Source organism: Hyaena hyaena, unplaced genomic scaffold, assembly GCF_003009895.1.
Source record: "Hyaena hyaena isolate Hyena2069 unplaced genomic scaffold, ASM300989v1 scaffold_439, whole genome shotgun sequence".
Lineage (NCBI taxonomy): Eukaryota > Metazoa > Chordata > Mammalia > Carnivora > Hyaenidae > Hyaena > Hyaena hyaena.
In genome coordinates, this window is record NW_024081067.1 from 1,098,604 (window position 1) to 1,213,759 (window position 115,156).

The window sequence follows — 115,156 nt, forward strand, 5'->3', positions numbered from 1 at the left end:
GAAGGGGGGTGATGGGCATGGAGGAGGGCACTTGAGGAGATGAGCACTGGGTGTTATATGGAAACCAACGTGACAATAAACTAGTTTCTAAAAAAAAGAAAATAATATGCTAGTAGTATTACAGACTTTCAAAAACTGTAGTTACTCCTCATTTACCTGAGTTCCTTACAGCTAAATTGCCCTCTGGAAATAACTGGGTGATGGAAAAAACTTTCTTTCCCTTGCAACGGTCGAAGTCCAAGATTTTCCTCTTGACCTCCTTTAGATCCTTACTCAAATGTTGCCTACGAGTGAGACCTCCCCTCCCTACCCTGTGTGAAAATTATATCCCCAGCCCTACCTTCCCAAACTCCCCCATCTCTGCTCCCTGCCATATTTTTTTTTATCATTCTCATAGCACTTACCTCTATACGTTTTACTTTTCCAAACTGACTTTAATTCACATACCATACAATTCACCTATTTAACACATACAACTCAATGGTTTTTTGTGTATTCTCAAAGTTGTACATCTTCATTACAATCAATTGTGGTACGTTCTCATCACCCCCAAAAGAAGTCCTGGACCCATTAGCAATCAGTCCCCATTTCTCCTCAAACCATCCTTCTGCCCCGAGTCCTAGGCAGTCACTAGTCTGCTCCTTGTCCTTACAGATTTGCCTATTCAGGACTTTTCATACAAATGGAATCATATGTTCTGTGGGCTTTTGAGACTGACTTCATTCCCACAGCATGTTTTCGTGTTTCTTCCACACTGTGGTATCAGTTCTTCATTTCTCCTTCATTTTTTTTAGTACTCCATTTCTTTTAATGGCCAAATAATATTTCGTTGTATGGATCACACCACATTTCCTTTTTCTGTTTATCAACCGATGGACACTTGAGTTCTTTTCATTTTTTGAGTATTATAAATAATGCTTCTCTGAACATTTGTGTGCAAGTTTTTGTGTGGACATGTTTTGGTTTCTCTCGGGAATTTTACTTCAAATTTTGTTTATTTTTTTACCTTCCTATTCAGAATGCAAGCTCAGAGATTTTTATGTATTCTGCTATATCCCTAGCACCTAATACATAACTATACAAAGTAGATGAACAAATACATAACTATAAAATGAAAAAAAGAAAAAAACCTGTTTCTTTCTTTTCTCTTTGCTGCATGGGATCCCCCAGTCCCTCTTAATTCTGGTCCCAGTCCTCTCACTGAATTCAGGTTAATCATCAATAGGAGGAAAGGAAGGAACCCTCCAGGTGTCTCATGTCTCTCCAGTACATCTCCCCAATCCCGGAGCTGGTTTTATTATGCTCCAGGCCCTACTGCATCTCTGTACTTCTATCTAGTAGATCTGCTCTACTGACGCCAAGTCCTACTCTAGATAATAATGAAACATCAAGGGAACTCTGAATCTGGGTGTATCTCTGAGATGTCAAAGAGTCTTATCTATTTTTGTTTTGCCTATGGCCAGCTGTTATTATTATTTATCAGTGTTTTGTTCTTTCCCTCTAAAAACAAAAAAGAAAAAAGATCTCAAAGGGTTACGGTTCAGGGACTGAAAGATTGAAAGAATTTATAAGCCTACTTTCTGCTTCACAGTGACCGAGGAAGAGAAGTTTTGATTAGAAATATTTTTCTAAGGGACAATAATGAGTTATGATTTTAAATAAACTTTTATAATTTTTTTAAGTTTGTTTTGAGAGAGAGAGAGTGAGAAAGTGAGTGGGCACATGCAAACATGGGAGTGGGGGAGGGGCAGCGAGAGAGGGAGACAGAATCCAAAGCAGGCTCCTTGCTGTCAGTGCGGAGCCTGAGGCCAGGTTCCATCTCACGAACCATGAGATCATGACCTGAGCCCAAATCAAGAGTGGGACTCGTAACCAACTGAGCCACCCAGATGCCCCAAAACTTATATAATTTAGATCATTTGTATATTGCAGACAGCCTGTGGATTTAACTGAGAGCTCCCCCACATAGCCCAGCACAAAGAGAGTAACAGCCTGTGAATATTCACATTAATTTCTAGAATTTAACTCACATGCTATGTAAGTTCCACAGTGGATGTAAAGATGAGTAGAACCTGACCCTAGGTGGGCATCAAGGAAGTAACATCCTAGGGGAGGAGAAAACGTATACACATTTCAACTCAGATGTTGGAAAAAATATTTACTATACTTCTATAGTAGTACAGTTCTTAAAACTTACACTAGTTATGTGCCAAGGATTGCACTAAGTACTGGGGATAAAAAATATCTATCCCTGCACATGAAGTGTTTTCAGTGTTTCTAATACTGTGCAGAAAGTACTCTAAAAGGCACAAAGGAGAAAAATGTTAGTTCTGAAGAGGGATGTGTATTGGAATCTGGCCTAGGAGAATTTCAACAGGTAAGAGACAAGCAGGAAGGACATTTGAAGTGACGGCAAGACCGTGAGCAAGATAGGACAATGGCTACTGGTCAGATCCCTGGAAACAAGAGATAAAGAAAGATATCTGGGACCTTACATTTCTCAAGTTCAATTCTACCATAGCCAGGCACCCCCTGCCATAGCCAGGTCTTTGTGAGAAACAAGACCAGAGGTTCTGACCACGAAACCCGGTGTGGAAACTAGCCCAAGTATGTGGGGACCACAGATTTTCTTGTACCTCTTAGGCATGAGCCCTATGGTCCACACACCCGGCAGCAGCCCCAATCCACAGCCAACGTTTCAGTGGGAAGGAAGAGGCAATTCAAGGAAAAGCCTCCAAGGAAAAAGAGGGGAAATGAGTTTTCTACCGCCCAAGATGGAGAATAGAGCTGGCCTCCTGTACCACCCAAAGCCTTGCCAGTTAGAAGCACTCATAAAATGTGAGAATTGTTTTAACTGCTGTAGGAAGGCAGAAGCTCATTCAACCTTGATGGGGGGTGGCTCGGGCACTACCTCAGCAGCAAAATTCCACCACAAACTGTTACGTATGTCCGATTTTATTGGCAAGGAAAAAGCCTTAAAGGGGAGGAGAGGAACCCCTGGGTGACTCAGTCCGTTAAGTGACCAACTCTTGATTTCAGCTCAGATCATGATCTCACAGTTTGTGAGATCGACCCCTACCTCTGACTCCGTGCTGACAGTGTGAAACCTGCTTGGGATTCTCTCTGCCCCTCCCTGGCTTGTGCACATACAAAAAAAATAAAATACATAAATACATAAAATACTTAATTCTCTCAAAATAAATAAAAGTAAAAAAATTTTTTTAATTTATTTTTGAGAGACAGAGACAGAGCACAAGTGGGGGAAGGGCAGAAAGAGAATGAAACACAGAATCCAAAGCAGGCTTCAGGCTCTGAGCTGTCAGCACAGAGCCCAACGTGGGGCCCAAATTCACAAACCGTGAGATCATGACCTGAGCCGAAGTTGGATGCTCAACCGACTGACTAAGCCACCCAGATGCACTCCCCGTCAAAATTTTTTTAAAGAGAGGAGCCAAGCCATTGAACCCAGGCAGTCTGGGCAGAGTTCATGCTCTTGACCATTCATTATGCAATATAACTTCACCAAAGAAATGAATTGAGAGAAAGTGCTGGAGAAAAAGAAAGCTCAAAGACATGAGTCCAATTAGATCGGCTACAGGGACATTTAAAAACTTCTCAAGTTCTTTGCCTGTCCCTAACCCTCAAATTCCTTGAATCTCAGCCTTAGGGAGAGGGTGGCTAATACTTTGTATGGTTACCTAATATTCCCATCCACACCCAGAGCTAGAATTGATTGATTTCTAGATAATGATCCCAAATGTTGGACTAACACTGTATTGTGGGCCAATAGCTCAAATGAGTCAGCAGCAAGTCCGCTTTTGTAGAGTTCTGTTCTGTCTTCTATCCCAGTCTGATAACTGTTTGTAGTGGATGCTATTGCTGCCCCAATCGTATTTTAGGACCAAGACATTCATTCTCCCAGCTGTTGGGAGTGTTGACTGCTGAAAACTCACATGTAACTTCCTCCCTGGCAGTTACCCTGAGCCACAAGGTGCAGCTACACACATCTTCACACACAGCTGTACACACAGCTACTACACATCTTAATGGGCAAGATCCAGAGTACTGACAACACCAAATGCCGGTGAGGATGTGAAGCAACAGACACTCTCATTCACTGCTGGTACAGCCACCTTGGAAGACAGCCAGGCAGTTTCTTATGAGGAAGCTGCCACATCAGAGCAATGCCTCTCTCTGTAGGCAGCTTACTTTCAATTACTAGAAGATGCATGGATGTAAAGGCCCAGCCCTTGCCATAACTCTAAATGGCCATCCTAGACCAGAACTTTCAGTAGGAATGGCTCATAACTCTATTATAAACACATCACAGTACCATAGTTCTCTCTGCCCATTCCTCATTCCCTTATAGATATTGTTCTCAAAAGCACTCCCCTAAATTCTCTTTATGCAAATCATTACCTCAAATCTTGTTTCCCAGGAGACCCAACCAGAGACACATGGTATGGAAGCGGATTATAAAATGATATGTTGGAGCTGAATCCCCTTCTAGCCAGCTGCCAACCAGGATGCTGTCACTGGTGGTAAGTAGAATACTGATCGTTCCTGGTACGCTCTGCAGGTGCAATTGTTAAAGCTTCCACTGTGGGTGAAAGGGAAAAGGATGCACTGGTGGGTGCAATATCAGGAGTTTGGGAAGTTTGGTGAACATAATAATTATAAGGATTATGGAGTCAATTGTTTCTTGCTGAGAATTATGTATTCACTGGCATAAGACAAAGAAATGCTCAGATAACCAACGTGAGGTGAAGTGTCAAAGTCAGAAAGCCTCCATTGCAGCATATAAAAAGACTCATTTCCAGCCAAGAAGCCGAAAAAACTTGAGCTTCAGAATTTATATAGGAGTAATGGAATGGAGTTCCAGCAAAGGCTGAGTTTTCGGGAGCAGGATCACTAAGCTAGTCAGGCTCTGATTGGGAAGGAGAGATCCTGACATTTGGTGTGAGGGCATCTTAGTTGATGCGTTGAAGAACAATGAGTCCCCAGATTCCCCTGAACCCTCTGAGCTCACTTCTCCCCACTAAAGTCTAGAGTCCCCTATGCTTGGAGATGAAACACAGGCTTCTGCCTTGGAAGACTACATGCACCACCCCTGAGAGATCTACCCCACATTCCCTCCTGGCCACCAGTCCAATAAATAGGATTAAGACACAACATAACCCAGCCAGAGATGTATTGGGTCCAGTAGCGGAGGATGAGAGCTGGCGAACATGTACTGGCATGACCTGAGAAAATTTACATGGAATGGGCACTGAAGGTACTGGATCAGAGAGTGGAATATAAAGTTGGACAAGGAAGAGTTTCTCAATATGGTTAGAATCCAACTCCTTATATACAAAACATACATGACCCTTTGTGAGATGCCTTTTGTATGTCTTTCCAACCTGAGTTATTGTCCTAATTTCCCCCTTCTGTTCCAGCCATACCAGGATATCTAGACCAAGTTCTGTTACCCTTCTGTAGAATCACTAATGACTCTCTCTGCCTGGAATGTTTATCTTACTATATTCCCCATCCTATCCCCACCTTAAGAGCCTGTAGCTTACTTCTGTTTCATAACACAGATCATCTGGGAATTACATTTGCTAACAGAAGTAGAAATTCATACACATCTTTTTTGGAAAACAATGTGGCAATATTAACAACCTTAAAATGTTTACATATCCTGACTCAGGAATCCCACGTTTCCCTGGCGGTGAGGGAGTATACAAAATATAGGTAAAAGTTATGCACAAATATGTCAAAGTGGCATATTAATGATTATAAAAATTAATGTAACCAAAACAGCTGGAAGTAGGGTTTATGGAAATTATATCCATACAAAGAAATTGTATGCAGCTATTGGAAATAATGTATTTAAATAATTTGTAACGATAAGAAAATGCTTATCTAAATAAAATGCTTATACTAAATAAAAGACTAAATTAAAAGTTAATATGATCTAAATTTTGTAATAATGTGATAGGAAAAAATATTGAAAGAAAATATTTCAAAATCCAATGGTAGTTATTGCAAGCATTGGAAGTACAACTAATTTGAATTTTCGTCTTTTTCAAAATGGCACAGATATTGCTTTCATAACTAAGACTCAGCTTAAGTATCACTTCTGGGAAGAAAGGTACTTTTTTCCCCATAATGGGGTTAAAGTATATATATGTACTTTTAAAAAAACCATCCTTACCAAACACAATAATCTATTGACCCATCTGCATCCTTCACTAAGATTATAAGGATGGGGCGCCAGGGTGGTTCAGTCAGTTCAGCTTCCACCTTCGGCTCAGGTCATGGTCTCATGGTTAATGGGTTTGAGCCTCACGTTGGGCTCTGTGCTGACAGCTCAGAGCCTGTAGCCTGCTTTGGATTCTGTGTCCCCCTCTCTCTCTGCCCCTCCCCACTCGCACTCTGTCTCTCTCTCAAAAATAAATAAACATTAGTATCCCATGGAAAAAAGACAGCCTCTTTAACAGATGATACTGGGAGAAATGGACAGCAACATGCAAAAGAATGAAAGTGAACCATTTCCTCACACCATACACAAAAATAAACTCAAAATGGATGAAGGACTGAATGTGAGACAGGAAACCATCAAAACCCTAGAGAAGAAAGCAGGAAACAACCTCCTTGACCTCAAACACAGCAATTTTTTACTTGACACATCTTCAAAGGCAAGGGAATCAAGAGCAAAAATGAACTATTGGGACCTCATCAAGACAAAAAGCTTCTGCACGACAAAGGAAACAATCCATAAAACTAATAGGCAACCAATGGAATGGGAAAAGATAGTTGCAAATGACATATCGGATAAAGGGCTAATATCCAAAATCTATAAGGTACTCACCGACACACCTGAACAGCAAATAATCCAGTGAAGAAATGGGCAGAAGACATGAACAGACACTTCTCCAAAGAGGACATCCAGATGGTCAACAGGCACATGAAACGATGCTCAGCGTCCCTCCTCATCTGGGAAATACAAATCAAAACCACACTGAGATACCACCTCACGCTGGTCAGAGTGGCTAACATGAACAAATCAGGAGACCCTAGATGCTGGCGAGGATGTGGAGACACAGGCACCTCCTACACTGTTGCTGGGAATGTAAACTGGTGCAGCCCCTCTGGAAAACAGTGTGGAGGTTCCTCAAAAAATTAACAATAGAACACCCCTATGACCCAGCAATAGCACTGCTAGGAATTTACCCAAGGGATACGGGAATGCTGATGCATATGGGCACATGTACCCCAATGTTCATAGCAGCGCTTTCAACAATAGCCAAATCATGGAAAGAGCCTAAGTGTCCACCAACTGATGAATGGATCAAGAAGATGTGGTTTATCTACACCATGGAATACTACATGGCAATGAAAAAGAATGAAATCTGGCCACTTGTAGCAACATGGATGGAACTCAAGGATGTTATGCTAAGTGAAATAAGTCAGGCAGAGAAGGACAGATACCATATGTTTTCACTCATATGTGAAACAGGAGAAACTTAACAGAGGACTGTGGGGAAGGTGAAGGGGAAAAAATAGATAGGGAGAGTAGGGAAGGCAAACCATGAGAGACTCTTGAATACTGAGAACAAACTGAGGGTTGAGGGGGTTGGGGGAGAGGTGAGAAGAGGTGATGGGCATGAAGGAGGGTAATTGGTGGAATGAACACTGGATGTTATATGGAAACCAACTTGACAATAAACAAACAAATAAACATTTAAAAATTTTAATAAAAAAGATAATGGGGGTAGGAATTCTGTCTTTTATTTCTCTAACTTTGGCATCTATGCACTGCTTGGCACAAGTAAATGCCTACAAAGATGTGTTTGTGGTGGTTTTTGGTTTTTGTTTTCTGGCTCTTGTTTTGGAAAGAGGCTGTTGTTGTTTCTAAACTTCAGCCTAGGACAAGTGGTCTCCATTATTCTGAATCTAAGAACAAACCCCACAATTTATTAAAAAACCAAGTTTTTGGAGAAATGCTAACTTTTCTAGATTTTACTTGTGGTGAGTGAAATCTGTAGCTAGGTATAATTTTAAACAAACTCCAAGACTCCTGAGGAAAGGAATAAACTTAGAGTCATAACATGATAAATATTGTAATTACTCCCTGAACTACAGTAACATGAATACTAACATTTTTCTCAAAATAAACTCCAAACTTAACACAGTCTCCTTCCAGATAAGTGTGAAGGAAGGCAGATGTTTTCCCAATGCTGTTCCTTGTGGGAGCCATTGGCCCTAGGGCAGTACCTCATACTGGAGGGTAAATAAAAGTTATTCCAGTTGGCTCCATGTACTTTTAATAGTAATATAACAGAAACCAGTAGTCTCTGGTCCTCTCCAAAATGCATGATCTTGAGCAGACCTCTACTGTGAGGGTATTTGTAGTTTGCACACAGCAAAATTTCCAGCTGGAAATTTGAGTCTAGTTGAACAGTTACATAAAATAATCTTTTATGAGAATTAAGCAGCACGGCAGAGACATGGAAATAGACTAACCTATCCTTTTTTGACAGAAAATGAGTGTCTTGTTCAAAATGTAAAGGAAGCTTTATTTTGGCACCCGTGTGAATAGGTGGGGTGAAATCTAGATCGCTGAGTTTGTCACTAGAGTGTCCTTTGGCTATGAGCAGAGGGTTCCAGTTACTATGGCCTCAAGGGTAAAAACTAAACTTTCTTTCTGGTTGTGTTTGCGTAGATACGCGGTCGTAGGAGGTGTATTAGATAGGTCTTGATGATCTGGGTGGGGGTGACTCACGAGCACCCTGAAAACGTAGATGTGAGCTGGGGAGAGAATTCTGTCGCCGGGGGGTTCCAAGGAGAACCGCGCAGGGTTAGGGCCTGCGCCTGCGCAGCTTTGCCGCCTAGTGGGGGCGCCGCACGCTCCACCTCGGCCCCGCCCCGCAGCCCCGAGCGCCCCGCCCCCCCGCCTCGCACGCTGTGGTCCCCTCCACCCCAGTCCAGCCGCGAGCCCCGCCCCCCCGTCCCCACCCCCAGCCGAACACCCCATCCCCCACCTCACCTCTTTCCTGCGCCCCACGAGGACCCCCGCGCTCGTTGCGGGCTCGGCGGGCGCCGCTCGCCCACTGGCCAGCGGGCTCCGGGCGGGAAAAGTGGCCAACGGCCCGCAGCCGGCCCTTGCGGTGTGCGGAGATGGCGTCGGGGGCCAGGGCTCCAGGGCCGGACGACTCCGTCCGGGCCGTCAGCCCCGGCAGGGGAGGCGAGAAAGGGGTGTCCGCGTCCACCCGGGACTCGGGGGCGGTGGGGACTCCGAAGAGCGTCGCATCCCCGGTGCGGTCGGTGGTGGCGTCCCCGCGCCCGGTGAAGGGGAAGGCGGGCCGGGAGGCGGCCAGGCGGCGGCTGCAGCTCCTGCCGGCCTCTCACGCCGAGGGCCGGGGTCAGGGGGCGGAGGAGGAGGAGGAGGTCGAAGAAGAAGAGGAGGCGGAGGAGGAGCCCCTCCTGTCGGTGCCGGAGGAGGTTGAAGAGGAGGCGCGGCCGTTGCCCCCAGTCTGCGTGTCCCCCATGAGGGGGATGTGGCGCGACGAGAAGGTGGCGCTGTACTGCGACGAGGTGCTGCAGGGCTGTAAGGTGAGGGAGCCCCGACCGAGCCCGTGGTTCCCAGAGTTCAAGTGACCGGCGTTGGCCGGGCCTCTGCTGTCTCAGGGGCACCCTTCCCGGCGCGTTACCGTTAGGAAGGACCATTGTTGATTAGGGGGGCCGCTCCCGTGGAGCGTTTCCCGGCTTTCTGGGAGCTTCCAACACCAGGAGATGGATGGGTCTTATCCGAGCCCAGGTTTACAGCTCAAGTTTTCCCATTTAACAGTTTGTGCCCGCACGTAAGCTACGAAGACTTAGCCTTGACCTTGACCTGACAGTACTGAAAGTGTCTGCACTTTGAGTCCCAGACATGAATCTGCGATGTGGAATGATGTTTCATATCCAAGACATGTAGGTACCTGGCAACACCTGGCAACACTGACGAGCACATATCATGATTCCAGCCTATTTTGTTGTTCTTTAAGTTACAGCAGGAGAATTTTTGCACAGAGATATTCGTTTCACCAATAATTATCAAAATTAAAAAATAGAAACTAAATTTCCAATGATGGGGGCAGTAAAGAACTTGTGGCTGCGGGGCACCTGGGTGGCTCAGTCAGTTAAGTCATGATCTCAAGGTTCGTGGGTTCGACACCTGCGTAGGGTTCTGTGCTGACAGCTCAGAGCCTGGAGCCTGCTTCAGAGTCTCTGTCTGTCTCTCTCTCTCTGCCCCTCTCCAGCTCGTCGTGCTCTATGTCTCAAAAATAAATAAACATTAAAAAAAAAAAAAAGAACTTGTTGGGGCTGCATTATAGTGGAGACCCAAGCAGCAGTGGAAGTTAGGTTTTCAAGAACATTTAGTTATACTTATGCTATAGTTAAAACAGGAGCCAAAACAAAATGTGATTCATATATATGGATGACTATATACATAGAAAAGTGACAGGAAGGAAATCTTAGTGGTTATTTTGGCTGTCAGGATTAGGAATGGTTTTTGTTTTCCTCACATTTTGTATGTTTTTCAGATTTTCTGTAGATTAACTGTATTTTATAATCCGAAGAACATTTTATTTTTAAAAACACCATTACTGGGCACCTGGGTGGCCCAGTTGGTTAAGCATCTGATTTCGGCTCAGGTCATGATCTCAGGATCATGGAGTTGGAGCCCAGCATTGGGCTTTTTGCTTACAGCTGAGAGCCTGGAGCCTGCTTTGGATTCTGTGTTTCCCTCTCTGCCCCTGCCTCTGCTTGTGCTCTTGCTCTCTCTCTCTCAAAAATAAATAAACATTAAAAAAATTTTTAATAAAAAAATAAAAACACCATTACCATAAAACTGGGACACTATTCATGGCCAACTTATATCGGATACTGAGGGTTGGAGAAGATGAAGTCTCTGAAAGGCAGTTGAAAAACGTTTATATAAATTATTGTGTCATTTATCTGACGTGTAATGACTGAGTTTCACAGTAGTTTAGATTATTGTCATCCTTGAGGTAGCTGAACTGGAATTTAAAAAATGGGCAGCATTTATTGAATGCTTAATGTTTGTTTTACAGAGTGCAGTGCTGTTTTAAATTTTTATATGCTGAATATGTTTTAAATAGGTTATAACTTTAAAGTTCAAAAAATAATTGCTATTTTTAATATGATAATTACTATTTTTAAATGTATAATTACAGTTCTTTCTCCTCAGTGGATTGATAAAACAAATAACTTAAATATAAATAACAAGTAGATGTCTCAGCACTGAATTACTCTATTAGAGTAGATCTCTTTAAGGGTGAATAGATCTCTTAAGATTTTAATGTTTATGATATTTTCCAGTAAACAAAAATCAGTTAAAATCTATTACTTTCCAGGTTTTTAAAAATTATTTAAGGGAATATTGGTTCCATATTTAAATAGAAATCAGTAAAAGTATTTATACATATCCTTCTACATATATATTTTTTCTTTTGCTAGGCAGAAGATGCTGATGAGGCTATGAGTAAATATCTGTCAGAAAAGTTAAAGCTGAAGGACAAATGGCTTGGAGTCTGGAAGACTAATCCTGAGTTATTCTTTGTGAAATATGAAGAAGCTTCTATCCCTTTTGTTGGTATACTGGTTGAGGTAAATAATTTTTACCTGATCTTTGTTCTTTTGAGTGAAATTATCAGTTCTTTTTATGACCAATATATGACCTTACTAATTTGTTGCTTTGATACTAAACAGAGATTGACAAAGTTTATGTCCATTTTAAGTTTCTAAGCAAATTCATAGCATAAAAAGAAGGTAAGGGGCGGCATTTACCTGTGCATGGTTAATCATTAAATGGAATCTAGCATATCAGACAGTATTTATTAGTTTAGTTTCAGTTGCTCAAATAACAAAAGTGCATTTCTTTTTTTTAATGTTTATTTATTTTCGAGGGAGAGAGAGAGAAGAAGGGACAGAGAGACAGGGAGACACAGAATCCAAAGCAGGCTCCAGGCTCTGAGCTGTCAGCACAGAGCCCGATGTGAGGCTCAAACTCAGGAGCGGTGAGATCACAACCTTATCCCAAATTGGATGCTTAACCAACTGAGCCACCCAGGTGCCCCTCATAAGTGCACTTCTTTAAAATTAGTAATTTAGGCTGTAATAGACTTGGGCCGCCTTTTCCCATCATTTCCCTTTAATCTTCATTTATCTGAATTATGAGGTTTAGTTAGATTAAGACAGAAACAATGGATCAGAAAACTGTTGGCAAAATTTGAAATTCTTCCTATGAAAAGGTACCCTTTTAGTATAATACATCAACTTCCAACCCTTCATCTGGTAAGACTTTACTTTTTAAAGTCTATTCTATAGGTTAAATATTGTGGCACATTTGATGTCATAAGTTTGATTCCCTTAGAGAATAATTGTCCTTGTACAGACATTAATATCTATAATCACAAATACCCTTGTCTCAGATATTTCAAATCTGTTCTTTTGGTCATTTAGGTGTTTTCTATACTACCACCACTTTATACCCATATTTTCCACATGATCCCATCCTCCCAAAATACTTATATAATAATTTTGGTTTTATCATATGCTCAGTGTTTACCTTCATAGACATATAATATTCACTTCATAGACAGATAAACTGTTTAGTATACTATGATTAATTTTCCTTACCTGGACATTTAGGAGTTTTCCTAGAGTTGATTACCTTATTTTTTAATTTCTTTTAGTTTTCTTACTAGTTTGTCTTCAAACTCTTCCCCAGTTATGTAAGTCTTCTCCACATAAACATGCCTATCAGTATCTTTTGCATCCTCTGATCTACAGCCTGGATTGGTGATTTCTAGACCTGATGGGCAACTGTCCTCTTGGGATCTCCCTCCATCATCATCTTAGGAGTTCCTTTTGCCATTCTCTTGTGCAAATAGCCTGTTTCCCAGAATTCTTATCTTTTTTCTTAATTTAGTCTCTCATTTTGGCTAAGGACCTTATCCCAACAGCTTGATGAGTAAGGACACAAAGAAGATAAAATTATTGTAATCTTGTGTGCTTGAAAATATCTTCACAGTGTCTTCATATTTATTTGAAAGATTGACTGGGTACATGATTCTAGGTACAACTTTATGACCAGAATTTGGAAAATACTCTTCATTTTTCCAGTGCTTCCAGGGTTGCTGATTGAGAAGCCAATGTCATCAAGTCTCCGATAATACCTATATATTTTTCTCTCTGAAAATTTGTAGGATTCTTCCTTTGTCCCCAGAGTCCTCCACCAATATGATAGCAAAGGAATTTTTTTAAATGTTTATTTATTTTTGAGAGAGAGAAAGAGAGAGACAGGGCATGAGCAGGGGAGAGGCAGAGAGACAGGGAGACACAGAATCCAAAGCAGGCTCCAGGCTCTGAGTTCTGAGCTGTCAGCACAGCCTGACACGGGGCTTAAACCCCCAAGATGTGAGAACATGACCTGAGCCAAAGTCAGGCACTTAACAGACTGAGCAACTCCGTCACCCCAATAGCAAAGGAATTTTTTAAAAGGTACATAAGGACAAGAGATAGTAAGGGAGATAATGGCAACAAAACTTAGAAGGGAAATAACAGATAAATAAGTGGCAACTGACAGTAGAGCTAAGAAAATTGAATTCTAAGTTGGTAGTAGGGAAGGTCAAAAAAACAACCTGATATACACTGCATAATGCGAAAGCTCCAGAATTGACTCTACTTAGATGTCTGGAAATGGGACCAAAGGTAGAGCTAAGAAAAATTGGTTGAAAGCTATTTAAGATACAGAGACTTCCACTTCCAGAAAGATGAAGTAGACATGATTTTTTGCTATTCTTCCTACCAAGTACAGCCAAAAAAAAGAAAAGAAAATAAGGAAAGAAAAGAAAAGAAACAAGAAAAAAACTCCACCTGGATTATATTAATATAAAACAAACATAAGACTCTAGAAGGTGAATAGAAGGCAGATTGGCTAGAGACCTCATGACCCAAGGAATGACATTATAGTGACTTTCCTTAGGTTTGCTTCATGTATCCTAGACTGGGTACCAGAGAAGCTGGCAACCTAGAAACACACAATAGGTATAGACCAAAATAAAATATTTAAAAAGCTCCCCACCTGCTCCCAGCAAAGGCCTACTTTCTCTAGCCAAAGGATCAGGAAAGGGACAGCCAAACACCACAGGAGAAAAAAACAAAACAAAACTGCTACCCCTCTCTCCCCACTGCGGGAAAAGCCTAAGTGAAGAGCCTAGACTTCCACTTTTTTCAAGTTTTAACAAGGAATCTGCAGTGACAGATGAATGGATAAAGACAGTGTGTGTGTATGTGATGGAATATTAGTAACCCATAAAAAAGAATGAAATCTTGCCACTAGTAGCAACATGGGTGGATCTAGAGAGTATGATGCTAAGTGAAATATGCCAGGGAAAAACAAATATTGTATGATTTCACTCACATGTGGAATTTAATAAAGAAAGCAAATGAAGAGAGGGGTGCCTGGGTAGCTCAGTTAGTTAAGTGTCTGATTCTTGATTGCATCTGATTCTTGATTTCATCTCAGGTCATGATCTCATGGTTCATGAGATTGAGCCAATGTCAGGCTTTGTGCTGACAGTGCAGACTGCTTAGGATTTTCTCTCTCTCTCTCTGCCCCTCCTCTGTTCTCATGTGCTCTCCCTCTGTCTCTAAATAAATAAATAAATAAATAAGTAAATAAGTAAGTAAGTAAGTAAGTAAACTAACTAAGTAACTAAAAAGAGAGAAAAAGAGAGAGGAAACTAATGAAGAAAGAAAACAAAAAAACCAAACTCAACTATAGAGAACAGATGGTTACCAGAGGGGAGGTGGGTAGAGGGATGAGTGAAATAGGTGGAGAGGATTAACACTTATCTTGATGAGCACGGATTAGTATATGGAATTGTTGAATCACTTTATTGTACACCAGAAACTCATATAACACTGTTAACTACACTGGAACAACAACAACAACAAAAGTAGGCTTTGAAAAATTATGTTATTTTATTTAATATTGATCTATAATTACTTTGTATGTGTGGTTGAAGAAATTATAAAATTTAAAAGAAGAAATTTTATAAGTAGATCATGTGTAAGGAAAAAAATCCTTGTGGTTTATTTTGATTTGTAACTACAGTTTTATAATATTTATCTTAGGTAATTTGTAAACCACGCCAAAGCTCATCATCTTGTTTCAAAGTCACTGTATCTGTGGCTGAGCCCTTTTCTTCTAACATTGCAAATATTCCAAGGGGTTTGGTCAATGAGATTTTGGAAGAACTAGAGCACAGTGTGCCTCTCTTGGAAGTGTACCCTGTTGAAGGACAAGATTCTGATAATCATGATATTGCTTTGGCCTTGGAAGTTGTAAGGTATTTGACCTTTTTACCTCTTAAAATTATAGATTCAAAAAGTTAATATGTAAGTACACATCACTTTATAATAGTTATTGATTTAATTTTTACTCCTAAATTCAATTCGTCCATGTTTTTTAAAGTTTGTTTTTTTGTTTATTTATTTTTTAAATAATCTCTATACCCAACATGGGGCTTGAGCTCATGACCCTGAGATCAAGATTCATATGCTCCACTGACTGAGCCAGCCAGGTGCCCCTGTCCATTTTTAATGAACATACTTATAACTCTTTTAAGCATTTTTTTGGAAGTATTATATACGTGCAATGAACAGTTTGCCATTGTTTTGATCTTGAATTTTCAAAAATTGATTTTAAAAACTTCTAGAGATAGTAACATTAAATTTTGTTCATATTTTAAGCATCTTAAATATATTAGATTTTATTTTTCACATGTAAAGACATTACAAATACTAGATGTCATCATCCACATTATGATTGCTTCTTACAAGTTGATACAATTTGAGAGAAGTTATCTATAAACATAATACAGAGTATTTTGGGGGCACATTTTTGTTTTTCTAACACTTCCCCCAGAATATACAAATCTGATTGTATCCTAAGTATTATTTCTTTGTTGAACAAAATCATAGCCAAAATCTAGAATTTTTGGAACCTGCATTTTACATTCCCACTTCAAGAAACATTATCTTATAAGTAACCTCAAGTAGAATCTAGATCACCTAATTTTTAAAGGCTTGATTTTAGGGTCCCCTGGGTGGCTCAGTCCATTAAATGTGTGACTCTTTTTTTTAAAATTTTTAAGTTTATTATTTATCTTTGAGAGAGAGAGAGAACATGAGCTGGGGAGGGGCAGAGAGAGAGGGGGAGGCAGAATATGAAGCAGGCTCCAGGCTGCCAGCACAGAGCCCAGCACAGAGCTCAAAACCATGAACTGCAAGATCATGACCTAAGCCTAAGTCGGCCACTCAACCGACTGAGCCACCCAGGCCCCCAGTGTCTGACTCTTTAGTTTGGCTTGGATCATGATCTCATGGTTTGGGAGTTCACGCCCCGCAATGGGCTCTGCTCTGACAGTTGCAGAGCCTGCTTGAGATTCTCTCTCTCCCTCTCTCTACCCTTCCCCACTTGCACTTTCTCTCTTTTGCAAAATAATTAAACTTAAATTTAAAAAAATGAAAGTTGATTTTAGTATTAGTTTACTGAAAGGGTATTAAAAATTTTTTTTTCTGGGGCATCTAGGTGCCTCAGTCAGTTAAGTGTCTGACTTTGGCACTGGTCATGATCTCGTGGTTTGTGAATTCAATCCCCACATCAAGCTCTGTGCTGACAGCTCAGAGCCGGGAGCCTGCTTTGGACTCTGCGTCTCCTTCTCTTTCTGCCTTTCCCCTGCTCATGCTCTATTTGTCTCTCTCTCAAAAATAAATAAAACATTTAAAAGAATGTTTTTCTTAGAATTCATATAAAGAATTCCAACATGAGAATGTCTTTTTAATTCTATATGTGGTACTGGCTCTTTTTGATCACTTTTTTATTAATTTGATTCATCATAGGTTTTTTTATGACTTTCTTTGGAGAGACTGGGATGATGAAGAAAGTTGTGAGAATTATACCGCTTTGATTGAAGAAAGAATTAATTTGTAAGTATAGTTAAAAACTTACTCAGGACATTATATAAGATAAACATTGTTAATTATGTTGATACTTTTCAGGTGGTGTGATATACAAGATGGAACCATACCTGGTCCTATTGCACAACGTTTCAAAAAAACTTTGGAGAAGTATAAAAATAAACGTGTTGAACTCATTGAGTATCAGAGCAATATTAAGGAAGATCCATCCGCAGCAGAGGCTGTTGAATGCTGGAAAAAATACTATGAGATAGTAATGTTGTGTGGATTATTGAAAATGTGGGAAGATTTACGCCTCCGGTAATAATTTGTTCCATTTTAAACAAAAAGATTACATGGTCATTCTTTTATCATGTCACTTAACTTGTCATATATGTTACTATGATTGAAGTAGATTATAAAATTAGATGTTCAATTTTGAGGTAAGAACAAACTACAACTACCAGTATTGGAAAATTATTTTTATATAACTGAATTCACTGAAATCATTGGAATTTCAGATTTAAAAAGTGTCCTCAATCTAGCTTTCCTTTATTTTTCATCTTTATCTTTTTGATTTTGGCCAGAGCCTAAGAAAAGAGGAGGCAGATCTCCACTACATATAGTATGCAAAGTAAAGGAAAAAGTTGATTAATTTGGCTGCCTCATAATTTCTTCTTTGCTAACCAACATTAGGTTGATAAGTTGTTTTTATGATAAATAAAACAATGTAGATTTAGCTAGCACCATTCTCCAGAGTACTTCAAAATATATTAAAATATTTTTACATTACTATGCCGTAAAGTATATATTTCTGTCTTTGTTTTAGATAGAGGAGAAACAGGAATACTTGCTTTATGGTTTTAAAATTAATGGAAAATTTTGAATGGAGCCAAAGAACTTCTGACTATTTCATACTAGATTGTTAAACGCCTTCTTATATGTTCTACTTGTACACATTTTTTGCCTTTTGAATTTTGAGCCACATTTTACTTGTCTAACAATTAACTTTTAACTAAATCTTTTCTTTTTGTATTTTCTTGACATATTTTTTTAATCATTAAAAATCCCAGTTAGTCCCTATTTTTAATGTTGTTTACAGGGATTCCTGTGTAACAAAACCTTGGGATTACTTTGGGAAATCAATGTAGATAAGATTTTTGAAATCTACTTATCTAGAAATCCAGATTCAACAAAAGTTGAATTTGAATACAAATTAACATCACTAGACTTTAGATTCTAATGGCATAGGGCCACATGGGGTTCTTTCATTTTAAAATTTATAATCACAAGAATCTAGGTCTGGAAGTGTTGGAATGAGTTAATTGGTCAATTATAAAATTTGGACAAAAAATTTAAAATATCCAGCTATTTGAAGACACTGTAAAATTACCAAAGCAGGCAGCAGCCAGAAAAGTTTATCCTTGGAATGGGTAAGAAACGGGGATTTGCTTTTCAGTCTGAAAATGATCACCAGTTCTCATAGCTCTGGCAGCAAAAAATGCAGTCCTACTATTACAAGGTGGCAAAGGACAGAGTTCAAGGCTGGCAAAACAGCTGGAAATTTAAATGGGATATCCTGAAAGAAGAAAGTTGCAAAAGGGGTCAGATCCAGAATTTGAGCATAAACTCTGCCCAAATTCTTGACTGACCACTAAACTATGCTAGCATTCGTGGGGGAGAGAAATTTTGGAACCATGCTTCAAAAAAAGTATGTAGTTGAAACATGGAGGTTAAAAGAACTGAACAGATATTTCAGCTGGATTTTGACCCCAGGCAAGATAATTGCCTGCTAGAATACAAGACTAACAATCTTCAGAAGAATATAACACAATCCAGAGTTATGACTATATATTTTCCAAAGTCTCTACTGTTCAACCACAAATTAATGGACATGCAAAGAAACCAGAAAATAGGATCCATACCCAGGAAGAAAGATAGTAAAATCAGACTTATCTAAAACTTCAAAGCAGCTATAATAAATATGTTCTAAGAATTATAAGAAAACTGGGTGCTAATAAGTAGACAGAAAATCTCAGCAGAGAAATGGAAACTAGAAAAGAACCAAATGTTTTCAGATTTGGCTCTGACATATAAAGAGCTTATGAGTTATCACTCCCATCCTGAAAACAAGAAAAAAGCTGAGGAAACTGAAAATGACTTTCTTGGATCCATAAGAAAACTGAGATCACACAGCAAACTGTTACCATAAAATCTGGGGAAAGAAGTAAATTCAGAGTCACAACCAAGATCTGCCTACCTGGAACAGATAACTCCCTAGAGCCATAAACTGTAAGAATACTTAAATGGATAATTTTGATAAACTGCTGGAGGTTAAATGTGGGCCAGTATGCAAGTGAGAAACTCCTGGTGGGCTGCAGTTCTTAGAGAGGCACCCTACTTCTCTGTGGGGTTTTGCCTCCAGGAATCTCACTAAGTTCTTGGATGAAAGGCCAAGAAAAATCCCACTATGCCCCTGGTTGGGGACAGGAAAACTTACCATTGTGAAATACATCCAGAACATCTCCATGACAAAGATTTATTTACCAGGGGAAAAGACTTTTCCAGAGCCTTTGCCCACCTAGGGAAAGGGCATTTCCTTAACTCCAACCCCCCTCTAGCCTTCCTCTCTGAGAAGAGGCCACTAAGAAACTCTTGTGAAGGTCACAGTCCATGGACATAGATCCATTAAAATACTAATATTTAATCATAAGATTATAGAACAATTTCTCTCCACCTTACCTTATAACACACCAGGCTAGGCTCCAGTAAAATAATGGAATTATAACTAAAAGAGCTACAAGACACAAACCTAGTCTGAAGAGGAGTTTTCAAAGGCACAAATATGGAAACCATAGGATTTTGAAACCTGTGATACCTATAGCTACAGCAATCAGTTTATCTCCTGGCCAGATTAATATAAAACCTTAGACTAAAAGCCTGTTTACTTCAGTTTTTATTAATCAATATATGATGCTTGGTTTTCCACAAAATATTATAAGACATGCTAAAAGGCAAGAAAAAATTAAGCCTGAGTAGAGGAAGCAAGCATCAGAACCAGACTCAGTTATGATCTTGTAATTAATCAGATGGAATTTAAAATAACTAATTAATATGTTAGTCTCTAATGAAAAAAGGACACAACATGCAAGAACAGATGAATAATGTAAGCATAAAATAGAAACTCAATGAATTAAAAGAAAATGCTGGAAATAAAAAATGCTGTAAATGAATATCTTTGATGGGTTTACTAATAGATGGGATGAAACTGAGGAAAGAAATCTGTGAGCTTGAAAGTATGTCAAAGAACCTTTTCAAACAAATGCAAATAGAAAAAAGAATGAAAAGACAAAACATCCAAGTAGTGTAAGACCATTTCAAAGGGTGCAGCATATGTGTAATTGGAATACCAGAAGAGAAAAAAAGCAAATGCAGCAGAAGAAATATTTGAATTAATAATGATGAGTGGTTTGAATTAAATAATTTTCCAAAATTAAATGCAGATACCAAATCATAGATCCCAGGAAGCTCAGGACACTGAGCAAGAATACCAAAAAATCTATATATAGGCATATCATATTCAAACTGAAGAAAACCATACAGAAAAAAACTGAGGGTGAAGAGATCAGCTTATCTATAGACTTGTTGTAAGAAACCATGCAAACAAGATGAGAGAGTATTTAAATATTCAAAGCATTGAAAGAAAGAACTACCAACCTAGAATTCTATGTCAAGTGAAAGTATTTTTCAAAAGTGAAAGGGTAATTGCTCTTTTAAACAAAAAGAAAAAAAAAAACCTAAGGGAATTTATCACCCTGCAAGGAAAATGAAAAGTTCTTTAGAGAGGAGAAAATTGTTAACGGTCAGAAACTCAGATCTATGTATAGAAAGGAAGAGCTTTGGAGAAAGCATAACTAAAGGTAAAGTCTTTTATTTGTCTTTATCTCAAGTGATTGAAAAGATAACTTTAAAGTAATATTAGTTATGATGGTATTGGGCGACAATAGTGTATGGATCAGTAAAATCCTTCACTATATATGAAGCAGTATAGTGTTTTTTAGAGGTAGGCTAAGATTAGTTTAAAATATATATTGCAGTCTATAAGGAAAACACTAATTTTTTAAAAATAATTGATGAGAATAGATGAAAGTGGAATCACAAAATGCTTAACTGTCACCAAAGGAGGCAGAAAAGGAGGGGAAAATAACAACAAATACAACAAACAAAACTATTAGAAGTATAGTAGGTATTAATTTGATTATGTCAGTAATCACTTGTTTTGTTTTTCTAAATTTTCATTTAAGTCATAGTTAAAGTATAGTGAACTAATGGTTTCAGAAGTAGAATTTAGTGATTCATCACTTACATTTTATTTACACCCAGTGCTCATCATAACAAGTGCCCTCCTTAATACCCATCACCTATTTAGCCCATCCCTCACCCACCTCCATTGTAACAGTAATCACTTCAAATGTAAATGGTCTAAATACATAAAAGATAGAAGTTATCAAAGTGGATAAAAACACCAGACCCGACTATATGTTATCTCTAAGAAATAAGCCTTTACCTTAAATGTAAAGGCTTAGAAATGTTAAAAGTAAAGGGTCAGAGAAAGATACTTCATGCTAACACGACCATTAAAAAGCTGAATTAACTATATTAGTTTCAGACAAAGCAGGCTTTGGAAAAAACTGATAGAAATGCAAGGATGCATAGAGAAATCCACTATTATATGTGGGAAACTTTGGCATCCCTTTTTCAAGAATGGATATATCAAGCATTAACAAGCAATAGAGGAGAATTCCTTAAATTGATGAACAACATCAACAAAAATTCTACAACTAACATTAATATTTAATGATGAGAAACTGGATGTTTCTCCCCTAATAAGGCAAGGATATTTTTTCCTCATTACTCCTATTTAATGTCATGCTGGAAGTCCTAGATAATGCAACAGGACAAGAAACGGAAATACTAGATATACAGAAGGAAGAAAGAAATAAAAGTCTTTGCAGGTGACATAATTGTGTGCATAAAAAATCTCAGAGAATCATCATCACATCATCAACAACAACAAAACCCTGGAACTAATAAGTATAGCAAGGTTAATAGTAGTTTTTTTATATACCAGTAACAAGGATTTGAAATTTTAAAAATATCATAATAAAGCAAAAAAATGAAATACTTAGGTACAGATCTAATAAAATATATATAGAATCCATATGTGGAAAACTACAAAACTATGATGACAGATAAAAATGTAAATAAATGGAGAGATATTCTCTGAATGGATTGGAAGAGTCAATATTGTTTATATGTCAGTTCTTCCCAAATTGATGTGTAGATTCAATGCAATCCTAACGAAAATCCCAGCAGGCTATTTTGTAGGTATTGACTATTGCTAAAATTCATACGGAATGGCATGAAGCCTACAATACCTAACAGAGTGCTGAGGAAGAATAAACAGGGAGCATTCATATTACCCACTTTTAAAGCCTATTATAAAACTACAAGAATCAAGAAAGCCTGGTATTAGTGATCACGTAGATCAATGGAACAGAATAGAGTCCATAAATAGATCCACACAAATATAGTTGACTGATCTTTGACAAAGGGGCAAAGAAAATTCAATGGAGAAAGAGTATTATTTTCAACAAATGGTGCTATATAGTAATTTAACATCCATATACAAAAAGATGAACCTAAACACAGGCCTTACATGTTCACAAAAACTAACTGAAAGCAATCTATAGACCTAAAAGTAAAATAAAACTAAGACTTTTAGAATAAAACATAGAAGAAAAAGTAAGTGAACTTGGGTTGGCAATGAATTCTTAGATAAAACACTGACAGTATGATCTGTGGAAGAAAAAAAATTGAGAAATTGGACTGTATTAAAATTAAAAACACTCTGTGAAAGACACTTTTAAGAGAATTAAAGCCAAAAATTTGAAGATAACATTTGTAAAACACATATCTGATAAAAGACTTGTATTATCTAAGATATACAAAGATCTCTTAAAGTTCATTCTGAGTAACAGCCCAATTAAAAATGGGACAAACATTCTGAACAAACACCTCACCAAACAAGATATATAACTGGTAGAAAAAAAGAAAGAAAGAAAGAAGGAAAGAAACAAAGAAACAAAGAAACAAACAAAGAAAGAAAAGAAAAGCCTATAAAAAGATGCTCAAAATTATTTTGTCATTAGGGAACTGCAAATTAAAGGAATGGGATACCATCACTTACCTATTAGGATGGTTAATATCCAAAACAGAAACTAAAACAGAAATAAACAAAAACCCTGACAATATCAACTGCTGACAGGGGTGTGGAACAAGAACTTGCCTTTCTTGTTGATCAGAATGCAAAAACAGTATAGCTTCTTTGGAAGACAGTTTGGCGGTTTCTTAAAAGCTAAATGTGGTCTAAGCATATGAGCCTAGCAATAGTAAGGGATAGTGCTTGCTACTAGTTGGTATTTCCCCAACTAAGTTGAACTTGCATCCACATAAAAACCTGCACAGAAATAAAAAGGATTACTAAGGAATACTCTGAGCAATTACATGCCAACAAATTAGATCACCAGATCAAGTGGACAAATTCCTGAAAAGATTCAATCTACCCAAACTGACTCAAGCCAAAACATAAAACCTGAGTGGACCTATAGCAAGTAAGGAGATTGAATTAGAAAATTAAAAACTACCCACAAAGAAAAACCAAAGACCAGATGTCTTCACTGGTGAATTCTACCAAACATTTCAAGGATTAACACCAATTACTTATAAACTTTCAAAATAGAAGGGAATACTTACCTAACTCATTCAGTGAGGCCACTATTAGGCTAATACAAAAACTACAAAGACATCGCAAGAAAAAAAACAACCCTATAGAATAATATCCCTTATGAATATAGATGCAAAAGTCTTCAGGAATATGCTAACAAACTGAGTCTAGCAACACATTAAAAGGATCAGGCACTAAGACTAAGTGGGATTAATCCCAGGGTTGTAAAATTTGTTTAACATATAAAAACAAATCAATATAACACACCATATTAATAGAATAAAATACAAAAGCCACACCTTAATACAGAAAAAGAATTTGACAAAATTCAACACTTTCACCATAAAAATTCTCAAAAATCTTGGGATAGAAGCGATCTTTCTTAACCTGTTCAAAGCCTTCTCTGAAAGACCTTTAAGTTAATCATAGTTAGTGGTGAAAGAATGGATGTTTCCCTCCTAAGATCAGGAAGATCTTAAGGAAAGAAGACAAGGAAGAAGACAAGAATGTCCACTCTTACCACCTCTGTTCAAATAGTAATAGAGGGGGGCGCCTGGGTGGCTTAGGTCATGATCTCGTGGTTCGTGGGTTCGAGCCCCGCGTCAGGCTCTGTGCTGACTGCCAGCTCAGAGCCTGGAGCCTGCTTCAGATTCTGTGTCTCCCTCTCTCTCTGACCCTCCCCTGCTCACGCTGTCTCTCTCTCTCCTAGAAATAAATAAAACATTAAAAAAAAATTAAAAAAAGAAAAAAAAACAACAAATAGTACTAGAGGTTCCAGACAGAGCAATAGACAAGAAAAAGAAAAGCTATCCAGATTGGAAAGGAAGAAGTAATAAAATTATCTCTATTTGCAGATGACATGATCTTGTACACAGAAAAATAATGAAATACTGCTCAGCAATATAAACAAAATGATACACAAAATAACACGATGGATCTCAACATGGACTGAGTGAAAAAAGCTAGACACAAAAGAGTACTTCATATATGTTTTCACTTTAAAAATATTATTTAAAAATTCCAAGAAAGGGTTATCTAACGACAAAGTAGATTAGTGGTTGCCTGGGCATAGGTGTGGAGGATTGACTGCAAAGATGCACAAAGGAACCTGTCAGTGTGATGGGAATGTTCTGTATCTTGATTATTGTGATTGAGTTAAATGAGTGCACACATTTGTGAAACCTCATGGCATGGTTTACTTAAAATGAGTGTCTGTCGTGTAAATTATACCTTGATAAATATGACTTAAAAAACGCTAAACATACTTTTGATTTTTAAAACTAGGATTGCATGATAAACTACTGTATTTTGTGAACATAGGATGCTGTACTCTGAGCAGCTAGTGATCAGGTACATGGTGAAGAAACGGGCAAGTAGTTCTCTTTCTCAAGATCATAACTACTTGCTTAAATAGGTATAAAAACACGGACTCGGTTTACTTTTGAAATGTTTAAGGAAAACTTTGTAGATTAAAAATATTGGTATTAAGGCTACATCCCATTTGTATCAAATAATAATGTGCTTCAGAGAACTCAAAATATGACACCTAAGGATTTTAGTAAATCTACATCTATTGGAAAAGGAGTGTCCCTTTCGGCTGATAGTAATGATAAAAGTTAGACTTTTTTTCTTTTGATGACACTTAGCATGATTAAGTAATAGGAAGCAGGAATTGTAAATTTTCAGGTTAATTTAATCATAAATAAATGTTTTCAACTCTAGAGTTCATGGACCTTTCTTTCCAAGAATCCTGAGGCGCAGGAAGGGAAAAAGAGATTTTGGAAAGACTATAACACATATTGTGGCAAAAGTGATGACTACTGACATGGTAAGAAATACACTTGGTCCCTGTTTGTTCATTTAAGTTGTAGCTGCATATAATCAGAAAAGAAGCTCTTTGAGGGTAAGATTCTTGTCTAACATTAATGCTTTGTTTCTCCCACTTCAGTGATTGGCATATAATAGGTATTAAACAAATATAAACGACTATTTAATGAATATAGACCTTGCTCCTGGGTGCTATGTTAGTAGCTATGGGAAGGATAGGGGACAAATATGAGAAAGACTGCATTTGAGGGAGACACAACTTTGAACCAGATCCACAGTCTTGCATACATTTGAGAAGCTTGAATTACAGTGGAGATATGGACACATAAATAGGCAATTATAGTTACAACACAGAATGATAAAAGCTATGATAGGAGGATGTATATAGGATGTACATAGGACAGATATAAGTTAGAATTAAGAATTCTGGCAATACTAGCTGGAGAAATAACTCAGCAGAAACCTGAAAGATGAGCATAAATTTTACTAGCCCAAGAGGGAAAAATGTTTTAAGTCAAGGAGTAAATATTTCCATCTTACTTGATGGCTCCCTAGCATTTCACACCTCTCTCCTTGAAATATCCTTTTTTTTTTTGTCTTCTGTTACTATCCTGGTTTTCATTCTCTGTAGTTTTTTTTTTCCTCTTCTGTCCTCTAAATATTTGGTACTTACTTTTTTTGGCACTATGTATTTTCCCTAAGTGATTTATTTGATCTCTTCCTGTGACTTTGATTACATATACTGATAATCTAAAATGTGTCTCCATAGCCCAGATTTTTGTTCTTAGTCCAAGACATATATGTCCTAATGCCTGTTGCTCATTACCACTTAATTTTCTCGTAAGTACGTCTACTTAAATGTCCACAATTAAATTCACGATCTTGTCCATTGGCCTGTTTGTATTCTAGATCTCTCTATTCCAATAAATGGCACCACCATCTATCCAGCTGCTAGTCACAATTTTCTGAGAATTATCCTAATCATATCCTTCATATATCCACTTCTATTCTCCTTCACTAACTCAACATCCTGGTGTACACCATGCTGTTTCACAGAGCTACTCACATCCTTCAGGTCTCAATTTAAGTATTTCCACAGAAAAAGGCTTTCTCAACCTTCGAGAATACATTACACTGTCTTTCCCACAGTACCTTGCATTTTCCCTTATCGTTACATACTTAATATTTTTTGTGGCTGTCTATAAAATGTCTGTCTCTTTTATAAGAACATGAGCTTCTTGAGAGCAAGTTGTGTTATGTTTACCATTCATCCAGTCACCTAGCATGATGTTTAGCACATGGTAGGTACTTAGCACTTTTGTTGAATTAGTAAATGAGTGTATATTTGACAAGAGTATGTGGTATATATGAGGAATGGAAAGAAGTGCAGCAAAGATGGTGCTTAACACCTAAGAGGAGAGTAGTGAGAGATAAAGTTGGCTTATTAGCCTGGTCTTGTCTACTATCCTACCCATTTTTATTATTTTCAGCAAAATTTAATTTTCTTTTAATTGCTTATTGCATCAGATTATTCAATAACATTAATTATTCTACCAACTATCTTTGTAAAAATCTTTATAAGAAGTAAGGTATAAAAAAAAGTAAGGTATAGATTCTGATTCTCTCTCCAGCCTCATTTTACCATATTTATTTTTACTTATCTTTTTTTGAATGTTGCTTATTTTTGAGAGGACGAGTAGAGAGAGGGGGACCAAAGTGGTCTCTGTGCTGACAGTAGAGAGCCCTATGTGAGGCTTGAGCTCACGAACGGTCAGATCATGATCTGAGCCAAAGTCAGACACTTATCTGACTGAGCCACTCAGGCACCCCTCCTTTTATTTTGTTTTTAAATCTGTTTCTGGTTTTATTTTCCTATGTGAGAGTGAGAAATTTCTTTGATTTCTATCTTGTAGTTTGCAACCCTGTCTTCATTTGTGTAAGTAAATACCCATGAACTTCGCAGGCCTGGATAATGTGAGAAAGACTCCTCTGAGACAGCAGCATCATCAACTTCCACTTTGCTTAGATCTTTTGTCTTAGATTTACTGTTGAGGTGGACAAAATCGTATAATTTGATAGTTATCAGAGCTATGTACGTGACATTTACCCTTCTTAACTTTGAGGACTCTTTACTCAAAGTTCTTCCTGCTCTACGTTCTCTTCTGAAACAATTTTATCCGTGCCCCATCATTTCTCTGTTGGTGATCTTCACAAGTACTGTAGTAAAAGACATGGACTTTGTAGTCAGATAGCCCAGGGTTTAAGTAGCCAGTCTGAGACCACTTAATAACTATGTAATCTTGGGCAAGCTGCCTAACTTATGAGCCTCAATTTCCTTATTTGCAGAGTGCTTTAAAAAGAGAGGTAAATGGCAAGATTTCATTCTGTTTATGGCTGAATAATATTCATATATATATATATATGGGACATTCATATGTACATGAATATATATATATATATTCATATATATATCCCAAGCTTTTGGACAGCCAAGTGGACACTTGATCTGCATCCATAATTTGGCTATTGTAACTAATGCTGGTATAAACATAGGAGCGAGATAATACAATGCTAAGTGAAATAAATCAGTCAAAGACAAATACCATATGATTTCACTCATATGGAATTTAAGAAAAAAAAAACAAATGAACAAAGGGTAAAAAAAGAGAAGGACAAATCAAGAAGCAAACTCTTAATTATAGAGAATAAACTGATGGTAACTGGGGGGAAAGGGGGATGGGTGAAATAGGTGATGAGGATGAAGGAGTGCATTTGTGATGAGCACGGGCTGGTGTATGGAAGTGTTGAATCGTTATATTGTACACCTAAAACTAATATTACACTGTATGTTAACTAACTGGAATTTAAATAAAAACTTAAAAAGCTCCCCAAAATAGAGAGAGAGATCAAAACTGTATATTATGCTGATTAAGACCATGGGCTCTGAAGCCAGACTTCCTAGATTCAGACTCTGGCTTTGCCACTTACTAGTTATGTGATTTTCAACAAGTTATTTACCTGTCTGTGCTTTAGTTCCTCATTTATAAAGTGTATGTGTTTCTTATTTATATTTTATATGTGAAGATTAAATGAATTCATATTTGTAATATGTTTAGAATATGCCTGGTATGTAGTAAGTACTCAGTAAATGTTTAGTAGGAAACTAAACTACCACCACCACCACCACTATCTTATAGGAGCTCTTGAGGATGATACGAGACGTTATCCTAGTAGTGCCTGGCACACAGTGATTTTTCAGTAAATTTATTCTTTTTTTCTCTTTCCCTTTCTTGCTTGTATTCGCTGCTGACCAACATCACTACTTGTCCTTATAAGCATCTTTACCTCGCTGTCTCAGCAACATACAGCACTTCTAATGAACTTACTGTCTTTTGAACACAGCCCATCCCTAGTCCTTCTGTATTCTTTATCCACTTACTGTCATAAATGTCCTTTCAGTCAACCAAATTAAATATTAGTCCCTACCTCTTCATTTATTCTCCAAGTTCTCAATTGGGATGACTGTTTTTAGGTTTAGAACACTCTGGGTTTTCTTTATTTATTATTATTTTTTAAAAATTTTTATTTTTATTTATTTTTTACATTTAAATTCAAGTTAGTTAACATCCAGTGTAGTATTGGTTTCAGGAGAGAACCCAGTAATTCATCACTTACATATATTACCCAGTGCTCATGCCAACAAGTGCCCTCCTTAATGTCCATCACCCATTTAGCCCATCCCCCATCCATCTCCCCTCAGCCACCCACAGTTTGTTCTCTGTATTTAAGAGTCTCTTATGGTTTGCCTCCCTCTCTGTTTTTATCTTATTTTTTCTTCCCTTCCCCTATGTTAGCTGTGTGTTTCTTAAATTCCACATATGCAGTGAGTGAGATCAGACAATATTTCTCTTTCTCTGTTTGGCTTATTTTGTTTAGCATGATACAGTATAGTTCCATCCACATTGTTGCAAATGGCAAGATTTTATTCTTTTCAATTGCTGCATAATATTCCAATGTGTGTGTGTGTGTGTGTGTGTGTGTGTGTGTGTGTGTGTGTACCACATTTTTATCCATTCATCAGTCGATGGACATTTGGGCTCTTTCCATACACTCTATAGCTTTACAATCATTCCTGGCAAAAATAAGAAGCATTTGTTCCAGTGCCTAAACTAAACATTAAACATTTTCTCAGGTCTAGGAGAAAGAGAGGCATCCCATTCCAAATTGTCTTTTCAAGACCACATGTAGCCAAAGTAATACTGAAAAAGAAAACCAAAGTGAGAGGCTTTGGTGCATTTGTTGGTATACAGTTATTCATATTTCCTTATAATGCTTTTTATTTCTGTAAGGTCAGTAATAATGTCCTCACTTTCATTTCTGGTTTGAGTTATTTCAGTTTTCTCCCCCTGTTTTTAAGTCAGTTTAGCTGAAAGCTTCTCAATTTTGCTGAGCTTTTCAAAGAATAAACTTTGGATTTCATTAATTCTATTGGGTTTTTTCTTCTCCATTCAATTTACCTCTTCTCTAATCTTTATTTCCTATCTTCTCTTGGCTTTGAATTTAACTTGTTCTTTTCCTAGTTCTTTAAGATGTTAAGTTAGGTTTTTGATCTGAGATTTTTTTTTAATGTAGGCACTTATTGCCATAAATTTCACTCTGAACTCTGCTTTCAGCATCCCATAAATTTTGGGATGTTGGTTTTTATTTTCATTCATCTCAAAGCATTTTATAATTTTCTTTGGGATTTTTCCCCTGACCCATTTGTTGTCTAAGAGTGGGTTGTTTTATTTCCACATGCTTGTTAATTTTCTAGTATTCCTGATGTTGTCAATTTCTAACTTAATTCCATGTGATCAGGGAAGATAATTATTGAGACTTGTTTTGTGGCTTAACATATGGTGTATCTGGAGAATGTTATATGTGCACTTAGAGAAGAGTATGTATTCTTCTGTGTTGGGTTCTGTATATATGTTTAGGTCTATATATGTGTGTCAGATCTACCTAAGTTACAGTGTTAAGTCCTCTATTTTCTTACTGATCTTCTGTCTAGATGTTCTAATCATTATTGTAAGACGAGTATGGAAATCTCCAACTGTTGCTGCTGAACTATTTCTCCCTTTAATTCTGTTAATGTTTGCTTCAGATATGTTGGGGCCTTCATTGTTTGGTGTATATATGCTTATTACATATTCTTGATGAATTAAATTTTTTTGTCAATAAATGATGTCCCTTTTAGTCTCTGGTAACAGTTTTTGGTTTAAAGTTTATTTTGTTTAATATTAATATAACCACTGTAGTTCTCTTTTGTTTATTATTTGTATGGAATACCTTTTTCTGTACTTTCAGTATTAATCTATTTCTGTCTTTGGATATAGTGATTCCCTTGGAGAGATCATATAGTTGGGTCATATTTCTTTTTTTTAATGTCTATTTATTTATTTTGAGAGAGAAAGCGTACATGCAAGCTGGGGAGGAGCAAAGAGAGGGAGGGAGGTGGAGAGAGAGAGAGAGAGAGAGAGAGAAATCTCAAGCAGGTCTGTGCCACCAACACAAATTCATGAACCATGAGACCATGACCTGAGCTGAAACTAAGGGTCAGATTCTTAACCAACTGAGCTACCCAGGTGCCTGCATCATATTTCTTTATCTATTCTACCAATCTCCTGCCTTTTAATTGGTAATCTTAATCTGTTTACATTTGAAGTGACTACTGATATGGAAGCATTTACTTCTGCCATATTGCAATTTTTTTTCTGTATGTCATATTCTTTTGTGTTTGATTTTTTCTAGTGCATTGGTTCATTCACTACTTATTTCCTTTCTGTATATATTTTAGTTATATTCTTAGTGGTTACCACAAGGATTACAATTAACACCCCAAATTTATAACAATCTACTTTTGATTGATTCCAACTCAGCTTCAATAGCATATAAGTACTCTGCTCCTGTATAGCTCCATTTCCCCCTTTATGTTGCTATTGTCATAAATTAAATCTTTATACATCATATGCTCGTTAACATGGATTTATATTTATTGTTTAATGCATTGCTTTTTAAAGTAATATAGGAATCAAAAAGAAGAGTTACAAACCAAGATTAAAATATCACTGGCTTTATGTTTAACAATGTAGTTACCTTTACTGTAGTATTTCTTCATATGGCTCAAGTTACTATCTAGTGTCCTTTTCCTTCAGTCTGAAAGACTCCCTTTAGCATGTCTTGTAGGGAAGATCCAGTTTTTGTTTATCTGTCAGTGTCTTAATTCTTCATTTTGTTTTGTTTTGTTTTTGAAGGGTAGTTTTGCTATATAGAGAATTCTTGATTGACAGTACCCACCCCCTACCTTAAACATGTCCCACTGCTTTCTGGTTTCCATGGCTTCTGTTAAGAAATCAGTTGTTATGGGGCACCTGGGTGGCTTAGTCGGTTAAGCGTCCAACTTTCACTTAAGTCATGATCTCGTGGTTCGTGGGTTCGAGCCCTGCATCGGGCTCTGTGCTGACTGCCAGCTCAGAGCCTGGAGCCTGTTTCAGAGTCTGTGACTCCCTCTCTCTCTGACCCTCTCATGCTCACGCTGTCTCTCTCTCTCTCCTAGAATTAAAAAAAAAAGAAAGAAAGAAAGAAAGAAAGAAATCAGTTGTTACTCTTATTGCCAATTCCTTGTTTATTTTGGATTGTTTCTCTCTCACCATTTTCTTTGTTTTAACTTTCAACAGTTTGATTATGTGTGTTGGTTTGGATCTTTTTGTGTTTATCCTACTTGATATCCATTAAGTTTCTTGGATGTGTAGATTCACATCTTTCAACAATTTTGGAAAGTTTTCACCCATTATTTCTTCAAATATTCTTTTTCTCCTTTCTCTCTTTGCCTTCTGGGACTCCTGTAATAGATGTATTTTTATTCCTGATGGTATACCACTGGTCCCTTCAACTTTGTTCATTTTTCTTTATACTTTTTTCTTTCTGTTCCTCAGACTACATAATTTTAATTGTCCTGTTGATTCTTTCTTCTTCTCACTCAAATCTGATGTCAAACCTCTCTAGTGAGTATTTTTATTTCATCTATTGTAATTTTCAGCAATAGAATTTATATTTGGTTCCTTTTCATAGTTTTATCTCATTATTACTATTATTTTTAATGTTTTTATTTATTTATTTCTGAGAGAGAGAGAGAGAGAGAGAGAGAGAGAGAGAGAAGACAGTGTGAGCAGGGGAGGGTCAGAGAGGAGGGAGATACAAAATCCAAAGACAGGTTCCACGCTCTAGCTGGTTGTCAGCACAGAGCCCAATGTGGGGCTCAAACCCACGGACCATGAGATCATGACCTCAGAGGAAGTTGAATACTTAACCGACTGAGCCACCCAGGAGCCCCTATTATTATTATTTTAATTCGAGAGATAGAGCTTGCGAGCAGAGGAGAGGGACAGGGGAAGGGAGAGAAAGAATCCCAAGCAGGTTCCACATTCAGCGCAGAGCCTGATGCAGGGCTTGATCCCATGACCCTGGAATAATGACCTAAGCCAAAATCAAAAGTTGGATGTTCAACTGACTAAGCCACCCAGGTGCCCCATAATTTTATATCTTTATCAATCTTCTCTGTATGTTCACACATTGTCCTTTTGGTTCCTTTAGTTCTTTGTCCCTGGTTTCTTTTAGCTCTTTGAACATATTTAAGACAGTTGTTAACATTTTTGTCTGATAAATCCAAGGGCTTATCTGGGCTTCTTCAGAGATGGTTTCTGTCAATCTTTTTTTTTCCTGTAAATGGGCCATAGTTTCCTATTTCTTCAAAAGTCTTGTAAAATTTTTTTGTTGAAAATTGGTTATTTTGAGTATTATAATATAATAACTCTAGAAATCAGAGTCTACCCTATCCCCAGGGTTGCTTTATTAATTGTTGAGGACTGCAATTGTCTGTATGGTTAGTAAATCTTCCAAACTCTTTTGCAAAAGCTGTATTTCTTTTTGTGTGTGTCTATTCACAGTCTATTATGTAATCTCAGCAGGTAGCCAGAGACCTGACAGAGATTTCCATAAACACCTACAGCCAAAATACAAAAGCAAAACCAAAAATACCTGTACTCACAGTGATCTTGTTTCTGCCTCCAGGATATCGGTGCAAATGCTCTTGCCATCAGTGTAGGACCAAACTGTGGCTAAATTCAGTAAACACAACTCAAAGATTACCACCTCATGTAACCTTTCAGCACTTGACATCATCAACTACTTCCTCCTTTTTGACATCTTGGTCTCCTGATTTTCTCACCACCTCTTTGGCTACTCCTCAGCTTTGAAATCTTCATTTATTTCTCCTTATTCTTTAGGTTTTTTTTTAAGTTTATTGATTTCAGCAATCTACACCAAACATAGGGCTCAAACTCACAACCCCAAGATCAAGAGCCACATACTCTACCGACTGAGCCAGCCAGGTACTTCTGTGCCTATTCTTTAAAAGTTCCTCAGTGTTCTGTCCCAAAGTGCTATCTTTCTTTTTTATATAGTCTTACAGCTAATCTTATCCATTCCTATGCTCAAATTATACGTAAGTAACTCCAAGATCTTTATACCTAGTCACATCTCAGTCCTATATTCTAGACTCTTATATGCATAGTCTACTGGACACCTCTACTTAGTGACTTCCAGTACTTCAAATTAACTGGCACCAAAACTAAATTCCTTATCTTCCCCATCAAACTCTTCTCTCTTGTGTTTCCTATTTTCATGAAAAAATAAATAAATGAGATGGAATCCAGAGTTCTTCCAAAATAATTACAGAGGTAATGCTTGCACTCTCTGCCACCCAAGTTTTTAGAATACACATGGAAATGAATATACGGGTTTGTTTATTTAGTAAAGATTATGAGTTTCATATATATCTGGAAAAAATATTCACTCTTGCTTACCAAAGGAATGGAAATTAAAATGAGGCAGTGAGGGTTTTTGCCTATTAAACTGGCAAATATTTTATAAGTGTAAAAGATATTGCCTGCTGATGAGTTTGTAGCAAAATGAGTTCTTAAGCCAAATTTTATTTATTTATTTTTTCCAAACCAAATTTTAATTAGTTAAACTTTCTGGAGGGCAATTTAGCAAGATGTATTCAAGATGCTTGAAATCTTTTATTCCTTTGACACAGCAATTCTCCATCTAGTAATTTATCCTAAAGAAATAACTAGAGATGTGCATAAGGATTTATTTGTTTTAGTATTTTCATAGTATTAATTATGAATCATCTAAGAGTAAGAAAATTATAATTAAATTGTGATAAATTATGATATGCCCATATGATGCATTATTATATAATCATTAAAAATTTGGCTTTGAGGGGCACATGGGTGGCTCAGTTGGTTAAGTGTCTGACTTGATCTCAGCTCAAGTCTTGATATCAGGGTAGTGAGTTCAAGCCCTGCATTGGGCTTCACACTGGGCATGAAGCCTACTTTAAAAAAAAAATAGGCTTTGAAAAAATATTATAGATATGGAAAAATATGTTGCAATGAAAAGTCAGGATTCAAAGCCATGTACATGTATGGTATAGCATGTTGATATGATGAGTAAATGAATACATTCATAAAATACATTTTTTTAGATGGAAGTTTCAATTTTTGTTATGCTATCACTTGTTTTTTGTAAGTTACACTCTTATAAGAAAAAAAGATATATGAATGATAATACCACTACTACTGGGATAAAAATAAGCTTTTTTTCAGAATATATTTTTAGTTTTCAAACTTTATTTCCAAAGTACCTCACTCTTCATGCCGCTAAGAATGAAGTTCTCTCCCGTTTCCTACTCTCAGTGCAAATTCCTGGTACCTACTATTTTTAGTTTTAGAATATTTAATATACAAAGTTTTTTTGATTTACCAAAATTGTAGGATTAGTTTGAGTTAAAGAGAATAAAGTAGCATATTAGAAAGAGATCTGGTGTTATAAAGACCTGATTCTAAAGCTTAATTTAACCAGTCACTAACTCTGTGTCCTTGGGCAAATCATTTAATCTTACTGAGTTTCAATCTCCTGCACCTGATAAGGTAAGAATACTACTTCACCTCAAAGACCTGTTGTGAGGCATAGGAGGTAATATGTTAAGTTCAAAATATAACTTCTGGGGGCACCTGTGTGGCTTAGTTGGTTAAGCGTCCGACTTTCGCTTAGGTCATGGTCTCGCAGTTTGTGGGTTCGAGCCCCGCGTCGGGCTCTGTGCTGACTGCCAGCTCAGAGCCTGGAGCCTGTTTCAGAGTCTGTGTCTCCCTCTCTCTCTGACCCTCCCCTGCATACGCTGTCTCTCTCTCTCTCCTAGAAATAAATTAAAAATATATATATATAACTTCTGGCACACAGTGTTTAATAGCTGTAAAATTATTAGTGATTGTAAATAAAATATTTCATCATTCCCTTAATTGATGGACTAATACTTTCAGCATTTAATGAACATAAAGATAGAGTATTTACAGTGTATTACAGTGTAATATACATAGTAAGCCTTTGAGAAAAGCACATTAATAATAAGTTAGCTGATTAAAATGACCTGTTTTGGGGGCACCTGGGTGGCTCAGTTGGTTGAGTATCCGACTTCGGCTCAGGTCATGATCTCACAGTTTGTGGGCTCGATCCCCGCATCGGGCTCTGTGCTAACAGCTCAGTGCCTGGAGCCTGCTTCGGATTCTGTGTCTCCCTGTCTCTCTGCCACCCTTCCCCAACTTGTCTCTCAAAAATAAACATTAAAAAATTTTTTTAAATAAATAAAATGACCTATTTTCAAATTTATTGTTGATAGTGTACTGTTTTCTTTCTTCTTTTCAGGTAAAGGACTTATCTTCAGATACACTTCTCCAACAGCATGATGAGTTGGATTTGGCTTTGGATAGTTGTTACAGTGGAGATACAGTGGTCATTTTTCCAGGAGAATATCAAGCTGTGAATCTTGCTTTATTGACTGATGACATCATTATAAAGGGTTAGCAGGGCATCCTTTGCAGTCTTTCTATAGCAATGTACACTGGAAAAATTGTATAAGTATAGTTAATTAAATTATTAGAAATTGTTAATGAGTTTATGTAACACAAAAATCCCTTATGTGCCTTTCACAATTAAGATTTTCTCACCTGCTCATGAGCATATTATCTGTACAGATGACATTATTTGGACATAATGTACCAGAGCAAAACAATGAGACTACTTCTTCCCCATGATAAGGTAGCACTATATGCACAGATTCTAAAAAAGATCAAAACCAGAAAAAACAAAAAAACCTGTTCGTAATATTTTCTATTTGCTCCATCTATATTTTTACTCAAATGACTTTTTCTGTCTGTATTGCACTTCTTATCACTTTAGTAGGAAAACCCAATGTAAGGATATATTAAAAATCCTCAGCATTTTCTCAGAAAGGTTAATTCATATGCAGACTTGCTAAAATAGAAGAGTAGAGTTTACTAAATTCCTTTCAGTTTCTGAACCTATTTAGTAACTTTAATTCTGCCCTTTGACATTGAAGTAAGGATATTCCCACTGTCTGACCAAAAGAAAAGATTGAGGTGACTTAAGCTTTGCCTATCAGTTGAAAAACTGAGCAAGGGTACATGGGTGGCAAAGATGGTGGAGCGAGTGCCTCTTGATTTTGGCTCAGGTCATGACCTCATGGTCATGAGATTGAGATCTGCATCAGTCCCTGCACTGAGCTTTGTGAAGACTGCTTGGAATTCCCCACTTCCCTTTGACCCTCTCTCCTCCTCGTATGCGCTTGCTATCTTTCCTCTCTCAAAATATTTTTTTAAAAAATTTGAGCAAAAATTTCACTAGATCTTGATGACTGTAACCAGTAATATTTTGGATAATAAGGAACATATTTTTAATTTTTAAAATTTATAGCCTCCTTGAAAATTCAACTCATTATTTTTGGATTGATATTAAATGTAGCTGATTGCTTTGACTACTCTAGATCAAAATTGTGGGCATGACTGCATTAATCTTATAACCTAATTCACAAGTCTCTGCCAGTCTTTTTTTAGTTATGGTAATTTATTGTGGTTTAAAACCAGATTATGGTAAGAGAGCTTTTGTACCTTAGACATTCTGTAAATGACTGCTTGGTTATGTAATAGGAAATTTAGGAAAATATATTATGGAATGAGTATGTTGAATAAATACCATAGGTACATTTATATTGATTATAAACCATATTCTTCCATCATGGCATCAAAATATGGACAAAAGATTACATTATAGTAAGTATATAATCAGTTAACAACTGGATAATTACGTACATATTATTTATTAAAAATACATGAAAAGAGAAACAGTAATAGCAAGTATTACCAAACCACTAAAGGACTTTTAAACTTTGGGATCACTGACTTGATTATGTGTTTTTGTCTCTATGAATCAGGAGTTGGAAAGAGAGAGGAAATTATGATTACTTCTGAGCCTTCACATGACAGTTTTGTGGTGTCTAAAGCCGATAATGTGAAGCTAATGCATCTATCTTTGATACAACAAGGCACAGTTGATGGTATTGTGGTGGTGGAGTCTGGTCACATGATTCTAGAAAACTGTGTATTAAAATGTGAAGGAACAGGAGTGTGTGTTCTGACAGGGGCTGCTTTGACCATCACAGACAGTGAAATAACTGGTGCCCAGGTATTCCATTTTATAAACACAGCTTTATGTGACAATAGATAAGTCTGAGGGATCTTAGTGTGCAAAGAATAACAATTACTTCATCCCTGAATTGAGTTCTAATCAAGCTTAGAAACTGACAAAATGAGGACAAGTACAGAGCATCATAGTACGTATAGGAAAAGCGAACTGCCCAAGTCCAGACTAAGGCATTATTAGCTTTAAGTATGATTTTTAAAAATATCTAGGAATTGGTGGCTGTACAGCAGATCATGGGTCAGTTAACAGTTTACTTAAAAACAAATGAATTTGAGTCTTCAAATAACAAGCACAAACTCACTAAAGGACTGGAAGTTTCAATGAGAAGATTAAATAAAGGATAAACATAATAGGACCCTTTTATAGAATGACTTAATTTCCACTAAACTTCCACAGCATTGAGGGGTTTAGAGTATATAAAAATAAAATTTCATAACAGTGGAAAGAATTGCTTGAAGAGATTTTTGGCTGCCTTCTTGAGACTTCATTTGGGTGGGTGGGGGCAATGTGCCTCAATGAGACTATATGACCTCAACCCTCCTTCTAGGCCCAGTGATCTTCTAACACAGATAGTACTAGTTTTCAACATTTCTAACTATCTCTACAATATATCGTTACACAAACTATCATATATTTTTCTGTAACTTCGTGTGTTGAGAGTGCTAATATAGAATTACAATTTTCAAATCCAAAGAAAATTTTAGAGAGGTATATGTGTGTTTTGAGATTGTTTTATTTGCTTTTAATTTACAGGGTGCTGGTGTCGAACTGTATCCTGGGAGCACAGCCATTTTGGAAAGGAATGAAATCCATCACTGTAATAACCTCAGAACCAGTGATCATTCAAAAAGCACCTTAGGTGGAGTTAATATGAAGGTATTATCATATTTCTTAATATAGAATTGTTATAAGAATTATAGTTATCACAAAGATACCAAAATATTACTTCTATACAGTTTAGTCTAAATGTTATTATTGACTTGGAAAAGAATAGTAAATATAATTAACAATATGGTTTAAATGATGGCTGATATAAAACAGTTTTAGCCTTACAATGTAATAATTATATTCGTAGCAGATTAGAATAATTAGATTCTTAGCAGATAACTTTGATAAAGCCGATAGAACGCTTTTATAAAAAGCCTTTTAGATTTTTTCATTGGACAGATCTGTAATACGTTTTGGGAAGTAAAGCAAATTAAAAAAATTATATTAAGAAATATTTAAATCTTACTTCCAAAGTTTGTACAAGAAGCTAGACAATTAAAACATTGATAGCAATAATTTATAAGTGAAATGCTTTCCCATTCCTTTCTACTTCCTTGAATCCTACCTGTCTAGGTTCCTCTCTAGACTTATGTAGATAATGAAGCTTTTCCCTAGAACTCTAGTTTACTTATAATATTTCAAATTATTTTTGTATTACTTGAAAATTTATCATTTTCTAAATCTGAAATCATTTCCATATTTATATCAAAAGCTTCATGAGATATTGTATAAAATAAATTGAAAACTTCATTTAATAATTCTGCAGTAAATATTTTTATAGTTAATATTACATTACCTAGTCTGAAGAAAATATCACTTGCTCAAAACTGAAATTCAGTTGTTTTAAAGAAATGTGTAAATCCAAGAATTCTAGAGTTCATGTATTTTATTTTTATAGAAATTATTGAAACACTCTTTTCTTTGAATAATTTAACAGGTTCTTCCAGCACCAAAATTGAAGATGACTAATAATCATATTTACAACAACAATGGCTATGGTGTAAGCATTCTTCAACCAACTGAACAATTTTTTATCGTAGCAGAAGAAGCCTTCAACAAAGGGGCAGCTTCAGGGGATAAAAAAGACGACAGTATGCTCTCCAGGGTAATGCAGAATCTGAATTTGGAGATGAATAATAATAAAATAGAAGCAAACTTGAAGGGGGATATCAGAATAGTCACAAGTTAAAGCATCTGGATTTATGTTAACATTTTATATTTCAGATATTTGCTTAGTAAACCTCATATCCCACAGAAATAGTAGTTTTAATTAAATTCAAAACCTATTTAATTAAAAAATATTTAAACATTCTAATGCCTTCATTGAATGATTCATTTTAACCTTTTTTAATAACAGCTTTGAGATATGATTCACAAATGATAAATTCACCTCTTAAATTATATAATTCAACACTATTTGGTATATTTTTGATAAGTACCACCATCATCACTATTTAACTCCAAAACAAATATGTTTTTATTTTTTTTAAGAGAGAGCGAGCGAGCACGTGTGTGCATGTGCACATAAGCTGGGGAAGGGCAGAAGGAGAGGGAGAAGCACAAGCTCCAGGCTCAGCAATGGAGCACGAAAGCCCAACAGATCCCTTTTGAGGAGAATTAGGATTTGTCTGCCTTTGACCTAGAAAGTAGGTTGAGATAAGTGGTAGGCAGAATGACCTCCCCAAAGATATCCACATCCTAATCCCCAGAACCTGTGAATACATACCTTACATGGCAAAAGGGACTTTGCAAATGTGATTAAAGTTGAGGACCCTGAGGAGAGGAAAGTGTCCCTGATTATCCAGGTAGGTCCAATATAATCAGTACTTAAAAGTGGGAGTGGGAGGCAGGAGAGTGGGTAAAGGCGGTGAGACTAAAGAGGTGAGAAAAATTGAAAACCAGAGAGGGACTCAATCCATTGTTGCTGCCTCTGAAGGTGGAGGAAGGAAGCCAAACCCAAGGAAAGCAGTTGGCCATTAGAAGCTGAGAGCAGCCCTCAGCTGATAACCATTCAGGAAACAGCTGCAAAAAACTGAATCCTGCCAGCCATTCAAATAAGCAGGGAAACAAATCCTCTCCTGAAGCTTCCAGAAAGTTCCTGTCACCATCCTGACTTTAGCCCAGGGGGACTCATGTCAGTCTTCAACCTACATAAGTGTGAGATAATAAATTGGTGTTAAACCTTTGAAGTTGTGGTCAGTTATTACACTGGAAAGGAGAGATGGGAAGGTGAAGGAGGGAGAAAACTTGGTGAAAGATCAAATTTCTTAGAAAATCTGAAAAATGGTTTTGCATGCTGTAAGGACATGAGAATAGGAGAAAAATCAAAACAAAACAAAACACCTACTCTGAAGTGAGCCTAGGAAAAGAGAAATTGCTTGGAAACCAATGGCCGCAACAGATAAAAGGTAGGTAACCAGTGAGTGAGCAGTGTGCTCTTGCAAAGCTATTGCTTTTTGCTCACTCTCAAAAGATCCTGTCTTTGTCAATCACCTCTTCCTGAAGCCAAAAAAGGGAAGTGGAGGAAGAGGATTTGAAATGGAAAATTCCTCCTCCTATAGCTCATTACATTCATTGTAGAAAGACTGTTCTTGTTAAAGCTTCCATGGACAGTACCTGAAATTATGTCACCCAGTTAACAAGGCCTGTGTAAAAAATTAAAGACTGCTGATGAAACGAGAAAAACCTTGCCTTATTCAAATCTCAGTCAGCCTCAAGAGATTCTCTATGGCAACACAGGGTCACCTTTGCTAAGTTTCTGTATTGTTTGCCTCTTATTTTGGATTTCCTGGTCTCCTGCAGTTGAACCTAATTCTATATAATATAGTGCTGTAGTGTTGTCTTACTTTATTTCAGTTACTAGCAGATAAGTGGGAATGAATCAGGAATTAGCTATAAACTTAATTTTTTATTTATTTTAATATTTTAATTTTTATTTAATTTGGCTATAAACTTAAGTTTTTCCTACTACCTACATAGAATACCTAATGCTTACTGGACTAAGAGTATCAAAAACAATGTTTAAAACCACATTTGTTTTCGGGGTGTGCCTAGCCAACTCAGTCCGTTAAGCATCTGGGCCACCTAAGGTGCTGAAAATTTCTTAGAATATAGGCACTAGGTCTTAGGAACATGACATCTCCCACTGTACTGTGCATTCTAAGTAACAACTGCTAAACAGTTTTAAAGAATGATACTGGGGTGTCTCTGCCTGTGCTAAAGACTGAAATGAGATTTACAATACAGGACTTTTTAAGGACATTTTATCAAAGTTGCCTGGGGATGAAAATGTTAGGATTCTAGAGGTCAAAGACTGGTAGAATCAAGATTAGAAGAGTGGTGTGTGGTGTGGAATGAAAAGGAATGAATTTGGACCCCTTTCTGCCTTTTTGCAATACTGGCAGTGGGAGCGGAGACTTCCTATTCCATTACAATGTCAGTAGCAGCTAGAGCACAGCCTCAACTAAAGAGCACAATGGGACCCACAATACCAAGGCCTGCTGTCGGTTTATAAAGTAGAAGCAGTGAAACTGGCTACAAATCAAGGGACAGAGAGCCATTCCTTTGGCAGCCGTTGCTCTGATTATAGGAGCAAGTTGCCATTCTTTGTGAGACAGCTGTCCTGAAGGGTTCTCTTCTAGATTGAAGTTAACAACCAGAAAGCATTACATTTGAGGACAGGGGTAGATTTTTTCCCCCAATTATTAAAATGAAAGATAAGACTATATAAATATAGTACACTTTTAGTGGATTGAACCAAATCAGGTTCTTAAAGTGAGTACAGAAACACGCGTTTGAAGGGTCTGAGAACTAGGGAAACTTTTAAGTAAAAGAATGTTGTGTGCATGCCTTCTGATGGAGAGTCCACAGCATTCACCATATTCTCAAAGGAGCCTCTCAGGCCACAGAAGCTTCTGACCACTGATACCGGTAATATTTAAGTCTCTTTTCACATATTATTATTCAATTGAAGCCTAACAGTGGTCTTCTAACAAAATTGTATTGTGTTTTCTACAGAACATTCTCATTTGTTCTGTAGAAAACTCGGACTTTTTAACTTTTTAAATACTGAACATGACAATATAAAATTTTTGGTCATTTTTCGGATTTTGTATAAGATGCACATTTATTTTACTTAATAAAATTCTGAAGCCATTGACAGATATCATTAGAATATTAGTTTAATTTGGAAAAGCTTAGAGCTATTACTAATGCCAAAAAAGCCCTGGATTTTATTTAGATCAGAGGGTTAATCAAATCCTATTGTACTTCCTATTATTTTAATATGGAATATACTGTATAGGTTTACCAACATGAGAAGTGTTAAACACTGGATTAAATAATTTCCTTTAATGCCTCTAAATTTCTAGGTTTGAAAGGAATATGCAGTTTCAAAGTTTGGAAATTCCTGAATGACCTCCCATTAAGATTATCCTAGGGGGACCAACTTGTGCAGTTTGTGCACGACTTTTCCAGTTTTAGTACCTTCCGTGTCTCAGTCCTGGGCAAACTGGGACAGTTGGGTCACCATAATTAGTGCCCAGGAAACAGATTCTTTCCTAAAAGCAAAATTATCACTAAAGTAGTTTAATTACTGTAATCAGTTAGCTCTGATTCAATAGTAAGTTTTCCGTACGATTCAGAAGCCTTTCACACTACACCTAATAGGACAGTCTACAAATACCACATGAAGCGAACACACTAACTTGTCTTCTGGCCAAACTTGGAGACTTTTAGGCAAATCAAGTGGAATTCAGGAACCGTTTTTCCCGTCAAAACCAAAACCCGTCTCTGTTTCAGTGTAATTCATAATCCCGTTTTTGGTGGTGTTTCTCTTATCCCAATTTTGTCAGGAAACTGGCTTTCAAACATGTGCTTTGCCACAGTTGATGTCCTCTTTCTAGATGTCTGTGCTGACCCGGAGCTGACACAACTGTTCATGGTCTCCTGGTCTGTTTCTTTGGCATAGGTGATGAGGTCCAGAGGATTTTTATGTGCACACTCATAGGAGACCCCATCAAACTGTAGCTGTTGCTTAAGGACACAGCGCTGACATAGCCTCTTGACACAGACTCTGAGGAGCATGGCTTCCTGGAACTGGCACCTCCGCTTATTCCCCTTCTCTCTGGGCCCAAAGGCAACTCTACAATTCTCTTCTAGAACACCCTCACCTCAAAGAAAGCTATTGACTGAGACAGCACTGCTACAATCTTCAAACTGTTCTGCCCAGATCACGAGACCCCAAAGACCACCGAGGGGCCGATTGCGATGCAAGCACACGAGGGTCTTTATTCAAGCTCGAGCAGGCACTCCAACGCACCCTGACACAGCGGTGATGGTATGGAGCCCCGAACTCAGGGCCGCAGGGCTTTTATTGTGGTTACAGTGGAATTCGGGGCTGTCCAGCTTGGCAGTCTCCGGATAGGTTGAGTTTTAGCACATGCTGTCTCGTCAGTACCCGATTGGCTTGGCCCATCTGGCTTGACCGCAAACTGCCAACAGGAACGTCTTGGGACATAGGCGCCTCTTTTAAACTGATTGGCTGCTGCTGTCGTTAGGGAAGTAACTAAGGGCAGGCTGCCTAAGTACTTCCTGCGGTTTTTTGGGTTTGGGCCTAGTTCACCCTCAAGATGGAGGTTTTTTTCCTAAAATGGAGTCAGTTAGGTTTACGTCTCACAAAACTTGGAAGTACACAGTGAAGACGCCATCACCCAACAGGTCTATTTTCATCCCTGCCTAAATTTCTAGCAGGGCAGGCCCAATTTTATCAGTGCCAACTTTCCCTACACCTCCAAACCCCGCTGTTGTGATCTTTCTTCCCAATCCTTTCCGTGTCTAGCCCCTTTCATCTCCTGAATGGGGAAGGGGGGTGGGGTGGGGGCTTAATAATCACCTCTGTTCTGGGAATCGCTTTCCAGTCATCTTGCACCTGCAACATCCTTAAACTGAATATTCTCTTTGTTCTAGGCAGATGTAGAAGGATGTTTGAAAAAGGAAACACAGCACATTGGTTGATATCTCCAGGTATTTTTTTTTATTTTTGAGAGAAAGACAAGGGGGTGGGGGGAGACACAGAGTCCAAAACAGGCTCCAGGCTCTAAGCTGTTTGTCAGCACAAAGCTCAACTCAGGGCTTGAACTCATGAACCTCTGAGATCGTAACCTGAGCCAAAGTCAAAAGCTTAACAGGCTGAGCCACGAGGAGCCCTAGTATCTCCAGGTATTAATATGCCACAAAATCCTCCTCCACATGGCCTTCTGCTCCATGTGTCTGATGATTTTTTCAAAGGAATGACTTCTGGAGGTTACAATGGATTCTTCTGACAATTAAAACCAACTTGACTTCCACTTACAGCCGTGACAGTCTGATGGTTGATTTTCCTCCCCACTCCCATGCAAACAACTAGAAAACCAAATTACCTATTTAAAAAAACCCTACACACACAAAGCTGTTATCTCCATACATGTAACTAGTAGATCACAGCAGAGGAAGGAAGAGCCAAGCAAGCACAAGCAGTTTCATGGAGCTCAAAAGACAGAGGCTGTTTTAGGGAAGGCAGCTAGAATTTGTGGAGCAAAAAGACAGGCAGGAAGGAGCCACAAAGAAAAGAGCTCTGGAAATCTGCCTAGGCATTTCCTTAGGTTTTTAGCCAAAGACTAAAAGATTATTAGAACGATGCCTAATTGCTTTTTTCATGTTCTAGAGAATGTAATCTGACCTCTCAGCCATTCTGGTCATCTTTTGATTTCTCACTCATAGTTACACTTGTTGGAGAAAGAAGTACCAGATGAATGAGGTATTACTGAATGTATGCCTTCTGTGGGAGTTTTCAGCACATGTGCAAAAGTAAGAGAAAGCATGGTCCACTGATGAGGCTAAAAGCTCAGTATGGTTGGGAAGTAGGACTGAGGCTGGAGATGGAGAGGGGAGAAGGGAGAGAAGCTTCTATTCTGAAGGCTCACCAGGAGTGGGTGGCGGTGGTATGAGACTTGTATGGGAATGTTTACTCCAGCTGTAGCATCACTGCACTTCCAAGTGAACACAGGCCTGAAGGGAACAGGCAGTTGGTTTACGAAAGCACAACTGGAAAATGTTTTGGGAGAACAGACTACATCCATATGGCAATTTATAAGGCTTTGGCCTAAAGCAGCTAAATCTCCTGTGATTACAACCCCCCCCACAGATGAACAGGGCAACACAGTACAGGATGGGGATAGGGCACAGGGTGAATTAGGTGGTTCTCTTCAGTCTGGAGAGTGCGGAGTTCTTGGTGTCTGTGCGATATCCAAGCAGCAGTTGTTAATATGATCTGATGCTCAGAAAGGAAATCGCAGTCAGAGATACAATCTTGAGATCTGCAGCTTTAAGACATGAGGCTAATTCTACTCAATCCAAAGCCTTTGTAATCTCTCCTGTACTGTGCTATTTCTCAAGTCAGAAGCGTGAAAATTTATTGAAAACCATATAGTGTTATAAATGTATAAATATCTCTACTAAAATCCATTGATCCATTGGTGAAGCTTCATTTAGCTTTGACTTCTAACCGTTAAAGAGTTTTGTGGGTTAATTTTAAAATTCTAATTAAAATTAATTTTTACACTACAAACTAACTAAAGAAAAAGCTAACCCTGGTCTTAGATTTTTCAAAGAAAAAGCTTGGGGAAAAAGTCAAAATGTTCAGCCCTAGGTCAAAAGTTTTATTCAAGTGCAGAGGTCCATGTGAAATTGTGTACTGGCCAGAATTTGCTGTAATAACAATTCCATTTCAAGACTATTTATTCTAACTACAACATGTAGGAACTATCACTTGGTATACATTAGAAAACTGAAAGCACAATTTTTCCTGTGAAGCTTAAAACTAATAGATGTAACTGGCACTGTAAAATAAGTCTACTGTATAAGGTCAACAATGAACTACATGGCCAGTATTTGGTATAATACTTTATTTTCTATTGTAGTAAACTAAAGCCAAGAAAATATCAAGTTAATTTTAAGGGCAAATCTTTACTCCTTAAAGAAAAAATACAAACTGTGGTACTTTTATAACAGATCATTATATTTTACATAATATAAACAAAACCACTAATGGATCTAGCTATATGCTTGGTTTCCTTAAACTATAACGAACCACACAATGGATGGAAAATGGGTTTACTTACTGGCATCAAATAAACTTGGGAAAATGGGTAGCATGCAAAAAAAAAAAAATTTTTTTTTTTTTTTTTTTTACTGTCTATGGATGGGAACTGACATAACCAAGCTTTAATAGCCCCCACCACCTCGTCCTTGTCCAAAGTAACCACCCCCAAATCCCCCTCTCATACCCCCCTGCTGGAATCCCCCAGACCCTCTGAAGCCGCCGCCACCACCCCCTCTGTAGTCTCCTCCTGAGACACCTCTGAAGCCACCTCGGGCACCTCCCCTATAGCCTCCACCAAAGCCAGACCGAAAGGAGTTGGGGCCACTACCAAAGCCGCTGCCACCAAAGCCTCCACTACCACCACCATAGCCTCCGCCACCTCCGTAGCCTCCGCTGCCATAGCCTCCACCACCATAACCAGAGGTTCCCCATCTATATCCACTTCCGTTGTCATATCGAGCCATCTTGGGAGGACGTGGACCATCTCCATACCTAGGAAAAGTACAAAAATCACCGTTTTAGCAAAGCATCCGTAATACTTCTTAGGCACTTACAAAAAATAAACATTTAGTCATATTTGAAAATTTAATACATAAAGGGAACAGGCCAAGTGCACAAATGCAAACTGAAATGAACTGAAATGAACTAAACTGTTATTCCAAAACAGGAGGATGTATCAACTAATGGTAACCATCTGTTTTTCTAAAGTTCTTTCTGGTTCATTCTCAAAGATCTTTATTTTTGGCCATATGTCCTTACAACTTAAGCTAGTTTGCTTTCACTGAGGCAATGCCTATACAGCATTCTATGAAGGCAATAATACGTGTAAAGAAGAGATTGCTGGAGTTGGCAATCAGTTATTTGATCTTTATCACCAAGTATTTTCCTTCATTAACTCTGAAATATGTTTTTGAAAAATGTCTGTGGGGATTTATTTTCACCTACATCTGTTTCATGTGGCAAAACAATAAAAATGAGGGGTAATGAAAACTGCATAAATCAGATGTCTCACCAACAGCCTCAATGCAGCATACCCCAAACTGCTTACTCCTCCTTCGCAGCTTTTCTGAGAGACTAGCACTATGAATTCAGCAGCCGTCCGGGACAGAAACGTGGCTGGGGTCTGTCTTCATTCTTTCCATGCACTACCCCCCCCACTGCAATCCATCACCAGTTCCTCCCAACTCTCCTGCAAACCCATCTAATCCTCGCTTCTCTCCATCTCAGTTCTCCCTACTGTGATTGAGGCTATCATTATATTCACGCAACCCAGACTTTTTCGTGTATTTATCCCATCCTTTCTACATCTGGACTTTTGTCCTTCACAAAGCAGATTATACGTGAAGCCTCCTTAATCACTCTCTCTCCTGCCGAAAGTAAGCTCTCCTCTCCTAAACACCTATGAGCACTGCAGTTGTTATCTGCCTGTGACAATTATCTACCTTTCTTTTTGAAGACTCTTCTCAGTAATTTTTTATATATTTGACCCACTGGAAAGGGCAAAGTATAGCACGATAAATAAGAGCATTGTTTTAGGAGTCACTACGGTCTTAGTCTGAACCCAGTCCTACCATTCACTAGCTGTATGGCCTTGGGTCTGAACTTCTCTGTGCCAGTTTCCTTATTCATATTAACGGGAACAGAGATCTATCTACATCACAGATAGATCAAATATTAGAAAAGCACTTAAGCACAGTGTCTGGCACACAATGAATACTATCTATATGATTAATAAATTTTAAAAAGTAAATCAGTTGTAACAAAATGGGACCCAGAATCCATAAGGCACATAACAGTTCTATATATTAAAATTATAATAGTTTATAACCAAATGCAGTAAGTGATCCTTGAAATATTAAGAAATATTTTTGGGTAACTAGAAAAACTTTAGTATGTTTGTATATTAGATAATATTATAACACTTAAACTTTTGGGGTGTGATCACGGTATTGCAGCTATGTGCTTTAAAGATACACTAAGTATACCAATGTAATATACTGTAACCTCTGCGAGTTAGTCACAAAGGATTAAACAAAAGCAGGTGGGTCTGTGCACAGATAAATGAAAGCAAGTGGCACAAGATGCGATGATTAGGGAGTTTAAGTTATGTGACTATATGGGTTTTTCACTGTACTACTATTCCTCTGCCTTCTCTGTAGCTATCAAATATTTCCAAATAAGTTGTGGGCAAGTAAAGATTAAAAAGGTGAAAAAAAGTGAACCAAAGACACAAATTTTAAGAATTATGAGAAATTTCACCCTTCAAGATACATTTTTCTCTTTAAAAAGTTTATTCATTTTGAGAGAGAGTGAGAGCAAGCTAGGTAGGGGCAGAGAGAGAGAGAGGGAGGGAGAGACTATCCCAAGCAGGCTCTATGCTGTCAGTGCAGAGCCTGACTTGAAGCTGGCACTCAACAATCCATGAGATCATGACCTGAGACAAAATCAAGAGTTGGAAGCTTAACCAACTTGAGTCATCCAGGCATTCCAAGATATTCACATTCTTTCATTTTCCTAAGATAAACCTTGAGGCTTTTCATTTGAAGAAGTGGCAATTTAACACCCCATCAACATTTTTTTTGCTAGAGGTGGCAGAACAGTACTGTGGAAAGAGAACGGTCTGGACTCTGTTACTTTCCGGTCATGTGACCCACCCTTGACTCTATAAGTACTTTCAAGGTCCCTTTCAAACTCCCAATATATGCACTGACATAATATATCAGTAACAGAAACAAAACTTAGTAACATCTTTCTGAGTGTGTTAACCAGCTTTATATTTCATATTCAGTGTAGGTCTAGAATTTTAACTTAAAATAACCAGGTCTCTAATAGTTAACTGTGGGGATTTTAGGCCAGTATAAGATTACTGCCCTCTGGGCGCCTGAGTGGCTCAGCTAGTTAAGCATCTGACTCTTGATCTCAGCTCAGGTCATGATCTCATGATTTGTGAGATCAAGCTCCCATCAACTCCATGCTCACAGCTTGGAGCCTGCTTGGAATTCATTCTCTCCTCATCTCTCTGTCCCCCCACTCTCATGTTCTCTCCCTCTCAAAATAAATAAATAGTTAAAAAGAAGAAGAAAAAAAGATTACTGTCCTCAGCTTGGTTCAAAGAAAAGTTACTGCAGTACTCACCGCGTACTGCCAATCATGAGGTTGATACCGGCAGCTGATGGCCTAGAAATCTGGCGGATCATGTTCAGCATATGCTCATTAACAGGGTCCAACTGGCTGATGATATTAGGTTGTTTGGTTACTTCAACAACCAGGGCCTCCATGGCTGCCCGGAGAGCAGTGATACAGGCAGCAGCCTCATGAGATATTTGCAGTCTAATCCTAAAATAGAGAAAAACGATAAAGTACAAGAAGGGGACACACAGCAAAAGACTACTGTCTCCTGATTTCATACATGGTATCTGAGAGAATAAATTTAACTTCTTAACAACTACAGGTATGAAGAATGATAACCATCTACACTAACTTTTTAAGACTCACTGCTAGCTACTGGAAGGTACTGTGAACCCATAAGTCTTTCAAGCAAAATACTGTTAGGTTAGCAATGTAGATCACTTAGCTTCAATAAAAAATGGAAGAAATAACAAACACACTGTTGGAATGTTACATATGACTGAGCCTACAGACTGGTCACTAAGATCTGTTCCACTTTTGTCAAGTGCTAAATACTACATGCTTACCAGTAGTCTCTAACCAACATACAGAATACACAAAAGAGATATCCAAGTTCCAATTAGATTCTAATTCCTTAGGGTAGTGTTCATGGGGCAGATGTAACTCCAATGCCTAATGCATTTGTTTCTTCTAGTATAGTTCATTTATGACTACTGAGTATAAACTACCAAGAGATACCACTCTCCAATAAAAGACAATGTTATAAAGGACCTCACTTGTGTCATGCAATTGTCATGTTTCACAAATTAAGTTAGACTGAGCAGCTGAATCCCATTACACCTCAACTTTAAGAATGCAATCTGTACAGTTTGTAGTTCACATCTGAAAATCCATACCAGTCATCCACAAGCACAATCTGCCCATCAGACTGGACTTTCTTGGAGGCAAAGAGAAGCAACTGCAAGGGGGTGACTAAGGTCATGCCTTTAGCAGAGATGGCTCGGGTTCGAATCTGCAGATGGAAAACGAGGCAAGAGGAAACAGATGACACTCTAACCGCCAAATAATGATAATGAACTATGCTTTGAAAGTTAAAATTCATGTTTCCACTGCACTTCAATAAGTAATGACAACTTAGATTTGCAATGCTAATTTTTCTAAAACCTTTTCTTACCTTTTCACCAAAAACAAAGAAGGGAGATGGGTACTTCATGTCTTGGCTGCTGAAAGGACAATTAACAGATGACTTGTGGATAAGTGCATTACGCCCTTCAGTGGTGAGAATCTTTCTCTTTTCCTTATGATAGCACACATTAGGGTACACCCCGAAAGCCAGGAGAGAGATAACAACATCCAAATTATTGTCCGGTCCGGTGTTAGTAAACACTTGTGTCAACAAGCAATCTGTTAAGACGAATGGGGTAAAACATCAGACATCTGGGTAATGATCCTCATATTGCATGTAAACTAGTTAAGAAAATTAGGAGAACTGACTCCTTCCCGGTCTTTCTTCAGATAACCTGCTTGCCTAACTTCCTCTCTTCTCAGAACTCTTGCACCCACATCAAGTTCAAGGAGAAACCCTGAGTCTCCACAACAAGAAACCTAAAATACCTGTATTTTCTTATACAGACTCAACCACAACATAAGCCTGGAATGATTACTTAACTACAAAAAAACAACACCCCTCCATGTACAGCAGTTTAATGATCTGCCCTCAGAATAAGAGCTAGACCAAAAAGACAACAATAAAATATTACACCTGTTGTTCTTAAATAGCCATTCTTTCTAGAGAAGATGGATTCAAGAGCTCAATTCCCATATGAAATATAACAGCTGGATTACTCTTTCTCCATCACTCATCCAAGCCCTCTTACCTGCCACACATGAAAACCTTAATTAAAGCCACTTTAAAATTTAATATGGTAAATTTCATATCTACATGCGAACATATGGGCAGACTGATCACTACAAACTGCTGAGGTAATTCAACAAAGCTCATTCTAAAACTGCTAAAACCTATGCCACTGTTCTTTATAAAAGAGACAAAAATCTCTAAAATAGTACAATTTTAAAACATCTATTAATCATCTATGTGTATCACAACCTTTTGCTTCCTTTTTTAAAAGACTGAATAAAGGTGAAAAACATTATCATTATGGTTCAGAGAACTCAGACATAGCTAAGAACACAGAAAAAGCACAGTGTCTAAAGTCTGAACCTAAAATATACTGCACTGTCAATGTGCACACACTATATTAACATCCTTCAGGGAGGTTTTAAGAATACGAGAGTCACACCTTCTGGAAATCCGGAATTAATCAGAATCTCTTTGAGCTGAACTTTGGCTTCCCAGGTCATTCTTAGCGTGGCCATATTGAGTCTCTTGTGCTCACAAAAACGTATCTCTGCTTCTTCTCCACCCATTCTGAAACAGACAAAGAGTCATTCTCAAAGCCCAGTATTGCATTAGAAACTAGAGACAGTTCTCACATCTTACAACTCTCTTCTTTCAAACCCATACCTAGCATCATCCCAAGCTTGGAAGACTGATAAAAGGGCCACATGATCAGAAAATCTGTTTCCGGCAAAATTTCTATGAACATAACCCAGTCGCTTTCCTTCACTGATGAACGGCTCCGGAAAGCAGGTGGCAGCAGAAATGGTACAGACGGCGTCTCCCACGCTGAAAGAGACCAGAAAATACAATCTGATCACACTCTTGTTCTAACAGTTCACAAGCAGTACTGTCACTTTGGGTTAGAGCCTTTATTGGCTATGATACTGCTTTATTAGCAGTGAAACTGGCTTAACAAAGAATTTTTACAGCTGCTCTCTCCAAAAGCAGAAAGGGAAAAAATTTAAGAGCTGTGATATTAATGGATGCACCGTAACCATAAATTATAACCAAGTATTATATTTTTCCTTTCTTTATTCTCTTCTCCATCTTCTCATATCTTTTCATCTTCAAAATTTCCTGATAAAATACACCTGTTTTCCTAGTGTGATTTCTCTTTCAAAGACAACTTACTTAAGCCCCTGAGAGGAACTGCACTTCTCTTTTGAGAAACTTGAGCTCTTTCCCCCAACAAGTGAGGCCCAGGTGTCTACCCAGGAACCATTCATTGTCACCTCATACTTTCCTCAGTATATACAGTAGGCCGCTTCTATGTCTGAGAAGCAGTTTTGTTTTCTGAGCCCATCCTGTTTTTTTACAGTGAAGGGAATAAGATTCTGAAATTGTTCTGCCATTTAAGTATCAACAATAAAACAATGCACTTACTAGAAAATACACCCCATTATCATCATTTTGCCAAAACGAGGCTCAATGGGGAGTTTAGCCAGGATTCGTCCCAGAGGAGTCAATTCATCATTGGCATCTAATGCATCAAGTTCTGTGGGGAGAGATGTTTGTGAGCAGAAACAGTAATGAATGTCCCTTTAACGGAAGCAAAGATGAAACATTTCCTTACAGGTTAAGGTTAGTTTTTATTATCTGTCAAGCCAACTGCGAGCACCATGCCCAGAGCCAACAATTCTCCTTACTCAAAAATAGAACAAAAGCAAATTTGGGAGGAGCAGCTAATAAGAAGAAAGTACTAGAATCAGGCACTGTAGATTGTGAAGCGGAATACAGTCCACAAGAACTCTATAAATGCAGTAAAAATGATAGTAACAGCATTAAGTACACATGTCCTAACAAGTCTAATACCAACTACTGAATTTTTAGAGAGATGAGATCTAAAGTCTAAAGTTCATAGTAACAGACGAGCACTAGATTTGAAATTCAAAACCAGATTCCCCTGGCTCCAATGAATGACCTTACTTTTTCTCCATATGATGCCACTTTTATGATGGGGTTACAAAATATATATAAAGATTTTAAGAGATCTACATAAACTACTGTATCGTGAGTAACTCATATTCTGATCGTTAAAAATTGGTTAAGACTTGTATTACTCCCTTCTTACTTCATATTGCTAATTTTATAAAACTGACCACACAAAATACATAAAGCAACACTTGAAGTATTATCACAGTCCTGCTGATTGTATCTCGATTCATCCGTTACATGTTAGTTGCAGGACAAGACAAATGGGATAATTTACATGTACTACGTAGGTAGTAACTGCAGCTACCTCTAAGAGTGTGCTCTGCTTCGATCACAGCATCCAAAGGTGGAGGTTCAATTGCCTTGGCCAGGAATTGGCCAATTCCTCCCAGACGCAGAAGTTTTATGCTCAAAGCAATTTCATGCAATGGTGTTCGGAACATTTCAGGTGTCATGTGGGTTTCAAGTCTGAGAGGAAAAAAATAGCATAAAATAACCATCTTCCCATGTTTGTTTAATAAAATCTTTGCGGAGAGATAATCAGGTTTATAGAGCTCTCCTCCCCTCATGCTTTTACAACTATCAAAGCATGTTTTATATTTGCTGCAAAGACTCTCTGGACAAGACCCTCTTAACTGAGCAGTGTCTTATGACTTTATACTTATAGCTTGATGTTATTTTCATCTGAGGCATTAGTGAAGAATGATGAAAAATTATCCTGAATCCTTCATGTTATTACCCACACTTAGGACTTCTTCAGGTCCTGCCTGCTGACAAACATGGGTTAAACAGTAGCTCGACAGAGGGGAGGGTACAAGGGGAGGAAGAGGAAAAATGGGTTAAGGAGAATGATAGAGTTTTCCAGTTATGGGTAAGTCACAAAGGTCGGAGGTACAGCAGAGAGTATATCTTCAATGGTACTATGACAGTGTTGTGTGAGGACAGACTATAGCTACACTTGTGGGGAGCACACCATAATATATAGAGCTACTGAATCACTGTTGTACACCTGAAACTAATGTAACATCAGGTGTCAACTATACTCAAAAACAAATGAGCACCTGGCTGGCTCAGTCAGTTAAGCATCTGACTCTTGATTTCAGCTCAGGTCATGATCTCACAATCATGAGATCCAGCCCCATGTTGGGCTCCATGCTAGGTGTGAAGCCTGCTTGGAATTCTCTTCCTCTCTCTCCCTCTATGCCTCCCACTCTTGAAAATAATGCCCATACAGTCTCCCTGTAAAAAATTAGTAGTAATCAGGTAACCACTATATAAACATGCCATCATTGACAATTTTATTCTTGCCACAATCTTGTTATGAAAGACAAATACCCTCTAATATACATAAGTGGAGACATTTATGTACTCTTGAGTTCATTAGGTTCATAGCAGGGCAGGGGAATGGGATGTATGAAGGGGTAAAAAAAATCCTTAATTCAACTGGTCTCACCTCTCAAAACGAGCTCGGCTACACAGGTGAAAGCAGAATCCAGGACGAACGCGGCCAGCTCGTCCTTTCCGCTGCTCAAGGTTAGTTTTGGATGCCCACACTGTAGCATAGTTGGTCATATTGTTATGAGCAGTGAACAGCTTCACCTTCTGCCTAAATAGGAAAAAGTGGTTAAGTCTAAGACTCATTTGTATGACCAGCATGTAACTATCCTATTTCCACTAAGGGGTGGATGCTTTCCAGTTAATTACACCAACAAAAAGCCTATCTGTAAACAGGACCAGTAAGAACTTGACTGCATCCTCTGATCTGTCAACCTTCTAAGAGGGAAAAAGAACACATATGTGCCACACATGCTTGACAGTCTTAGCCAAGTTACTAATACTAACCTTTCTATGCCTCATTTTCCTCATCTGAAAATGACTATAATACTTTTACCAACCTCACAGGGTTTTTACTTATAAACATTAAGTGAATGAATGAACTCTGTAAAGCACGCAAATAGGATCTGACGCATACATACAAGTAAACGATAATGATTCAAACCAACTCTATTCCAAAGTTTAGTTTTACTTCCAGGCTACCTATGATCTAAAAGTTATGTGCTGATGCAGAATTTGTGGAACTTCTGATGACCTCACCAAGTGTGCCTGCATTGTCTTTCTGAACCCCTGAACAACCCAGGCAGGGTTGATCCACATTAGGCAGCTGGCACCAAGTGACTGGAGGAGGCCCAGAGAGCTGCGTGCTCCACACCAGTCCCTAGAGCAGGCACTGGCAGATCTCTCTCAACTGCTAGGACAGATTGAGGGACTATGTGGAGAAGGCATGGGGCACAAGCTGACCGGACATAATAACAAACTTTTGACTTTTTCTTCTTTCTGGGTATCTTGTGTACTTTATCTGTACACAACGCGTCCCTGTGTATTTCTTAGAATCATCACATACCAAATATGAAGTTTTTAAATTCTTAAGTGAATGTCTCATAGATAGGATATTTTGTCATAAGATAAATATTGGTCATCTTTATACACTAAACAGCATGCTACTGTATGGCAGTGGTCAACGGAAACACCCAATGAGAAATGAGCAAACGTCAGCAGACAAGAGGAGTGGGAAGCTCAGAAGTTGGTGGTATTAAGCTTTTCACTTTCTACTAAAATAGGCTTCCGATAAATCAACACCAAGAATTATTAATTAGCCTATAACCCAGTAAGTATAGTGCACAGTAATTTTGATAGTACAAGAACACAAAACTTCAATTAAAAAAAAAAAAAGGCATTTCTGATTCTGATCCTAGATACTAACATGGAACATTCTTCAGATTTATTCTAGGCAAATAGATTCTTTGGAAACTTACTTGCAGGAGTCAATGACATAAACAACATCATTTATGGTAATGCTAGTCTCGGCAATATTTGTGGACAAAATAACCTGTGATGAAATATTAAGAAACATTATACTTCAGAAAATATTTTCCTACTATGCACTTAAAGGAACAGATTTGCTTATGTAACAAATGACAAGAGAATTACAGGAGCCTTAAAAAAATCATTCACCCACTGCCTAATGAAAAACTTGCTAAACTCACAAAGAGAAGAAGACCCCTTCTTTCCCTCTTCAATTTAGCTGGATTATAATTTTTTAGGAGTAGCTCTTTGAAGGCCTGTAACATCTGCTTAGAATCTATGGAACTTCCAACCCCGTAAGTGTAAATGTTTATTATTTACCTTGGTTACTCCACTTGGTACAGGATCAAATACTTTGCGCTGTTCCTCTCGAGGAATCTGCGAATGCAAAGGTAGAATCTGATACCTATGGCTTCCTATAAAAAAAGGAAAAGTTAAAGTTAAAAATAATAGCGTATTTTAAAACTACTCTACATAATGCATATTCAAATTTTATTCAAATACTGACACAACACATTTTGTTTTCACACTGGCTAGGGCACAAGCAAAAATATTAATTTTTCACTGTCAAATGTGTGAGAATTCAAAGAATCATACCAAAATGTGGATTCATCTCCAAATGCTTTTGCATGGTATAAATCAAATTCCAGCCAGGCAGAAACACCAACACCGCTCCAGGGACATTGAGGGTCTCAATGTACTTGAGCAGAGCCTCAATGAGTTCAAAAGGGGTTTCCTTTTCATTCAACTGTGCCATGCTCATCCTTGTTTCTGGACCGTACTCATCACCACAGATCAAGTTGCAATTTGCCTGCAAAAATTGGGAAATATATTTTGAATGGTCTCAATTACAACGGCTCATGAGGTGTCTCTTAGATATGTCCTTCACATTCAAGTAACACCTAATGTCCTTATTAATTCTAGCTGATTAGTCAGATCTGCATACAGAAGAAGTTTAATTTCCAAAAATATAGAACCTACTACATTTATTGAGATACTGAATTTTTCTCATGACCTACGTATGGGAAATACATAGGCAATGCCAAAATTCAAGCACAAGCTCTTAAATTTGATTCTGCAACTTTGAATGGCTCTGTCTACCCAGTATTATTTCTCTCATGACTTTAACTGTTGATGTCTCAAAAATATTTTCCTTACTAAGTCCTATGATCCTGTGCATCAATTAACATATAATTACTTTACTTGTACGTAATACCTACCTGTAGAATTCCCAGAATCATCTCATACCAATTTGAAGTCTTTTAATTTTTAAATCAATGTCCTGCTGGCAGCTCATCTGATCATTTATTTCTAAACTCTTGATTTTCAGCTCAGGTCATGATCTCATGGTTTTTGGGTTTGAGCCCTGTGTGGTGCTCTGCATGGACAGCACTGAACCTGCATGCAACCCTCTCTCTCTCTGCACCCCAACCCCTCACTCTCCCTCAAAATAAAAATAAAAAAGTAACTGAATTTTCTAGAAAGTCTGCTTAATAATCAGTGATAAACCAAACCTTTAGTAATGAGAAACAAAGTTGTTATAATTGGTCTTTTTTTTCTCCTGATAAACTTTCAAAGCTGCTCTTAACTTACACCCTCAAGCCTTCTGATTAAAAATATCCCAGATTACTTCCTATTAAATTCTGCTAAATTGTCTTATAGTATTTACTCTGTTCAAATTTCCAGATACAAGATACATTTTTGTATTATTGATTGAGCTCTCAAAATAAATGTCGTTTTTCGTTCTGGTTTCTCCTTAGGAAATCCCTCGAGACTCCCTGATTTAATACTCTCCATCTGATAATGTCATCACCATACAGTTTAACTAGGATAGCTGCTGCTGTGAAAAACGTTACTGTATGCAGAGATCACATGGAGATCTTGTTCAATGTACATTCTGATTTAGTAGAGCTGGGGCCAAGCACAGACTGCCTCTCTACCAGCTTCCCAGGAACTCTGGCCCATGGCAAATGAAACAGCAAACTCTTATAAAATGGAGTTATTTCTAACCACACGTGGCCTTTAAACATCTTACTCTTTCCTCTTCCTCCTTTTGACCTTTCTCCAGAGATGATTTAACTTTTGCGGTATGAAAAGAGCTGGTCACTGAACATGGAATTCTTTAGAGTGTCCTACATCAATTAATTGAAAAATAGACATGATAGTTTTTAAAAAGGTTTTCTATAATGCTAACTCATTTCAAGTTTTTACTTTAATCATTCTGTTCACAGCAAGAACAACCTGTCCCTAATGAAAATTTTCCATGAGATTCACTTACATCATCATCCTCAAAACCATCATCATCCTTCTCCTTCTTCTTCTTGTCTTTTGGTGGAGGAACAAAGTGGGTCATCTGAATACAGTCTTCCAAAAAATATTCTGCCGGGATAATCCAGTTGGATAAATACAGTCACTTTCAGAATGGAACAGTCTTCAAAACTCATTTTCTAATTCGTAACTCAAAATTACCTTATTACCCTTCAATATGATTTTCACAACTGGCAAGAAACTCCAGTGTTAATAACCTCTTTTTCCAAATTTACTGTTCTAATCTCCTGGGCCCTGAAGGAGGGTGAAGTGTCTCTCATACATGTTCCCACTAATCCAGGTAGGGTATCCAGTATACACATAATCAAACGTTTGTGGAATGGCTATAGGGCACATGCACTGTGTTGTATACTCCCATGGTATGGCAGTTAGATATGGAAAGAGATGTCTATACAGTAATATATCGTAGTCCATCATTCCTCTATCAGGATGTACCCATAAAATGGACTCCCTTTAGTTATTACTCTAAAGAGGGACATCACCAAAATTGGAATATCTGATCGATCAATTATACTCCTGAGGTTCTCTGCCAGGGTAAGAAATATCTCATAATCTATAAACACTTCCCCTCTATATAATAAGAGCCCTAAGTGCTACTCATCACATATCAATAGTACATACAACCACATGACTCATCACTGATGTTAAACTTGTTCACCTGAGGAAATGTTCATCAAGTTACTTCAAGGTAGTACAAACAGTATATATTTAAGAAAATACAAGTATACTCCAAGTTACTGTGAAGTTACTTTTGTTTCTCCCTTTCTACACTCTATTCTGTGGAAGAAAGTCACTAAGCACAATGCACTCAAGGGATAGGGAGGTATAAGTCATTTTTTTGAGGTAAGAAGCAGAGTATCTATGCAAATTTTTTGGAATTATTTCATATGAGATCTTTGTTACCTATTTATTTATTCAACAATTGTACAGACTCATATGCATTTATTTTATCCCCTAATTCAGTACTTGCGTTCCATCCCCCCCTCTGCCCCCCAAATTATTGCAGCTCTTTCCGGTTGGGTCCTGTGTCCCTGTCTCCATCACTGTGGTCAACAGAGCTAGGAAATATACACATGTACACTCATCTGTGTATCCATATATAACTGTAATGATCTCTTTGTCTATTCACTTGTATCTGAGCACGACTTCTTACTGATTGTCTCCAACTGTAATCCAATACCACCTGGTTTATACAAAGCTTCCCTCCTCCTTACCCATACCGTCTCAACTCCAACAGTAAACCTGCCTCTCCCATCCGCCATCCACTTATTTTTTCATTCTCAATATACATGTAAAGCAGTTTTAGAATTATCACCCTGTACCCTCACAAGGTACAACTGCACTGCCTTTATTTTAGAGCTAATCTTACCTTGGAATTAAAAAAAACAGCATCCTAAATAGCCATTTAACAAACTTTTTAGCTTATTTTCATGTCCTCAATTTGTGCTAGAATCCATTTTTTAAAACTAAGCTATTTGAGGACTATCCTAAAAAAATGATGCTAAAATATTTAGAATAAAGTAAAAGAGTGTCTTAACCATCAGAAATAGTCTTCAAACTTTCACGTTAATGTCATTTTAAAATATGCCTGCTGTGGCTCTATGAAAGATTCTCTCCTTAATCTGACTCTGGCTGCTTACACTTCTTAATAGTATTATTTCCCATAAACATCTATAAGCTATAGTGATTTACACTTGACTGTATATAATTCTGAAAGCTATCTTTGGCTATAAAGAAAAGCTAGGAAATTTACTGGGCATGCCAACTCCTCAAGTAATGAATGAAACTTGTTCTTGCTCCTCAGATTGTACTTGCTATAGCTTGACTAAAAGTCTAAGACTGCTATGACACATTTGATATTCTACTTTGGCCTGTATTTTAAATGTCTTTAGAACTATTATTCCAAACTCCAAGATTAAAAGAATCCAAACACTAATGCATAAAAGATGTTTACACTGCCACCCCACCTACAAACTATTTACCTTGAACTGGGTAAGTCCTCCCATAAACTTCAATGATGGGGCAATTGAAGAAATATTCACAGAACATACTGGTGTCAATAGTAGCAGACATAAGAACAATGCGAACTTCAGGATAAGCCTGAACCACATCACGCAACACTACCAAAAGGAAGTCAGTCTATTAAAACACAAATGAAAAAAAAATCACGTCAGTTCATTCTAATGAGAGACATCTAAGAGATTTCTTGACATCAGTGAAATTCAGTTTCTTTGGTGGCTTCTAGAGGTGTAATATAGAAGGTCACTGTTAAACTCTAAACTCTAGTTTCCTAAATAGAGCATGATTATTAACATCTGAAAAGATAAGAGCTGCAAACATCCAAGAAGACACTACTAATTATACTAAGTTTAAAAATAATAAAATTTACCACACCCAGTTCAAAGAAAAATTATTAAAAATCTATCAGTGATTCATTCATAAATAGTTCAGCTGCTGAATTATGCTCTTACTAACCACTGCAATGATACTTAACAAGAGAACTCTACTTTCAGAATTAGGTGCATTTAACAAAGAAAAAAAGGTTTACTGGCTTGGCTAAAAACAGGGGTCTACTAAGAGACTGAAGTTTCTGATTTTGACAGAAGATATAAAGTGGGAAAAGGGAAAGAAAAACATTCCACTTTGATTTTTTTTATTCAGAATCTTAGCATTAGTACTTTAACTCTCAAGTTACTCACATTTATGTCTCTTTCGTGTATTTCATCCACAATTACATGGCTGATTCCTCGAATGCCTGCTTCTAATTTTCTTAGAAGCACACCTGGAAAAGGAAATGGGAGTACCACCTGAGGATGAGTTTTTATGTTGATTAAAGTAGGGAAGTACAAGTGCAAAGAAACAAACTTCTAGACAGTCACTATGCTTCAGTTAAAATAACCCCACCATCATTTTAGGAATGACATAGCAACTTGTATATTTAAGTTACTAAAAAGGTTAACAGTGAACTCTGAAACATATTTGTTTGATGAAAAGAGTATTAAAAGATACAACTTTAGTAACCTAGCTACAACAAGAGGTAACATCATGCTCTCCAATTTGGAAAAAAGTGTCAGAAGTTCTACCTAAACTGGAATTGAGATTGGCTCCTGAGTTCTCATTTCTAGACACACTGCACCGTTACCAAATTTTCTTCAAAAACACAATATAAACCCCAAGTGAAAGACTAAAATAAAACCCATTACTGACCGACAGTACAAAACATTATGCTGGCATGAGGGCGGGGAAGGACGGACTCAAATCGAACACTGTAGCCACAGCTTTTCCCAGGCTCTTCTCCTCTCTCATATGCAACTCGCTCAGCCACGGAGACTGCACTTATTCTCCTGGGCTGAGAAAACAGAAACAGAAACTCATTCAAAAGCCAAAACACTACAGTTATACTTATTGGGGTGATTAAGTTACTATAGTAAATCTGTCCCACTGCCAGATCACTGCCAGGTCAACAATCAACACAAACAATAACTGTAATGAGCTTTTCAGCAAACTTTGAAATTAGAATAAATTAGAACAAAAACAATTACCACTTAATTCTGCAGCAGACTCTTAAAAATGCCATTTTTCCTTCTGTATATAAAGGAAGGTTTTTACAGAAGATAAAATTTCTTCACCACTGGCCTAAACTCTTAATGACATTCAGAGTATTTTTCCAGTAGGAAAGAGGGCAGAGCACGCAGGAGGAGCTGGTTCTTGTAAATGACTACTGAAGTGAAGGCACATGTTTAAAAACCTATTTAACTGAGCTGTATAGGTATTAAAACGTAAATAAGCTTCTCCTTTGCCATATGTACTATGGCCACCTTTCATTCAATCATTTTATTAACTCAAAGTAACTATTCATTGCTTATTTCTATCAGGTGCCACAGATAGTACTAGAGTTAGAAAACTAAATGAAATCACTCCTGTTCATGGTTTACGTGGCAAGGAAAACCGAAGTGTATATTGCTGTTTCCAGCAATAAATATGCTAAACCCAGTGGGAATGCCATAGGCTACTGTTTTAAGTGTTGGACCTTAATTTTTCTCAAAATAAAATCTTCTGAAGTAGTCCATATTCTTGTAGGCACACAATAGTTACATGGTGAATACTATGGCTATTATGATACCCCGGAGATATAGATAGATACGGAGGTACATGCAGACTTATAGACTAAATGCTTCAGTGTGGACTTGAATTTGATTTTGTCAAAAAATTCTTGATGGCAGTCCAGGGGCACCTGGGTGGCTCAGTCAGTTAAGCATCCGACTTTGGCTCAGTTCATGATCTCATGGTTCGTGGGTTTGAGCCCTGCGCTGGGCTCTGTGCTGACAGCTAGCTCAGAGCCTGAAGCCTGTTTCAGATTCTGTACCTCCCTCTCTCTCTGACCCTCCCCTGCTCACACTTTCTCTCTCCCAGAAATAAATAAAAAACATTACATAAAAAAAATTCTTGATGGCAAGGTTGTACTTTAGTTCCTTGCTTGAGAAAACTTTTTCAGACTTTCATATTTAAATACCAATGTTATCCCAGGTTATGACAGTTAAGAATCAAGGAATAATAATCTTAAAAAGAAAAAAGTTCAAAACAAAAGCTCAATAACTTCACTAAAGCTATAAATATCCTTTGAATACAAAAGAAATGATTTATTGAATTTTCTATCCATAATTTAAGAGTCTCTGAGGTAATGGGGTTAATAACCAATATAGGTAAGTACGCAATCACCTACTTCATATATTTATCCTGTCCACAAAGGTTAAGGGACTAAAAGATGCCTTCTTGAACACATGTTGAATTTTCCTGAGCTTATACTCTGCTTTATGTGCCCTGATTTGCTGACCTATGCTAGTTTTTACTGACCACTACTGACCTGTACTCTGTACCTCACTAACTGTGAATAAACGTTACATGAAGAACTGAGCTCTGTATTTATCCTTCAAGAAAAGAGTTTGGCTATATAGTTTTATCAGGAAACGTGAAAATGATATTCCACTAGTAAGTACAAAATAAATGTTTTTTGAGACCTTTCAAGAAGTTCGCTGCATTCTACAAACAGGCAAATTCCTGACACCACTATTATCTCCTTGCTATTTTTGTCTTTCCTAAAGTTTTCAACATTTCTACTAACTAGCTGACTTTTAGAAGAACTTCAAATCAATTAGGATTTTGACTCTTTGGAGGTATATTCATATGCTACTGGGTACTTGAGGGTTGCTTTTATCTCCTTGGGGCCACTTTCAGGTCTATCATCTTTGTAGTTTTCAGCCTTCTAAAATGACTACAGACAGGAGATGGCATATTCCTTATACAACTACCTATTGTAGTTCTTAAATCTATGGCCCCCAAACACAACTGTCAGAAGAGACTTGAGAAAGCCATCGATGGAAGAGTTTACAAATTAACATAGGAGATGCTAAAACAACCAACCTCAGAAGCACTATAGGCCACATTTTCTTGAATATGCACAAAAAACATCAATGTCAAGAGGACTATTCATCAAAAGAGCAAGAAGACCAATGCCCTGTAATCTTCTTCCCTTAATTTCTGTATGCTTCTGACCTCTCAGCTTCCAGTCTCAACAGTCTTCACTTTAAAACAAAGAAACCATTTAAAATACATACTGAAGAAAGGTTTTCTAATCATAAACAATCTGATGGGATTTTTCCTGAGGGGAGTATGGCAAAGTGCATAAAAGTTTATTAAAGCAGAGGAAACATACTAGGAGATCATATACATTTTTAAACCTTTAAAAGACTTATTACAGAAAAAAAAATCATCAGAGACTGATTTGGGGACAAGCACTAGGACAAAAAGATTCAATGTAATAGTTCAGAAGCACTTGTTCAAAATTAGCACACAAGGTACATTCCCAATGGATGCAAAATTTCAAGCATAACTCTCCACCTCTTATAAACATTCCACCCAGAGAAGATGAAATAATTCTCTGAAGTATCTTTCAACTTCATGATTCTATCACTTACCAAGGAATACAAGAGGACTAATAAGAGAAATGAAAGCTGTTTTCATAAACAGAGAAGTAAAACATTTACCCACCCTTCCAACCTGTAGCTCACTGCTTATATTTGTTATAGCCTATACACATAAAACCTGTACATTTTACAGATCAAGCCACTGGAAATGTCCAAATCATTTGAAAAGGGACACAAGCTTGTAAGCAAGTTATAAAAAGTTGAAGACTGTACTATGAAAGCCAATTTTGTCTAGAACACACAAAAGCCATTTTTGGCTACATCAACTTGGCTTTGACATTTATTAGATGGCTAGTGAGAACACACCTTCTCACTTGAACAGAAAGCAGTTTTATTTTATTCATGACATGTGAACAACTTCTGAGTGAGAACACAGGTTTTCAGCTCATCTGCTAAATTCTGCATTTCTTCCTATATAACTGAACTATTTTTCAGATTACAAGTAGAGAGTGGTAGTAAGGAGCGAGGGCAGAGCAAAGCTTAAAACTTGTCTTCTAACAATATACCTCCTACAAGACAGGTAAGCAAGCAGTAAGAGCAAGGATATTTTACTGATCACAGTATTTGGGGTTAGAACTTTCACTGTGAGGCAAAGCATTCACAGTCAGTGTTGGGAGTGGGAAGGGCAATCAAAGAACATTTTGAGAAAAAGAAGAAAGCTAAGGGTCCTTGCACAGAAAAAATGTAGACCTACCATATTTCTTAAGTCTAAGATAGCACTGATTTTAAATGCAACATTCATTCCTTCAGTGATTCTTTTCTAGGCTGAAAAACCCCAACTGTCACATCAAACACAGAAACCAACTGAAAAATATACCTCAATTTCAGAAATTATTTGAGAATATGATTTGAACACATACACATAAATGCACAGGCACAAACTTTTTTTTTTCTTTCTATTTCAAGGTTTGCAACTCCTTCCCAAGTATCAGTTATGTGTCCCAGGTTAAGAATCCCTAAGTCACAGTCTAAGCCAGCCTGAGAGGTGGTATCTGGCTTCTTGCAATGCTAAGTGCCAGAAGTACTGGGTTAGAGCTGCTGGGAACTGCTTTACCCTGAGAAGGTCTGGAAGAGCTAAGAACCTTTCCCTAACAGGCATCACTTATTGCTAATAAAGTAATACAATGTAAAACACCGCATCTTGTGTTAATAACTTGGGCAATTTAATATCTTTTTGTGCCTTAATTTACTAAAAGAGAAATACTAAATAAAATAGGTACATCTTAGTTATAATAAACTTTAAATGAATTTAAAAAATACCAACTGTTAATAACAGAACCTGCCAAAAAGTAAAGATTCGCATGTGAACTTAAGGAGAAAGTACCCTCAGTCCTGACTGATTCAAGGTCAAAAAAGACTCACTCTAGCCTAGACAAAAAGAATCACTCACATGGCTCAGTTCGGCCCATCAGTGAAAGAAATTAGAATAAGACTTAAATTATTTTTTTTTTTTTTAATTTTAAATGCTTTAACGTTCTACCAATTTCAGTACCTTATGTGGCTACAAAGGGGAGTTAATCAAAGAATTAGAAATAGCCTAGCCTCTAGGTTTTTCCACCACCCAAACTCTATCAACCGCAGACACATTCCTTCTAAGCTGGTTTACTACTTACCTGAGTTACAACAATATTACACTCTGCTGCTCGGTCATTCTGGATGAAGTCATCTAGAATAAACTGTGGAACCTGTGTAGTTTTACCACATCCAGTAGCACCTCGGATAATGATAACTGAATTCTGACTAATTGCTTCCAGGATTTCACTTTCAAATTTCTTCACAGGCAGCAACTCTCTCTCCTGTAAGATCTGTTTTATAAAAGTTACACATCAATCAAGTTTCTAACAACATATACATTAGAAGCAACTGTCTTAAACCTAAAAAAATTTCCTATCTCTATAAATAAACACTCCTTTCCACTAGCTCCATACTCAAAATACATTTTTAGGGGGCGGCTGGGTGGCTCAGTCGGTTGAGCGTAACTACTGATTGTGGTCTTAGGTCATGATGCCAGGGTCGTGGTATCGAGCCCTGCCTGCTTCAGACTCTTGAGCTGTGCAGAGCCTGTATAAGATTCTCTCTTTCCCGTCTTCCCTTCTCCCCTGCCTCTGCACTCTGTCTATAAAATAAAGTAAAATTTTAAAAAACCCACATTTTCCCTATAAAACAATGTACATTTTTATATCTCCAACAGAATTACCTCTTTTCACTAAGTTTCTGAAGAATCTATCTTGTGGCCTTGTCCACATCCTTATTTTCTTCCTTTCTCATATTCAATAAATATTCCGTTTCTTAGAAAACATTTTAATGTTGTTTTACTCAGAAAATAATTAAAAACGCCAAGAAAAGTTATTACCCAAATGTCTCCATTTACATATAAGAATCCCAGGTCCTTGAGGCACCTGGGGGGCTCAGTCAGTTAAGTATGTGACTCTGGCTCAGGTCATACATGATCTCAACATCTGCAAGTTCGAGCCCCTCATCAGGCTCTGTGTTGACAGCTGAGAGCCTGGAGCCTGCTTTGGATTCTATGTCTCTCCCCCCCCCCCAAAATAAACATTAAAAAGAAGAAATAATAAATTCTGAAGGTCTCTCTCAAAAATAAACATTAAAAAAAAAATTCCAAGCCCTTAACTCAAACAAGTATCTTCAAAGGCAAGTACAATTAGTGGTTCGAAAAATACCTTTGATCTCCATTCCTAAATGTATTATTCACTGTTTTTATTTATTTTTTTTTTTGCCCATACCTATAAAGTTCTGAAGCTCTGGGCACCATATATCTAAATATTTCAATGACTTACTGCTTGCAAATCATGATCCTGTTCCAGCTGGTACATTAACTCATTCTTGAGGTCCATGCTGATTTGTTCTGGAGTAGCCTATAAAATGGGAAGGCAACAGTCAAACAAAAGCACGTAACTTAGCTTTAAACTAAAAATTTTTTATACTGTGGACATCTTAATGAAATATATTCAAAAGCTTAAACAAGAGTCTGAGCTCAAAAACAATGTTGCACTCACATAAGCCAGTGGTCCTTCATCAATGTTGCTACTAGTCCAAGGATTCCAGTTGGATTGTGGAGGTGACCAAGGAACCACACCAATTTGGTTTTGTCGCTGAGATGGCTCAAAGTGAGCTAATTTGCCAAGGTTAAGTGCAACAGGCATAAAAGGATCCTCAGGCTGTTAAAAAATAAGGAAAACAAAAAAAGCAATACCAGTTACTTATCTGACTAGAGATGTTCAATACAAAGGTGTATTAAATAACTGTATGCTTACTGGGGGCACGATCTCAAGATTTAGCTCCTGAATGACGTTCTGCAGCTGATGCTCTAAATCTTGTGAGAGGTTTACTTTGTAAGGCTCCACCTACCGAAAAAGGATAGTCATGAAAATTATGTAACATACATCTGAGCACTACTCAAAACTACTATAGCAAGGTTAAGAGCACATAGTTAAGTAGGTCCACAATTCCTAAAACTAACAATAGGTCAGTTCCCTGTCGTGAAAGAATGACTTTAATGATTATTTACTTATTGCCCACTCTGAACACAGTATCATGCCAGAGAGGGGATCAGATGGGCCATTTCCATTTTTTGAGGTAAGATTCCTAAAACTATGAATTAAACTTCTTTAGCCAAATACAAATCAAAAGCTAAATGGAATCTTAGAATATTTCTCTGGGCTACTAAGTCTAAAGACTCACTGTCTCTCCTTCTTTCTTCTTTGTAAGTCCAGAGTAAGCTTCAATTACTCCAAGATGGTAGAGTTGTCTGACAAGTGACAGAGCACAGGACTGTGCTGCCAGTTTTTTATTTGATCCATGTTCACGTGCGAAAATCCCTATAATTTAAGGTCAGGATTACCAAAGACAGTAGGATAAATCATCTGAGTAAAGAAAAATCTCATCATAAGCAACTAATGGGCTTAGGTACAAAAATCCCCCCTTAAAATAGAGTCAGTTAAGTTCTTTTCATTCTAACTGCTAACCAAGAGCAATTCCATTAACAGCTTATTATCTTGATTACATGTTTATTAAAAAACACAGACAAATCCTCATTATTAAAGCAGCTAAACTGTTTCAACAGACTTGTCATTATTTATATCATTTGGTATTAAAACACAGAAAGAAAACATAGTTTAACTTTTGAAAAACAGAATAAGGAATGAAAATGGGTCCAAAGTGGTCAGTGATTCCAGGAATCAGTGATATTATATAAAGAATCAGATAATAAATAGCTAAACTTGGCAGGCCATATGGAGTCTGTCATAGCCACTCAACTCTGCCTTGAAACCATGAAAGCATCCATAAACAACATAAACTAGAGTTTGACAAACTATGGTTTCAGGAACTGAAAGCTGCTGATCTGTTTTTAGAAGTTATAAATATAAGGCAAAAATAACAAAAGGTGATAAATGTGACCCACAGAGCTTAAAATATTTATGATCTGGCCTTTTACAAAAGCTTGCTAGCCCCTGACATAAACAAATGACTGTAGCTATGTTCCAATAAAACTTTGTTTATAAAACAGGTAGTGAGCTTATATTTGGCCAGAGGCTTATAGTTTGCTGTTCCTGGCACCAGACTGAAGCCTGCAGCTACTCAAATTCTTCAAGAAAATGGTACAAGTTAGACTGCCTTTATATCTCTTCCCTTAACATCTCATCCACTCAAAGTCTAACTTATTTTTAAAGTCTAGGATAAAAAAAATCCAACATGGTCTCCTGATGATTTGAAGGTCTGATTTTATGAGAAAAGCCTTTCATATACTATAAATTTAAATCATTGGTGTTATCTGCAGAATTCTCAAGCTAGAAAGAATCTCAGGCTGTTTCTCTCAATTTGCAGATAAGTAAACGGGAGTCCCAGCAACATTAGTGACTAAACCAGCCACACAGGGCTAGTTCCTTCCAGTTTAACACTGCTTGCTTTAAACTTCTGGTCTTACAATAGAGAATACATGATCAGATCTTTGCCTTTTTACTTCCTTTATGAGTAACTCCAACCTATTTGTGTTTACTCTGGGTAATTTCCTCACCTCTTCTTGACTCCATGACTCTGAAATGCTACACACCCATCTTTGGCTTCAAATGCTATCATCTAACTTACTCCTTTCTAAATTTCACTTTGCTAGTTTTACCTGAACAAACTGAGAAACACTTTCATGTAGAAAGATTAAAAAAGTTTTAAAGCTCTCTGACACTGACAGACTCCTAAACAGCCTAACTACCATCTCTTCTTACCCTTTGAAATATAGGAACATGATCTTTTTTTCACATGCAAACAGGAAACTGAGCCCTCTAATTATAGAATTACTAGTATTCTAAAAATACCCCAGATGCTACCTTTCAATTACTATTCTTTCAGTTAATAAAGCTTAACACATATGTGTGGCTCAAGACTATTACTCCACTATAGAAAACTCAGAATATCACAAAAAACAGTAAGACTTACTTCTGCCCAGCTGCTTGATATAAATGGTCATTTCTGCAATAAAGCTCCTGTAACAACATATACAAACAAGGTTAGGAATTTCACTGTTAGAAATTACTAAATCCAGGACTCCCAAATCAGGCAGGCTTTCCAACTGCTTAGGCAAGTCACAGCAAAAAAAAACACTGTAAACACTTATTCTGTTCAATCCTAGAATAAATCAAATATATGTAAACTTAAAATAATGTACAACATGGCACAAGACAACCATAATCCAAGTTGACAAGCCAACTGTTCACAAAAAAGAAAATGTTAAGGTTTTAGATTATGTTACTTACTCCAAAGGTTGCAGTCTGAATAGCTAGAACACATTCAATGAAAAGGAATTTTTCATTTAGCCTGGAGCAAGAAATAAAATAGGCCCCAATTTCTTGAAATTGTAATTGTGATTATTTTAAGATCGCTTTGCATGGGCCACCTACTAATGATGCTAATCTGTGTGCATGCACACATACACGTGAACATACAAACACTGTGCATGTATCTGTGGCTCCTGAGCGGGGGTCTGGTATCTGCCTGCAGTTGGAAGCAGCCCTTGATAACAAAAAACTTGTATCACACTTATTTAAATCAAAGAACAAGATTTTCTTTTTTGACAATTAGAACTGAAATTGTTAACAGATTCCAGGGAATAAATTTAGGTTTCAATAAAGCAAAAACTGTCCTTTGAAAACTGTATGCTATCTGATCCTTCCACTGCTCAGGTACATTCTAGCCTTGACTTTGTGCTTTGAATAAAAGGTTAGGTAAGGCTTAAGAAAAAAATAAATGTTAGACTCCTTCCTATACCTCTTGTGAACTGACCTTCAGGCACAGCGGCTTCAGGGGTCAAAGGCCACTGGCTTTCAGGGGAACAACATCCACCCTTTCATTAATGACACCGATGCCAGTATGTTTCTCAGCCAGGCTTAAAGTCAGCACTCAATCTCATTCTCCTCCACCTAGGGGGAACAGCGACACCAGAAATCAGTTTACAATAGTTTTCCATGTGATTGCTTAGTTCAGCCTAAGCAGCAGCACATGTGTGTATGAACACAGACCTCTGGTGTTGCTGTCTGTTATGCCTTTAAATAAAGGACATAAGGAGATGCTGTCCTAGCTCCCCCAATGGTATTTTGCCTCCCTCATTGTCATATCCTGAATTCTTCAATTCTTTGGATCAGGAATTATAATGGTATCAAAACGTGTTTTACAACAAGCTTTGTTTAAATTATCTGGTCTTAAAGTCACCAAGTGATACTAATAAGCTCAAATCAGTTCAGAAGGACAATGTATTAAAGAAAAATCAACAAATGGATCTTTCTTTTATAACCTCCAAGGGTTTAAAAAAGTCTGATGTCAGAATTATGTATTTTGAGAATTCAGGATTGAACAAAGAGTAGGAAGCAGGGGGAACCATGCTCTGAACATCATTTTGATCATAGTGTCAAATTTTATTTTTGGTAATAATTATTTTAGGATTACTAGATGCAATGAAGGAAGAACATTCTGATTTTCAAGGGAAATACTTTTAATGCATTTTGAGTAATTTATTTCACATAAAGGACAGCAAATTAAATCATTCAGAAGGTTTCCATAGCCTTCTTTCCCCTTCCAATAAAAATACAGTGCCCCCAGAAGAGTCTAATCCATATGAGCCTTCCTGGGAGTAATAATTACTACACCCTGGAATGCTCTCAGGAAGAACAGCAAGCAGGCTGAGAAACATACTGTCAACTGTTATAATGACCTCCCTTTACATTCAGTTTTATAGATTTAACAGGATAAAAGTAGGCTAATATAACACATGTACAAAGACTGAAGCTATCCTTCAGCTTTACAATAAGCCTTTAAACACTTCAACAGGACTCTAAAGAGCTGGCAACTTTCAAAGTTAAAGGGAAATTTGGATCTAGATGCAAGGCAGTTTACCTGAGACTTTGAAACTTGAGGTGTCTAATATGACCCAATAAATAAGCCTTATAACTATCTTTAACAGTACCACAGTGACAGTTAACAAACTCAGCACTTTGGGCTGATTTTTAAGCCCATCAGGGACAAACCACCACTTGTGGCTATGATTTTAGCATCTCACAGATACAAAGGAGAACCTCAGAAGTCTACCAACACAAACAGCAGACTTTTGCATAACTTCTAAAATACTAAGTGAAAATGCTAGTAAACTAATTACAAATCAAGGACAATTTTCTTGTGGAACTTATTCTGTTTTCACAATTCACTTCTAATCCACAAACTGAATCAGAGAACATGTACAAAAATAGAACAATGAATATACAAAACAACCTAACTTACTATAGAAGAAAAAGACTGAAACAAGCAAACCTGTTGTGATCAGGACCCACTTGGGTGTACTTATATTCTCCTTGGATCTTTTCTTTTTGGAAATACTGGTTCAGACGAGCCTTAGCATTTTCCAATGTCCAGTTTCCATGAAGCCCAGCATTTAAATCCACTTCTTCTGACTCTAAAGTCTGTTGAACCAATGAGAATTAAATTTGGCTCCATTAATTTTGGTTTAGTTATGCATATTTATGGTAAAGAAATTTAGGGGCGCCTGGGTGGCTCAGTTGGTTAACTGTCTGACTCTTGATTTCAGTTCACGTCATGAGCTCAGTTCATGGATTTGAGCACTGACAGTGTGGAGTCTCCTTGGGATTCTCTCTCTGACCCTCCTCTACTCTCTCTCAAAATAATAAACATTAAAAATAAGGTATAAACATTTTTAACGGTATCTTCTTTGTGCCATCCTTTATAATGCAAAAATGATTTTTAAAGTTTCTAATCCTAGTCAGAATTGAACCAGAATTAGCTTTTACCTCATCTAGTGGTTCTACTGTATAAACAAGCTATTAGTTAAGTGTACTGTACTTAAACGGTTCCCAAGAAACCTTGACAAAATATTTTGTGTTGGCTTTAACACTTTAAATATATTAAGTGGAAAACTAAGCTGTCCTATTAAGACATTTTTACTCTAATTGCTCACAAAATGAGGTTTACTGAGGTAACTACATTTCCTGTAAAGCAGATGAGGACACATTCTACCACCTGAAAAATACTGTTTTATTTCACAGGCAGTCCTAGTGACCAGAATTAATGGGTAGATCAGGTTTATGTTGTCTTGTGTGAACAGGCAGTCTCAAAAGACCATTTAAAAAGTCACAATCCCAGATATGTGACAAAGGATGACAGCCTTACCGCTTGTACTTCTTGTTCTTCCTTTCTTGAATAATAATCTTTCAAATTGGCTCCTCGATCCCAGGTAGGCCCAGGAGGACCATAGCCAGAGGCTCCAGAATTATTTTCTAGTAAGGAAAGAAAATTATTCCTTTAATGAATCAATCTGTAGGAAGATCCTAAATATTATAAAGAATATTCTTAGATCTTGGCATTCCGTAATTAAAAAGCCAAAGTTTCAATTATTTGGAAATGGGCCCCAAACCCTCATGACTTACTTGGAAAGTGTTTCATGATAAAAGCATAGGTCTAAATTGATAATCCCAATGCTGGAATGTAGAGGGGAGCCACTGGCAATGATCATAAATTACTGACAATCCAGCATACATTTTCAAGTTGATTAAACTTGATACCTGATTAAATCTGTTACAACTGCTTCTTTGCTAACTATAACCTTGAGAAAAATCTGTTAGCGTAGTGATGGGGATTAGGAGAAGCTGAAAAGGTGTAAGAAAGTGATGAATCTTGGTAAGAAAGCAGAGAAAGATAGTGAATACTGCCTATTAACTCCACGAAGACTGTGACATCCTTTTTTAAAAATTTACTCCTCACAACAATCTTCTAACAAAGTAAATACTACCGTTATTCTCATTTCCTAAATATTGGACCTGCGACTTAAACAGCTTGACCAAGATCCTAATTAATCTATCCTACACTGGGAAGACCAATAAAAGCTTTGATAATATATAGAATTGAGAAACACCTTGGATCCATAAAGTAAAAAGTCATCTGGTAGGAATAAGTCAGAAATAAGAAAGGGCAATAGAGGTGCCTGGGTGGATCAGTCTGTTAGGCATCCAACTTGGTTTCATCCCAGGTCATGATCTCACAGTTTCATAAGTTCAAGCCCCACATCAGGCTCTATGCTGGTGGTGCGGAGCATGCTTGGGATTTTCTCTCTCTCCCTCTGTCCCTCCCCCACTCATGCAGTCTCTCAAAAATTAAGTAAACTTAAAACAAATGAATAAAATATAAAAGAAACAGCAATAAATAAGACCCTTTAATCAAATGTTCTATCTTGTGCAAAATCTAGCCAGAGATAAAAATTAGTAGAAGCTGGGGTACCTGGGTGGCTCAGTCAGCTGAGCATCCAACTCTTGATTTTGGCTCAGTTCATGATCTCACAGTCTCATGGTGAGTTCAAGCCCCACACTGTGCTGACAGTGTGGTGCCAACTTAGGATTCTTGCTCTTCCTATCTACCCCTCCCTCCCTCACTCAAATGCATGCTTTCTCAAAACTTTCTCAAAATGAAAAAATTTGTAAAAGCTAATGAGAGCAAAGAATGAAGCTATACCACACTTCATAACAGAAATCACTGGTGGTATTTGTAAATTTATGAAGGCCTTGGGTCCTCTCAACATTATCAGTTTACTGTAGTAATTTCTTTCATCCAATGAGAAAGATCATAATCAAGCAGAATCATGTGTATCTTATCCACTGTCATATGCACACTTTCAAGTCCCTTACCTGCCTTAAGAGCCAAATGTGGAGGAAGAGGTCCTCCCATGGTTGTTGGCAAACTCCCACTCGCATTCGCCGTGTCATCAGGTGTATCAGTAAGTGGAGGTGGGGGAGGTGCTACCTGCAAGAGGAGGAGACATGGCAGTGTCAGTAATTTTACCCTCACAGGGACTAGTAAATTCTTTTACACTTAAAGGAGGCCCACATGTCACCCTTTCCTATTTCCATAATATTAATTATCTTTGTTTTCAGTGATTAACAAAACTATCATGTTCTCACTTGAGGCAGAAAAAAGAGCAGTAAAAATTATTCATAATTCTCCAGCTGGAGATTTTATGTGTAATATGTAAACAAATAATTTTTTCCCCAAAAAAGTGCTATCAGTTTATGATATACAGTTAATCTTTTTCCACTTAGTAGTTTTATAAATACATTCCACATTCAAGAATCATATGTCAGGACCCTTCTATGTAGTTCTGGGTACTGAAGAAAAAATACGCAAGAGAGACAGCTGTCCTATATTTACAGAGCTATATTCAAACAGCTGTATTACAATTCTAACAAAGCTAAACAACACATAATATGTCAAGGACAATACAATACTGTCAAGAAAAATTAAGCAAAAAAAAAAACAGGGACACTATGTGAGATCACTACTTAGATGCAGTGAACTAGGAAAGCCATACTCCTAAGTGACATTTAAAAAGAGATATGAAACTAGGAAGGAGACAACCAAGAGTATGGGTAGAAAAGATTTCCAGAGAGAACGTCAAGTTCCAAGAAAAATGTGAAATATTTTATATACATCTTCTATTTCTTTAAGTATTAATCTAAGTGAATCTTAATGACTCCTCCATTGGATGGATGTAGTATATAACTTAAGCAATACTATATTAATAAACATTTAGCTTGTGGCCAATCTTAAATTATAAAACAACACTGCCATAGTGTTGTTGGCTTATTTCTTTCAGCAAAGATTCACTTAAGTGAAATTCTTGGGGGGGGGGGGGCACGCCTGGGTGGCTCAGTCAGTTAAGCCTCAACTTTGGCTCAGATCATAATCTCATGGCTTGTGAATTCAAGTCTAGCATCGGGCTCTGTGCTGTCAGCTCAGAGCTTGGAGCCTGCTTCAGATTCTGTGTCTCTCTCTCTCTCTCTCTGCCCCTCCCCTGCTCTCTCTCTAATATAAACAAACATTAAAAACAAAAATTAAAAAAAAAAATTAAATTCCTGGGTTAAAAGGCATCAACACCTGGGGCACCTGGCTGGCTCAGTTGGTGGAGCATGGACTACTGATCTCAGGATTGTGGGTTCAAGACCCATGATGGGTATAGGGATTACTTAAAAATAAATTTTAAATATGGGGTGCCTGGGTGGCTCAGTTGGTTAAGCATCTGACTCCAGCTCAGGTCATGATCTCACGGTTTCTGAGTCAAGCCCTGCATCGGGCTGTGGTGATCAGTGATGACAGCTCAAAGCCTGGAGCCTTCTTCAGATTCTGTATCTCTCCCTCTCTCTCAATAAATAAAAACGTTAAAAAAATTTTTTTTTAATAAATTTTAAATCTAAAAGGCATCAACATTTTAAAAAGCACCATAGTGCATTACAGAAAAGTTGCACTTCCTCTATATGTACACCAGCACTAAATATATGACAATCTATTTTTCCATATCTTCTTCAATTCTGGGAATCACAGCAAGCATTTTACAACTGTACCAATATTACCTTAGTTTTTGTTACAGCAGCCTATTATTTTAATTTACATTTCCTTTGCCTATTATTCTATCTGGATATCCACTGTTCTCTTTAATTTCTAAGAATTTAACGTTTCAGTGCTATTAATTCCTAGTCAAGCAAGTCGCAAGTTTTATTGTCCTTTTCCTTTTTTAACTTTGTTAATACTGATTATTGCCCAAAAAGGTTATTTTGTTTTTGTTTCTTGGTCATATCTGGTTTCTTCTTGTGCTAGTCTCTGTAAGATGGCCTTTCCCGTCCAAAATCCATTCTGCATTTTTAATAAATATTTTAATTTAGAAATAGTATTATGTAAATATAACTACCGTAATCTTACAATAGTCTTCATTAACATGTGGTAGGTTCAACTAGTATTTCTACCTTTCAAATTCTTCTTGGCTTTTTTTTCAGCAATTATTTTTTCCAATTAACTTTTTAAGTCTAATTTATCAAATAATGTTAAATCTATACAATTTACTCAAGGAGAATGGGCTTCCTAACAAGGAATTGATTGAAATGATAATGGAACCTCCCACCAAGAAACAGGGTATGACTCTATATTTCATCAAGTCTTCTACCTGTTGAGCCAATTCTCCCTCAATATCTTGTGACTCTCCAAGTCCTTTAAACATCTTTTCAAGGAGGTCTGAATACCAAGTAATAACCTTGGAAGGTAGATATAAGATCTTCCTCCAGGGGCGCCTGGGTGGCTTAGTCGGTTAAGCGTCCGACTTTCGCTTAGGTCATGATATCGCGGTTCGTGGGTTCGAGCCCCGCGTTGGGCTCTGTGCTGACTGCCAGATTGGAGCCTGGAGCCTGTTTCAGTCTGTCACTCCCTCTCTCTCTGACCCTCCCATGCTCACGCTGTCTCTCTCTCTCTCCTAGAAATAAATCATTTAAAAAAAAATGCTTTAAAAAAAAAAAAGATCTTCCTCCAGGGCAGGGAGCAGATTTGTTTAATGAGGATAGTAAAAAAGATAGGGTGGCAGTTTTGCCAGCTGCTTCCCTTTTAAGATTGACAGTTTCCTAAACTCCAAGTACCTCGAGTGGAACACAAACTCACTATGCCTTCAGTATCCACCTGGACATGCTCCACATTGTCTCCCCAAAATTTAAGGACACAGAGGAACCAATATAAACATGGAAGCTCAAGATGCCTACTATCCCATGAGTAGTAACAGCCTTTGTTTCTGATTGAGAAGTCTTGTGTCTTCTACCATTAGGTTGAATCATTAGATTTCAAGTATGGTAAAATCTCAGACTCTTAAGACTTTTTAACACTATCCTTCAGTAAAAACAATGAAAGGTTCTATAAACTATATTATTTTTTTTTTAAATGCTTATCTATTTTTGAGAGAGAGACACAGAATCTGAAACAGGCTCCAGGCTCTGAGCTGGCTGTCAGCACAGAGCCCGACGCAGGGCTAGAACCCACGAACCACGAGATCATGACCTGAGCCAAAGCTGGACGCTTAAGCGACTGAGCCACCCAGGCACCCCATCAAATGCTTTTTTTTAAACCTCTACTAAGTCAACCAATGAGTAAACCAATGAGTATTTTTCTCCTATAAAACTCATTAACGTGATATAGCAAGAAAATTTGAATACGGGGTTTGCTTCAGATGTGCTAGAGGTATCATACGAGCTATGGTATGTGCACCAAATTACTTTTCTAAAATATGAAACAATACAAATTCTCAAACCCACCTAAGCACATGTGTTTTTGATAAAGGAGCATGAATCTACAGTATTTAGTATTTTCTTAATTAACCTTGGGATGAACTACTTATCTTTTACAAAGGGTTATTTAAAATTTTTACTCATCACTTTTAATTCTACAATTTCTGATCTTTATTAATTTCTTCGTACTCTAGATCTGTTCAATTTTCCTGATCTGAAAATTACTGGATTGCACATTTAAAAAACTTACTTATGCAATAATACAAGTATTTGATGTTCCTTTGAATAAATAACAATTCCTCTGGCCTTCCACAAGTTCTGACATTGTTAACCTAAACAGTGTAATTTTTTAAAAAAAAATTTTAATGTGTGTTTTTTTTTGAGAGGGAGACAGAGACAGAGAGTCAACAGGGAAGGTGAGGAGAGCAAGGGGCACACAGAATCTAAAGCAGGCTCCAGGCTCCAAGCTGTCAGCAGAGAGCCCGATGTGGGGCTGGAACTCACAAACTGAGATCATGACCTGAGCCAAAGTCAGATGCTTAAACGACTGAGCAACTCAGGTGCCCCAACAGTCTGTAATTTTTAACTTTCATTCAGAACCAAGTGTTTAATTTCCTAATGTTTAAGATTTTTTTTGGTCCCTTTGCTACTTTCTCACATTACCGTTTTAGTGTTGCCAGTATATACATTAGCCCTTCTAATAGTAGGAGGGGATTGGCACATTGTGAACTATTTGTTTTTTCTGCTTTCTCAAAGTTTATTTTGAAATTAATATTGTTACTCCTATTTATTTTGTACTTCTTTTGCCTAATATAGCTTTACTGTTGTCTTTACTTTCAATCTTTCTAATTGGAAGATTTCTTTATCTTATACAGATAGCACATAGTTTGAGGCACAATGTTTTTCCAAGGTTAGGGCTATGAAGGCACAGTGCAGTTTATTCTAGGGAGGCTCTAACAGCCAAGTCTCAGGGGAAAAAAAACTAAAACAGTGGGCAGCACTGTTGCCAATTTGCCCTTCTTTCCACCACCTTGCCCACTTCAGGTCCAAAATTCTGTTCTACCTCATTCTCTATCTAAGTAAACTTAAAAAAAAACCTTTTCCTCAAGAATTGAGGTGTTTAGGTGGGATAACTTCCTGTTTTTCAGTGATGAAGAATGTTATGTATGGAATGCTTCTGTCTGCCCCAAATTAGTATTTTTAAATCTTAACCTCCAATGTGACAGTATTAGGAGGCACAGCCTTTGGAAAGTGATTAGGTTGGGGGGCATGAAAGGGATTGGTGCCTTATTTAAAAAAAGAGAGAGCTCTCTTTGCTTTTTCCACCATGTGAGGAGGATACAGTGAGAGGAGAGCCTCACCAGACACTGAATCAGCCAGAACCTAGAACTTATACTTTCCAACCTTCAGAAGTGTGAGAAATATGTTTCTGTTATTTATAAGCTACCCAGTCTACGGTACTTTGTTAGAGCAGCGTGAACTGAACAGGAAGGATTTTTCTTTTTAAGTTCTTCATCAATGAAGATGAAGGTAGAGGGAAAGAGGGTTTTAACCACCTGTCTCTACACTTTTGGAGTGGGCCTGGCCAACTTGGTCTCTGTGACAGTGGGAGTCCCTTGTGGAGGATGACCAGTGTCTCCTTGTTAAAAGTACACATCCTGTCCACTACTTTCAAGATCAAGAGACATATCTGACTCGCCTAACACACAGAAACAGACACAAAGAATTAGGCAACATGAGGAGACAGAAGAACATGTCACAAATAAAAGAAAAGGACAAAACCACAACAAGAGACCTAAGCAAAACAAGTGTAAGTAACATGCCTGATAGAGATACTACCTGGAGAAAAGAATGCAAGACATCAGTGAGACCCTTATGAAAGAGCTTAAAAACATAAAATAGAACGAATCAAATATGAAGATGGACTAAATAGCAGGATGGAAGAAGTAGAGGAAAAAAATTAACTAGCAAACGGAGGAAGGGAAAGTAATCAAGGTGAATAAATGAGAGAAAAAAGAATTCTGCAAAATGAGAATAGACTCAGGGAACTCAATGACTCCATCAAGCATAACAACATTGTATTATAAGGAACCCAGAAAGAGAGAGAGAAAAGGGGGTAGAAAATTCATTTGAAGAAATAATAGCTGAAAATTTCCTTAATCTGGGGAAGGAAACATATATAGATCCAGGAGACACAGAGATCCCCAACAAAATCAACCAAAGGAAGTCCACACTAAGACACAACCATCAACATGGCAAAAAGTAGAGATAAAGAAAAAAAATAAAAGCAACAAGAGAAAAGACAGGTACATACAAGGGAAACCCCGTAAGATTATTAGTAGATTTTTAAGCAGAATTTTTGGCAGCCTGAAGGGACTGGCATGATGTATTCAAAATGCTGGAAAGGAAAAATATCTACAACCAAGAATATTCTACCAAGCAAGGCTATCATTTGGAACAGAAGGAGAGATTGAGTTCCTTCAGAAAAACAAAAACCGGAGTTCAAGACCACTAAGTGAGCCCTACAAGAAATACTAAAGAGAACTCTCAGAGTGGAAAGACCATACATAAGTGAAGTATGAAAAGTAGGAAACACAAAACCAGTGAAGAGTATTTCTGTAAAGAAATCAAAGGATTCTGGGGTGCCTGGGTGGCTTAGTTGGTTAAGCGTCCGACTTTCGCTTAGGTCATGATCTCGCGGTTCGTGGGTTCGAGCCCCGCGTCGGGCTCTGTGCTGACTGCCAGCTCAGAACCTGGAGCCTGTTTCGGAGTCTGTGTCTCCCTCTCTCTCTGACCCTCCCCTGCTCACGCTGTCTCTCTCTCTCCTAGAAATAAATAAAAATATTAAAAGAAAAAAAAAAATCAAAGGATTCAGAAAATAAAAAGATGTAAAATATGACAATGTATACATAAAATGTGGGAGGGGAAAAGGAGTAAAGAAGGGGGTGGGAACATAAGCAACCACCAACTTAATACAGACTACTATATGCAGAAGATATATGGCAACTACAAATCAAAAACCACTAATAGGTATACAAAGAATAAAGAGAAAACAATCTTAAGTATATCACAGAAGAAACCCAGCAAACCATGAAAGAAAGGAAAACCTACAAAAACAACAAGTTAAAAAATGGCAACACCTATCATAATTTGAATGTTAAGTGGACCAAACATTCCAATCAAAAGGCACAGGGTAACAGAGTGAATTAAGAAAAAACAATCCATATATTTGCTGCCTACAAGAGACTCATTTCAGATCTAAACACACCTACAGATTGGAAGTGAGGGGGTGGAAAAATATTTAGATGTCAAAAGAAAGAAAGGAAAAAAAAAAGACCAAGTAGCCAATACTTATGTCAGACAAAAAAAAGTTTATTATGATTTTTGAGAGAGAGAGCACACATATGGGAGGGGTGGGGGGAGGAGGTGAAGGATCTCAAGTGGGCTCTGCACAGACAGCAGTGAGGCTGATGTGGGGCTCAAACTCACAAACTATTGAGATCATGACCTGAGCCGAAGTCAGAGGCTTACTGACTGAGCCACCAAGGTGCCCCTAGACAAAACATACTTTAAAACAAAGACTGTACCAAGAGACAAAAAAAAAAAAAGGACAGTATATGGTAATAAAGGGGACAATCCAACAAGATATAACATTTATGTACCCAACATGGGAGCACCTAAATACATAAAAGTTAAAACAGAGGCACTAATCAACAGTAAAACAATAATAGTAGGGGATTTAACACCCCACTTACACTGATGGACAGATCATCCAAAAAGGAAATCAAGAAGGAAACAGCAGCTATGAAAGACACATTACACCAGATGGATTGGATATATTCAGAACATTCTATCCCAAAACAGCAGAATACACATTCTTTTCAAGGGCACACGAACATTCTCCAGAATAGATCACATTAGGTCACAAAATAAGTCTCAACAAATTGAAAAAGATCGAAGTCATCATACCATGCAAATCTTTTGACCACAATACTATAAAACTAAAAATCAACCACAAGGAAAAAAAAAATCAATAATGAAAACACAATAGTCCAAAGCCTGAGATGCAGCAAAAGCCGTTCTAAGGAAGTATAATTTATAGCAACAGAGACCTACCTCAAGAAGCAAGAGAAATCTCAAATCAACAACCTAATCTTAACATTTAGAGGAGCTAGAAAAAGGACAACAAAGAAAACTTATAACCAGCAGAAGGGAGGAATAAGATTAGAACAGAAATATAGAAACTAAAAAACAATAAAACAGATCAATGAAACCAGATACTGCTTCTTTGAAAAGGTAAATAAAATTGATAAGCTTCTACCCAGACTTACCAAGGAAATAAGAGAAAGGACTCAAACAAAATCACAGATCAAAGAGGCCAAATAACACTACCACAGAAATACAACTGTAAGAGAATATTATACTTTTTATGTCAACAAATTAGACAAACTGGAAGAAATGGATACATTTCTAGAAACATAAACCTTCCAAAACTAAAGCAGGAAGAAACAGAAAATGTCAACAAAATGATTACCAGCAAGGAAACCGAATCAGTAATAAAAAAAACTCCCAACAAACAAAAGTCCAGGACCAGATAGCTTCACAGGTGAATTCCATCAGATTTAAATTCCATTTAAAGAAGAGTTAATACCTATTCTCAAACTATTCCAAAAAATAGAAGGAAAACCTCCAAATTCATTCAATGAGGCCAGTGTCACCCTGATACCAAAACCAGATAAGGACACTACAAAAAAGACAACTACAGGCCAGTATTTTTGATGGACACAGAAGCAAAAATCCTCAACAAAATACTATCAAACCAAATTCAACAATACATTAAAAATATTATTCACCACAATCGAGTGGGATTTTTTTCCCGGGATGCAAGGGTGGTTCAATATTCACAAATCAATCAAAGAGATACATTACATCAATAAGAAAAGATAAAAACCAGATAATCATTTCAACAGAAACAGAAAGAGCATTTGACAAAGCACAATATCAATTCACGATAAAAACCCTCAATCAAGTAGGTTTAGAGGGAATACATCTCAACACAATAAAAGCCACATATGAAAAACCCACAGCTAACATCATACTCAATGGTGAAAAACTGACAGCTTTCTCCCCAAAGTCAAGGACAAGACAAAATGTTTACTCTCCCCACTTTTATTCAACATAGTACTAAAAATCCTAGTCACAGCAATCAAACAACAAAAAGAAATAAAAGGCATCTAGATTGGAAAGGAAGAGTAAAACTTTGACTATTTGCAGATGACAGTATGGCACACAGATAGAAAACCCTGAAGATTCCACCAAAAAGACTTCTAGAAGAGTTCAGGAACGTTGCAGGATACAAAATCAATATGCAGAAATCCGTTGCATCTCTATACACTAACAATGAAGCAGCACAAACAGAAATTAATAAAACGACCCCATTTACGACTGCACCAAAAATAAGATTAACTAGGAATAAACCTAACCAAAGAGGTGAAAAACCTGTACCCTGAAAACTATAAAACACTGATGAAAGAAACTGAAGACACGAAGAAAAAAATATATTCCATGCTCATAGACTGGAAGAATAAATATTATTAAAATGTCTATACTAACCAAAGCAATCTACAGATAAATCTAATCCCTATCAAAATGCCTACAGCATTTTTCAAAGAGCTAGAACAAACAGTCCTGAAATTCACACAGAATTTCAAAAGACTAATAGCCGAAGCAATCTTGAAACAGAAAACAAAGCTGGAGGTATCACAATTCCAGACTTCAAGTTACACTGCAGAGTGGTAGTAATCACAATTCCAGACTCCAAGTTATATTACAGAGTGGCAGTAGTCAGAACAGTATGGTACTGGCACAAAAACAGACACAGAGATCAATAGAACAGAACAGAAAACCCAGAAACAAACCCTCACGTAGATGGTCAATCTTCAACAAAGCAGGAAAGAAAATGCAACGGGGAAAAAGACCATCTCTTCAACAAATGGTGTTGGTAGAATCGGTCAACTACATGCATTAAGAATGAAACTGGACCACTTTCTCACACCATATACAAAAACCCAGAATGAACTGAAGACCTAAATGTGAGACTAGAAACCATAAAATCCTGTAAGGGAACACAGGCACTGATGTGTCTCATATCAGCCATAGCAACACTTTTCTAGATGTCTCTTGAGGCAAGGGAAATAAAAGCAAAGTAAACTATTAGGACTACATCAAAATAAAAAGTTCTGGGGGAACCTGGGTGGCTCAGTCAGTTAAGCATCTGAATTCAGCTCAGGTCATGATATCACAGCTTGTGAATTTGAGCTCTGCACTCACAGTGCAAAACCTGCCTGGGATTCTCTCTCCGCCCCTCCCACACTTGCAGGCACATGTACTCACTCTCTCTCTCAAAATAAATAAACTAAAAAAACCAAAAAACACCTTTAAGTAACTAAAAATTTAATAAATTAATAAATAAAAACAAAAAGCTTCTGTACAGCAAAGAAAACAATCAACAAAACTAAAAGACAACCTATGGAATAGGAGAGAAGATATCTGCAAATGAAGAATCCCTATATAAAGAACTGCTACAACTCAACACCCAAAAAACATACAGTCTAATTAAAAAATGGGCAGAGGACATCCAGATGGCCAAAAGACATATGAAAAGATGCTCAACGTCACTGTCACTCATCATCAAGGAGATGCAAGTCAAAACCACAGTAAGTTATCACCTTGCACTTATCAGAATGGCCAAAATCAAAAACACAAGAAACAACAAGTGTTGGTGAGGATGTGGAGAAATGGGAACCCTCTTGCACTGTTGGTGGGAATGCAAACTGGTGTAGCCGCTGTGGAAGACAATATGGAGGTTCCTCAAAAGATTAAAAATAGAACTAGTAATCCAGTAACTGTACTACTAGGTATTTACCCAAAGAATATAAAAACACTAATTTGAAAGGATACATGCATCCCTATGTTAACCGCAGGTTTATTTACAATAGCCAAATTATGGTAGCAGCCCAGATGCGCATTAGGATCTTCTCCCCCCCACCCCCCGCCCCGACCCTGGTCCCCACCCCACTCTCCTGCTCATGCTTTCTCTAAAAAACAAAAAACAAAAACAAAAAAACCCCGAGAGATCTCATATTCCAAGACCCAGCAAATGGTAGTGATCTGTAAAATGCCTCTTAAAGGGCTTGTGTACTTGGACTCATCTGCCCCAATGCTCAACTCAGAAGCAGCCAACTGCACCCAGTTAAAGTGAGGAGGAACCTGCTTGCATTAAAATCTTGGCCCGAGTGGTAGGCATGTAGAAATCTGCTGGAATGCTACCCAGGAATGGAAACCAGTAGGTGCTATCTTTGCAGGCTTCAGAGCATTAGTACCTCCCATGAAAGAACCTTTTACATATGCCTAGTGCCTCAATTTTTGTGGCTGTTGCACAGGGGATGCCTCTTGATCACCCAGCTCTGGAGGCCAGGGAAGCTTGTGTTCCTTGTCACAAAGGACTGTAATAATCAGCATTACTCAGAAAGGAGCTCAAAAACTTGTCTGTGGCCCCAAATTTCATGACTGCTGCCAGAGGACACCTCTACATTGCCTCGCTCACTAAGGTGCCCAGTGCAGCTTATGCTCCTAGGTCTTACAAGTCTGTAATCAAAAGAAAAAGAGTTCTTTCTTTTTAATATTTTTGAGTAGCATTGACACACAATGTTATAGTGGTTTCAGAGATACTGAGTAAGCTTGCTGGAGACCATTCTTGAACAGCTACTACACTCATAAGTGGCAAAAGACCCAGGAGTGTAGTCTGTCTGTAAAGGAGGCCTACTAGCTAATCATCCTGACTGCGGCCCAAGGAAGAGGCTTCTAATGAAAGAGGCATCTAGGGGCTGACTGTAATCCTTTTCCAGAGACCTCTGAGAGATGGCACTATCTTCATGCTCTCCTTCTGCTGTGTTCCAGAATGCCAGTGTCTCCTGAAGGGAAGCTTTACATGTGTCTGGTTTTTGTAGCTAACACCCAGGAATGCCTCTTGAACACCCTGCTCTGGTGACCAGTAGGGCTTTGCATTCTTGGGCCCTATAGGAGGGGGTCAATCAGAACAGCAGTTCTTGGCAGGCTACCGTCCTCAAGGCACGGTACAGTGGACTGAGGCACACCCCATCTTTCTGTGAAGGTCACTTTGCTTGTCCTGAAGCTCCAGACAGAGGGAGAGGCTTCAGGTTTGGCACACACTGGCTATGGAGATGCTCTGAAGGAATGTATGCCATGGACGCCATCTTCGTGCTCTCCCTCTGCCTTGCTCCAGCTTGCTGGTATTTCCCAGAAAAGAGATTATACACTCGACTGAAGCCCCAAAATTTGCAAACACTGCCCCGGGAACACCACCCCCAGATTATCTGGCTCTGGTGTTCAGCAGGGCTTATGCTTTTGGCACCTCAGAAATATATACATTTGCATTACTTTTAGAAGCTGTTGCCTGAGGGTATGGCTTTTAGTGTGCCTGAATCTTGGTGCTGAAATCCTACCCTCCGGGACACTGAGAGCTAGGTCTCAACATATCCTCAACTATTAGGAGCTATTAAAAATACTGGGGCGCCTGGGTGCCTTAAGTCGGTTAAGCGTCCGACTTTCGCTTAGGTCATGATCTCGCGGTTCGTGGGTTCGAGCCCCGCGTCGGGCTCTGTGCTGACTGCCAGCTCAGAGCCTGGAGCCTGTTTCAGTCTGTGACTCCCTCTCTCTGACCCTCCCCTGCTCACGCTGTCTCTCTCTCTCTCCTATAAATAAATAAAACATAAAAAAAATATATTAAAAAAAACAAACTGGCTGCTTGGTCAAGCACAGAGGTTTGAGAAACAATCAAGAGTTGGGCCAGGGCTAAATGAAAAGTTCATTTCCTACACAAAGTCACTCCTTCAAGAGTTGGGAGAAGTTGTTTCATCTATTGTATAGGAGCCAACATAGTGAGGCAAAATGAAGACACAGGAGAACGTGCCAAAAGAACAAGATGAAACCTTAATGAAATGGAACTATGTAATTTACCTGATAAAGACTTTAAAATAATGGCCATAAACATACTCTTCAAACTGGGGAGAAGAATGAACACAAAACTTCAAAGAGATGGAAAATATAAGTACCAATTAGAGAAGTCACAGAGCTGAAAAATACAATAACTGAACTGAAAAATACAGTAGAGGGGTTACAGACCAGATGAAAAAGGATCAGTCAACTCAAAGCCAAGGCAGTGGAACTCACCCAATTAGAGCAGCAAAAAGAAACAAATTGAAGAAATGTTAATTAGTTGAATGATACACAAAATAAAAAGATGTAAAATGTTATATCAAAAATATGAAATGTGCAGGGTGCCTGGAAGGCTCAGTCAGTTGAGTGTTGACTTCAGCTCAGGTCATTATCTCAGTTTGTGGATTTGAGCCCTGCATCAGGCTCTGTGCTGACATCTCAGGGCCTGGAGCCTGCTTCAGATTCTGTGTCTCCTTCTCTCTCTGCCCCTCCTCCACTCACACTCTGCCCTGTCTCTCAAAAATGAATAAATATATAAAAAATTTTTAATACATAAAATGTGGTGAAGGGAGTAAAAATGTTGAACTTTAGAACTTAAGTTACTGACTTAAGACAGACTGTAGATATATATTGTTACATGTAAGCATAAAAGTAATCAAAGCAAAAATCTGAAATACACAGAGGATAAAGGGAAAGCAATAAAAGTAAAACAGAAACTAGAGGAACAGCTAGAAAACAATTAACAGAATGACAATAAGCACACACCTATCCATAATTATTTTAAACGTAAATGGATTAAATTCTCCAATCAAAACACAGAGTGGCTTAATGGATGAAAGAACATGAACCATCTATATTATGTCTACAAGAGATACAATACTTTATGTTGTTATTTTTAATATTTTTTACTAGGCAAGGAACTTTATTAACCTGTTTCAAACTTTATCCCCAGGCTTCTTCAGCTTTAATTAGCTGCAAGGAATGAATTGTGTATAAATAAGCAAAAACTAAAAAGAGCACAGCAGTGTCCAAGGGGCTTGGGCTTAAAAATATTAGAGATGTAGATTTTGTCAGATCCATGAACAAAATTTTAAAAAGCAGTCAGAATACAAAATAGCAGCTCCCAGTAACTTCAACTTTTATCTTCTTGATAAAAAACTGAGTCAGAAGTTGACTCAATTGAATTTGCTTCATACTTGGGAAATTTTATCAAAATTCTCCATTAAAATCTAGAACTTCATCATCATCCTCTCTAATGGCAGGTAGTGCTTTTCCATCCACACACTGGGCAGAGCTCCAGCCCGTCTTCTTGAACTAGTCAGACTATCTGCACCAAGTTGGTTTAAGATACTGGGTAGCATTTCTGTCAGCTACTTTGTCTACACATGGCCTATAATGGTAAAAGTGTTCCTGCAAGATGCCTAAACTTTAGGGTTGTTAAACAAAGTCACTGTTCCTTGGTTTGTGAACATATTCACTTCTTCAGTAACAGAGATATTGTTTACTCCTAACTTCTTTAAGGAGTACTGAAGTTTTTTATCATCTGCTGTAGCCGTTTTATGAACCACTTTCTTTTGGTAAGCAGTTGCTTTCCCACCAATGCACACCTGTGCTTGCACTGGCGCGTTTCTCCTGGTTCATGCTGGCTTCTTTCATCTTGCTGGAGTAGAAATGGGACTATGGGGAAGACTAGGGCTGGGGTCAGAGGGTCTCCAGGGGACAAGCTGCAATTAGGTGCACACATGGGGTGGGACGGGGGAGCAAGATGGCAGCTAGTCAGAAGTGATCCAAGAGATACTCTTTAGATGTAAGTACACAGAGTGAAAGTGAAGGGATAGAAAAACATACCCCATGCAATGTAAACAAACATTTTTGTGTGTCTGGGGTATCAACCTGACAAAATACACTTTGAAACAGAGTATAATAAGAGGAAATAAAGGGTGTTATATCATGATAAAAGGGTCATTATACAAGAAGATGAAGCATTTGTAAATATTTAGGTACCCAACATAGAAGCACCAAAATATATAAAGTAAATATTAACAGATGTAAAAGAGAAAGGTAACAGTACAATTATAGTAAGGAACTTTAATACCCACTTATATCATTGGATAATTATCCAGAGAGAAACCAGTAAGGAAACACTGGATTTAATTAAATTAAACCACTTGTTAGAACAGAAGGACTTAACTGATATTTATAAAACATTTATCTCACTTTCCCTGTCTAACTTGTAACTTGGTGTGACTAAATTATTGACGAGAGGTTTCTTTTTATAAAGTATTCCAGCTAAAAATCAAAGGAAACTGCTAATGAAATCAGAGCGATCATCACCCCCTGCTAATATCACAACATTATGTATCTCCTCCTGATAGCCTCACAGAGTACAGAACATTACCTCTGGTGTTTTCTTGTTCTTGCACTTCCACTCCAATCCAATCTGAGTCTAATCAAGTCTCTAGATCTAACTACCAATTATGGAAAACGGGGCAGAGAAATGTTTTACAAAATTAAGAGTAAATGATGTGCTTTCTTCAACAAATTGCAAAGGAAAATGAGAAAGAGGGTGATTAAAAGAAGTATCAATCACTTGCAGTATAAGGACATCATTTGGAGCATGATTTAACTGTAAAAAATGGACTTATGAAATAATCAGGAAAATCTGAATACTAACTCGATGTCTGAGGACATTAAGAAATAAGTCTTAAAATTTTTTAGGTTTGGGGTGCTTGGGTGTCTCAGTCAGTTAAGTGTCTGACCCTTGATTTTGGCTCAGATCATGATCCCAGCGTCCTGGGATGGAGCCTTGCAGCAGGCTCCTCATGGAGTGTGGAGCCTGCTCAGGATTATCTCTCCCTACCCTGCCCTTCTCGCAATAACTCTTTTTCTCCCCCTGAAAGTAAATAAATAAAAATTTTAAGGCATGATAACGAAATTGTTATGTTCTTTAAAAGGATTATCTTTTAGAGATACAAACTGAACTAGTAACAGATAAATCTGCTTCAAAATAATCTGGAAGAAAGAAAGTAGAGAAGCTACGTGAAAAGTATTCCAATTGGATTATGACAACATGAGTTTGTAATGCTATTCTTACTTCTATACACATTTGAGCTGAAGTCAGAAGCTTAACCGACTGAGCCACCCAGGCACCCCAACTTCTATACACATTTGAAATTTCTCCCTCCCCCATTTTAAAAGTATCACTTGCATTTACAAATAGGCCACTTTTGGCAAGAGCAATTTGTGCAATGAATGGGCAAATACTAGATGAAATAAGTGACATGAACAAGGATTTGGCAAGGATGAAGAGGTGAGATAAAGGTGGTAGCTCGAAGTAGAAACTGGCTTGTTATATGTATGGCCTTTTTCCAAGTCTGCCCATTCATCATTCACTCATTCAACCAAAAAACTTTAGTAAGTGCCTGCTGTACAGACCAGAACTATTCTAATGCTGCGGACACAACAATGAACTAAAAAAGCAGATAAAAATCCTGCCCATGTGACCTTCTGTTCTCATATGAAGGTCGGGGAAAATTAGGTTAAAAGTGAGTTTTTCATACTCTCTTGTATGAAGAGACATTTTGTACATACCTTTATGACTGACGTTTTAGGCTGGTCAATTCTTTGTTGTAGGGGCCTATCTTGTATATTGTAGGATGTTTGGTAGCATCCCTGGCCTCTATCTACTATATGTCAGTATTGCTGACACCTCCTCCCAGTTGTAACAACTAAAATGACTCTACACATTGCCAAATATCCCTTGGGGACAACATCACCTTCGGCTGACAAGCACTGGGTTAGAAGTTAGTAAGTGCTATTCAGAAAAATGAAACAATAAAAGGAATAAGAAATACAGAAGTCTTGAGGTAGAAAGGTGCTGGAAGATTGAGGAATGTCAAGAAAGCCAGTGTAGCTAGAAAAGAGGAAGTCAGAGATAAAGTGGCAAATGCATAGACTAGACTGGCTTTCCTGCAGATAACATGAAATCCAGGGCGAAAAAATACAAAAAGAAATCCCCCCAAACCCCAAAGACCCCTATGAATATATGCAGGTGCTAAAATGTGAACAAAAACTGGCAGATTCTGGAGATGACGGGAAATGAGAAACCCAGGAACAGCAAAGGCTGTAATTTGTGTTTGTTATGGCTTTTAGCCTAAGGGAAGACCATGTGAAGCAGCTAAAACTCCCCAGTCTTTCTGGCCTGAATAATCAGACAATATGAGCTTGGGGAAACAAACACTTCTAGAAAGTGAGACAATCCTAGAAAGGAAAAGAAAGAATCTCAAATTCTGTGTACAAATTCTGCCCAAATCATTGGCTAACCCCTGAACAACACATGTACAGGATAGACTCTAAGCTACCTAGCATGGATCAGAAAACTCAAGAGCGATTTGAGCAGTTACCTAAAATATAGTGTTTGTAGATTGAGTTTCAGCCAAATTGACAGCACAACAACAAAATCAGTATCTTTCAAGAAATGTAACATTAAATAGAATATCTACAACATGATTATCACAATGACCAAGATATAATCCAAAATTACTTGACATACACAGAGAACAAGGTGAACAAACCTCAAGAGAAAATATACTCAAAAGATCCCAACTAGGCCCAGATGTTAGAATTTGTAGTCAAAAATTGTAAAGCAGCTATTATAACTATGCTCAATAACATAAAGGAAATTCACATTCATATTATGAACATATGCTTACCACGAATGAAATAAGAAATGCCACCACAGAATAAAATTTGTTAAAAGAAATTAACTGCCTGATAATTCTAGAAATGAAAGACAATGTATGAAAAGTTCACTGGATGAACTAATTAACAGCAAAATGGAGTTGACAGAGAAAAAAATAAGTGAACTTGAAGATAATCAATAGAAGTCATTCAATCCGAAGAACAGAAAAAAGCAAAGAGCCTCAGGGACCCTTGGGATAATATAATGAGTCCCAAAAGTAGCAGAGAAAAAAAATGAGAAAGAAAAAAAATTTGAAAAAATAATAGCCAAAGATTCCCCAAGTTTGATAAAAGACAAATTTATAGATTCAAGAATTTCAGCAAATCCCAAGCAGGATTAGGTACAAAGAAAACCAGGGGCGCTTGGGTGCTTCAGTCAGTTAAGCAACGGACTTGAGCTCAGGTCATGATCTCACAGTTTGTGAGTTCAAGCCCTCCGCTGGGCTCTGCTGATTGCTCAGAGCCTGGAGCCTGCTTCAAATTCTGTCTCCTCTCTCTGCCCCTCCCCCACTAACACTGTCTCTGTCTCTCTGACTCAAAAAAAAAAAAAAGAATAAACATAAAAAAAATTTAAGTACAAAGAAAACCGTATGTACTCATATATGACATCATAGTCAAACTGCTGGGAACCAAATAAAGACTACCAAAGAAAATAACACATTACATATAGGAGGAAATGATTTGATTATAACTGACTTATCATCAAACAGGGGAAGGAAACAATGGAGCTTGAAAGTGCTGAAAGAAAACTGGCACCCCAGAATTATACATTCAGCACTATATATGCAAGAGAGACAGTAAAATGAAAAAACTTTCACATAAAAGAAAATTAAGGGGCATCTGGGTGGCTCAGAGGTTAAGTGATCTCGCAGTTTGAGTTTGAGCCCCATATTAAGCTCTGCATTGATAGCATGGAGCCTGCTTCGCATCCTGTCTCCTCCCTCAAAAATAAACAAACATTTAAAAAAATAATAAAGAAGGAAAATTAACAAGAATCCGCAACCAGCAGACTTACACTTTGAGAGAGAGGAAGAGACTAAAAGATACAGAATAGGTCATAACAGAGAAGATGACAATGTTTCAAATTTTCAGAAAGATATGTGCAACATTCTTTTCATAGGTGGAAAGAAATCTTCAAGATCGTCTCCTCTAATCTCTTCATTTTACAGACTGACTAACCAATGTTATACAATTCTGCAATTATCTAGTAGTACAATATACTAGAAAGTAAGTCTTCTAACTTCTGGGTCAGAATGAGATGGAAATAAAACATATATATTAACCTTTACAAACAAATCAAAATACAAACACAGTGACAATAAATTGCTGAAATCAATATATATATTATTTCTGTAAGTCTTATAAAGGCTGAATATTTCATTTAAGCTACCTTAGGTATTTACTGTAAATCATGATATGAATCTTTTGATAGTGTCAATTCTACTTTAATAAAAATTAAAATTTTCATTTTTAAACCGTTTATTTCTTCAAATCAGTACTAGACAGGAGTCTATGTTGCATAATTACATAATATAATTAAAATTATCATTGTATCAAAAATCGTAAGAATGATATGTCATTTCACGAAACAATTTTCTCTCTGCTGTAATAAAGAACTGTCAATGGGAGTAAACAGTGTCTTAAAGTATTGTTTAAAATGTTATCTCTGGAAGTACACAAAGCACAACAGGCTCTGAAAATTAGTTTATGAAGGAATAAAATATATAAAGCCACAAGATACATAGATTAAAGGAGTTTCCAAAGCCTACAAGTAAGGTACATAATGAGAATGAAATCCAAATCTTAGGAACACATCCCAGTGCTCTAAGAAAACAAGATTCTAAAGTTCACTAACGAACATATTAATATATTGAAAACGCTGAAAAATCATCACCCCATGTCTCCATATGGCATGTAATAAAAAATTCTCCAATTTATCTAGTGGTACAATATAGACAAGGCATGACCTTGTAACATACGTTTCAAGTGCTGGGCCTTGAGTACTTACCCCAACAGCTGGGACTTCTTCACTCTTTACTTCATTTATCCGAACCAAATAGTTAACAAAATCTCTGGCAGCATTGCTCTGTGCATCTTTTTTATTGGTGGAATTGCCCATGCCAGTATAATTAAAACCTTCCACTCGAACCTTTAACGGTCAGGAATTAAAAAAAAGGCATTAAAAAAAAGACTGACCCAGGTAACTCTGGGATTTAGAAAAATCATAATTCAATTACGAATTAAGGGGTAACAGTTAAATGTTGAAGATATACTCTATAAAAACACTAAAAATAACATATACAGGGAATTCATAGGCTGACTTATTTTAAAAAAAAAACTTCAATTGTATTTTCCAATGATAAACTAATCTAAAATCTATTACTTTTTGTGGCTGTTATTCTCTTCTCATGTAACAGAATGTTCCACGTTAAAATCTGATTTTATAAGACCCAAGAACAAGTTCTCCATTTGCATTTATTTTAACTGATTTGACCTGAAGCAATCAAGAATTGCTCTACTTTCTACAGGAATTAGTAAAACCACAAACAGCTGACTTTACTTTTCTACCTGCACTACTGGCACTGTGTCAGTTAAGAAGGACCCATATTCTTGCTAGAATTTACCTATCAGATTGTTTTATGTTTTAAAAGTAATGCTCACATGAAAATGACTTATAATAAAACAGCAGGCAAGTGACAATATTATCATTTCCAAACAGGAAACACTGTTCTCTTAACACCAAAATAAGCCTGAAAAAAAAAATCACATAAATAGGGGCGCCCAGGTGACTCAGTTGGCTGAGTGTCAGCTCAGGTTATGTTCTCACGGTTCCTGGGTTTGAGCCCCGTGTTGGGATTTGTGCTCAAAGCCTGGAGCCTGCTTCATATTCTGTGTCTCCCTTTCTCTCTGTCCCTTCTCCCCCATCGAGCTCTGTCTCTGCCTTTCAAAAATAAACATTTAAAAAAATTTTTTTTTAATTTTTAAAAAATCACATAAATGGAAACTATTCTGTAGTACCTCACACATGAATTTTTGCCTGTTTTTGTTCCCCACTGCTCTAATTTCATAGGATGGGGTCATCTTCCTTTTGCCACACCAGGCATACAGAAAATTCTTCACATCACCCATGATTCAGAAGTCTTCTTCGGACCTAAAAAAACGAAAGTTAAACTGCATTATTTCTAAGAGCAAACACTAGAAATAACCAGTAACTGGAATGAACTCAAAACCTAGGTTAAATACAGGATATTCTGTCTTGCTACTATTAAAACTGCATATAACAAAATTTTAACAGAAGGTCTATGACATGCTATATGAAAGAGCACGATAACAAACTACACGATTTAAACTACATTTTATGAAAGGCCTATGTTCTACATTTTAACTCACTTAATCCTCAATGGCAGATAAAATTATATACTAAACATTTTCTACATAGGAAGAAATTGGGATATAGAACGTTTAGGTAACTTTTCTAAGTCACCCACTGTGGAGGCATAAATTCAAACCAAACTACTATATTAAGAAAATGGTTTCAGGGCGCCTGGGTGGCCCAGTCGGTTAAGCGCCCGACTTGGGCTCAGGTCCATGATCTCGCGCGGTTCATGGGTTCGAACCCCCCGAAGAGTTCTGTGCTGGCAGCTCAGAGCCTGGAGCCTGTATCAGATTCCTTGTCTCCCTCTCTCTCTGCCCCTCCCCTGCTAATGCTCTGTCTCTGTCTCAAAAAAAGATTTAAAAAAAAAAAAAAGAAATGGTCTCAATCAGTTTGTCATAAATCAGTTTACTCTCATTCTGAAGAATGTCTCCTAGTACACTGTCCTCAGAGTTATATACTATATATTACACTAAGAATTCGGTACTGTTAACTTAAGCACCAAATCTCTCCTTTAGGCCTTGTTATTCATTAAAATTTGGGGATATTAAGTTTTCTTGAAGTACAACATCCATGTTGGCACTCTCCCTCTAAACCCAGTTTATAAACAGAGCAAAAAGTTATGAAGCCTAGGAGTCTAAAATCTGATTCTAAATTAAAAGATACTGTACCTGAGACCAAATTTAGATCTAGAGAAAATAAAACTAGTTTGCTGTGAGAAAAAACCCTATTACTAGCATTACACCTTTCTTGTTAATGTTCAGTGCATTTTGTTAGTACCTAAATCTAACGTCATAACACTTGACCCCTGTACAAAGTTGTTTATTCTGTAGCCACAAGCTAACCCTGGGGAAATCCTGTTGAATGAAAAGCTGTGGAACGCTCATGAGGTCTATCTGTAAATTCCACCCTTGAATAATTAAAAAAAAAATAAGCCCTCAGGGTGAATGAATAACATGAAATATGAAGGACTACACTATCAAATTCCTTCCTCCCTAGCAGTCTCATCTGACTCCATTATATTCAACGTTAACTATACTTTAATGATGCCCAAATATACCCTGAAAATTTACTCTTTTCTCTTATTTAAGCTCCAAAACCAAGTTCATCCAACTGCCGCACTAATGCGCATATGCTAACTCGACATCTCAGTCAAATCAGAATTTACGTTTCCTCCCCAAATCTGTTCCTCCTCCCCTTGGCCTAACTGTTTCCATATCCTAAAATGGCACCGCCATCTGAGAGTCATACGCTCCCGCAAGATCCTCCATAGTTACCCGTTGTAGAGAACTCAGCATGCGCCAGACCGTAAAGGATCATCTACACGAACTACCTTCCTTAACCCTTACGATATTTGTACAGATAAGACTGTATTTATTATCTTTCTTTGCGGATGAATAAACCGAGACAAAGAATACCCTGCCCTGGAGAAGACAAAGCTCCTAACCGGGAGACCCAGAATTCCAAGCCAGGTAGTCTGCCTCCTGACTACGCAATTTCTGCCTCCAAAATACGTTTGCAATCCATTCGCTTCTCTCCAACCCTTGCCGTCGCTACCGCACCCCTGGAGTACTGCAATGACGTCCTAGGTCTCAGAGGTCTAGATCCCCGCTTCCACCCTGGCCATAAAACCCATTCTCTTAATACCGTCTCACCATATCCAGACCCTTTGTTTCTTCCCAATCTCTGCTCTCAAGCGCTAACTAATCCCTTCTAACTCGGCAATTCTTTTCCTCCTAATCTTCATAGCTGACGCATTCTCAACCTAAGGGCCGAGATAGCTCAAACGTCTACCTCCTCCGAAACGCTTTCCCTTGCCACCCTAATGAAAGCAGCTTTCTCCCATGACACCGCCTCCCATTTTCTCGGGTCATTTTACCGAAACCTGCAAAGACCTTTTTTTTTTTTTTTTTCCCGTTGCCTTCCACTACCGAAACCTCCCTGCGGTAGTAGTATAGACTGTGCCCCACGTGTTTACGGCCCTACCACCCAGACCGCGGGACAGCGCCCGGTATTTGCGGCCACAATGAATGAAGGGCCCGGAGTGTGTGTGGCGGCATCATGGCGGGCTCACCGCCCCGTGATCCGCCCCCCCCACTTCCTTACAATAGGCGGCAACAGCGCCACCGCCACGCGCAGACCGGAGGAAGAGGAACTGGGCCGCTTCGGACACAGGACTGGCCGTCGCTGGGGGAAAGACTGGTGCACAAAGCGGACCCGGACAGCGCAAGCGTGGTGCGGCGAGCCGCGTGCAATCCGCAATCCGGGAACCCGGCGATCGCCTCGCCCCTTCCCCCATCCCCCACCGCCGCCCGCGCTTCGCAACAAAGCCCGGCTACAGGAGCGCGGGGTCCCACGCCCCTAACGGGTGGCAAGGACGTCTCTTCCCTACCGGCGTTCTCCTCCTGGTGCCAGAAAGCACAGCCCTCTTAGGACCGTCCGCAGCCGCGGCCTTCCTCAGAGAGACACCCGGGAAACACACCGCAACTCGCTCGGAGGCGGCGGCGAAATGGCTCCGACGCCGTCGCCAGTGGGGCGGGGCCAGTGCGCGTACGCATGCGCAGGAAACGAGCTTGGGCCTGAGGGCGCCCCAAGGGGGGGCGGGGCTGCAGCTCCCTCGCCCCGGGTAGCGTCCGGTCACCAGGGAGATTTGATCTGCCCTGGGCCTGCGGCGCCCTAGCCACAATTTTTCCGGTACGGTGCTACCCACTTTTGAACGTTTTTGAGAGTTGAGGATCTGTAGCATTTTGATGCAGCAAAATGTTTCATAGCCTCTATCATAGGACCTCCAGTAGATGACAGATAAATGGTAGAAGACAGGTGGATGTCTTCCTCGAAGACAGAACTGGGAATCTTAGGCGCTGCCTTTATAGATGATTAAGTGAGATGGCATATATATGAAGGGGGTTTAGCGCAGTACCTGGGACATAGTACGTGTTCAGAAGCTGTTGTTATTGTAGTGATTCAGATACTCTAATGCAGATGTCTCCCGAAAGAAATAAGCTCAGTGAAGGCAGGAAACCAGCCTGGCTAGCTGAGGGCACTCACTGCAGTGTGTGGGGCAAATCATAAGTGCTCAGTAAAAACCAGCTTAATGAGTGGTTAAAACATGCAAGGTTGTTTTTGCTTAAATTGGATAACCTTTTGTCTTCAGAGTCTTTGGACTAGTTTGTATTCTTAAATATTGTAGTAGTCGTTGTTACATTTTTGAACTCTAGTGCTTCCCATGAAGGCAACGATACAAAAAATATTTCCAGTTGGGGTTGTTCCAGAGACTCCAGACTAATCAATTGTATGGGCCCATCATACCTTATCCATTCTCATTTTTCACCTCTTTTCTTTTTCCTTTTTAAAGTTTATGTATTTTTCAGAGAGAGAGAGAGAGAGAGAACTCCAGTGGGGAAAGGGCAGAGAGAGGCACAGAATCCAAAGCAGGCTCCAGGCTTCAAGCTGTCAGTAAGCACAGAGCTCAATGGGGAGCTCAGCTCACCAACTGCAATATCATGACCTGAGCTGAAGTCTGAGGCCTAATCGACTGAGCCACCCTGGTGTCCCTATTGCTTTTTTTCTTAATTCTTCTAGCTCATAGTGATCAATTCCTCTAAAACTCTGTTGCTCCTACAGTTAGAATAAGTTTAGCATTTATTCTTTCTTTTCTTCATATGTTTGCTCTCTTCAATTAAGAGTAAAATCATTCAGAGCAGACCTTAATCTTTTTTATTTCTTTGGACCTTTCAGGGCGCTTAATGTAGCAGTTGCCTGACATTTATGATAAGGGAAACTGAAGGATCACACATGGATTGCAAATGTTTTGTACTAGATAATGAGTACAGTAAAAATGACAACAGGTTAAGTATAAATAAAAATTTCAGAGGTGGATCTTTAGCTTCCAATGATTATGAAGAATTTTGTTATTAAGTTGGTTCTTAATTTGGGGCTTGCTCTGCTCCTGAGACCTAGAGTCCCAAGTGGATTGGGGACCATAACTAGCATTACCTTTGTAGGTTGCTGTTGGCAACTATCACCCTCCAACATCTTCACATTTGTAAATGAAGCTTCGAAACCTGCTCCAGAAGTACAGTGTGGTCAGATTTCACTACAACAACTGGATGTTTCCAGTGTATGACTATCTAGAAGACTACAGGGGTTAGCAAAGCAGGATAGAGCAGTGTGACTGGACTACTTAATATTTCAGATTTACCTTTTTAAAGTTATTTTTCAGTTTTTTTAATTTTTAAGTTTATCACCTAGAAATAACTTCTGAAAGCATTGACTTGGTTCCTGAGTTTAGTAGAAAATAAAGACTATGAAAATATGTATTAAATTCAACCTGTGGTATGTATGGGGGGGAAACCCCCACCAAAGATTCTCAGGTCATTTGCTATTTCTGCCAACCCAATGGGCTGAGGCAAAGTTTCTGCCAGAGAATGAGAATGAGATGGTTCTTAGCAACACCTATAGTTAAAATGGATGATAAGAAATGAGGCAGAATGTTTTGGTTCTTCACTCTTCCTCTGTTTCTCAGGTAGGCAGAAGGTTGGGAGTTGGGGAATGGAAGAACACCAGGGACCAGAAGTGGGATTTAAGTAGGGTTATTATGACTCTTGAGGAAGTCTGGTGGTGAAGTTTGAACCCTCTCGTAACTTGGGAACACCAATGATACTTGTACCCTTCAACACTCTTGTACTACTACCATATACGATGTTACATCCAGACAGGAATGAAGTTTTTGTTTGTTTTGTTCTTTTTAAAAATGCTCATAGAGACTTCCTGATAGCTGGGGTAGCTTGACTTGAGCGTCTTAGGAAGTGGCCTATAATGCTGAATAGGCTAGGGTTCTTGTCTTCAGGGTCCTCCCAGCATCATTATGCCCTTTTCACTTCCAAATAAATTATGTTAAAATTGGTAGGTTTACATTAAGAACATATAAAAGGGTAAAAGAAGTGAAAGTGCTGGATACAAAAGCAAAACCCAAAGATTAAGACAAGTTGGGTGCTCTCTGCATTCCAGGATGGTGTACAGTCCAAGTTATCCTGTGGGCCAAACTTGTCTGCCACCTCACAAGTGCATCCACAGAACTTGGATGTCAGATAGGTTGAGAGGAAGATATAGAAAAAATCATCCCCTTAGCGGCACCTGGGTGGCTCAGTTGGTTAAGTGTTTGACTCTTGATCTTAGCTCAGGTCATGATCTCATGGTTTGTGGGTCAAGCTGCACGTTAGGCTCTGCACTGCACAGAGCCTGCTTAGGATTCTTTCTCTCCTTCTCTCTCTGCTTCTCCCCTGACTTGTACATGGCCCCTCTCTCTCTCTCTCAAAATAAATAAATAAACTTTAAAAATTTTTTAATGTTTATTTTTGAGAGAGAAACAGAGCATGAGTAAGGAAATGGCAGAAAGAGAGAGGGAGACACAGAATCTGAAGCAGGCTCCAAGCTCTGAGCCATCAACACAGAGCGTGATGCAGGGCTCGAACTCAGGGAAGCATGAGATCAGGTAAAATGCAGTGGATGTTAACCATGGAATCCGAGGCAACCACCAGAAGAAATGAATTGGAACTTAAGGTACAGGGTTAGCGAAAAGAAAAAGGAACAAAATAAGTTATATAACAGCATCTATGTCAATTTAAAATGACCCTAGGGGTGCCTGGGTGGCTCAGTCAGTTGAGCGTCTGTCTCTTGATCTCGGCTCAAGTCATGATCTCACAGTTGGTGGGTTCAAATCCTGTGTTAGGCTAATAGCACAGAGCCTGCTTTGGATTTTGTTTCTCCCTCTTTCTGCCCTTCCCCACCCTCAAAATAAATAAATAAAATTAAAAAAATAAAATAAAATGGCATTAGATGTTTTGCAAAAAAAATTTTTTAAAGATACGCATTAAACACATTAGAATGGATGTTTATTGCTGGGGGGTGTTGTGATTAAGGGATTATATTAAAAGGAAAACATCAATCCTTCTAGATCCCCTTGGATAGATATGCAGGACTGTAAGTGATACCAATGTCAAGGACAGATATAGGGTCTAATTCTTATATTAATTAAAATAAATGTTTATTGAAGGCTCCTTTTTTTTTGTACTAGCCACTGTTCTAGAGGAAATAGCCATAAATAAGAAAAATGACATCCTTTTCTCATAGAGCTGGCATTTAGAGATGACTTTTGTGTAGTGTGATAGAGTAGCTTTTATCAGACCAACTCTCCTGCCAAAAATAACTCCAAAATCTGAAGGGAAAAAAAAATCAAAACAAGACCTCTATTTGAAGCATTAGATTCAAGGCAGCTAATATCTGAGAAGCTACAATCCTGGGGAAGAGGGAAGAGCAGAGCTTTTGAGTCACTTTGCACTTCCGATGCATTTGCAGATTCCTAACTAAGCTGCCTGGGGCAAAAGATGAAGAAGCCAAATAGAAAACAGAGGCTATGAGGCTGAAAAGCTAGAGAGCCTTATGTACTAGAGAGACAAAACTTGGACCAAGGAAGACAGGCCAGGCTTTCATCTGATGCCCCCTGCAGAGGTACATTCTAAAAGGAAGGACAAACTCAGGAGAATGAAAACCAGCCTTGAATCGTCTCACTTATTCATTGGACCAAAGTGCTCTGTCCTCTTCTTCTGGCAAAATACCCTGTAACTTGTAAAAATTTTTTTATAGAATCTTCCAAATTAAAAAAAAAAAGTCTACAGGTAAAGTTACTGAAGACAGGCCAAATTACTGAAAATCAAGAGGAAAAAATAAGATGGGGTGTCTGGGTGGCTCAGTCAGTTAAGTGTCCAACTCTTGGGGCGCCTGGGTGGCTTAGTCGGTTAAGCGTCCGACTTTCGCTTAGGTCATGATATCGCGGTTCGTGGGTTCGAGCCCCGCACCGGGCTCTGTGCTGACTGCCAGCTTGGAGTCTGGAGCCTGTTTCAGTCTGTGACTCCCTCTCTCTCTGACCCTCCCCTGCTCACGCTGTCTCTCTCTTTCTCTCTCCTAGAAATAATAAAAAATAAAAAAATAATAAAAAATTTTTTTAAAAAAAGTGTCCAACTCTTGGTTTAAGCTCAAGTCATGATCTCACATGAGTTTGAGCCCCATATCAGTCTTGAGATTCTCTCTGCCCCCTCTCTGCCCCTCCCCTGCTCACTCTCTCTGTCTCTGTCAGAATGGATGCATGAATAGACTTAAAATATTTTTTTAACTTTAAAAAAAGAAAAAAAATAACAGAAACACTCCCATAAATGATCGATGCTGAAATCATCAGACTTTATAAAAATTGTGATTAATACATTCAAGAAAATAGATGGGGGCACCTGAGTGGTGCAGTTGGTTGAGCGTAGACTCTCAGTTTCAGCTCAGGTTATGATCTCACAGTTTTGTGAGTTTGAGCCCTGTGTTGGGCTCTGTGCTGACGATGTAGAGCCTGCCTGGGATTCTCTTTCTTCTCCCTCTCTCTCTGCCCCTTCCCCACTTATGCTGTCTCTGTCTGTATCTAAATAAACTTTTTAAAAAAGGAAAAATAGATGAAAACATTGGAGATAATTTACAGAGAGCTGGCATAAGTGAGAAGTATCAAATAGAAATTTTAGAAGTGAAAACAGAAATTACTGAAATTCAGAACTCAGTGAGTTAATAGATTGTACATATCAGGAAAGAGAATTCACAGATTGGAAATAAATCAATAGAAAATATCCAGATTGACTTTGCAGAGAAAAACAAATGATAAACACATGAAAGAACTTAAAAGATGAGTGGAACATCGTGAAAAGGTCTGTTGTACACAAAATTAAAGTTTCAAAAGTAAAAGATAGATAGCATGGAGGAAAAGCAATATTTGAAGCAGTACTCCCTAAAACCAATGAAGACGTAAAGCCACAGCTTGATTGAAAGCTTGCGTTTTAGCAGACAGACAATAAATATGTATGCGAATAAAATATTCACTGGTAACAAATGCTATGCAAAAAATTAAATATAATGCTGAGATAGAATTGGACTGGGTGGCTATTTTAAACCTGGATGGTTAAAAATATCATTTTCAAGAAGGTAATATTTAAGCTAACATCTGAATGGCACACAAGAAGACAGCCATGTGAGGATATGGAGAAGAACATTACAGACTCTTATATCCCCTTGTAAGGAGGAGAAGAGGTAACAAGTCATGTAGGGCTAGATAAAGTTTGAAACACTACAGTGTCTCTGTCCTCAAAGTGCCTTGAGCCCATGATCTACCTGGCCGAGCAGATCCAAAGATTATCAGTTAAAGACAAGACATCTTGGAGGAGAAACTCTACCACAGGCCAAGGCTAATTATGGTAAAGGCCTAAGCTCTTAGTAAGAAAGGTCTGTGGCACGTCTGTGGACATTTTGGAGGAGAGGATGTTGGGGAATAAATGGTTTTATTTCCCCTCATGATCCTAATTTCTCCCTTGGAAGCAGACCTGGTGGCCATCGTTTTTACATTTTATTTCATTCCTTCTGATCCATTTTTAGTCAATCCGCTGTAAGAAAGCTCTGTGATTCTCCTGACTGTGGGCCACAAGCATGGTCTTTCCTGAACTATCTCAAGAGGGTGTACAGATCACCATGCTTTCAATTATATACAGACCAGAATGAAAGAACTTGCCCCAAAATTTCATGCATAATTAATTCAGTTAATTGTGGCCCCTATCTTTTAATTGAGGTATTTACATATGTAAAGATGATCAACCCTTAAATGTACAGCCCCCTCCCTTTTTTTTAACCTATGTGTACACCAATAGAATTACCACCCAAATCCAGATATTGACCTTTGCTATCATCCAGATAGTTATCCTGTGTCCTTTCTCAGCGGTAACTACCATTCTCACTTTTATCACAACAGTGTTGCTTGTTCTTCAACTTCATAAAAGTGGCATCATGTAGTATGTTCTGTTCTGGATCTGGCTTATTTCACTCAATGTAATACTTTTGAGATTCATCCATATTGTTAGATCTAGCAGTACTTTTTATTACTGTTAGTACTCCATTTTATTAATATCCTACAATTTGTTTATCCATTCTCCTGATGATGGGCATTTGAGTAATTTCTAGTTTTGGCTAAAGTGAAAAGAGTTGCTATGGACATTCTTGATTAAGTCTTTGGCCCCTCTATGTTTAGTTTTAGTTTTAGTTTGCAATGGGGAAACCACACTCCTTTAAACTGCTTGCAGTATTAGAAGTCCATCGAAGCACTATTTAATAACTGTATTGAAATGTGGCCCCAGCCCTGTAGCCTTTAATCCAACTGTCATCAATAATGAGGCCTTAGAAATAGTTGAGTCTTCTGATTATGATTTGAAAGAATATAAAAGACCTTGGGCAGCTTTTTTCAAGAAGAAATTCAGAGACTAAAGAAAAAGAGAATGTAGATTTAAGGTATCATTTCCACAAAACTGTCTTAAAATTTAGTTTTCTATTGCTACATAACAAGTATAAACTTAGTGGCTTAACTCAACACTTGGTTTTTATCTCACATTTCTGTGGTCACATTTTAAAAAAAAATTTTTTTTAAATGTTTTATTTATTTCTGAGAGAGAGAGAGAGGAGAGAGAGAGAGAGACAGAGAGAGAGAGAGAGCCAGCATGAGCAGGGGAGGGTCAGAGAGAGAGAGAGACACAGAATCTGAAACAGGCTCCAGGCTCTGAGCTGGCTGTCAGCACAGAGCCCCACACGGGGCTTGAACCCACGAACTGTGAGATCATGACCTAAGCCGAAGTCGGACGCTCAACTGACTGAGCCACCCAGGCGCCCCATCTGTGGTCACATTCTTGGTAGAACATTAAAAAGACTGTGGTCCTATTTGCTCTTAGGAAGAGTAAACAAATTTTATGATGCTAAGTTGAAGAGTTTTAAGTCAATGGTCAATGGCTGGTCAATGGTCTATTAATCAGAGAGCAAATGATAGTTTTCCTATTGGAAGGCTAACAAGGGTGTGGGCAGGAATGCATAGAAGAAACTTGCAGGAAGGAATTAGGAGATAGGCTCTGATTCCTGAGAGTGGTCTATTGATGGACCTACTTCTTGGAATATGGCAAGTAGCACTGTTTGAGTGCCCAGGAGTTGTGCTTCATCAGAAATCTAACCCCAGACTTGAGGTATGAGACCATGGGTATCTGCTATTGAACAGTATGGTCATACATACTGGTCCAGATGAATTCTATGGGAGAGTCTGTTCCTAGGAAGAGTCATTTGGGTTCTAGGGTATGATTGGTTGGCTAATATGCTTTTTTATTTAAAAAATCATTTGCTTATACAATTTTTAAATTATATTTAAGTGGTTACATATAATTTAGAAAATGAGTACAGCGTATGTAAATGTAGTCATAAAGAACTTAAAACAGGAATATATAAAGAAAAATATTAGAGCCATGCTCCCAAGAGCCAATTGTTGCATCTCCAAGAAGTTTGCAAGCCAGTTGATATCATGGGATATCACCATAATCCAATATTTAGATCACAGAAATTGGCAAATGCAACAAATCTGGGTCTTGTTTCCTCCACCCCATCCTCTGCCAGAGCCAGTTGCTGACCACTTACCTGCTTACCAGTGGCCCTGGTCTGGGCAGGTCCTTCATCTGCTCTGGGTTGAGTCTTCCCTTGAGTCAGGACTCGGGTAGCTGCTGGTTTTCCAGCTCCAGTCTCCTGCCCTGCAGCCTGGGAAGCCTGATGGTGAGTTGTGCTGCTTCTGAGCTACCTTGAGCCTGGGGCTTGGCCTGTGATGGGGGTGGTTGAGAGTGGCACCTCATGCACTACCCAACTGCTGAGCTTCCAGGACTACCTACACTAATCACTAGGCCTTCCATGGTTGTTGGGAGACTCTGGCCATTTGAGGCTGTTACCTTGCCAACTGTCTATTTCCCTTTGAACTCTATGTTCTTCTCCAAGCAAATGTTCTGAACATTTGTTCTGAACAGCACTCATCACAGTTGAGGCTTTGGAGTTCCTTTGAGCACAGCTCTGCTCCCATGTCTCTAATCATTCCATCTCAGACTCCTGCGCAACAACCTCTATATGCACTCCAAATGCCAGCTACGCCTAGGTTCTGTTCTTAGCTCTCTCTATATATACTCTGTTTGGATAATCTTATTTTTCCCATTGCTACCATCTCTATGTTGATATTTCCTCAACCTCTATTTCCTACTCAAATCTTCTTTTGAGCTTCAGATGAACATATATACATGCTTGGTGGACCTCTCTACATCATATCTCACAGGCTCTGATTCTTGGGTATCCATCCTGATTCCTTCACTATTGTGGTAGACAACCTTCCAAGATAGCCAACAATGGTCCTTGCCTCCTGGAATCATACCCTGTGTAGTCCCATCCTACATTGTACTAGAATTGGTTTTGTTGACTGACAGCATACAGAAAGGGATAGTAGGTCACTTCTTAGATTGCTTTAAAAGACTGTGACTTCTGCTTTGGGCTCTGGCCCATTCTTTCTCTCTCTTTCCAGAGGAAGCAAGCTGAAGCCTCTGGCCAACAGCTAGGAAGGATCTCAGGCTTGCTCACTACTTCTTAAGTGAACCTAGAAACATATTCTCCAGCTCCAGTTGAGCCTTGAGATGAGTAAATCTCTGGTCAATAGGTTGACTACAACCTTGTAAAAGAACCTTGAGGCAGAATCACTCAGTTAAGCTGCTAATTTTGGGGTGATTTGTTACACAGAATAAATAACAAATACAAATATCTTCTATATTCAGGTTCTATTTTTCTTTTATTCCTTTCTGCCACTTCCTTAGCTTAGGGCTTCACCATTGGGTGCCAATTGCAACGGGCCACCAAATGGTTTCCCTGTTCCCAGTCTCCGTCTTCCAATCTACTCATCACATTGCTTCAAGAGTATACATTTTTAATACAAAGTCATGTCACATACCTCCCTATCCCATTTGCACATCTTTTGATAATGATGACTCATTGTTTTCCCTGTTCTTAACCCATGCTTCTTTGACCTGCTTGTTCTTCTCAAATCACTTAGCACAAGGCATTCTCTAATGGTTAGTCCCTGTTCCAAATAGGCACACAGAGCTCATTCAAAAGCCCACTCATATTTTTCATTCCCTACCCTCTATAGTTAGATGGAAACACAGAAAAAACTTCCCAACCTACAAAAAAATATGAGAATGGCACTATAATCTGGGCTCCATTAATAATAAATGCAAATATCTATTGCAGCTCTTGCCTTGGGTTTCATATGATTTTCAATTTTACTTTGCCATCTATTCATTAAAAGGTTTAGCAGCGATGTACTATTTCTCTGTTGTATAAAGAGCATACACTGAATGCCTTGGATAGCTACAAAAACTAATACTTCACTGTGTGAATGCTGTGCCAGACACTATTCATTAAGAACTTTATATGTATTATTTGGTGCAATCCTCATAATAACAAGGAGACAGATAATATATAATTCTCATGTTACAGATAACTGAAGGACTGAGAAGCTAAATGAAATGTTGTAGGTCATAGAGAGTGGTGGAGCCAGGACTTGAACCCACACAGCCTGGATCTGAGCACATACTCCTCACCATGAGGCACTCCTGCCTTTCATACAACCATGGCCATACTGTTTGCCATTTCATACTATGTTGAACACAACTCTCCATTATATCAGTAGGCCCTTGGGCTTGAAATCTTACCTACAACACTAGTTAAGAGGTATTATTAAAAATGGACATATGGTTTTAAGATTCTTGGTGTGAAATATAGTCTGGTTTCCACCCAGTTAAAATTCCTATTCTGGCTCTGCCACAGATCATGTGTGACCTTAAGACATTTAACTTCTCTTTGCCATAGCTCCCTCATTTTAAAAAAGGGACGATGCTCTGTTGTATCAGTTCTAAAATACACTTTAAAAAGTATCTTGATATCTTTAGAATAAGATGGCATGTCCTACTTTATCAGGGTATTTTTTCTTTCTTAGAGGTATATTAAATGATATCTTACAATCCAGAGCATCTTAGAAATTTGATGAAGCATCATTGACCTACATCATAAAGTAACTATTAGGAATAGATAAATAAGCAAAAGAAATTCAGGACTTGGCATATACCATATTTAAAGCTTGCTTTTCTCTTTAAAAAAAAAATCTGAAAATTACTTTAAGTTCACGGCACCTATGCAGGTTGGAAAGCTGAGACCCCCACCTAGAGCAAGAATAGCAAGAGGTACAGACATAAGGAACCCAGGGTAAGTTGCAGGGATCAGTGTGCTCCAGAGCACAAAAAGGGATGTGCCATCTCTTAGGGACAAAATGCAGCAACCCAGAATATCCCAGGAAGGATGTACATTTTGCCCCACCAGGCTTAGTTTTGTTAACAAAATAATAAGTCACAGGATCTTATTCTTCTAAGATTTATTTTTTTAAAACTCTTTTTAATGTTTTATTTATTTCTGAGAGAGAGAGAGACAGTGTGAGCAGGGGAGGGTCAGAGAGAGAGGGAGATACAGAATCTGAAACAGGCTCCAGGCTCTGAGCTGGCCGTCAGCACAGAGCCAAACACAGGGCTCAAACCCACTAACCGTGAGATCATGACCTGAGCTGAAGTCGGACGCTTAACTGACTGAGCCACCCAGGCGCCTGTCTTCTAAGATTTAGTTTTAAATGTGTTACCACAGTAACCCACAACAAAAAAGCCAGAGAGGATTTGATCCAACATTAAATTCAAATTTAATACAGTAGACCTTGAGAGATGTGCTGTTGAGTGAGATTCTGCATCGTCCCTACCTAAACAAACAATACGGAGTTGGGAGACCATGGGGACCAGCCTGAAAGACGCTAGACACAGCAAAAACAAGAAAACAAAAGTTCAGTCATTTTTTAAAAAACATAATTAACAATGGTATTAATAATGTTTGAGATTTAAAGAATTGATGACTTGTTTAACGTGGTGAATGTCACAGATGAAGTATATAATTCAGATTTCAGCAGAAATGATTGTCCAGATTTTGAGGATGAAGAATGTAACATATCTGACACCTTTACAATTATTCTTTTCCTTGCTACATAGTTATGGTATTCATTGAAATGCCAATTTCTATTGGAATTTGTTTTTGTGGTTTGTTGTGCATATGTATCAGTGAAGATTGTTTTGTTTTTTTACAAGCAAACATGACATTGGAAATCATTCACATGTGTTGTTTTTCTGCATCTATTGTACCAGTTGCTACTGAGCCATTTGTTTATCTGCAAGTTTATTCAAGGTCATTGGAGTTTGCAACTTGCTTTGTTCCACTTTTGCAAGTATATTTGCTTTCTCTGCCTTTATAAGGAATTCATTTAAATCTAGTTTACAGTTTGTCTTCCTTCCAATGTAACCCTTGAAACTCCATTTTCACTTTGGCCTTAATGATTTCTGTATTAAGGTGTGGGGTTTTATTTTCCTGAGCATTTATACATTGGAGCATTTTGTTGCCTGCTTTATACCAGCTGATACTAATATATTTCTACAAGGTAATGAGATTTTTTTCAGGGGTAGTTTCACATAGCCAGAATTTGTAATTTCATATTGGATACCAACATAGCATGTACTATATTTTCATGAACAAAATAATGTTTCCCTCTGTAAATTACTTTAGAAAAACTTTCAACAAAAATAAATGGGATATACTCACCTATTAAGGGAAAGTGACTCTTAGATTGGAACACATAGCAAAATATAAATCTGCTATGTTTAAAAGAAGCATCTAAATTAAAAGATTCTAGCAACGCTTTAGATGCTCTAAATAAACCTACTAATGAAAAATAACGAAAAATGTTGCATGCAGTAAAACGAAATGCATTGTTGTGCTGCCAAGAAAAGTAAATAAAAAAATGCCTTAAAGGTTAACAAAAATGAAATGGAAAAATGAACCCAGGGAGGCAAGAGAACCCAGAAGTAAGCATCTGCCCTGAGTCTGACGCTCCCTGATGGACTTGAGCTTCTTGAAAGCTTGCATTGAAAGCTGCAAGAGGCTTAGGAGAAAGGAGACAAAGCTTGGAGGCTGCCCTAAGTGTGACAGCTGCCAGACACACACACACACACACACACACACACACACACACACACACACAGTCAGAATGCTTTACACCTTCAGTGACGAGTGAACAGCAATAGCGACAAAAAAAAAACAAAATAAAAACTCAAAAATCCAAAAATTACAATAAAAACAAACCCAGAAGAGTAGGGAAATTTGTCTTTTACAAACTAGATGCTGGGTAGAGGGAAGAGAAAGATTCACTTCCTGTGATATTCCCCAAATCTCAAGTCAATTATTTATTTAAGGTTTACTTATTTTGAGAGAGAGAGAGAGAGAGAGCAAGAGCACATGCAAGGAGTGGTGGTGGGGGGAAGGGCAGAGAGAGAGAATCCCAAGCAGGAGACAGCAAAAAGCGGATGCAGGGTTCAGTCTCACAAATCATGAGTTCATGATCTGAGCTGAAATCAAGAGTTGGACACTTAACCAACTGAGCCACCCAGGCATCCCTCAAATCAATTATTTTAAAGGGGCCACTAGTCAGCAGGGATAAATCACCTAGATGAATTAAAATCATATCCTCTTTGGTAGAATGCATTTTCCATCCAGACTTAAAATGATTATTACAGATAAGTTTCCGTCTTACAGAAAAAAAATCACAAAATGTGGGACACTTGGGTGGCTCAGTCGTTTGAACATCCAACTCTTGATTTAGGCTATCATGGGATCTAGCCCTACATTGGGCTCTGTACTGACTGTGGAGCCTGCTTAAGATGCTCTCTCTCTCCCTCTGCCCCTCTTCTCTGCTCGTGCTCTCTCTCTCTCTCTCTCTCTCTCTCTCTCAAAACAAACAAACAATCATGGATCGAAAGCACCATGCATAAGAACCAGCAGAAAAAAGAAACAGCCAGCAAGATTGTACTTTGCATATGTTTTAAATGTTAGAATTATCTGATACAGACTATGAGTGTACCTATCCTTCGCTCATGTTTAATTCACCTTCCTGGTGAATAAATGGAAAGCCACTAAATTAAAAAAACATTTTGCTTAATTTTAACCAGAAAAATCATGATGCATGTTATCCAAACCAAACAAAAAATTCCAGATAGAAAAACATCAATTTTTCCACGAAATAAGTTTATGTAATTAAAAATAATTTGTAACAAGATACATAGTTGTATATAAACTTTAATGTAATGAAGACTTATCATAAATTTTTCTTTCTTCTGCACCATTTCCATAACCCATTTTTCTTGCAGAATAACACCTTTAGTTAACGTTCCTATGACTTACAAGGCCTTATAGGACCCAACTCCTTCCAGGACCTTTGAACTCTTTCCTTCCTATTCTTTCCTTGGTGTCTGAACTCTGGCCCACTGGCTTCTGTTCAGATCTTCACACTTCAGATTCTTCTGTGGCTTGGAATTGTCAGATCTGTGGCTCCTACCACCTGGAATGTAGCCTCTGACACTCTACCTGCCTGGCTCCTTGCCAGTATTCTAATCCCAGATGATGTCAGAGGGATGCAGAGATGCCTCCTTCACTGCTCTGTGGGAGTTAGTCTCTCTTCTACCGCACCCCTACCCTCCAGCACTTTCCGTTGGCCATACTGAGGAATCATGAAGGAAGACCCAGAGATACTGCAACTCTGTACAGCAAGGGAGAGAGCAAAAGGTAGAGGACTTTTGCTGAGTAGGGGATGATTCGCAGGACTGCTCAAATTGGGACCTCCAAGCTGACTGAGGTTATTTCCTTAGGGAAAAGACAGGATGACATTAATTGGGTCAATGTCTTGGGGAGTCCAGATAGCAACTGCGACCTGCCTCGCCTGTGAATACTACCTGCAGCTCTTAGTAAGAGATGCTTTAGATGTGCCCATTCACTTAGCCCTGACGTGGGTCACTTCATTTCACTTCGGTCCAAGAATTCCCAGGAATGCTGTATGTGGTCATTCTGCCACATCCTCCAACCTGAGGCAGGGGGAACTTAAATGGACTAGACTGGACTTGGGACTATACACCACTCAGACGCTGATGTGTTTGCCTCCCGCTGGGAGCCCACTTCCAGGACTTCAAAGTTAACTTTGCTATGTAAGTTCATATTTGGCCTACAGGGCCTCATCCAACATCTGGCTCACACCTGAGAACCTAGCACTTATGAAGGTCATTCTAGCTGCTGTGTAGAACATGCATTGGAGGTGAACATGATGTCCAAGCTCCTAGGTGGTCCATCTGGCATTGAACTTGAACACTGCCTGTAACTGGGATACAGATGCAGGAAACAAAGTCCTGTTGGATACTCATTCCATATACATTTTGTGGAATCCATTTCATTATGTTTACTAATTGTGTGATTAAGATATTGTGTGATTAAGATAAATTCTTGTAGGGTTTTACCTTTGTTTGTCTAACTTAAAATGCTAAAGAAGTGTCCAATGTATCCAATGATTTCTCAAGAGTTACCAAAGGGTTGACAGAGAAAACATGATTTGGGTCAGTTATTTTGTTTACCACATAGCCATTTCTCAGCCCCAGAAACTCAAAGTACAAGGTGATACCCCACCTCTACCTAGGGCTTAGCTCCACTGTTCACGTAACTTTGATTCCAAGTTTCCTTCTTAGTTTAACTGAAGGAAATGGGGTTTAAGTGAGCATGTGATAAGGATAGTGGTTAAATGGGTTAGACCCAATCTTTGCCCTTCTTGATTTGACAGGCATGGAAGTCCCACTCCATTTTTCCTCATATGAAAAGCCCCCGTAAGCTCAATGGGGGCCTGGTCTTGGGCTGCGGTCACTTTAGAATGTCCCTTAGCCCCGCCCAGCCCTGCCTTCTCTCAGACTTCAGTCAAGGGATTTTCTGTGCCCTCCAGGTGATCAGCAAGAGGAAATTGCTCTCAGCTGTAGCAAACAGCTTTCTGGGGGAGAATATGCATCATCCCCCCCCCCCCACCTCCACTGCTGCCCCACACACTATGGCATTTTCCTGCCATAATCTGTGAATAAACCCAAGAGATCCTAAGTAATACCAGTTCCTGAAAACACTTTGTCCTTCCACCATCCGCAATGAATTAATCCCAGAACTCCATCAGGAAACAAACAGAGGTTAAAAATCTGCTTTTAGTACTGTGCTGAGTGAAGTATTTCACATCATTACTTTAGTCAATATTAAAAACTAGATTCAAAGGTAACAGCTCATAACACTCCAAAAATTTTTGATTGAAGGCATTATTCGTAACCCATTGTTATGTAACACTCATTCATTTCCAAGGAGTTGGATGTTAGAATACACAGAATGAATAAATAGAATACATCGTGGACAGCCAAGATTTATCTTCATTGAAAAAATTAATTTGTCTTTAGTATAGTTAAGTAAGGATATGACTTCCTCACAACCAAAAACCTCACTTTTCTTCCTTTAGAAAATTAATGGCTATAAAAATATTATCAGGGGTGCCTGGGTGGCTCAGTTAGCTGGGCGTCTGACTTCAGCTCAGGTCATGATTTCATGGTTTGTGAGTTTGAGCCCCACATGGGGCTCTGTACTGACAGCTCAGAGCCTGGAGCCTGCTTCCGATTCTGTGACTCCCTCTCTCTCTGTCCCTCCCCTGCTTGTGTGCTCTCTCTCTCTCTAAAGAATGGACAAACAATAAAAAAAAAAAAATGAAAAAGTTTCAATGAGAAAGAATATAAGCTCACATAAACCACTGTAGTTCAGTCTCCTATTCAGATGCCTTACTTCCCAGCTGTGAAGGAGAGAGAACTATGAGAAAACCATGCATGTCATTCCTAAGCAGAAAGAGGAGTGAGGAGACATAAATACAAGAACCCTTAAGTAGCTGGTCCATTGGCAAGGGTAACTGAATCCACAGATAATTTCAAATTCTCATTTTGAAAAAATTCTCTTCTTAATTTTAAGAGATAAAAAACAAAGAGTAGGGGGAACCTGGATGCCTCAGTCGGTTGAGCATCTGACTTAGGCTCAGGTCATGATCTCACCGTTCATGGTTTCGAGTCCCCATTGGGCTCTCCGCTGTCAGCGCAGAGCCCACTTCAAATCCTTTGTCTCCCTCTTTCTGACCCTCCCCAGCTTGTGCTCTCTCTCTCTCTCTCTCGCTAAGAGAAAATAAACATTAAAAAATAAAA

General features: G+C 38.1%; 2 protein-coding genes across 2 annotated transcripts; one reads left to right on the top strand and one right to left on the bottom strand.

Moving 5' to 3' along the window:
* The first annotated feature begins 9,044 nt into the window (after positions 1-9,044).
* Positions 9,045-40,376, top strand: SHCBP1L (SHC binding and spindle associated 1 like). The gene is made up of 10 exons (XM_039253001.1): positions 9,045-9,600; positions 11,512-11,661; positions 15,196-15,410; positions 16,966-17,052; positions 17,125-17,343; positions 25,532-25,637; positions 36,443-36,596; positions 38,028-38,278; positions 39,050-39,172; positions 40,002-40,376. The coding sequence occupies exons 1-10, from the start codon at positions 9,166-9,168 to the stop codon at positions 40,251-40,253; spliced, it is 1,992 nt and encodes a 663-aa protein (XP_039108932.1). The 5' UTR covers positions 9,045-9,165; the 3' UTR covers positions 40,254-40,376.
* Positions 40,377-46,339: 5,963 nt separating this feature from the next.
* On the bottom strand, positions 46,340-98,581 carry DHX9 (DExH-box helicase 9). Its single transcript, XM_039252981.1, has 28 exons — positions 98,464-98,581; positions 95,717-95,849; positions 94,707-94,847; positions 75,533-75,647; positions 74,025-74,131; positions 73,152-73,300; positions 70,791-70,837; positions 69,042-69,178; positions 68,615-68,704; positions 68,357-68,518; positions 68,138-68,215; positions 66,953-67,144; positions 62,563-62,704; positions 62,055-62,137; positions 61,338-61,494; positions 59,306-59,406; positions 57,625-57,838; positions 57,349-57,443; positions 56,979-57,052; positions 55,619-55,771; positions 54,473-54,633; positions 53,617-53,728; positions 52,858-53,019; positions 52,634-52,761; positions 51,508-51,737; positions 51,230-51,345; positions 50,340-50,540; positions 46,340-47,696 (listed from the first exon to the last, which is right to left on the bottom strand). The coding sequence occupies exons 2-28, from the start codon at positions 95,825-95,827 to the stop codon at positions 47,327-47,329; spliced, it is 3,828 nt and encodes a 1,275-aa protein (XP_039108912.1). The 5' UTR covers positions 95,828-95,849; positions 98,464-98,581; the 3' UTR covers positions 46,340-47,326.
* Positions 98,582-115,156: the final 16,575 nt, after the last annotated feature.

Bases quoted from the DNA above. Each gene is read 5' to 3' on its own strand.
- DHX9 (XM_039252981.1), bottom strand. From the start codon at position 95,827: ATGGGTGATGTGAAGAATTTTCTGTATGCCTGGTGTGGCAAAAGGAAG. The intron at 62,138-62,562 runs GTCAGTAATGGG...TTCCTTTTCCAG, and splicing joins CATAATGTTTTGTACTGTCG to GTGTGCTTCTAAGAAAATTA. The intron at 47,697-50,339 runs GTGAGTACTGCA...TACTTTTCCTAG, and splicing joins CTCATGATTGGCAGTACGCG to GTATGGAGATGGTCCACGTC.
- SHCBP1L (XM_039253001.1), top strand. From the start codon at position 9,166: ATGGCGTCGGGGGCCAGGGCTCCAGGGCCGGACGACTCCGTCCGGGCC. The intron at 9,601-11,511 runs GTGAGGGAGCCC...TTCTTTTGCTAG, and splicing joins AGGTGCTGCAGGGCTGTAAG to GCAGAAGATGCTGATGAGGC. The intron at 17,053-17,124 runs GTAAGTATAGTT...GATACTTTTCAG, and splicing joins ATTGAAGAAAGAATTAATTT to GTGGTGTGATATACAAGATG.